This window comes from Monodelphis domestica, chromosome 7, assembly GCF_027887165.1.
Source record: "Monodelphis domestica isolate mMonDom1 chromosome 7, mMonDom1.pri, whole genome shotgun sequence".
Classification (NCBI taxonomy): domain Eukaryota; kingdom Metazoa; phylum Chordata; class Mammalia; order Didelphimorphia; family Didelphidae; genus Monodelphis; species Monodelphis domestica.
Window position 1 is genome coordinate 174,325,628 of NC_077233.1, and position 129,112 is coordinate 174,454,739.

Sequence of the window (129,112 nt, forward strand, 5' to 3'; positions counted from 1 at the left end):
CGGTAACCCTCCCCCGCCCAGGGCCCCGGGACAGCAGTTTTCCCCCTTCCGTCCGTTACGGCGGTTAATCTTGATGCGCCCCGTCCCCCGCCCCCACCCCCGCGGGTCCTGGGGCCGTCCCCTCCCTCTCCTCGTTCCTACTGTCCGGCCCGAGCCTGAACCCTTGTTCTTTCCCCAACCCATCACTGGGCCAGTCCTCTGCCTTCTCCCCTGGAGTCCCCGACGGAGCCTTGGACTCGTGCCCTCTGTGCGGCCTGGAGCCTGGTCCTTAGTCTGCACCTGCGCCTTCGGCTGTCTCTGGCCTGGGGTGGGTTGGGGACGGTGTCCTGCGCTCCTTGCGTCTATGTAGCAGCCCCTGTGCCCTGGGGCTGGGAGGCTGCTGGGGTCACTGCTCCCCCTAGGGCTCGGGATGAGACGACCCTTCTTGTAACTAGGGCACAGAGATGCTGTTACCCTCTGGCCTAGGAGCCCTGGCGTGTGTTGTGCCCAGCTATACGGAGCACCTCTCGGCACCTTCGGTTAGTTTGCAGCACCATGCCCCCTAGGGTTATTAGTACCTCTCGAACCACCTTAGCCACATTTCTAAAGCCTGTGTCGGGAACCAACAGCAAGTTCCCAGAGATAACGGAAGTTTTCTTGTTTTCCCTTTAGTTGTTTCAGGTGTCTTGAGTGCATTTCTTCTGAAAGGGCTTTCATAGGACTCGTCATCTCTGGGAATGGGCATTGAGGCTAGATGGACGGCACATTTGTAGGCATGTTCCAAGACTCAACGGACAGACAGGGTTGTGGCATATGGGTCTCACCCCATCATGAGGAAAGCCGATTGGAGATCAGGTCCACTTCAAGGTGCTATATCTCAGAACAACACTTGTGACAAAGGTGTGTCATTTTTGTTTGATACTACTTTCTAAATGCTGTATTCTGTAACCTCAGACTGACTTTAGAAATAAAAAGGGGGGAGCAGTTAGAATGTAGTTAAATTAAAAAATACATTTAAGAATTGTAACTAAAATCACTCCTATGGACTATCCAAACTATTTTGTACTGGAATTTTATTATGTTATTCCAGGAAAATGGGGATTTAGTGACCTGATTATGTAGGCTTTCTTGTAATGTTATTTGATGCAATGAGATGTTATCTGTATGTTCATAACCTATTTCTTCTTTGGAAACTAGTTTCTCTGAAATGACAGTTCAAAGAAATGTAATTTAATTTTTCATAAGAATTTAAGATTTGAAATTTCCTTAAGATGTAATTTTATTTTTTCAAGATTGTAAGCTGTTTTTAAGACTGTCTAGGTTTGACCTGATTTTCTTTTCTGTATTGACAGAAGCCATTGCAGTAGCAACTGCCAAGACTTGAGTGTAGCCATGACTGAGCCCCACAGGGTCCAGTTTACCTCTCTCCCAGGCCCTCTGAATCCCACATTTCTGAAGAAACCCCGAAAAGAGGAGATTGGAGGAGCAGAGCAGCACCAGGACTCTGAACCCACTGCCGCAGCTGTTCGCATCACACTTACACTCTTTGAACCAGATCACAAGCGCTGTCCTGAGTTCTTCTACCCAGAGTTAGTGAAAAATACACGGGGAAAAGGGAAAGGTCTTCAAGTAGGAGACAAGGTACATTTCATGCTAAGCATGTCATTCTACTGAACTTTTTAGAGTCAAAAGTGTACAAATATGCTTTTTACAAAACTCTGCCAGGCAAATAATAAGATTAAAGCTCTCTATAAGATTATATTATCAGATTAAAAATAAGAATATACTGGTTGCCATGTTTGTTCAATTAGGAATAAAACTACATACTTTATTCTTTTAAGGACACTAGAATACTGTTCTCTCAAGTTCTAGGAAAAAGTTGAAAGCTAATTTAGCCTAACATAAGTTGTATGGTTGAAGTAAATGAAAAGAGAAGAGACAGGGACAGAAGGAACTTTTCTATGCCTAGCCTGTGAAAATTACTTTTGAGGCAATATGGTATAGAGCAGCAGTTCTCAACCTCTCAATTTGTAGCAATGAGAATACATAATGCATATCAGGTATTTACATTCCGAATCATAACTGTAGCAAAATTATAGTTTTGAAGTAGCCACCAAAATAATTTTTTGGTTTGGGGGTCACTGCAACATGAGGAACTGTATTGTGGGTCACAGCATTAGAAAGGTTGAGAACCACTGGTATAGAAGAAAGTTCTAGACTTGGAATTGGAGGTGACCTGCGTTTAAATCCTATCTCTGATACTTAATAGTCTTGTAAACAAGGACAAATTACTTAGACCTCTCTAAGGTTCACTTCATCTGTTTCTATTATCATGTACCTCTTTTTACAGCTTAATTCTTGAAAAGACTTTTTTCAAGATTTGAAAATGTTTGCACTCATTCCTTTCCTTTTTTCAACCTTGCATTGTAGCTTCTAGCCCCATATCTCAACTTGAGCCACTTTCTCTAAAGTTGCCATTGATCTATTAGTTGCCCATTCCATTTGTCTTTTCTTGGTCCCCTTTGAGTTCCTTGTAGTGGTTGACACTATTGGACTACCCTTTCTTCCTCAGAGATTTTTTCTAGTTGTGTTTTCATGACACTGATATCTCCTCCTCCCTCTCCGGCCACTTTTCAGCAATCGTCTGCATTATATCATTTACATTCTCTCTCTTTTCTTGAGTCTTCTCTCTATACTCTTACTTGGGACCTATTATTTTCTCTATCAAGTTGACTCTCAGTCTGACCTCTCTCTTTCTCCCCTAAACTCTAATCACCAGTTATCTATTGGACATTTTAAGGATTTCACTATCTGTCCACTAACCCACGTTTGCTACCTTGAAGGCATGGTCATTTCTTCTCTTGCCACCTCCTCCCTCCCCCCCCCCCCCAAACCTCTCTTCCCACTCAGTTAGTAGTGGGGCATGCCAGTTTTCCTCCACAGATATCTTCACACTTGTCCTCTCCACTCAAAGCCACTACTCTTTTAAGGCTTTTATTATCTCTCCGGCTACTGCAATAGCCTTAGTTTCTAAGAAACCCAATTGGTTTCTAAGCTTCTAGTCTTTTCTCTCTCCAGTCCATACTCCACAAAGCTGCAAAATCCTAAAGCACAGGTCTCACCATGTCACTCCTTTTTCTAAGGTCCTTCCAATTGTCTTTAGGATAAACTACATACTGCTCTAGCATTTAAAGCACTTTACAACCTAGCTCTAACTTGCCTTTCTAGACTTATTGCACATTATTCTCCTTCATACACTAATTCTAGCCAAAGTGACCTACTTGCTTTTCTTCATTCTTAACATTCCATCTCCTACCTGGAAGTCTTTGCACAACCTCTCTCCCATGCATACAGTGTATTCCTTCTTCAGAGCTGCTGCTTAGAATTCCTGCCTTCTAATTCAGAGCTTAGCTTTGATGCCACTTCCTACCTGAGGCCTTTCTGATTTCCCCCCTACCCTTGCTGTTCCTCTCCTCCTTCTCCCCAAGTTACCATGTATATATTTGCTATTTGCTTTTCTATGTTCATATGTGTTGGGTTCCCCCAATAAAATGTAAACTCCTTGAGGGCAGAACTAACTTGGTTTTTCTCTTCATATTCCCAGGGCCTGTTATTTATTAAGTGGGGATAGGATTGTTAGTACCTGTCTCATAGAGTGATCTTGAGTCTCAAATGAGATAATATATGTTAAATACTTTGTAAATCTAAAATATTGCATGTAAAAATCCTAACTATTTTTAGATGTTCCGTTTTTATCTCCAAGAACACCATCCTGTTCTTGCTTCCATTTGGAAAAAATTCCTGGTGTGGGAGCAGAGAAGAAAGGGCAAAAATCTTTTGGTTTCTTTAACTATATCAGTATTTTGGAAAGTTTCCTTTCATTAGGTAGTTATAAATCTTCTCTGTTTACAGAATTGTAGTTTTCAGGAATTTTTACATCAATAATAATTGTTAAAATTCATAGAGAAATTGAAATACACTAGACCTTGCTATAATCATATCCCTGGGGCCCATGCTATGGGACTACCTTGTTGATTAATCTTTATGGTGAGGTTTGTTAATAGTTCAGTTAGTGAATCATCTTGGTTTGGAGTGCATGTTCAGCTTACCATGTTATTTTTTTCTTTATTAAAGTATCACAGTTCATTCTACTATACAGTATTCTAGAATATCAGTATTTCCTAAAGTCAGAACTATATAAATATTGAAGGTTTTAGAAGGAAATAAAAAAGACTTATCCAGTATTTAGAATCTTGCAAAAATGATCTATATTGAATATTTCTTATATGTGCTATATATTATTTCCTTTTTAAATGAAAATTTTATTGATGTCTTTTATTTTTAATACCACTTATATTTCCATATACATTTTTTTGCCAAGCCTAGTAACCAAGGATCTTTTAATGAAAAAAATTTCAATTAAAAACAATATACCTACTATTGAGAATATATTTAATATTCCATACCCATGGTCTCTCTGCAAAGAAGGAGGCAAGTATCTTTTTCTTTGTCCAAGTTCATTATAATTTTACAATGTTAAGATTTTTAAAAATTCTTTTACATTGTTGTCCTTGTATGGATTGTTTTCCTGTTTTCTTGCTACTTTACATCAGTTTGTATCACTCCATATTATCTGAATTCTGTATATTTATTTTTTCTAATAGCACAATAATACTTAATTACATTTTTGCACCACCATTTCCTAATCAATTGAATCTTCTTTGATTTTTGCTATTACAAAAGAATTGTGGTATATATGAGGTTTTTCCATTTGTCTTTGACTTCCTTGAAGCTTATATGCTGAGCAGTGGTACCTCTGGCTCAAACTATATGAATACTTTTATCTTTTATTTTTTTCCCCTTAAGTTTAAATTGTTTTCTAGATTGGTTACACTAATTCACAACTTTACCTAATAGTACGTTAATGTGCATGTATTTCAATAGCTTATTCATCATTGACTATTTTAATTTTTTATTATCTTTGCTGATTTGCTGGATGTAAAGTGAAACCTGAATTGTTTTGATTTGAGTTTCTATTTTAGAAATTTGGAACAAATTTTTCATGTGGATGTTAATTTGTAATCTTTTCATGAAATGTTTGTTCCCTTTTATCCATAGGGAATTATTCTTGGTTTTATATATTTGTGTTAAGTTCCTAGATTTCCTGGATCTCATACCTAGGTAAGAGATATTTGATGCAAAGAAACAAAAAATTCACAGATAGGCCCATGAAACAGAATTCATCTTTGGAAAATTAGGTGTAGACTTGGAATGGAAATGGGAATCAGACATAAGAGGACAATAGTAAAAGTAAAAGGGCTTCTAAGAGTAGAGAATGTCAAAAATCAGAGGATGGGGGTAACATTCATTAGTACTGAGAACAGATGTATAAATGTAGCCTTTCTAAAAAGAAAGTAAAGATACAATATTCCTGAATAACTCTAAAAAATTATTCCAGTAATCTTATTAAAGGTGCTTTGCCTTTCTTTAAAAAATTTTTTTAAAATTCTGATGGACAAACATCAGAAAACCCCAAACATTTCCATATATAAAGTAAAACACAAAAAGAGAATTATATATGGAACTGTGAATCTGTTTTAAAATATTTTATTTTCCAAAACAGATTAACAGGGGGGCAGCTGGATGGCTCAGTGGATTGAGAGCAAGGCCTAGAGACAGGAGGTCCTAGGTTCAAATCTAGCCTCAGACACTTCCCAGCTGTGTGACTCTGGGCAAGTCACTTAACCCCCATTCCTTAGCCCTTACCACTCTTCTGCTTTGGAACCAATACACAGAATAGATTCTAAGAAGGAAGGTAAGGTTATAAAAAAAAAAGATTATCATAAATTCAATTTATTGTTGTCTTTTTTAAAATAGATTTTTGTTGATGTCTTTTTTTATGTTATCTAAGTTTTCTTCCATGCTTCTTACTGCCCAGAAAGTCATCATAACAAAGAGAAGAAAATTTAGCAAAACTATTCAAAATATCTGATAGCCTATGCAGGCCTCCTTGGCTGTGGGGAGTAGGAGAAGAGATTCCTTTTGCTCAGAGGAGGAGTGGGGGGGAGTCATGTTCTTATATCTCATTTTTGAGGCCATGCTTAATCTTTATATATTTTCACAATGTTTAATTTTTGGTGGGGTTGTGGTGGTTCTTTCTACTTCTTTAGTCAGTGTGTATACTCAACTCATTACTTTCAAAACTGCCTTGTGTGTCCTTTTTCTTATAAACTTCCTTTTCAACTTTTTTGTGCACTTTTAAAATGTTTCAATGGCTCTTTAAAAAAAATTCTTTTTCTGGTGATGTTAAGTGGGGTGCAGTAAATCACAACTAGTATACTAATTAAAAGTAGGGGGAAATTCATCTAACAAATAAGCATTGTCAAGCAAAATGAATCCACATATGTCTAAAATAGAATATCACCTCTTAGTAGGATTTTGTCATAGATCCTCTGGAGAATGGTTGCTTTTTGAGTTGATTAGAGTTAAGTTTTTCAAAGTTTTTTTTTCCTTGTACAACACTGACTACATTGTTTTCTTGTCCCTGCTTACTTCACTCTGTATCAGTTCTCACTTTCCTGTGTTATCTGAAATGATCTCTTTTAGCATTTCTTACTATGCATTTCCAATTCATTCATATGCAACAATCTTTCATCCATTTTAGTTGATGGGAACTCATCTTATTTCTAGTTCTTTTCTTTTCTTTTTTCTTCTCTTTTCTTTAATCTCTTCATTTCTCTTTCTCTTTCTTTTTCTTTCTTCCTCTTCTCTTTTCCTTTGTCATCTCTACTTCAGGACATTTTGTTTGTCATCATTACTTCCCTGGTATTATCCTTTCTCCTAACCTTCCTCTATCCCTAACCCAGCCAATTTCCATATTAAGTTTGGTTTAATTCTTTGTGTGTTTTTGTGTCCACAGCTATTCAACCCTCTTTTTATCTGGTTCATATAAGAGTGAGGTTCATTTGATGCCTTCTCACTCTGCTCCTCCATGTTTGTATACTTTTCTTTTTATCACTCCAATTACAAGGAAAGGAAGTTTGATTCCCTTCTTGCTCCTTTCTTCTATACTATATACCTTTTACCATCTTTTTCCCCCCTTCCTAAAATGTACTGAATAGAACCAACATATTCCCAAGTCTTCTTTTCCTTAATTCTGCCAGTGTTTGAACTGACATTTGTTTCTTTTCCCCATTAGGTTAGCACTGTTTCATCCTGTTGTCCCTTTCACATGCTTAAATAAATTTTTCTTTCTAGATTTGTCTTCATTCTTGTGTTTGTATTGAAAAGTTCTTACTAATCTCTATTCTTTTCATTAGATATACTGTATTGAGGAATTATTTTAAGTGTTTTTATTTATGATATCTTTATTTTAGTCTTTATTCATGGTTTTCAGGGAATCTTGAGATTTTTAAATTACTTTTTCTTATTCTGTTTTTCAGGTGAGTTGTTTTCTATTTGAGAAACCTTATATTTTTTCCCCCTGATATTTCTTGCTGTTTCATGGAATCTGCCCCCCCCCCCTTTTTTTTTGCTTGTTTGGTTCATTCTCATTTTCAGGGAGATCATTTTGTGTGTAAGATTGTGGACATCTTGTAGTAAATTGTTTATTCTACTAAAGTTCTTTCCTCCAGAGCTTTTATTTCTTGTCTAATTTCTCTCAGTTATTTATATATTCCTTGTGGAAAATCAAATGTTTTCCTGTGGTTAAGGAATTACTTTCTCCTTCTAAGTAGGATTTTTAAGTAACTCTGGATCTGCTGAATTATACTGATCAGTATCTGGTTTATTCATCTCTTCAGCTTTAGTTCCTGAATTAGTGCTTTGTGCAAATGCCAGACTTCTCTCCCTCCTGTGCTTTTTGTTAAGGTCATCTTGCTCGGTTTTAGCCTGGATCACCCTGGTTTCTGTGCCAGTCTTTGCAGGCTACAAATTTCTATTTCCTGGCTCTGATCACACTTGGAGACTTTTAATTTGTTTGCCTAGACTGGCTTATCTGTTTAAACCTTTCTTAATTGCTCTGGTTTTCTGATTGATTTTTTATTCTTAGGATTCTTAGGAAGTTGAAGTAACTATAGTTCTTGTTGGATTTATTGATCCTACTTCAATATGATAGCTATAGGTTTTTGGTGGGGTAGATATGTGAAATCTGGGTACTTTGCTTCAGTTCAGGCATCTGTCTTGGCCAGAGGTCTGTTAATCTTTTCCAATACATTCCTATCTTGATACTATGCATAAAATGGGTACTCCTTTAGTCCTTGTTGAATTGAAATTATTCTTTTTACTATCACTAACATGAATTTAACAGCATTATAAAATGTAGTCTGTCATTCTTGTTTTGGAAAGCAGTTTTTAATTAATTGACTACTCAGTTATTATAAAGAAAATTGTATTTAGAGTATTTGTCTCACTCATTTTTGTTTTGGGGTGGTAATTTTTTTTTTCTGTAGAAGAAAGATGTCTTGGATCCTTTCAATGATGAAGAAAAGGAAAGGCATAAGGTGGAGGCTCTTGCCAGGAAATTTGAAGAGAAATATGTAAGTCTCTCCTCTTGGGCTACAAATAACTTTTTGTTAGGGAAAGAGGAGATTCTCTGAGGGTTTTTTGTTTAAGATTACTGGGATATAGAAAAGCAAGTGTAAAAAAGAATAAAAATATTAAACTAGTGCATTAATGATTAGTAAAATACATATTTCTTATGAAAATATTCTTTATAGCTTAACTAGAAAAAAGGAAATTTTTTATCATTTAGAATTTTAGGGCTAGCAATGATTTGAAAATATTATGTGGTTTATTCTTTTCTGTTAAACTGTTTTATGGATTAAAAAAAGTCATGCTGTAAAGTATCTTCAAGGAAGAGAATTTTACAGCTTCTCTTGGTAACTAATATTTAGCAATTCTTAGTCATTAGTCATGACATTAGATTGGTACTAGTAAGTTACAAAAGTATTTAGAAGAAAGGTTGATATGAATATCTTTTATTTTAGGGTGGTAAAAAACGCAGAAAGGACAGAATACAGGACTTAATTGACATGGGATATGGGTACGACGAATCTGATTCCTTCATCGATAACTCTGAAGCAGTGAGTATTCAATGAAAGTGATAACAACAGAAAGTGATAAGTAGATATTAATAATAAACACCAGGAAATGCAGGGCTTTGGGAGAAGAGTGGGTATGCCAAGCTAAGAACATAGTAACTTGCATGAAGGAAGAGCAGCAGTACTGGGGGAACATAGGGGAAGGTTGGCATTCATTTTTCTTGGATCTTTACACCCCTATGTTGTATTCACTAATAACTTATAGCTAACATTTTGTGGGTTCCCCCCCAGTATGATGAGCTTGTTCCTGCTTCTCTGACCACAAAGTATGGAGGATTTTATATTAACTCGGGAACACTGCAGTTCAGACAAGCATCAGAATCTGAGGATGACTTCATTAAAGAAAAGAAGAAAAAATCTCCTAAGGTTAGAAATTATCTTTTTAGAGATGTTTTGTTATGTAAAATTCGAAGAAAATGAATTGACTTTGCCAAAAGAAAATGTGAAGTTTTAGGAAGGCCATTTGAGTTCTTGATGGCCCAGGAAATTGGTTGTAAATAGTTGCTAGTTCAGATTCTGCCAGGTTGGCAGTGACTGTGACAGTCCACTTCTCTTGCCTATTTAGTGCTGAATAAGCTGAGCTGGACTTTGGAGCTATCTGTTCAGCTCCTGGTAGACAAGTGTTCATGTCTTGAAGTTTTCTGGTCAAAATTGGTACTGACATTTCAACAGAGTCAACAATGATTGGGCCTTGAAGATGGATCCCTCAGGATAGTCCTTTTTGAGGCAGGACTGAGATTTATGAAAGGTGTGGAGCTAGGGAAGTTTGCACTACCCATGCTGTATCTGTTCTGTGGACATGTAGAGGACTTCAGTTCCCAGGGCTGTCAACCCAGTTCTTTTTTCCAGCCCTAAGATACTTTTAAAAAAATGATTTTTATATATATACACACATAAATATGTATATTTTAAAAAGATTGATTAAAAGATTAATTTTTTTTTGTAAATATATACATATGGGCTTTGCTTGTACTTTGTCCTTTTTAGGAAGCTCATTTCAACTTGAGGGGGTTCCTCCTGAAAGGCTAAAGAATTAGCCACTGTTGCCTCAGGCCCAGGCTTTTCCAGCAGACAATGTCAATGGGATTATTGCATTGACTTGCTGCGGGTTTGTGGTATGAAATCTTGTTGTCCAGGGACTGATCTGAAAATCACTGTTGATGAAAGACATGAGGCTGGTTTCAGAGTGTGTCCTGGGAGGAGCAAGGCCAGTGCTGTGTAATGCACTTGCTCCCTGAGTTAGGGAGCTGTGTAACTGTGCCTTGTCTTTAATTCTCAGAAGCGGAAGTTGAAAGAAGGTGGTGAGAAGATAAAGAAGAAGAAAAAAGATGACTCTTATGACAAGGAGAAGAAATCGAAAAAGTCCAAGTTTCCCAAAGCCGGGTGAGAGGCAGCAGCTTGTGTTTGATAGGATAAAATTTGAAATGTTAGGGCTAGACACCTGGGAGCTGACTACCCCTCTTCCACACAGTATCAGAAGAAGCAGCAGGGACTGACCTTCCCATCCTCTCTCACCCCTTCCCACAGTATCATTTCTGGGCATATTCAATACTCTCCCGTCTCTGTGTGGTCAGGTATCTAAAGCTGTATTTGTTACACTGTCAGTGTTAGCATCTATTTCTGTCTTTAGATGATTGCTAATGTTTCTTTATTCTCTTTGGGCACTTCTCTTCTTTGGCCCAATTCTGTTTCTGTCTTGTTTTCCTTTGTCTCTCTTCTGGTCATGCTTACTTCTCACTCAATCTCACCCCTAGATGCTCCACAAGTTGCTGCTGTTCTCTGCTGCTTCAGCTTTCCACTTTTAAATCTTTCTCTTGATTTCTTTTGCAACCTTTTATTTCAGCCTGGCAGTGGTTTTTTTAAAAAAAAAAAACCCCATCGGATATTAGCATTATGTGACATTGTTTTGCTAACCTGTGTTAAATTTTAAGCTTTGGTCTCAGGAAGAAGGAGCTCCATATGCCAGGAGGAGGGAGGAGGATAACAGGGTGGACTTTTGACTATAAGGTCCACGTGGAGACTTTGAGTCTGGGAACAGGTGTGAAGTGCCTCTGTGCGTTTCCCTCTGGGGGGTTTTTGCAGTCATTGTAAACTATTTCCTCTTTGCTTTCAGCTTCACAGCACTGAATGCCAGTAAGGAGAAGAAGAAAAAGAAATATTCTGGCGCTCTAAGTGTTAAGGAGATGTTGAAGAAATTTCAGAAGGAAAAAGAAGCCCAGAAGAAGAGGGATGAGGAACATAAGCCAATAACAGTGTCACCTGCTGAAACTCAGAGTACACGGGAGGTGGAAAGCATGCCAGACCCCTTGCTCTCATTCTTTGGCTCTGCTTCTGACAATGACCTGCTTCAGGCAGCTACTGCCATGGACTCATTGACTGACCTTGACTTGGAACAACTCCTCAGCGAGTCTCCAGAAGGAAGTCCATTTCATGATGTGGATGATGAAAGTGATTCTCTTGGGGTGGGATTGGACCAGGAGTTCAAACAACCCCCTTCCCTGCCAGAAGGCCTGCCAATGTCCCTGGAGAAACGTATCAAGGAGCTGGCTCAGGTATGGTGACCAGGTATAAGTAGAATTAAGGTCATGCTTGCATCACAGGAAGCTCCATCTCTAGTAATCCTAGTGACTAAAACCCTAGTTTTAGCTGTTTTGTCTTTTTTCATTTTTGGGTATGAGGCATAGTATAACCTTTTCACCCTTCAGTCTTATTCTTTTAAATGTCAATGTAATTTCTTCCTAGACCATTTTGTACTGGAAAATATACAAGCCAATATTTGTTGCCACGTTGCTCCCCACCTCCCCCCCCATTTATGTATCCTGCCACTTCCTTTACCATATAATGTCCACTTCCTTTTATAGTAGACTTCCCCTTCTTTTGGCATGAAGTTGTCTGTAATGATACCCATTGAATTCTAGTATCATCCTACAAGGTCATTTGATAAATCCTAATGAGGAGAAATACATAGATACTGTTTTCATTCAATCCCAGCTATTACCTTGAATTGGTTGTTACCAGTGTTAGGTATTCAGTCCATTGTTATAAAAATGCAAAGCAAATGCATATGGATATTGTGATAACCTTTCTATAGACAACCTGTTTCTGAATTTAGTATCTTGAGATTGTAAGATGCCAAGAGGCCTCATCTTTTTGGATGCCAGTACACCACGAAAACAATCTAGCTTCCATTAGAATTCTTCAATTTTGTTACTCAGAAAGTGGGAAATCTTCTATAAAGTGAATTACTGTAAACACATTACTGAATTAATAATTACACATGGGCCATTAGACATTTTGACCTCTAATACATCCAGTGTTTATACTCACTATGAATTGTAGATTATATTTGAGTTAGAGAAAATTCCTTCATCTTCAAATAAAAATGGAACACAAGATAGAAAGTTACTAAATTATATCTTTATATAAAGTATCTATTTTATCTCTACTAGAGTTGTATAGTAGAAGCTAGAATCGTCCATTGACATTTAATGATAGGAATAAGATGCTATCATAGGTCAGACCATATCTTAATGGAAGAAAATGAATCTGAAATTAATGCTTTTGGCCTCACTGTCCTACATTTGCATCAGATCACATGAGAATTCACATACTTTCCTATTACTTGCATTGGATAGCCTTGTAATAGGCTATCCTGAGGATTTGACATCTTGGAGGTAGAATTTCAAGGCCTCCTTTGGGAGCTACTCTGAATGAATTACTATGTTATCACATGATATTGAATTACCATGCTAAGATTTTTGCAACAGAATTCTTTTGTATTTATCACAAAGGCTTTTTAACTCACTAAGTAGAGTCTGTATAGAGAAGGAATGAAATTGAATTCTTGAATTTTTTGCTTTTTTTTTTCACAAGCAAATTATGTTCTTATCAGATAAATGACACTACTCATTACTTTATATTTCTTGGGAAATGCTTTTGGACAGTTTTCATTGGAAAATGAAGCATATATTGTTTTATGTGTTCTAAGCAAGTGCGCTTGGGTTGTGGTACAGGGAACGTTTATTTTTAAGGGGAAGGCTATTAGGTAAACTTAAATTTATGAAATTGTCTTAATTTGTTGTTGGTTACCTTTTGTTTACTTGTTCAAGTATATTGGAGGTAAAATGAAGATTGATTAAAACAGTAATCGCTGACATTTCCTTTTGTGACACTAAGGTTTCTAAAGCACACTCTATACATTAAACTATAGTTTGTATCCTGATGGTGAAGAGATGAAAGGGAGAGACTCAAAATGATTTTAGTGTTATGGCATTTAATTTTGAAAGCCTGAAATAAAAACATCTGTAATGGCAAACTTTTCTCCACCTCTGGTCAAAGAAACTTATTTTAGAAAAACAAGGATTTTCCAGGGACCTCTCTGTTTTACCTGGGCTTCAGACTTGAATGAGGCAAATTAATGTTCCCCAGAGTTGGTTTTGACTTTCCTCATTGGTAAAATGAGAAAGTTTGTATTAGATGTCCCCTAAAGCCTCTTCCAATTTTAAATCCTATGATTTTATGATCTCAGTTAATAGACCTTCTCCATAAGATGAAAGATATTGAAATAGACATTGCATTTTTACATTGATATATTCCATATAAAATTTGCTATTTATAAATATGTTAGCAAGTTAATGTTCTGGTTCTGGTTGCTTCTTTTTACTCTTATGGTAGTGTTTTGGCTGCTTTTGAGACTTGGCCAAAGAAAATTCATAAACTGAATCTAACTTGATTGAAGCATATTGATCTTCATTGCTGTGAGGAAAAAGGCAGCTTGGTGTGTATGTATATATGTATATGTATATAAAATAGGTTAACTTCCTGCTTTGGTGCTTTCCTGCTGTGTGATCAAACTTTTAAAAAATGCCTTTTAGTATGTGGGGAAGGCTGGATGGGGGGAATCATAAATCAGGAAAGATGGCATATTTTTTAGTTAGGCATTCTGAGAGGTGAAAGTGAAGTGAGAAAACATTCTAGGCATGAGAAATAGGCTGAGCAAAGGCACAGAAATGGAGATGAAATGTTTATAGGGAAAGAACAAATAGGCCAGATGGTCTGAAATATAAATTAAGTAAGGGCATTACTCCTTAATATTTCTGAGAGGAGACATTTCTGGACTGTGCCTTCAAATGGTGTATATTCATTTAACCTCTTTCCACATCTATAAAATTAGGATAATAATACTAATTGTACTACCTACCTAATAGTTCTTTTTTTCCAGGACAGTGCTTTATAAACATTAAAGTACTACATTAATGTGAGTTGGTTATTGATATTCATAGGAAAGTCTTAATTCTCAATAAAGTAAGAAGTAAGTTAATTTAATGTAATTAGAGTATAGAAATAGCTGAGTGGCTCCATGAATTGAGAGCCAGGCCTAGAGATGGGAGGTCCTAGGTTCAAATCTGGCCACAAGACACTTCCTAGCTGTGTGACCCTGGGCAAGTCACTTAATGCCCATTGCCTAGTCGTTACCACTCTTATGCCTTGGAACCAATACACAGTATTGATTCTAAGGTGGAGGGTAAGGGTTTAAAAAAAAAATTCTAGGGTAGCTCAAAGAAGATTATTGAAGGAAAAGAATGGTGCATTTTTGTAATCTTTTATTTTTATTTTATTTTATTACCCTCATTTTCTAATTAAGATTGATGTAGAAGTTCTTGGCTAAACTTGACTATTGACTCTGTTGCTGAAAAAGGAGCCCCCACTGTTGATATTATGTATATAATTCATGGATCCTAGTGAGTTCAGCTCACTAGGCCTTCCCTTTTAATTCAGTTTACTTTGAATATATCAGATCTACTTTTTGACATAGCACTCTTAATGCTGATAGATGTTTTGAGAAAGAGAAAACACTGGTTTGGGGCAGTAATTTGGGCTGTCTTTTCAAGGTAGTATCTTGATAAAATTTTAGCATGTTCACATTTCTACCACATAGTACTTTCAGGTGACCAAGGTGACAAGCATTAATGTTAAAAATGCCAGAGAATGAACAAAATAAAGTGATGTAAAACCTTTTTTTTTTTTGAGCAGTGACAGAATTGGGCATCAGAAAAAGTCTATTATTTGGAGGAGTAATAAAGCTTACAGATTTCTTAAGTATGGCTGTCCTTATTGAAACTAGTATTTCTTAAAGTTAATAATGTAAACTATAAAATGTTCATACAATTAGAGTAAACATTCATAATCTAGGAATTCTGATTATTTTCCCCAGGTTACTATTTGGTCATTTATATACTCCTGGGGAAAGGATGACTTTACGTAGACTGTGTATGGTCCTATCTTAATTTTGGTGCCATTGTGAATTAATTACACTCAATTCTCAGGAATAAATTGGTATAGTTATTTATCAACTACAGGTAGAAGTTAAAACCAAAAGGTAAAAACAAAATCCACAAAGGTTTTCACATAACTTGAAGATGGTTGATCCTGAAAAATATAAGTATGATTAGAAATAAATTATATATGTGGTTTTAGCAGATAGTTGGAAGATAGTTATTAAATCAGATTTAAATAGTCATAAAAATGGAATGTGAAGCTGTTTTTTGATCATTAACTAGTAAAAGAAACCTAAACTATATGAAGTGTATAATTTTTCCTTCACAAATTAAAACTAGTTTTTGTTGGATGAAAGTATCAAGGTAGAAAGCAAGAAGTACCAGAAGTTTAGACAATGGCAGATTAAGTGGGTCAGATAGCTTTTGATAGTAAAATGTTTACGTGTGGCATCAGGATACAGTTTATAGCCTTGTAGTCAGGAAAACCTGTGTTCAAGTCCTACCTCTAACTCATACTTAATTTAGTCTGTGTGACCTTGGACAAATTATATAACTTCTCAGTTCTCCAGGCAATTTTCTAAGGCTAAACCAAATAGCAGGTGCTGACCTGCATTGGTAGAAGACTTACTGGTTCAGTCTCTATTTCTATCCTTAACATTGATGCTTTAAGGTTAGCAAAGCATTTTACAATATATTATTAGTTCATTTGATTCTCACAACTACCCTGTGGAAGTAGATGCAATTTTTAGCCCCATTTTAAAGAATAGGAACCCAAGCCTAGTAACTTATCCAAGATTATATAACTAGTAAATAAGTGCCTGGGAAATAGTCTTTTTGATTCCCAACAACTTACTGCTTCCTTCTTAAAAATCCTAGTGTCTGGGAATTCCAGTTGTCTACCTTTGGTTCCTAGCTTCAATATTTCTTAACACCTTCTCTAGAAGAATCATTTCTCCATTGTAATTTCTTGCTGGCTAATGGCAGACTACTCTGATAGACATCCCATAGTTAACAGAAGTTTTTTCTTAGCCCCTGATGACTTATTACCATATATAAAATCTTGCAGTGATATTTTTGAAAGTTTTTTTTTCTCTTTCTTGATGGCTTCAGATCAGCAATACTTGTATATTTTCTTTGTAGGTTTTCTTGGACTATACCAGCATTGGCAAAGGTTTTCAAATGCGTATGCCCAAACTGCAACTTAAAGTTGCCTGTGAGTCCCTGGCATTATTACCCCAGATAGCTGAGGGAGGAAGTGCTCACTTTGGGGGACTGAATAGAGGGGTGGAGTATGCAGAAAATGTCCTCAGGCCCTGGGAAGAGGGGAATGGAGCAGCTTCCCCATGCTAGTTTGGCATGTGTGCCAATACTTTGATAACATTGGTCTATACCTTCACCCTGAAGATTGCAGCCTTCTAGATTCAGAAATTGAAGAGACCTTAGTAGTCATCTAGTTGAATCTCATTTTCCAAAGACTGCTAGGCAGTCTTATACCTCTTTCATAAACTCACTACCCTACTCTTCACAGCCCTTCTAAACATTTTCATCTCTCCTCAAACTTCCTCCCCCTCCCTTTGGCTCTTTCACCTGAGAATCTGGTTCCATATTTTACAGGAAAAATTGAGGCCATTCATTATGAACTTGTCCTTTCCTTATTTTCTGTCACTCAGATGCCTCTTGTCACTTGCTCCTCCCTCACATGATTAAGTGACCTTACTCCTTACTAAGGCTAATCTCCTCCCCGCAGTTGTTCAAGTGAGGCTATTCCATCCCTTCTTCTCTACCAAGTTGCTGTCTGTCATCCTTACTCTCACTTATTTTCAATCTCTGTCCATTGGCTTGTTTCCTACTGCCTACAAGCATACCCATGTATTTCCTAGAAAACAATAGCAAAACAAAACCAAAACAGAACAGAACAGAACAAAACAAAAATCCTTTTGATCCTTCCATTGCTGCTATCCTATATTTCTTCTGCCCTTTATTGCAAAACTCTTCAAAGAGGCTACTATAGATGTCTTTACTTTCTCTTCTCACTCATTTCTTAACCCCTTATAATCTAGCTTCCAGCCTTATTTCACCAAAACTGCTCTCTAAAGTTAAAAATGATCTTTTAGTTGTCAAATTAAATGCTTTTTTTTCTCTAACCTCATTCTCCTTCCTCTCTCTCTAGCCTCTGACACTATTGCTCACTCTCTCCTCTTTGATGCTCTCATCGCTTTAGATGTTTTGGAGAGGTTGCTCTCTTCAGATTCTCTTCCTATCAGACCATTCCTCAGTCTCCTTTGCTGGATCCTCTTCCAGATCAAATCCTTTGACCATATGTGTCCCTTAGGGTTCTGTCATGGACCCTCCTCTCCCTCTATATTTCTTCACTTCTTGATTTTATCAGCTCCCATTAATTTAGTTACCATCTATTTCTATGCTGATGATTCTCAAATCTATCTTTCTTGTCCCAGTCTCTCTGCTGACCTCCAGTCTTGAATTTCCAGATGTCTTTAAGATATTTAGAGCTGGATATCCAGTAGATATCTTAAATATGTACAAAAGAAACTCATTATCTTTCCCCTGCAAGCCCTCCACCTCTTTACCTTTCATATTACTATAGAGGGCAACACTATCCTCTTTGTCCCTCAAAACCTAGGAGTCGTTCTTTTTTTTTTAAATTTATTTAATGAATTTAATGAATTTAGAATATTTTCCATGGTTACAAGATTCATGTTCTTTCCCTGCCCTTCCCAAACCCCCCTCCCATAGCCAATGTGCAATTCCTCTGGATTTTACATGTGTTATTGATCAAGCCCCATTTCCATACTAGGAGTCACTCTTGATTTCTTCACTGTCTCTCAATCTTCATGTCTAATCTGTTGCTGAGACCTGTCAATTTCACCTTTGCAACATTTCTCAAATATGTCCCCCTTTTCTGACATTGCCACCACTTCAAACCTCAATTATTACAGTAGTTTGCTAGAGGGTCTACTTGCCTTGAGTCCCCCTCCCTATTCCAATCCATCTTCCATTCAGTCACTAAAGTAATATTCCTAAAGTACAAGTTTGATTATGTCATATACCCCCACCCCACTCAGTAAACTCCAGTGGCTCCTTAACACTCCTGGGATCAAATACAAGGTGCTCAGTCTTAGCCTTTTCCTACCTTCACAGTCTTAAACTTTTCTTTCTCCCTGGCATGTTTTCTTTGACTCAGTGACTCTGGCCTCTTGACTGTTCTATCATCAATACTCTCTTATCTGTTGACTGAGCATTTTTTTCTAGCTAGTCCCTCATGCCTCCAACACTTTCTCTCCTCTGCTCTGACTACTGACCTCTTTGGTTTCTTTTAAATCCCAGCTAAAATTCTATCTTCTACAGGAAATTTCTCCAACTCTTAATTCTAATACCTTCATTCTGTTACTTATTTCCTATTTGTCATATGTATGGCTTGCTTTGTTGTTTGCATGTTGTTTCCTCTATTAGATTGTAAGCTCCTTGAAGCCTGGGACTCTCTTTTGTCTCTTTTTGTATCTTTAACACTAAGTACAGTGCCTGGTATATAGTAGGTGCTTGATAAATGTTTATTGATTGATTGAAAACGGATTAAGAATTTAAATAACTTGTTGAAGATTATACATGCAGTAAATGGCAGAACTAAGTTGGAACCTAGGTTCTCTTGAATCCACATCCAGTTTTCTTTTTACTATACCATGCTTCCCTATCAGTTAATCAACAAACATTTAGATGGGATAAATAAAAAAAAATATTATTATTCCCTTCAGGTACTTATATTTTGTGGAGAGAGTCATCTAAGTATGTACAAAATAAATTCATATCTGGGTGATATTTTTGTGAAGAGCAAAATGCCCCTGTTGAATGGCTTAGCTAGGAGATAAGATGTCCTAGGTATAGATTACTAATTTTAAAAGAAGTAAAATATAGTATGATTTGTGGTAGTTTATAGTTGTGTCTGACTCTTCTTAAATTCTTTTGGGGTTTTCTTGGCAAAGATACAGGAGTGGTTTGCCATTTTCTTCTCCAACTCATTTTGCAGATGAGGAAACTTGGACATATGGGGTTATATGACTTGCTCAGGGTCACATATAAGTGCCAGAGACTGGATTTGAACTCAGATCTTCTTAATTCTAGGCCTGGCACTAATATGGTATATACCCCATTAAAACTAAATCAAATACTTTAGGGCCATAAAAGGTAATTTGTTAAGGGTAAATTTTAGAGTTGAGACTGAATATTTTTTTTTGTGGTCGACAGGGATTTAAATTCTAAATCCCAATGAAATACTCAAGTCAGAATGGAATTTTATGGTGGTTTATTTACAGTAGAAGGAAGAAATTAAGAATGAGAGAGAAAGGGGAAGATCTGCTCCAGCCTGGTCTAATCCAGGGGGAGTTCAGAGGCTTCAGCCAAGGGAACTTCCCAGAAGACCCACCAAAAGTCCCTCTCATAGGAAGTGACTCGAAATATAAAGGCATTCTTTACATTCTTTACATCACTTCCTGTGTTTCACATGTACTAATGGTAGCTTAAACTTGACTTTGGACAGCCCAGGGGGTCAGTAAGTTGTTTCTGATTTGTCACTTGCTAGCACACGCAGGTCAGAGACCTTCCTCACCCACACTTAATCCTAAAGTGGGGATGTATACATTCCTGGTTGCTAAAATTCTAAAGATTAAGCAGAGTGGAGTAAATCTAAAATTCACAAATTATTATAACATTTCTCATCAATTCAAGTATATGTATGTTAAATGACAGGCACCAATTCTGTACTATGTTGGTTTAAGGAGAATTTTCAGTAGTTGGTTGCTATTTTATCAGTGCTTAGAGCCCCCAAATAATTTATATTTCTACCTTTCTGATTTGGTTTTTCTTTGGGTGACTAGTTTCCCCAAGTCCTGGGGAAGTGTAAAGTAAAAAAAAAATGTAGATGGATCTTGGATGTATTGTCACTGGAGAGTATTGGTCATAAGTGTACTTCACTTTCTTGAACTTAGGATAGAATAGAGGATTTTATTGATGAAATTTGTTGGTGCTTGTGTCTGTTTAAAGACTGCTTATTCTTGTGCCCTTTTAAAAGTGTGTGTGTATACATGCATACATGTAGGTATGTACACTAACATATTACTGTCTGATGTGAACCAGGCTGCCAGAACTGCAGAAGGAGAGAGCAAACAGAGGTTCTTCACCCAGGATATTAATGGCATCCTGTTAGAGTGAGTATTCTTTACTTACTTGTATCTGTTCTTTACTTATTTGTATGAGTGGAGCAAGATTTGGGAGGTTCATGAATAGGAATATATACTTAGGTCAAAAGTACTTACTTGAACCTAAAAAGACTTTGGCAACCTGGGAAAGTGAAAAAAGAACTGGATTGGTTTGGTGATATTTTGTAGGGTAGGGATATTTGTGTGCTAATCTCTGTGTTTTCAAGGAATTGGACTATGTACTCGCTTTGCTAATCCCTGGTAGAAGTCACTCACTGTAGGAGCATACTGTGGATGTGATAGTCACAGACTACTGAAGGAAGGTGCTTTTTCTGGATTAAAAGTCCTTAAGCCTCTTGATGTGTGTGAGATCAGAAGAGGACATGCTTTCTTTTTTTTTTTCCCCCTATCAAACCTCTCTGGGAGTCTAGGCATTGAATTCAGAAGAATAACAAGATTGATTACCACCCTGATGAAGTTACAGGAGTACTCTCTTCATCCAGGGTTCTTCATCATTCCTGGCTACTTCGTGAAAGACCTTCCTTCTTATCAACTCTTTTTATTCTCTAAACCAGTTCTGAGTGTCATATAGGAGTTGACTTTGGATCCATCAACATTTTGTTCTCTGGATTGATTTTTTTCCTTTTTAATGAAGAATTGTATTTATTTTTCATTTTAATTTGCATCTGGTGGCAGAAAAGATTGGCATCTTTCCATCCCTTCTCACGGTTTCATTACATGACAGAAAAGGATTGGTCATTTTCCATTTGGAAGAATTTGTTGTGATTTTGTAACATGCTGAAAAATTATCTTGATCGTCGAAGAGCTATACTGATCACTCTGAGGACCTGCACTTTTCAGAAACATTAAGGATTAGCATTGATTAGTGGGCTTTGTACTTCAAAGGGGAACTACTTCATATGAGTAGAATGTTGTTGGATTTAAAGAAGATAGATATTTTCTTTTATATGTATATATAGGTTGGAAAACTAAGGCATAGCAAGGATAAAGATTTCCCTATACCTAGTCTTGAGTAAAACTGAAAATTGACCCTGAAAGCTGCTGAACTTTGCTGTGATGTTTTTTCATATGACAACAACCAACCTACTAGTTACAATTTTTAGGACATAGGCTTTTTCTTCTGTGAAGTAGAATGCTATGTATTTAAAGCTTTTCTAATAGAGAATACTTTCCCCTTAGACTTTATTGTGTTGTTTTCTTAGCCATCTCTTACTTGTCATTGTTTTTTGAAAAGGTAGACTTCTCTTATTTGAATTACTCTCATGAAAAAGCTTTTGATGTTTTGGAGTTGCTATTTTTGGCTGAGAATTGCTAAGGATTTGTGTTGATTCTTAGTTGTTGCAAGTGGTTTGGGAATTTTTTTCCATATTTGATGTCATTTGTTTTAGACAGGTCATAGTTGCAGGCCATTGATCATTTTGTTCTGTTCTTCAGCATAGAGGTGCAGTCTCGGGAGCTGAATAGCCAGATCCGTTCTGGGGTGTATGCCTATCTTGCTTCATTCCTGCCCTGCAGCAAGGATACCCTGGTCAAACGTGCTCGCAAACTTCATCTCTATGAGCAGGTGGGTCATCTTGGAGTTGAGCACCGTGGCCCTGCAGCCAGCTTTTGAGACATAGGTCCTGGTGTTTGAAGCAGTTTCTATATAATTCTGAGCATATTTGAGATTTGTAACTGAGTGTTTATAGATGCTAGGATGCCACATCTGTTACTGCATTGCCAGTGACTTAAGTTGTTGCTGTAGAGTATCCTTAGAATAAGTAGTAGTGAGTAAACCAGAGTTCTGGTATATAATGCACCCTGCAGGGAGGGCGTCTGAAGGAACCTTTGCAGAAACTTAAGGAAGCCATTGGCAGGGCAATGCCGGAGCAGATGGCCAAATACCAGGAAGAGTGCCAGGCACATACACAAGCAAAGTTTGCTAAGTAAGTGTTCCCCATTCTTCCATTACCTTGGTCTCTACTTTTTTTCTTTACTTTCTTTTCTTATCCGTCCCAATTCTCAGGATTTTTGCTTGTGCTTTCCAAATGGGACTGTGAATCTTCCTCAGCTTTTTTATCTTCTGGGTGGTGTGAATTAGTAGTCCCAGTCATCATGGGTCCCTGGGAGGAGGTGGTTCTTTTGTGGTGACCTTAGGGTACCACTTAACAATTCCATTCATCCTGTAGGATGCTGGAGGAGGAGAAAGACAAGGACCAGAGAGAGCGTATTTGTTCTGATGAGGAAGAGGATGAAGAAAAAGGGGGTAAACGCATCATGGGACCCCGGAAGAAATTTCAGTGGAATGATGAAATCAGGTGTGCCCAGACTTTGGATCAGTCAGAGGGTTTGTGGAGGAATTATCTGTACCCATATTTTTAATGGCAGCTGACGGGTTAGATCATTCACCCTCATCAGTGCTACTGAGAGCAAGTACTTGAAACATTGAAGACACATTTTTTGTAGCCTGATCTGAAGTCTGATTTCTGCCCCTTCTTCAGGGAGTTGCTCTGTCATGTGGTGAAGATGAAACTGGATGGCTATGAATTGGAGAGGAACAAGGCCCAGTCCTGGGAAGATTACGTGAAAGCTTTTCTGGATGCTGAGGTCAAACCTCTCTGGCCCAAGGGCTGGATGCAGGCCAGGTGAGGGATAATGAACAGCCCATAATAGCAAGATTCTCTGATGAGGAGTGGTGTGAATCCAACTTGAGCCATGAAGTTTTTATCTGTGGTATTCATCTTTTATTCTTTAGGAAAGGGCAGAGTTTCTTTTGTGGACTTTTGTGCTTGTTATTCTTTATCCTCCTTCAGTTTGAGGCATGTTGAATGTGAGTTTTGTCCTCTTTTCTTTTGAGCAGTCTTGGAAAAGACAATTGGGAAAGGGATTCATTTTGATTAATATTCTTAACAGAAGCTATTATTTAAATGTCTGTAGAAATACCAGGCATGAACATCTGTTTGAGAAAATGCTTTTCTTCTGTTCAGAGATTATCTTAATTCTAAAGTAGAATACTCTGTATAGTATGTCTAATAGGATATGGAAAGGTATCAAGTACAAACTAGTGGAGAGAGCAGGCATAGCATTTTCGATGATAGGATTAGAGTCCTTGTGTGGCCCTAATTCAGCATATAAATTGAGTAAATATTGAACCTGCCTTTTGTACTATGAGAATTATGTTCTTTCCTTCTATAGAAAGATTATTGAATTAATTATTGAATTTAATCTATGGAGATTTTCAGGAGAAGGCATAGTGTGGATAGCAATTGATTTTGCCTTTGAAAGGGAAAGGGTAGACTAAAGAAGATGTTACCTATAGGAAAAGAACATCAAAGAATTGGGATCTGTTCAACTACTGTTCCTCATACAGGGCTGACTTAATCGGCAAAACTACAGTTGTCCCATATCTTTCATTTGGAACCATTCCATCTGATTATTCAAAATTTATCAAATAATCTCTGTGCAAAGTTGTATGCTAACTGACCATAGCGGAAAGATAAAAAAGAAATAAAAGATACATAAGAACGGCAAAGGCAAAGGCAATTGAGGTTAAGTGATTTGTCCAGAGTGTCACATAGCTTGGAAGTGTCTCAGATTTGAATCTGTCTTACTGATTCCAGGCCAGGCACTCTGTCCACTGTGCTACCTTGCTACTCCTTTAACTTATGTTCTTAAAGCTTCACACTGAACTAACTGTCAGATCAATTGTTTATTGTCATTTGCCTGTTTCAGGACTTTGTTTAAAGAGAGTAGGCGAGGACATGGACACCTGACATCAATCCTGTAAGTATTGTCTTTTTCACCCTTTGGATTACTTTTGATTTCTTCCTATAGCTAACCTTTGAACCTTTTTTTGCTTTGATGTTTTGAATAGAGCCAAGAAGAAAGTCATAACCGCTACTAAGGTCAAAATGAAGGTGAGTTCCCTACTATGTGATAATTCTTTGTCTTATCAACATAAGGCCTGGCTCTCATGTCAAGTGAACATCATGACCCAAAAAAGTTGATGCTTTAAAGATGAAGAATGCTGGTTATGCATAGTTCTTGATGTATTGAAAGGCAACATAATCCAATGAAAAGTTCCTTGGAGTGGGAATCAAGACACATAAAGGAATTGCCTTATTTTTACTGGATCTCAGTTTCCTCATCTGTAAAATATATATAGTAACACCTGCCCTATTTACCTAATAGGACTTTTGCAATGATTAGATAAGACAACAGATTTGAAATACCTTTGAAGAGTCTCTACATATGCATGTGACAATCTGCTACTCTTGTTCTGTGACTGTGCATCTTGGAATTGCATTGCTTTATCATGTTAACAGTAATAGAGTGAATAGATAAATAGCATGGTAGAAAAGAGATAAAAACTAAAATATTTTAAAATACATTTTTCTATCTGAGTTAGAGGAGGGAAGCAAGGGAGAGTAACAGTTTGGATCTTGTAATTTTGGAAAAAGAATCTTTTTTGAAAATTGTTATTGCATGTAATAGGGAAAACAAAATATCTTTAAACATAAAATACATATTTTTCTCCAATTGAGGCATGGCAACATACAGCTAAGTAGGCTGTGAGGAAAATATGTGGTTCTCTTGAGAGGCATTGAGATGTAGAGAAAGAACATTAGACTTTGAGTCAGATGGTGTGGTCTAATATACTAGCACTTACAACTGTTGGCATTGTGGCCCTGCATAAGTCACTTCATTTAGTCTTAGTTTCCTTTATGTATGATAGGTGTAGTAATAGGAATAATAATACTTGTTCTACAGGGTTGAGAAGAAAGTGCTTTGTAAACCTTAAGCCAGTGTGTAAATTTGTTATAAAAGTAGTCCAAACTTAGTTAAGCCTTGTGTCAGGGTCAAAGGAGAAAATTCTTTTAGAATAATTCCCAGTCCACTCAGTCTACAAACATTTACTAATTTATTAAGTATTTAATATATACAAGAAGTGGTGCAAAATTTAGGATACATTGAAAAGCAAAAACAGTCCTTTCCTTCAAGGCATTCTAAGGAGAGTCATGCTTTGAAAAAGTTTGGGAAAAATTATAAATATTTATAAGCTAGACTTTTCTGCTGTTTTTCAGGGTCAAAGAATATATACTAATAGTTGACATAAATATTTATAAGTTTTGAAAAACTCTAGATCCTTGTAAGAGCCCTTGTAAACCCCCATTTTACAGATGAGGAGACTGAAATTGAGAGAGGTTAAGTGAATTGTCCAGGATTATACAACTCCTTGATTCCAAATTCCACTTAATTCTCATCTGTCTATGCATGAATTTACAGACTCCCAAACAAATGTCAGTTAAGTGTGGAGCCTAAATTTTAAAAAATTTCTCATCCTATAGTGAAGGCACAACTAATTGATTGATCATCCTTTTTTTCAGTGGATATTTAATAATTTCTAATTGTTAGTATTGATTTTTTTTTTAAGGATTCCTCCACCAAACCTGATAAGAAGGTTTCAGTTCCTTCAGGACAACCAAGTGGCTCCATTGCTTTGCCTTCAGAGCAGCATCAGGGAATGGGCATGAGCATTGGTGCTCCTGCCAGGGAGTTGCCATCTCTGGGTGCTTCTCAAACATCCAGCAATATTGCTAATCCTGCTTCTTTCAACCTGGAGGACTCACTTGATGAGGACTTAATTCATAATCCAACCTCTTCATTAGAGGCAGTATCTAAGGAACTAGCTGCATTGAACAGCAGAGCAAGTGGGAGTCCTGAATTCATTCTTCATGCACCTCCAAAGGCGGCCCCTACAGATAAAGTAACAAGTCTTACAAGTTCTGAGGAAAAAAGAAACTTCCCTAAGTCCAATTCTTCTGCTCCGTCACCTGCTAGCTCACTACAGTCACCTCTTAATTTCTTGGCTGAACAGGCACTGGCTTTGGGGCAGTCTTCTCAGGAGAAAAAACCAGATAATCCTAGTTACAAAGAGCTCTCTTGCCAGGCTTCCCCTAGTAAAACATTGTCTGAAGCACACCAGTCAAAACTTAAGCACCATAATTTGCCACGGACATCTCATGGACCACAGACATCATCTCTGGTGTCCACCCCTCAAGTTAAAGTTTTTCACTCAAGTAGTCAGCCACAGAAAAGCTTCACACCCCCAGCTCCATTTGCCAATAAGCTCCAAAGCCCAAAGGCTGCCTCCCCTCTCTCCCAGCGATCCCTCCTCCAGCAGGTCAAGACATCGACCAAAGGTCCAAGCTTCCATTCCTCAGTATCTCCCTCTTCGGGTAGCACCCCAACTTCTAGTAGTTCTCATAAGAGTACTGGCTCCTCCACAGCTTCTTTGGGCTATACAGGGAAGCATTCATCCAGTTCTTCAGGACAATCTTACAAGTCTCCCTTTGTTGCTGGCTCTCTCAATAAACATGGAGTTTCTTCTAGCAGTTCTTCATCTGGAGTAGCTTCAGTCCAGAGCTCTGCATCTGGGAGCTCACTCTCTGGTGTACAGGCTTCCCCTTCTAGTAGCCAGCCCTCCAGCAGGCCAGTATCAAGTTCTACATTGAAGAAACCTCCAGTCTCCCAGAAGCTGACTTTAGTGGCGCCACCTGGTGGCCCAAATGGAGATTCTAGTGGTGGGACACAGGGGGTGGCCAAGTTATTGACCTCTTCCCTTAAGCCAGCTGTGGTTAGTAGTGCTACATCATCTACCTCCTTGCCAGTGAGTATTACAAGTTGAACAAAAAGTCCAACACATTTTTCCACATATTTTTAGAGAAGCAATTCTTGTCATGCCAATCAGTATCTGAGTTGAAGGTCACATGCCAATAATAAGCTGGCTTCAGAAATCAACTAGAGAAGCCTTTATGTTTTGATGTTATTATTATAATACCGTGTTGTTACAATGACTGTTCTGTCTGTGGCAGCAATTTTAAGACTTGCTTTTTAGCAGTCCTTTTATGAAGAAGTTACTGAAACATAATATGATTTTTAGAGTCCTTTGAGGAGTTGCTAACAGAAAAACTGAACTTGGTTTTCTAGCTCTGAGCAATTTTTATTACATGAGTTATTCACATGTCAAAGCATATGGAGTAAAAATTTAGTTGTCTGTGAAATCAGTAGTTGGATAGCAAAATTTATTTTCTTGAGAAAACATTTAAGCTATATGGTAATCTGTAGGTACAATGAGGGACAATGGACTGGATTAGAGTATTGAGTCTTTTCAGAGGTATGTTTGGAATTAAGATTGAGGAACAGAAAGGGACATTTATATTTGAGTTTACTCCCATTTATAGGAAATCTGTATGTTTTTTATGCCGTGTGTGTGTGTGTATAAGTGTGTAAGTGTAAGTGTGTTTAACTACCTCAACTTTGACCACCTTTTGTATTCCTTTCCCAGAAAGGAACAAGTGGAGCTGTACTGCTAACCAGCTCCTCTTCCTTAAGTGTACTGTCACCATCCTATAAGTCCAGCAGTTCTAAACTGTCCGGAGGCCTGAACTCAACACCACTGGGAATTTTATCTCCTCTCCACACTTTCCCTCTCCATGTGATCTCCTTTAGTGCAGACTCATCTCCCAAAGCAGGAGTCTCCAAGGATGCCATTGTTACAGGCCCTGCCCCTGGAACTTTCCACCATGGCCTAAGTCACAGTAAGTGCTCTTCCTTCTTTTCACTTTGGAAGCCCAAAAGGTGCAACTCAATTCCAATAACAGACAAGTTCGCTACTGTGCTCATATGTTTTGTGTCTCTGATGTGTGACTATGGGGATGTTACTTGGAAAGCTTTGCCAATTCTAATTTTGGGTTTCTTACTCATAAGGGGCCCATCAGTTTTGGGCTCTTGACAGCTGTAGCTACTTTTCTGTTTCTGTCTTCAATGTGTGTGTTTGTTCTTTTCTTCCCCCTCCTTTCTTTGTTTTTCTCTCTAGGTCTTCTGGCTGGCTTGCACTCCAGCCCGCACCATGCAGCGCCTCTCCCACACTCTGCCTTGTCTACCCATATTCCGCAGAGTCTGCCAGGTAATTGTCAGATAGTCTGTTTGCCATGAATATTGAGTCATTTCTCACCCTTCACCCTTTCATCGTTTGTCTGGTGTCAAAACATGCAATGTCTTTACCTTGTCTTCACTGGTTTGATCTTTGCTATGCTATTTAAAGATTACTAGGGTTTCAGAAGCTCTTTTAAAGTTTTACTGGCCTTGTGGATAAGAATGACTATAGTACAAATGGATTATGTTACAGGGTCTTGAAATTTTTTTCCTATTACTCCTTATGTGATCCATGAAACAATTTAATGAGGGTTATACTTGTTTTTGATGCACTTTCAGCCTTATGCTTTGGATTACAATAATCTTTATATTTTCTTTTATTAAATAATCAATTAGAATTTGGGCTTTAGTAAAATGCAAGACTGCCTCTGTTAAAAGTAGAGGTGCTCTGTGAAGCACTGGGAACTCATCTCAACTTTTTCCTTTGCTTTTTTCAGTAGAACAGAAGGGGAGGCAGTGCACTATCCCCATAGGGGCCAGTAAGGTCATGGCAAACCTCCTAAGGCCTGTCTGCAAATACCATCTATACTTCATCTGTTAAGAGCTTTCTGTGCCTAGGTTAAATAAGAGGTGACATTCCTAATGACTCTTTATCCTCTTCCTGATCCCTTAAGGTGGGTTTAACCAAAATTCTATATTTAGCCTCCTTTTTTCCTTTCTCTGTGCTCTTTTTCTTTACCATCTCATTCATGCATACAGCTTCTTTTCACCCATAACACTAATTTCTCCCACATATCTATCTTGCATATTATTCTCTTCTTTCTTGGTCTATAGATCCCAAACTTCTAAATGCTAACAAAATGTCTCTACCTGGGTGTATAATCAGCATATCAAATCAGCGTGGCCAAAACTGAGCTTATCATCTTTACCCTGATACTTTATTTGTTCCTCCTTTAGACTTTACTATTTCTGTCATATTTATCATTATTTACCTAATCTCCAGTATTTTCAACATTGGTGTTTTCTTTGACCCTTCCCTCTCACTCACTTCTCTTATCCATTCAGTTGCTATATCCTAACTTGTCTGTTAATTTCATTGATTTCTCCTTTCTTTTCTGTCACTATTCTAATACAAATTCTCATTTCTGTCCTTATGGACAATTGCATGGGAATCTTAAATGGAGTCTTTCTTATATTTACCAAAACAGTCTGCCCGGTAAGGAACTTGCATTCTACTTTGAAGGGAAAAACATTTTATGCAGATAAGTTGGCCCAAAGTAATTTTGTAGGGGAGAACATTTAATATGTTGAGGGAATCAAGAAAACCTCATATAGGAGATGGCACTTGAGCAGCAAGCTTTGCAGGAAGTTAGGAATTCTAATAGGTAAAAGAGAAAAAGGAGTGAATGCAGAGGCCAAAATATGGAAATTCGTGTATAGGGAGCAAAAGCAGGCCAGTTTGTTTGAACCTTAGAGTACTGAGAAAGGGAATAATGTGAAATTAGTCCAGGGTAGGGTGGAACCAGATTGTTAAGGCTTTTTAATAGGTAGGGATACCAATTTGAAGGCTATTGCAAATAGTCCAGGTGTAGGTAATGAAGGTCTGAACTTAGTTATAGTCATGTAGGTAGAGAAAAGGAATCAAAAAGACTTGATAACTAGATATAGGAGGTGACAGATAAATGAAGAAATGAACAGTTGCCTTTCAAGTAAAACCTCAGTAAGTTTAAAATCCTTACTTAGCCTGGCATTTGAAGCCCTCCATAATTGTGTGCTACTCTACCTTTGAGCCACATACATATAAGTGCTCTAAGCCCTGCGGATATAAAGACAAAAACAAAACATCCTCTGCCTGGGAGTTCATGTTCTTAGGGGATTAGGAATATAAATAGAGAGATATCTTGAGGTAAGGGAAATCATTAGACTATTGGGGATATTGGAAGATACTTCTTAGAAGAAGTGTCACCTTAGCTGAGCCTTGGAGGAGAGAGCTTGAGAATTCTGAGTAAAGGCAGAGAATACATATATTTTAGGTATAGCTGACCATTATATGAATAGACATGGAGATAGAAGTTGTAATATTGATTCTGGAAAATGGCTAGTTTGGTTAGAACATAGAGTTTATTGAAGGAGGGCAATATGAAATAAATTTGGAAAGATAGGGGTCTCATTTTAGAGGATTTTAAATGTTAGTTGAGGGGCTTTTATTTTGTTCTTAGAGATAACAGGCAGTGGCTCAAGTTGGGTTTTTTATTTTTCAGCCTAAGATTTTTGGGCAGGGGAAAGCATCATTATTAGATTTGTTAATTTAGATGTATGTGGAGTCTGAGCTGGAAAGATGAGAGAATTGAACAGAGAAGTCAGGAGTCTATTGCAGTAGTGCAAATTAAAAATGATGAGGGCCTCACTCATGTCAATGGGAGAGAAGGAAAGATAAGACAGATTGGGAAGGTGTTACATAGCAGGATTGACCTTACTTGGGAACATTGGGTAATGGGACATGAAGGAGAGACAGCAATTAAAAATGACTCCAAGGTTGTGGATCAGGATTACAGTGGATATAGTATCACCAACACAAATAGGGTATTTAGAAGAGATTCAGGATTGAGGATGGGGGAGATGATAAATGTATTAGGTTGGAGATGCTGATGGGGGATATACAGATGAAAATGTCAAGCAATCAATTTGTGATACATGGAGGAGTAGTTCCAGAGAGAGGGTAAGGGTAGGTTTAAAGCTAGTACTTAAACCACTTTGGAGCTATTGAGATCAAAAGAGAATGAAGAAAAAGAAAAAAGGTCCCAGGACAGAACTGTCGATACAGTCTCATGGATATTAAGTAGACAGAAATGAATGATGATTTTATAAAGAAGGCTGAGTAGTGGTCACACAGATAAGAGAACCAAGAAAGCTGTATCTTGAAACCTCAGGAGGAGTGAGTGGTCACTCAAAAAAACAACAGAGAGGTGCAGAAGGATAAAAACTAAGAAAAGGTCAGTAGATTTATCAGTTAAGATCTATATGATAACCTTGGAAAGAACAATTTCAGTAAGCTAGAGATGTCAAATCATATTGCAAGGGTTTGGAGAGTGAATGATTGGTTATGGAAAAGGATACAATGATTGTAGACAACTTGTTTGGGGAGTTTGTCTTTTTAAAAGGAGAAGGCACATAGCTTTGGAGAATAGTAGGGTCAAGTGAAATTAAGGATGTGGGAGACTTGGGCATGTTTGTAGACATAAAGGAAGAAGACAATAAAGAAGGAAAAATTGAAAATGAGAGAATATTTAAACATTTAAAGGGGGAAATCCATAACCTAGGGGAGAAAAGATCAATCCATAATTAGTGATACAATTAGATAAATTGGGTTGCAGTAAGGATATGGGTCTTTTTTAGTGACTAGAGCAAAGGAGGAAAGAATGGGATATGTGGAAGAATTTTGGTATATGGAGGAAGGAAAAAAGAAGGAATTCATAGTAGTCTCTTCATAAAAGTGAGAAGTAAGGTTCTGTGCCAGGTTTGAGGGGAGAGAGGGAGCATAGGGAACTTGAGGAGGGAAGAGAAAATGTAGAATAGCCAATTGGTGAGTATAATAGTGAGAAAAAAAAGAAAGATTATAGCAGTGAGGGTCTAGTTAATATTCTACCAGGAAATTTGTAGCTGACTCAAGGAGCAGAGTCCTGTGACTTCTCTAGCTTCATTCATTAGCATTTGAGCACTAATAGAAAAAGCAGATAGTAGGGGTAGTGGATTGGCAGGGTGTGGATAGCAATCACCCAAGAGATTCCAAGGTAAAGGATAGTTACATGTCAATTAGTCAACCACAAAGTTAAGACCAAAGATAAGAAAGTGAGGCATAAGGAACTGAAAGAACAGGGAAAAATAGAAGGGCTAGGAGGCATTGTAAAAATGACAGTTGAGGAGCAAGGCAGAAGCACAGAGATAGGACAGAACTTTAGGATCAAAGAGAAATTTCAGAGTCCAGAATCATGGAGGCAGTATAGTTGGGGATGGGGGTGAGATCAAAGGTCTGATTTTTGTGTGGCTGAGGCAGAATGAAGATATAGGGTCTTGGAGTTGAGGTTAGCCTAGGTGAAATCATTGTATTTGAAGGAGCATCCAAATTTATATGTTGAAATCCCAGAATATTAATGCAGTTGCCAGGGTGGAAAAGATAGTAAATCAGGTATTATTGAAAAAGGAGGGAGATACCACCTCTTCTCCTTTGGAACCAACATTTAGTATCAATTCTAAGACAGAAGTTAAGTATTTAAAAAACAAAAAGAAAAAAAAGGAGGGAGAATGACCTAGGACGATGTTGGTATACATGTGCTAGAGGGAGCTGTTCTCTGCCCCTCTGCCCAGCAGCTCAATGGCAATTCTTCCTCCTTCTCTTGTGTAAGGGGGGGGGGGGGGGGTCCTTACATGTGGCAGTTTGGGCACTTGGTCTCTCTAAAAGTTTCACCATTAGTGACCTAGCAAGACCAAAGGACTGGGTGGTTGATTTGCTGGATTGACTCTTTGGCAGCCAGGGACATGCCTGCATACAATGGGTCTGCTAGGAGTAGGTGAGTATAGGGAGAGTTCTTTGGGAAAATAGCAGTAGTGCAGGGCCCTCCCCTTACAGAGAATCCCTAGAGCAAGAATTCTGAAACCTTTTTTATGTCATGGACTCCTTTGGCAATCTTGTGAAGCTGATGGATCTTTTCTCAATGTATTTAAATGCATAAAATAAAACATGTAGAGTCACAAAGGAGGCCAAAAGTTAGTGAAAATAAAGATGTAGGCCACTAGATCTGAACTGGATGACATTGGTGAATAGAGTGAACTTTAAAGCAGAAGAGGCTGATAAATGATAAGAAATGATCTGGAAGTGGTCATTGGGAGCAAAGTATATGCCAATTCCTCCTCTTTCTGACCTAGTGTGTAGGATGCATGAGAATAGTTGAGTATACTCAGGTAGTTAGGGATGATAAAGTGCTTTCCAGAAGGAATCAGATTTCTGTAAGTGGAAGAAGAACAAGAATATAAAAGGAAAGAGGTATAGGATGGAGAAAATTCTGACAATAGATCAGTGTTATCAAAAGACAATGAAAGGTAAGGGACAATATGAGGGTAGGGATTATGGGAAGAAGGATAAAGAGGGTTTTCACCCTCTTCGGATAAGAGTGACTCGTGCACAGGGAATTTGGGAAGGAAATAGAAACTCCCTGGCCCTGTGAAGGACAACGTGATAATTGTCTCCTCAAACAAACAGGGTTGAAATAGCAGGATAATTGGTAAATATTCCTACTTTGTTGCCAGTTCCTACTGAATTCTGATCCTCATTTGGAGTAGGTTCTTTAGTTTACCTTATAATAGTAGTGGTATAAATAAAATAAAGAAGAAAAGAAGCCTTCACTGACTAGCATTCAGATATTGAGTGAAGATATTTTAAAACCATGAAATTAGCTTTTCCAAGCATACAAAATGAGAAGCTAAGCTTTTCAGCAAATCTTATGTTTTTCCATCAGAAATAATAAAAAAGCAATGAACTTGTACACAAGCTTTTTGTCTTAGTAGATGACTGATTTAAGGAATAGTCTTTCTCTCTTTTAAATAACCCTTACCTTCTTAGAATTCTTAGAATTAATTCTTAGAATTAATACCATATATTAGCAGTAAGGGCTAGGCAATGAGGGTTAAGGGACTTGCCCAGGATCATGCAGCCAGAAAGTGTCTGAGGCCCAGATTTGAACCTAGACCTCCCATCTCTTGGCCTGGCTCTCAATCCACTGAGCCACCTAGCTGCCCACTGTCTATCTCTTAAGGATTAAAAAAAAAATGACATGTAATAAATAGGTCATGGGAATCCTTGTTACCTTGGGGCACAATGTGATTATTTCTGTCTGAGAAATCAAAGAATAGAGAATATTAGAAGCTTTCTATGGCTCTGATGGGCAGGTAGAATTAGCAAAAAATAAAGAACTAAAATGAAAATGGAACAAGAAGTAATGAATCATGTATTCTGCATAGCACATTTTATAAAGGGTCAACTCTTTTCTTCCTCTGCACTTCAGACAGATGTCAAGGTTAGAAGACTAATAATCCTTTAATGATTTAAAAATTTAAAACTATCTTTTCATTTTAGCTTTGCAATTTTTATGTGTTTGCTTTCCTTAGTGCTTTTACTTTACCTTTCCTCATGTATTATAATTCTATCCCTACAGGAGCTTAAGAGTACTTTGAAAATAAAAGAACTTCCAGTTTAAAATCTTGCATTTGATAGGATCTTTAGGCCTTTATACCTGCACTGTGGAATCCCAGCACCCTAAAGGAGGGGCAGGTGTAGTTGAATTTGAAGATTTGGAATAGCCCTAGATCTGGTGCAAAATCACATTTTGTGGGCATTTTGACAATACTTGTCTTCATAGCTTCATTAGTTCTCAGAAACATCTCATTCACTAATGACTTTTTTTTTAAACCCTTGCCTTCTGTCTTGGAATGAATACTGTGTATTGGCTCCAAGGCAGAAGAGTGGTAAGGGCTAGGCAATGGGGGTTAAATAACTTGCCCAGTTTTGAACCTAGGACCTCCCGTCTCTAGACCTGGCTCTCTGTCCACTGAACTACCTAGCTTCCCCCCACTAATGACTTTTTGCTGCTAATAGAGATTGTCAAGTAAATTTCATTTCTTGGCTCATTTGAATTCTAGGAGTCTAAAATTCAGGGACTTTTCTGTGTGTTTTAGTCACTATACTCTTGGTCCTAGGGAAAATCAAATATCCTGAGGATTTTTTTCTTTTTTGCTTGTCTCCTTTCAGATGCTTCTCAGCTTCATGGGAAAGGGACCAATGTGCAACAGCGGAAATTGTGACATCTGCAGAAGAAAAACTGGTCTAGATCAAGGCAGAACCTGAATGAGTAGGTCTTGAAGACTGGATATTGACTGTATTCTTTTCTTTCTGCCAACTGTGTTGGAGAAAGAGTGAGCTCTGAGTTTCTTGGCACTTCTAACATGCCTCAGAGTTAGTGGGAGCGTCATGCTCTTTTTAGAGATGCTTATGGTGCTCTGTGCTTCACAACCATGTCATTTGACAATGACTGGAGTGACAGATACTAAAAAGGAGAAAATGCTGGACTTTTGGGGTATGAGAATATGTGTGTGTAATGACTCCACTAGGGTGGCCAAGAACTTCTGTCTTCAGTTAACCATACCTCATGACTGTCCACAGGAGAGTGGTCTGTTCCAGCTACAGTGGGATCCCTGCCTCTGGATTGGGACAGTTATGGTGTCCTCATTTTTAAATTGTCTGCTCAACAAGAAGAAAATCCATGCTAGAGCACGATGGGGGGAAATTTAACTTTGTCTCTTTGTAACTCTAAAGGAGATGACCTGATATGCTCTTTGTTCAAAGGGAGATAGAGGGGAAGGGTCAGTTTCCCTCCTGAACATGATAATGAAGCTCTTTATAGAAAAGACCTCTGTAGATTGCGTTGGAACAATTGTAATAGGATTTTCAAAGTTATTTTTTTGGCTCAATTTTCATTATTACCATTAAATGCATTGGATAGGATGGGACTGTTCTTCACATGTCACCCGTATAGGAAGACATAATTCCAGTGCCTTTATGGTGGAGCAAAATTAGATTATACACATCCATTTTAGCCCTCTACCTGCTCCTGAAAAGAGATTTGTTTTTTAAAAATAATTCTGTATTTAAGACGTATCCGTTTGTATTTAATTGAGCTTTTCATAATTGCACATTGAAAGCTGCACTGTCCTGACTTGAAGGTGATTTGGATCCTGAGCACCTGGTTCCAAATCCAGGAAGAGCACCAGTTCTTTCAGCATTTATATATATGTGGGTTCCAGAGCCCAGAAGCCATTCTTGATCAGAATTTTCATCTCTGTGGGTAGGTGTGAGGAGTTCAGAGTTACTGATACATTCCATTTTGTTTTGTTCCTAAAAATCAGCAGTCATAGAACTTCAGTAAGAGGCTTCTTTAGTGTTCATTTAGTGGACACAGGCTTCAAAATCCTGGAGACTCTCCAGGTAATTGATTGGACTATGCATTAACTTAAGGGTAATATGCAGTTAGGTTTGGAGAGTCAATCAAAGGCCAGATGGTTAGGCACCAGCTAGAACTGGGCATATAGCTAGAAGAGCAGTTCCCAAATTGCCAACCTGTTCACAATTACTATCTGTTTCAAAAGGATTTTAAAAGTGCTTTCTTATTCCTGTGAAATTTGTGCTACAAGGTATGTTTGAACTGACTACTCAGACTGAGTTAAAAGTCAGATAAGTTCAGTGTGAACAGCGTTTTCTGTGGCACTGAAATTGATTGTATACATTGTGTGAAAACACTAAGTTGTTTCCAGATTTCCTTTATTTAGACTCATTCTTATTTTGGTTTCCCAATTACAGTGAACAAACTATCAATAACTCATCCTTTGTTCTAGGAAAGGCTTGTAGGCCTTCCCATATTTGCATCTAGGAACAACAGACCTTCTGTCAGCTGCACTGGTAGGCCTCTGCTCATACTTTTGTTTTGGTCAGACCCAAGGCACCTTTCAAATTAAAGCTAAGCAACTCCTTAAGATCACTTTATTGTATTTTTTTTAATTGAAACTTGTATTTCCAGTTTGTTTACAGAATACTCCTAGGTAGTAGCAAAAGAGCCAAAGATGAGATTTGTATTGCTGAGCTCAAAACAGAGCAGTTATCAGTGGACTCTGAGCAGATGGGATTCTCCAGAATTCCCTTCCCATGAGCCCTCCCAGGTACCAGTCCTACTCCTCTTTGCTTTCCTGCCAGTGCTCCCTCTGTACCACATACCATTGAGTTTGTAGCTGGAGCAGAATACCCTCATTTTAGGAATCTAGTGATGCCTCTTGCCTCAGGGAAATGTTTCTTTGATGGGGATTCTGTGGGATTTCTTTTTCTTGTTTATGCTTTACTTGTGGTAATGAACGAGTGAATGAATTAAACAGAGCCATGGCAAGGCAGAGCTACAGGCCGACACTGTAGCAAAAGGATGGAAAATGGAACATCCCTGGCCATGTGCCCTGGATGTAGCAGCTGTAGATGTTTCCTTTGGTGAGGGGAGTCTCTGAGCACTTACTGGGTATGGCAGTTTCTTTAATATAAAAGGGGCTGCAGCTTTTGTGCAGGGACTGTTGGTATTGGGGGTGGTGGGAAAATTGTTAATCTTGTATAAAGCAACTCAATAAATTGTTTCAAAGTTTCCAAAACATTCTTTTTCATTTTTTTCCATTTTATCAAAATTATAAATGGGGTTTTTTCCTTCTCTTATAAGTGATTCTCAAGGTATTGATTTTTTAGGAGTAACCTTTTTTTGCTGAAAGGCAAGTGTGGAAGTGGGAGGAAAGTTTTCTCAAAAGGAAAAGGTAAAAGATGAGTATCAGAGAAATGAAATTCAAGCCACCAGATTTTTATTTCCATACTATAAATAAAATTCCCTATCATTTCCCATTTTCATACAGAATAAATGAGATATACATAACTGGATATTCATTTGGTAAATAATCAACATGTTTTTTACCTAAATGCTATGAGGTAAAGCAAGACTTAAGGCACTGCTGCCACTGTTTACAGTAACATCTTTTACTATTAAAATATTTTAATTTTATAGTAACAGACCACTCATATTTATGGATATCAGATGGAAAAAAATATACCTGTTGAATGAAATTCAACTTAAGTTTCTTACATTTTCTGCTGGGTTTTTTTTTCACCTTTTCTAGCAAATATCCAATATTTCTTGTCAGCAGAGTAACAGCTGAAGATTTTTTTGGACAGTAGAATTTCAACCATAAAATTAGAGGAATGTGAATATTAGTAACTTGAGATATGTTCAGTTGTTTGAATGGAAAAATATATATATATATTTTTGTCTTTGAAAAGTTTTTCAGTTGGTTGGTTTCAAGGCTTGTGCTACTACTGCTTTGGTGTTTTCTCAAGCTATATTTTTTCCAGGCTTGATTAGATCAACTTTTCATAACTTTGGAGTACTTTTATTCCTTAAAAGAAGGGAGGTCACAAAGGGAAACTAAAAAGAATATGTTGGAAGAGTGTTGAGCAGTAGAGGAAAAAAGTTACATATTTATCATCCCCTGGGAATATATCTAGGGAAGTCAATCATTTTAATGGTTAGAAACAAGTTTCATTCATTCTTACTTAATTGTCTTTTCCATTTGAGGTAACAGCTCTGACCTGAGCAACAACACTATAGCAAGAATGTAACTAAAATGTTGGCATGTGGATACACTGGATGTGAGGGTACAACAGTATCATCTTGTGTGAGACCACACCAATTACCTGCTTTTGGGGGCTGGAAGGAAGGATATCAGCTTGAAAAGAAAGAAGCTTTATAGCTACTTTCGCCCAGAAACTAAAACAGCTAACTCCTGAATGGACATATCCTTGTTAACATATCGATCATACTGGGCTGGGGTTAGCCTTCCATTCTTTAAGGCATCTTCAATAGAGAATTTCTTCCCAGACTTTCTATCATGTATCACTGAAGATTCTCCATTTGGTCCTTTGACTGATATTTCTTCCCAGTCACACTCTTGGCTTCTTAGCTTCACAAACATGTTCCAGTCTATGAGACCAGCCCTATGGGCTTCCTCTGGAGAAAGCTCTCTGCCAGTATCAGGGTCAATAACAACAATGGAACGTCGTAAATGGTTCTCTCTCTGTTCCCTCTTGATAGCCACTGACCCTAGACGCTTATGTAACTCATCAATCTCATTATCTTTATCTCTGGAGATCCTTTTGAGATCATCCAGCTCTCTTTCCAGGGACCAGAGTCTAGAGTCTAAATTTGCCCCACAGTCCACTGAAGTCATGTTTCTTAAATCTCGAGTTTCTGTTGTGGTCATTTCAATTTCTGATTGCAGCCTTCTGGTCTCCATTTGTAGATTCTGTTTTTCTAAATGTAGTTTGTGATTTTCTTCCCTTAAAAAGTCCAATTCTTTGGATGATTTTGAATTATGGAATTCCAGTTCAGATAACTTGGCCTCCAGCCGGCTCACCTCTGCATCCAGCTCTCTTTTGATCCGACTCTCTTCCTCTAAACTGTTCTTCAGTTTCTGAATTTCTTGTTCTGTGTCACCTTTTTCTACTTGAACACTTTCTGAAAAGACCACTTTTTCTTTGACCTCCATCTTCTCAAGTGTAAGGAGTTTCTTTTTTAAGGCTTCAAGCTCACTCTCCAGGATTTGCCGTCGGTGCTTTTCTTCTTCCAGTTGGAGTTTGAGAAGAGAGTGTTCCTTTGCCTGCTGGGGATCCTGCTGGAGAACCACTTTCTGTTTTCGGGTCACCTTTTCTTTGGTCTCCCCCTCCTCTTTCTCCAGATCAGCTAGTCGAAGCTTCAGTCGCTGGACCTCAAGCTCAGCCTCCCTTCTAGCTTGCCGTTCTCTTTCCAATTCTTCTAGCTGATGTTCTAGCTCAGCCCTTCTCCGCTGCAATTTTCGAAGTTCTCCTCGAAGGTTGTCAATCTGTCTCAGTTCAATGTCGATGCTTTCAGTGAAGGAATCCACCTCGGCTCTCGTGGCAGGGTCTTGTTCATATTTTACAACTTCTTGCTCAACTACTTTTTCCTTTACCTGCGATAGTTCTTCTTCCTTTTGTTTGATTTTGTCTTCTTGGGATAACCTTTCTCTCTCTAAATCTACCTGTCTTTTCTGTTCTTCTGATAATTTAATTCTCAAGGTCTCTACCTCCTCTTTGGTTTTGGGGTCTTCCCGAAATTGAAGTATCTCTTGGACTACCTCTTTGGTCTGCACTTGGGGTTTGGTGTCTTTCAAGGACTGTATTTCTTGCTTCAGCTGGTAGATTTCTAAATCACATCTTTCAATCAATCTGGTTTTGTCTACAATTTCTTCTCTGAGTCGTTGAAGTTCCTTCTCGGTCTCAGGGTCAGTCTTATATTTAATTACTTCTTTTGTGACTTCTTTCACCTCTATCTGAGGACCTCGTTTCCGAAGAGCCTCCAGTTCACTCTTATAGCTCTTTAATTGCTCTTCCGTACCTCGGTACTTTCTTTCCTGTTCCACAAGTTCCAAACGGAGATTGGCTACTTCACTTTCAGCCTTGGGATCTGGACGGACAATCTCACGTACTTTTTCTTGCACAATGACTTTGGAATTTTCCTCTTCTAGGGCCCAGATCTTCCGGAGGAGTTCAGTCTTTTCTCTCTGACTGGAGCGAGATTTTGATGCTTCATCTTCATACTGACGTTTTAGGTCATTGACTTCTCTTTCTATTGCTGCATCTTTTTCCACTTTTAACACTTCCTTTACAGTAATTTTTCCTTCAGCCATAGCTCGTTCTTTCTCCAGTCTCTTGAGCTTGTCTTGCAGGAAACTTAGCTCTTCTTCTTGCTTTTCCCTTTGAGTGCTTTCATTTTGTTGCTGCTCCTGCAGCAGCCTATACTCTTTCTCTAGCTGGGGGTCATTCTGTAATTTTACTACTTCCTTCTCTGTGACTTTCTCTAGCTCTTTGTTCTTTTCCTCAGATAGGGCTGCAATTCGCTGTTGCAAGAGAATAACCTCTGTTTCTCTTGTTCCTTTCTGTCTCCTTAGTTCTTCTAGCTCTTCCCTTAATTTTAGGACTTCATCAGCCTGAGCTTTATCTTGCTCAATACGCAATACTTCTTTGACTACATACTCTTGACCCCCATCCCTTGTTTCATGTTCCAGTGATCGTAGCTTAAGTTTCATATCCTCTAGCTCATCCTGTAACTCTTTATTTTTACGTTGTTCCTCCACTAGAGTTTGCTGCATTCTGTGGAGACTTTCTTCCAATGCAGGATCAGGCACCTTTTTTAACACCTCTTTTCTTATCACAGATTCCTGGGGCTTCTTATTCTTCAGGATGATGATTTCATCCTGAGTGCTTTTGACTTCATTCTCTAGCTGCTGCCTACGCTGGGTCTCATCATCTAGGGCTTTCTTAATTCTCCAGGTTTCTTCTGTCACTGGTTCTTTGCCTTGAGTGGATTCATGTGTCACTTCTATCTCTGGCTGCTGATATTGAAAAGAAAATGCATCTTAAAAAACAGAATTTTACTGATGGTACTACTTAGAGTTGGGAATTAATAGAGTTAATGCATATAAGGAACATTTGTCAAAATGACTGTCTTAAAACCTCTATAAGATTTCCTTGGCACATACTGGCATGTACACATGCTATATAGCTTAGATTTGCAGTATGAAACATAAATGTTAACTTCTGTTGTAACTGCCATTAGTTTAAATTATTTTATAGTACTACTGTTTTGACAGATCAGTATCAAGAATGATTGTTAGGTTATTTTTCTAAAATAGTAACAAATGATAAGAACCTCACAGGGTGCTGCTTTGGAGAAAGAAAATGTTACCTAATTTTCAACTGCCTAGGGTTATTTTTAAAATTTTGAATGAAATCATTTATCTTTTACCTGTCTCAGAAGATTCTGAGCAAATTCCAAATTCTGCAGTCTTTGTCTGTTGATAGCATTAACTTCAGTGAATTTGGCAGCAAGAAAAGTTTCCTAGAAAACAGTTGTTTTATAGCGAGAAGTTAATACAATGAAGTGACAGGCTTAGGGGAGGAGCAGGATAAAAAGCCTAAGAATATAGGCATGGAGATGAACTTTCCTGTCTTGGGGCTTCAATTCAGTTATTCACATAGAAGTTATTCACATCTTTCCTTTGGGAATATAAAAATAGTCCCTGCAATGTCGGTCACTATACAACACACTAGGCATTTTATGATAATTGGTCATATTTAAATAATGTTAAGTGCACTAAAGGACATTAGTATTTAAAGAAATTTAATATTTTGTTAGCTAAAATTCACATCCCTCTCCATCTTTTACGTTATATATTGTATTTTAGGTTTTCCTAGATGAATCACAACTGCAAGAAGTGTGTCTTACTGAGAAAATAGGATCATCACTTAGAAAAGACAATATAGCTTAGGACTGGAAAATACTTTAGAAGGTATTTAGTCCAGTTCTTGCCTAGTGAATAAATGTCTTCTATATTACCCTCTACAAGTTCTCTGCTTAAAGACCTCTGGTGATAGGGGATTCACCTATTAAAATATCCTTTTCCATTTTAGGACAACTCCAATTGTTAAAAAATTCTTCCCTATATTAAGCTGAAATCTGCCTCATTACAATTTCCACCCATCAATCCTTGTTCTTTGCTTGGGAGACAAGCAAACTATGACCGTCCTCCAAAGGGTGAATGCAGGGAGTATGTGATTGCTAAGTCTTTTTTTAATAGTCTCATTATCCCCAGTTTCTTCAATCCTCACTGACAGTTTCAAGTTACTTCAATTTCTTGATACCTGCCCAACTTTAAGATATTGCTTTGAATTGTGAATTTCAAATCTATCTTACTACTGATAAGCTTTACCTCTTCCTTTACTTTGGCTGCAGGAGATTGAAGTCTAGCCCTCTTGTTTGTGTGGACATTCCTTCCATTCTCCAGGTCAAGAAGGGATCTTAGTTTTTCAGCTTCTAATTCATAGTCCTAGGTAAATTAACAGAGATGCCAGTGAGCCAACAAGATTAGTGAGGTACCCAACTTGATCTCTAGTGTGCTTTATAATACCAATCCAGAGACTCCCCTAAAATTAGCTTTCATAATCTTTTTGGTGAACCTATAGGAAAATGATTGAGTCTCACCTTCACAGCCTGTTGGTACTGCTGGGCATGGTTATACACTTTCTGCACCTCTTGTTCCCAGCCTCCAATTTCATCTAGGAGGTTCTGTAAAACAACAGGAATGTCCACAAAAATCCCATACCACAACAAACTCAGCTGCTGAAAGCTTGGTGCTTCAGGTCTTTAATTAACACTCTGGAGAAGGATACATATTAAAAGATCAAGTAAATTTACCCCCAAACAACTTGAAGGTTCCGAGTTAGAGGGCCAAAAAGAAAGTGGTAGGGAAGAAAGTGCAGTGGGTTCAACAAAATTCTAGGAGCAAAATTTATTACTGGAGTCCAGATAGCTTTGCCCTTTTTTTTTGAAGAGCCTTTATTCTAGGAGGGACACAAGCCCTTTACAACAAAGGCAGATCTTTTTGCTTCCTTGAGGAAAAAAATTGTGGATGGTGCAGTTCTTATTTCCTGATACCTACTCTTGTAGGTATATATACTTAGGGATTCTACATTGGCTAATTCCAATCCTAGGATATGGAGGTGGGGGGAGGGAAGCTGCTGTTATTTGAAATTACATAGTGGGAAAATGGATTTTTGCGGTCATCTAGGCCAATATGAACAAGAGTCTTTGTTCAGATTGGCCTAGATGTTTTGTTTTTTTCCTGCTTCCAACGTTTTTATTGTGTCACAATTATTTCATCTTCAGTGCAGGTGACCCCTCCCCAGCAATAAAAACAAAGGGCCTCCACAGGGCTCCCTGAAGTGCTCTGGTTTCCAGTGGAAGGGAGGGCCAGCCAGGCTGGAGGGGGTGTGGGGGGCATTGAAGACTGGCTGAGGAAGACTGAAAAAAGGGAGAGGGTAGTGGTCACAGTCAGAGGTTTACAGTTTTGCAGGCAGCCCACAGCTTGGGCACATTCCTGTGGGCTGCTGAGTGGTGGCAAGAGACTCCCTAAGAGAGGATGAGGGGGGATTCCCCCCACTTTAGGGCTCTCATTTTTTTTTGTTTGTTTCTTACCAATGGCCTATAACTTCCACTGGAAAACTTACATTGATGGGTGTAAGTATGTGTGTGTACAACTATATATCTATATGCTGCCAAAGTGAGCAATAGTGATGGTGAACCAACTACCTCTTAATTACATAGTGGGAAAATGGATTTTTTAGGTCATCTAAGCCAATCTGAACAAGAGTCTTTTGTTTCTTACCAATGGCCTATGACTTCCACTGGAAAACTTACATTGATGGGTATAAGTATGTGTGTGTACAACTATATATCTATATGCTGCCAAAGTGAGCAATAGTGATGGTGAACCAACTACCTCTTAAAGTGGCTGATTCAATTTTTCTATTTTGAGAGGTGGCTTTGATTATTAGTAAATTTTTTTTATCTAGTTGATATTGCCTTTCTGTGATTCTGTGATATTCTGTGATATTTGTTGTGCTTTTTCTTCCTCAACTCCATCTTGAAATCCTGAGCTTTCTTTTTCAGGTGTCATCTCCTTTATATAGAAGGCCTTTACTGATCTCCCCAGCTATTCATACTCTCCTCTAACCTAAAATTACTTTGTCTTTACTCTATATTATATGTATATATGTGCCCTTTATTTTTCTATTTCTTCCGTCTGTTTATATCATATTTATCAGTCATCCTACCTATACTTCATTTCCCAAGTAGAATGCAAGCTCTTTCACTTTTATCTGTGTGTCCACTGTTTGACACAGACTAGGTGCTTAACAAATGCATGGGGAATTGAATTGAACTTCACTTTATTCATGTCCCTCCAAAATGTGGCATCCAGTACTTTAGATGTCATCATATTGTCATTTTTTTAACCCTTTTATGTTACAATGCCCCTGACCTTGAACAGGACCCCAAACAAGCCTGCTATACTTGGTGCCCAACTGTGGGGCTTGAAGAAGCTAGGAAGATTTAGTGCTTGGAGAAGTCGTAACTTCTTTGTGTCGTAGGTAACACAAGATTCTTCCAGTTAAGTGTGCACAAAAAATAGTAGAGTGATTGGAGGAAAAGCAGGCCAAGTTCTGTTTTGCTGTGGGCTGGTAGAAGGAACAAGCCTGTATTCAGGGGGGGTCTTCTGTAGTCCTGACAGCTGTAGATTTAAGGATTGGCATAGGGATAGTCGCCCAGCATGGCTTGAAAAAATCTAGCTAGAAGAGAGAAGTTTGAAGAAGCTATGGGGGCTAGCAGGGATCCGAGACTTTGGGGGACTTATGCCCCATCCCTCACCATCTGGGTGGAAGTCTTGGTCAAGAAAGCTTCTCAGCCACTCATGTGAGTATAAAATTACAATTCACAGTCAGAGTAAAGGAGAGGATTTTTTCAAAGTTAAATTTATGGCAGGCATTACAGGCTTTAGAAAACACTAGTAATGAATCAAGCAGCAAGAAAAAAGGGGGAAAAAAAGAAAGCAGGTAGCCAGCTACAGAATTTCTCACAAAGACATTTAAAGAGACAGTAAGTATCCTGGGAAAATGCAAGATGGATTTTTTCAGTGAAGTTTTAGGCTGATACCGCATTAGAAATTTTTTTTTCTTTTTCTCTCAAGATCTTGAGTAAACACCTTAATTTTTAAAAGCATGCTTTCCACAATTTGTGTTCACTTGTCTCTTATGTGCTTTTTTTTTTTTTTTGGCTGTTAACATGTGGAAGTCCTGTCTGTGTGTATTTTTTCCGAATTTGAGTGTTCAAAAAATATGCATCAGAGTCCTCCATGGAGGGAGGTAAGTAATTAATTCTGACTTCTAAATTTGATAGAGTGTTTCATATTTTTTCTTTTTCCTTATCTTGGATAGGCCCTCTGAGAAAAGAAAAAAAGATTAGTTTGGAACACACAAAGGGAAATTTTGTTCCATAATTTGGCCATTCACTTAGATTTAATTTAAAAGATTGATTTATGTAACTTTGGAAAATTGCTAAGTTTGGATGATTTGTAAAACATTGTTAATTGTAAAAGTATTCATTAGGATTTGTCACCTTCCTATACCATTAATGATATTCATGATTGGCTTCACCAGGTATAGGGATGGGTTTATGGAGCAATGCACAACTTTTTCACACTTGTACTTCTAGTCTTAATGAGCATCCTTCTCGACATTTGTGCTCCTGTGCTGACCCACTTACCAAAATCTATATGGAGAGATGCAGTGAACTCAAAAGGGTTAATTTCCCCCTTCGACACGTTCCCCTCTCCCTTTTTGGCTTTCTTGTTTTAAAACAAATAATGGGGAGATGTAGGGGACCAAGAGGTTAAACCCCCACCCCCCATTTCTCTCTCCTCTACCCTGTAAGTTCACAAAGAAGTGCAGTGTAACCTTGAGAAAGATATGGAAAGCAGAAAGAATTCTCCTCCCTGGTTCCAGAGGCCAGGCTCTAATCCAAATGATTTTTGTTGACCATTTGCTTTCCTTAATGAGCTACCTTGTTAGAGAGCAGATAAATATGTGTATTGCTTCTGGCTGAGGGGCTAGAACAGCAGAAGCCTGAGAGAGCAAGTAGAAGCCTGTTGAAGGAAAGCATGATCGAATAAAGACTGTGAGAAGCCTGCTGCTGACAGGTGTCATTCCCTTTTAATCCTTTCTTGTTACACTGCTCCCATCCTTGAACAGGACCCCAGATAAATCTGCTGTATCATACCAAAGCGAAGTATGAAAGGACTGTCACTTCTCTCTTTCTCGATATAGTGTCTCTATCTAAGGCAACATCAGCATTTTTGGCTGGCATGTCTCATGGTTAATTCCCATTGAACTTGTATTCCACCAGGTCTTTTTCATATGAGTTGTTGCCTAGCCATATTTCTTATTTCTGTACTTAAGAAGTTGATCCAAATATGGAACTTTTACCTTTATCCTATTCAGTACAATCTTTGGTCAGTGCATTCTTTCTTTCTTGATTCCAGTGCTGTTTTCCATTGTATTAGCTATTTGTTTAATAGTTTTGTTATTTGCAACCTATACTTTTTATATGTAATCTATACTTTCATCTAAGTCATAGATTTTTAAAAATCTTGAATAAAGCAGGGTCCAGAATACATTCTTGGGGAAGGTTGCCAGAAGTCTTTCCATGTTGATTGCAATTAATAGTTACTATTTCGGGTGCAAGTTATTCAGCCATTTTGAAATCTACCTTTTCTCCATTTGTGCCTAGCCTTTCCATGAATACTGATCATCAGTATGATGATCTCTATAAGGAGAAGAAAGAGCCTTCTCACCTTTTGATTCTTTAGCTTGGTTTCCACTTGACTTAAGCTGTCAGTCTCTTGGGGCTCATAACTGGGAATATTGGCCAGAAACTGGGTCACATGATCATAGCCGCTGCGGTAGTCAGAATATGCACCTTTAGCTTTCTGTAGACTCTGAGACCTAAAGTGAGAGAAAGATATTGCTGGTCTTTTGTTTTTAATTCTTTAATGGTTTCTGCAGAAATTTCTTCTGTGCCTTCAAGCATGAAGACAAGGGACCTGACACTTGTGTGTGGTTTCACTTCTCTCCAATCTGAGGTGAATGAGCCAAAACCTTACCGATTGTTGATTTGCTTAATGAGGTTGTCAAACCGTTGATTGAGCTTGTTGACTTCTGCTTCCTGCCGCTCAATATCTGCACAGTGCTCTTGGAACCGGCTTGCCAGAGTACTAGAGCACTTCTTGGTTCTTTGCAGGTTCTGGTCAGCCTCACTGAGGAGGGATCTCTTGGCTTGCAGTTCTGAGGCAATGGCCTGAGAAGGAAAGAAGGAAAAGAAAAGCTGATAATGATATCATAATCAGAATTTTCATGAGCCCTGTTCAAGTAATTTAAACTGTCTCTAGCACCTGGAAATCTTTGATTGAAATGGAATTAATTTTTTTTTAAACCCTTAATTTCATCTTAGTAACAACTTTGAGGCAGAAAGGCAAGGGCTTGGCAAATAGGGTTAAGAGTCATACACCTAGGAAGTGTCTGAGACTGAATTTGAGCTCAGATCCTCCTGACTCCAAGTCTAGCACTCTACTGTGCCACCTACCTTCTCCTTGGAATTAAATTTTTAAGAGAAGAAGGTTTCTGTTCAAAACCAGTTTACTCAGTCTAGTCTCAAAGGATGTATAGATTTTGGAAGAGACTTTAGAGATAGATCTCTAGTTTAGTCATTTAGTTCAAGCCCCTCTCGTAACTGAAGAAACTGAGACTGATTTGAGATTAGGTAACTTGGCCAAACTTGCTGGGATAGAGATTCAAATTCAGGTCCTTTGACTCTAAGTGTTATGTTCTCTTCATTATACCACCCTGAAAGGTATGGTAAGCCTTTTCAGCCCACATAGCACAGGGGATCACTCACTGTTAGCTCCTGCCTCTTGTTATCCAGTGACTGTTCATTCTCAGGGACTGTATCATCCAAGGAGAGCTGGTTTTCATACTTGGACAGTAGCTCTCTACCTTGCTGAAGGCTGTTCTCAAGGCGATTGGCTCCATCTACCCTATAACACAAAGATATGAATGCAGACCTGGTGGAAGTTTCTTCTCCCCATGACAAAATGTTTCCTCAAATATAATTAGATTCCATGCCCCCTATCACTTACTTTTCCTGAGCTGAATTGAGCAGTTGAAAGAGACGGTCATATTTGTGGTTGGTATCTTCTACCCGTGTCTTTAGCAGTGGAGCACTGCCACTGTCAGGGAGTGCTCCAATGAAGGCATCACACTCCTCAGTACTCTGTATCTTTTCTGGCTCAATTCGACGAAGCTCGTTGGTGATATTCTGCAACAACCAAAGAATCCTCAGGGCCCTATGCTAAACTAGCACTCTACTCGGAGTATTTGGACTTCCAGGATAGGATGAGGCCAGGTTGGAAAAATGGAAGACAGCATTCACATTGCTTGGCGGAGTTTGGGCTGACAAAGCTTCTGATCTCATGTGGTAGTTGGAGATATCTTGAAGGACATAGATTCTCTACCCTCATCTCCATTGGTCAGGATCAGGGCTTTTGAAGGAGTAAAGTCAGAGATCTGAAATTTTGTTTCTAAATATAACTGGTGTATAACTTATTTTTTAAAATGTATGCTTACAGTTTATGTGAACATAAATTGGGGTGATACATAAAGGAATTACTGGAAATGTGGACTTCCCTTGGCACAGAAGGAGGAAGCTGGGTTAGGCCAGAGCTTTTTGCCCTAGAATGTGACACAGAGGCTCTAAAGGGTTCAGAGTTAGGATGCTTTCATTTAACCTGTAAAGGAGCTGGGGTTATAGTTAGTTCTGCTCTTTCCCTACCCATAGCTCTCTCCTTTCCTTGACCATTACCTTGAGGTCCTTGGCCCGTTCAGCACTATCCTGCACTGCCCGACTCTGTTCAAGGGGAGGCCTCAGGATGGCAGTGATTGCTTTTTCCTGTCTTTCTAGGTCACTGTTCACCTTGTCCAGGCTGGCAAGCAGCTGCCGTCCCTGGAGGTCAGATGCATCTAGGCAGAAAAGAAATGGAGACAAAGGAGGAAGAGACTAAGCCTTAGGGGAATGTGGACAGGTCATCCAAGTAGAAGGAAGGTTCCCTGGCTACGGCAAGAGGAAAGTCATGTAGTTTTTTCAGTAGTGACATCCTAACTGCATCTGGATGAAAGAAAAATATTAGGCTGGTGTGAAGGAATCTGCCCATATTTTATTCTATGTACAAAGGAGCCTTTTTCTCCAGTTAAGTATTATGGAGCTAATACTTGGAAAGAAGATTTCTAATCCCTTTAACTACAATTCTAATCCTAATTCCACTCTTCTTTTTTTTTTTAACCCTTACTTTCTGCCCCAGTAACAACTCCAAGAAAGGGCAAGGGCTAGGAAATTGGGGTTAAATGACTTGCCCAGGTCACACAACTAGGAAGTTTCTGAGGCCAGATATGAATATAGGTCTTCTCAACTCTAGGCCTGGCACTTTATTTCCTGAACCACCTAACTGCCCCCAACTCTTTGCATTGTGGCCACTTGTGCTGGAAACCTAGAATGTCTCCTCAGATCTAAGAGAATCATATCCCATTAGGTAGAGCCCTGCTCCTCATTGCCTTATTTTATATATCTTCATGGGCTTACAGCTTTCAAATGAGAGAGAATCTTTTCTCTGGCAGCTCAAGACTTCAAGTAGGACTCCTAGCTTTCTATGCACACTCCAGAACATAAACATTTTAGCCCAAAAGGTCAGTTTTGGAGTTCAGCTTACTGAAGCTTCCAGGTTTTGGGTTAGTTGTCTATATACATTTAGTGTCTCTATGTATTTAATTTCTGCATCTAGGACAAAGAAGTTCAAATGCTCTTCAAAAGATTCTGAAAGGGAAAACTTGAGATATTCATTAGTCTGGGGGCAGGTAGGTGGCTCAGTGGACTGAAAGCTTAACCTAATTATGGGGGGTCCTGGGTTAAAAATTTGGCCTCAGATACTTTATACTTTCTGTGTGACCCAGAGCAAGTCACTTAACCCCAACTACCTAGCTCTTACCCTTCTTCTGCCTTGGAACCAATACCCAGTATTGATTCTAAGACAAAATGCAAGGGTTTAAAAAAATAAAATAGGCTTAGAAGAGCTGGGGTTCTAGACTCAGACGAAGGAAGGAAGAGAATAAGCTTTTGTACATACCTCCAGGATTCTCTGTCTTGAGTATTTCATATCGCTGCTTTAGAGCAACCTTACTCCCAGCTGCTTTCTGCTTCACACTCCGGTACTGATTGCTTAGGCTAGAAACAAAGCAGATAACTCTTAAGTTATTTGCCTGAACCATTTTGCCTCAAGTTTTAGAACATATCCCTATACCTATATAGCTCCATAATGCTGACCCAGTTTATAGGATTTGGTTTTTTTTCATCTCCTGAGCCCTCATGAGATCATCAACACCAGCCCATACAGTAGGAGGTCCAGAGAGGTAGTGGTGACTGAAATTAGGAGTGGGCTAAAAACTTCTAATCAGTCGTGTTGTTTTCTTTAAACCCTTACCTTCCGTCTTACAATCAATAATACATATTGGTTCCAAGGCAGTAGAGTGGTAAGAGCTAGGCAATGGGGGTTAAATGATTTGTTCAGGGTCACACAGCTTAGAAGTATCTGAGACCAGATTTGAACCCAGGACCTCTGTTCTATGGGCCTGACTTTCAATCCACTAAGTCACCTAGCTGGCCTCAAGTCATGGTTTTGAATGAAAAAGACACACTGAGTAGCCCAGAGGAAGCTCCCAGGGTGAGAGGGTAAATGGGCAATATTTTAGATGCTTACTTGCATTTGCTTTTAAATCTCAAAAATTTTCCTAGAATAAGAAGGACATTCACCACAACATACCTGTCAGTGAGTGCGAGGGCCTCAGGGTCAGTAGGAGGAATCATGAAACAGACAGCAGGGGCATTGAGCTTATTCCCAGAGCTATCTGTAATATCCCAGTTCTCTCCATTGTTCTTCTGTAGAGTGTAACTATATCCACGAGATATCAGGCCCTAAAAGGGACAGGCCAAAAGAATTAGAGGAAACACTTCATTCAACTAACTGGCAGAAAAACCCTAACAAAGTCAGCTTTTGATCTGCCTAGGAATTACTTGTTCTCTCTTTGCTTTGTAGACAGAGTAGGGACATTTCTGGCTGCTACTAAGACTTAACCTAACCTGCAGAGAGAGCACAGAAGGAACATCCTAGTGCAGTGATGGTTAAGCTTTTAGAGATTGAGTGCCCAAACTGTCCCCTTACATCACATGTGAGCTGCCCCCTTACCCCAGACAGGGGAGGGTGGAAGCATTCCCATTGGGCTACTGGGCAGAGGGATGGGTGATATGGGAAATGTCCTCAGGTGTGGTAGATAGGGGGAGAGGAGCAGCCCCCTTTGGCATGCATTCCATAGGTTCAACAACATGGTCCTAGTATATCATTTTTCTTTGTCTTTGGATCTAGGGGGAATTCTGTCTTCTTTCAAACATGGTCATTTCGCAGTAGCAGTCTATTTCTTTAGAGACAAAGTCTGTGCTCTCTGGCAGGGAGCCTTGGTCACTCTCCAACCTCCAGAACGTAGATTTTCATTCTCTTATAAAAAAATTCTCCAGTTAATACCAAGCTGAGCAGCCCCTCAGTGAGGGTCAAGCTGGTTTACCTGCTCATTTTCAAAATCACAAAGTGCTTCCACAGGGATAGGTTTAAGAGGTGTTTCACGGCGGTACTTGAGGGGTACCACTTGCTGGCCACGTTTCTGTAGAGACCGTATCACATCATCATACTTGTCCAGAGCTTTTTCCTGATCCTAAACAGGAAGACAGGAGACTAAGCCCAACAATTCTCCCTAGAGATAGGTGGGGTATGTCTGATTTCACTGGGCAGGCAATATTCTCAGTCAGGCTGACAAAGGGCAGTTTGATAGGTCAATGGTAGGCTAGAATCCCAAAGTGATGTGAAGGGGGATGGTTTCTAAGATCTGGACTCAGAGGTTGGGAGAGGGAAGAGATGCCCTTGAGTTATCTATGGGGTGGTTGGCCCAAACACTCACGTCCAGTTCCCGTAGCAAGGATTCGATTTGGTATCTGTCTTTGAATTCAGGACTGTATTTCTGGTTTAGATCTGTGTCTACCTTCCTCAGCAACTCCTGGGCATCTTTGACATCTTTATGAAACTGTGGAGGACAAAGTAACAAGTCCATCACAAGCAGGAAACCAATGGCTCCTAATGACTTCTGAGGGGAGAAGGAAATTTGAAGGAGAAGTCAAACATCCCTTCTCAGTCTAATTATTGATATGGATAGGTGGTTCACTTGTTTAAGGGCTACCATTCCCTACTATGGGTATTTTTTTGAGAGGATCGTCCTCCCATTTTAAGAGGATTGTCCTCCCATAGACCCCTGTAGCCTAAGCAAAGAATGATAGGGCCACCTTTATGTACAAATCACAGATGCAGAGAGCACTCAGGGCTTTAAGACTATTTGAAGGGGTACTAAGGACTGCTGCCCCCACCTCAGCTCCCTAAAGACTCTGTTTCTAGCAACATCTCCTTAACACAAAGTTTTTGCTAAATAACTATCTGAATACTTGCTTGTTTAGAATTCATTAATACAGTGGATCACACCAGCATGCTAATGCTTCATAATCTTCATGCCAGTGTAGTCTGTTAGATTCTCCACATACTTTTCTGGCTCTTCTTCCTTCTGTCCCCTATATGTAGACATTACCTAAGGTTCAATCATCTTCTGCTCTTTTAATATTTTTACTCCTGAATTCTCTTTCATTCTCTTCGACTATCACCTCTGCATAGATTGACTATGAAACACACATCTCCATCCTATGACCTCTAAACTTAGTTTTAGTCCCACCTTTCTAAATTTCTGCTTAATACTCCTCAACATGTTTAAAGTGAATTTGCCATCTTTTCTTCCCAAGCCACCTCTTGGTTACCCTTGTTTCTGTCAATGCATTGTATCATCATTTCCCAGTTACTGAAACTTAGAATCACTTTGAATTCTTTATCTTTTTTTTTTGACTCCTATATCCATTTGATCACTAAGTCTTGTTGATCCTTTTATACAATCTGATCCTTTCATACATCTGTTCTTTTCTTTCTAACCCCATTAACCTTCCTCCCTTGCCCTTACCCCCTCTACTCCCCAGTTCTTATCACTTTGTTCCTGAAGAATTCATTCTTCACTAGGTTCCTGGTCTTCATACAAACTGCCATCCAATGAATCTTCCTCAAACACTGTTTTCATTTAATTTTCCTGCTTGGACACTCTCACTTGGCTTTAAAAATATTAAGTTTATAGTATAGTGCTTTAAGGTTTGAAGACTATCACCTCTGATCCATTCAACAATTCTGAGAAGTAGCTATAAGATATATGTGTGTATATATATATATCTACATGACAAAACTGAGGCACATAAAGATTAAGTTGCCTGATGTCATATGACCAAAGCATGACAGGGTCAAGACATAAAAAGCTAAAAAGTCTTGATTCCAAGGCATCAAAATTGAGAAAATGCAAAAATTTGCACCATGCAAATGCCACTGGCCTTCCAAGCAGTGGCTTTGTGTTGTCCTGGAGTTTTCCTTCTTGGGATCGTGTTTAGTAGTCTCTGTCTCCTCCCACTAGATGGCATCTTGGGTATATTCTAACCCACCCTTTCCTCCCACCATGGGCTGCTATCTGGAGTCTAACCCCCAAGACAATTTAGGGGACATATAGTGCTAGTTGTTCTGAGCACCTTTCCATGCTGTTTAATTGCTAGTTATGGCTTTGACTCAAATCCAATCCAATGTTCTTACCGCTACACCATGCTATTTCCCATGATTTCCTGGTCTACATCCTGCATATTCTTGCCTTTATTTCTTTGTTCACAGCATTTGTTCTACCTCAAATGCCCTTCTTTATTTATCTGAATCCTACATATCCTTAAAAGGCACAATTTAAATCCCAAGTCCTCTGTGAAACCTTTGCTGACCACTCCAGCTCATAGTAATCTGTCTTCCTTCTAAATTGCTTCAATCCTTATTAACTACATAGCATGTACATATTGCCTTATATCATAAATAGCTTTTTACACACATGTGTTATTTTTACCAGTTACAGTATATACAGTAAATTCCTTAGTTACAAGGACCAAGTCTTAGACTTCTTTGTATCATTCTTGGCACTTGCCATAGTTCTTTATACATAGTAAGTCTCTAATAAATACATGTTGATCAATTCTGGGTTTCCTCCTCCTTTAATTCTTTCCAGTACTCCCTGTTCTCGTAAGAAGATGAAATTAGGAAAATTTTGGAGGTCTTTGGATTCTGTCTTTATGTTTTCCTGTGGGTATTTGTGCCCCTTGAAAACACTCAAAAAAGAGGAATTCTGATGAAATAGTTGAGTAATCCCATTTCCCCTTCATTATCTCAAAAAAGCTAGAAATGCATCAAATAAACTACACCAAGAAAATATAAAAAGGGAGGATTCTGGAAACTCTTATATCAGTTGGCTTAGGAACAAACGGAGTGCTTAAGAGCCAGTTCCCACAACACCTGGTGATAATCCTCCATGTATTTCAAATGACTCTCTTCACAGATAAGCAGGTTCAGATATTCCTTCCAGTCAGCATGGACTGCCTCCATATGAGCCTAGGAGATGAAGAAAGGCATTCAGGTTGTAGTAGAATCACAAGAGGTAGGCATGTATGAGCAGAGTTCCTGAACCCAGAAAGGTAGGTTGGGAGTCCTGGTCAGGACTGGAAGTTGCCAATCAGAAGGGTGTTAACTGGAACACTGCTAAGTCAGACTCTATCAAACAGAAATCTGACTCTACCAACAGAGCGAGATCAAAGAAAGGAGAGGGAAAAGGGAGGTCACTTTGAGGTTGCTCACAGTACAGGATGTCTGAAAGATGGAGTGAGTGGGACGCATAGAATTGGGGGTTCAGCACAGAGCCAGAATATGGAAAATGTGTTGGTGAGTGTGTGCATTTGGGCACAGGGTGGTTTGGTTGGGAGAAGTAGAACCATACACTCATTAAGGGGAGTGGAACACATCAGTTAGATGAATTGATGAGATGTTTGAGAACTTGGGCATAACTGACTACTGATTCTCATAAGAGGATGTAGTAGAAAAGTTGTTCTAGAAGTCTTTTAATCGGGCAGTACCTCAATTGAATTCCTCCCTGGGTGTTCAGCAGCCAGCAGCAGATCACCCTCACTGTGTAGCTTATTAATTCTCTCCTCTTTGGCCTCCAGGTTCCGGTTGATGAAATTCTAGGAAGTGCAATAGTATATTTCTCTGAAGACCCTTTGTGTCTTCATTCCTTATAGACTTATCTTCCACATGACCTATAGGTTGTTATCCACTCAGGCTCTTGAGTCTATTCACATGTCTAAAGATCTTGCATAGTCTGAAACTGGGCATTTTTCTAAGGAAGTATGACTAGGACCTTGTCATACCTGTGCTCACATATAGGTAGGGAGAGGTAGTTCCTAGGTATAGAGCTAGAAAGCTTCAGAAGCCATCAAGTTCAACATCTGATTTTACAGATGAGGACATGCAGTCCCAGAGAGCTAGAGGTGGCTTCAAACTTTGAACTCTAACCCCATTTTCTTTTGCTTCTGTAATTGGGATGAGGGCCCCAGCTGCCTCTTAGGTACCAGGGCCTCACAGTAACTGAAAAGCACCATGAAATTGTGCTGGAGATATACAGAGGACTGTAGGGACCCAAACTCAGCTAATCACGTGTTCTGGACACTTCAGAAGCCTTTGTCTGAGGGGGGAAATCTGAGTAAATACCTCATACTGACGTCGACGGCTAGGATAGTCTAGATTGCGGTCACTCCAGTCATACTGCATTCGACCCTTGGCCTGCTGGTCCAACCAGTATAGTTCATTAGTGCAGCGCTGCATGTAGTCCTGAAGAGAGCTCAGGTGCTGCTGTCTTGCCTGGGATCCCGCCTGTTCAAGACCAAAGAAACAGATATGAGTCCTGGTCTGCTGCCTCACTTCTGCCATACTGTCAGCTTCCTTGTCATTGATACAGCCTGGGAGAGTACAGCTTTCCAAGATCTGCCTCATGTAGTAATTCTTCTTCTACCTGAGTATCAGGGATATCACTACCTTCTCACTGTTCCATGGCCCCATCCCTCATGCCTGGTCATCCTCTCATTTCTTATTAACTTTTTACTAACAGGAATTTCTCACCAGCAGTTTTTGATACTTGGCCTGGAGGTCACTGTTCTGTTCCTATGAATAAAAAGGCACAGATTAGAACAGAAAAACACAGACTCCCTTCTCTCACCCTCTCCCTGTTCTTGAGAGTTTTTTCCCATATCTTCAGCTGTACCTTATCTCCTTCTTTGGTGATATGGGGTCCGATAGCTTTGACCTCATTATGAAAGATATTATGCTCCTCTACCTGGTGGTCAACTAATGGCAGGTCTGTCCCAAAGTTTTGATTGCCAAGCATATCCTAGAGTACAAGGAAGGGAAGGGAAGTTGCAGGAAAGAGAGAGATAGTGAGTACATAGATGTGCCTAAAGCACAGGCAGCATTTTTAGGACTATGGCATAGCCATTCATCCCCCTCACCAAACCCTACAATGAAGTCCTTTCAACCTCAACAAGGTATTCTTAACTAACTCAGACCTATAAAGACTCGGATGAATTCCAATTGTCTTATAGAAACCTCCCATAAATCAGGCAAGGGCTCCTATACTTGGCCAATGATAATATCAACTTACATTAATACAGTACTTCATATATATCATCTCATTTGGTTTTTGCCATAACCTGTGAAATAGGGAGTGCAACTATTATCCCCATTTTATAGATGAGGAATCTGAGGCATGGTGAAGTTAGGTGACCTTTCCCCAAGGTCAAATAGCTGCTAGATGGCAGAACTTGGATTCATTTTGAAGTCTTCTGATTCCAAATTCAGGAATTTTCCCCATTGCCTCATGCTTCCTCTTAAGGGTAATAATGGCTAGGAGGCAACTTCCCAAACTTATATGTCTCTTGACCAAATCTAGGGACTGTCTCTAGAAAGCACTGAGCAAGCTCTGACTCTCACGTGATAGCCAGTCCATTTTTCTGTCATCTAGCATCTCACTGATAAATAAGCAATTAAAGGAGTGCCTTGCAGGAAGAGTCATTACCAGTTTCTCATCAACCACAGATGACCAGTTGACTTGTGGATCCACTTCTTTAACAGTCAAGTTGTAAATCTGATGGTGCTTCATACGTAGGTTTGCCACTCTTTCCTTCAACTGCCGGATACTGAGGAGAAAGAAAATCCAAATTCATCAGCAGGGATCTGTAAAGTGCTGATTTTGACCTGTGTCTCCAAAGTTAGTGTGAAATAGTGGATAGAAAGCTAGCCTGAAAGCCATGAAGACCTGAGCTCAGGTCCTATATCTAATGCTAAGAATTCTTTAAAATTACAAATTGAAGAGAAGGTGCTATATGTTGTAAGAGGGAATTTTCTCATCTAGGAATTCCCTATATCAGTTAAGTGAAATTAGAGGTCTAGGATCTGCCTGTACTTTCTAAGTGACAGGCCTCTTGCTCAAGATTTGATGCCCCCTCCCCCCCCCCCCGGATATTTCAGGTGTCATTCTCTGCTCCCTTCTTGGTTCAACTATTCCCAAATTCTGAGAATTTTTTTTTTTACTTCTACAGTGATATCAAATCTAAGAATGAGGAGGCTAGAGGGTGCAGCTGGGTGGCTCAGTGGATTGAGAGCCAGGTTTAGAGACGGGAGGTCCTAGGTTCAAATCTGACCTCAGACACTTCCCAGTTGTGTGACCCTGGGCAAGTCACTTGACCCCCATTGCCTAGCCCTTACCACTCTTCTGCCTTGGAACTAATACACAGTATTAACTCTAAGACAGAAGGTAAGGGTTTAAAAAAAGAATGAGGAGGCTAGAGCGTTCTGGTTTGGTGGAAAGCATTGAAGAAACTTCTGAGAGAAGTTACTGTTGTTGGAATGAATACCCTGAAGTCAGGAGACAACAATGTTTCTTATAAAACTAACTTCTGACTGGAACTTTGTATAAACCCAGCAAAAGTAATCACAAAGTGTTTAGCTCTTGACTCTCCTTGGTCCTAGATGGAGTTGCTCACCATGGATGATCTCAACAAAAGATAGAATAATCTAACTCTGTGAACAGGCCATACTCCAACATAGTCAAGCATAATTTTGAGAGATTGGGGATTAACCTGTACCATTTTGCCTTTTTATAGGAAGGAAATTTTATCCTCCTCCTTGCCTTTCTGCCCTTTTGCCTTACTTCCCCTCTCCTCTCTTTCTGAACAGTCTTCTAGGATCCGCCTTTAGGAGAACATGGCATTGCTCAGTCCTGCCAGTGAACTACCAGGACCTAGATTCATTTGAAGTGTGATGGCTTTAGGTGAATGCAACGTTAGCAGTAAACAGTATAATCCCACGAAGCAGTACTAATAATCCCACAAAGCAGAACTGACCACCCGCATCCCTCATGCTTCTGGGCAGAGAGCCCAGCATTCTGCATCTGATACTAATAGGATTTAAACAAAAAAATAAAAACAAAACTGGACCTACTCTTCTGCAATCATATCTCCCTGGGGGTGTTTCATGTGCTTAGCTATAGCTGCATCTCCCTCCAAAACATAGAGGAGTTTTTCAGATTCAGCAAGCTTCTGGAGGGAGTGTTCTCGGTGTTGAGCAGGCTGGCCCTCCTTAATCTTTGCTAGGTCCTGTGGGCAAAGAAAAAAATCAGGCTGTAGCAAGGGAGCACTAAAACAGTCAAGAAGGGGAAGGTATTTCTTCCAAAGATCAGCAAGGTTGTGTGGATGTATATGTGCCTGACTTCAATATTAACTTGACAGTTATAGAATGTTAGAAATCACTGTGTTCAATATTTTGTTTCATGAGAAGGAGTTATTCTGAGTGTTGATGTCCTAGTAGAGGTATTTTAAAAAATTTTAATCATGTGTTAGCAAGTATTGGTGTTTATTACTAGATTAGTGGTTCTTAAGGGGTCAGGGGCCATTGGGGGTCCTTAAGACCTTTTCAGGGTGTTTTAGAGGTCAAAACTACTTTCATAAGATGTTTTAACTTCAAATACTATCTATCACATAAACAAAAGCTCTTTGGAGGGAGATCATCACTAATTTCTAGGAGTGTAAAGGGATCCTGAGACCAAAACATTTGATAACTGCCATAGTAGATCATAGGATTGATCATGGTTTTAGAACAGGAAGGGAACTTAGAGGCTATCACTTCTAACTCCTTCATTTTCCTAATGAAAGAACTGAGACCCAGAGATATTGAGTGACTTACCTATAGTTGCACAGCCAGTCTTGATTCTAAGTCAGGATCCCAAATCCAACTCTCTATTCCCTATTCACTATGCTGTCTGGTAGTTTCCATTTAAACTAAATATCTTTGAATGATGTCAATTAAGAGTTTATCTAATGGGGGCAGCTAAGTGGCTCAGTGGATTGAGCCAGGTGGTCCTAGGTTTAAATCTGAGCTCAAACATATCCTGCTTGTGTGCTCCTGCACAAGTCACTTAACCTCCATTGCCAAGCCTTTACACTTGGAACCAATATACAGTATTAATTCTAAGATGGAAGGTACAGTGTTTTTTTTTTAAGAGTTTACCTAATGTACAGAAAACAGTTTTTTGTTTTTTTTACTCAACAGAGCCTACTATAGCACAAAGCATGTGTTTAGTATATGCTTGTTATCTAACTCATTGCTGAGCCCTCATGACTTCAGTATAAACATTTCTTTTTAGGTATAAAGTCAGTTTCTAACTTCTTTTGGTATAAATTAGCTTCAGCATATTACCAATGATCACTTCTACACAAAGAATAGCTTTATAAAAGGCATAAGACCATGAAAAATTATCCTAAAGTAGCATAGAATTGTTGTCATCAAATATTGGGAAAAGAAGTGACCAGTTAAGTAATAAGAGTGAGAGAAAACAAATGAAGAGCCCAAGTTTTTCATACCAGGGGCCATGATATAGTAATAAAAGAACCAAAGAAAATAATGTTGGGAATATCTTATGTGGAGGATTTATAAAAAATCATGGACAAAGATCTAAAAGGACAAGAAGTTGTAAATGAATTGAGATGTATCTGTTTATCCAACCAAACTGATGGGATCACAGAACTAGTTAAGTATAAAACCAGTTTTAGCATCTTGAACCAATCAGGATCCATCAGAACTTGGCAAAACCCTTATTCTTGAGGAGACAGCTAATGTTTTTGTTCTTTGTGTCCTGCATTCACAACTACCACCATGTAAAAGCCCTGCTTCATTATGATTCTGGAGGCCAGCCTTCTATCAAGGAGAATCATACTGCTCATTGTCCATTTATTGAGGAAACTGTGAAGGGTGGGGAGGAAAGAGGTATGAAGAAGGAGATATGAAAGGCGAAGGCTAAGATGTTTATGTTCTAGGAATCAGACTTCAGTTTTTGTAGGAATAATTAATGCTTTATAGCATGTAGAAGGGAAGTCTTATTTTTGATGCCCTCAAACATAGGATTAGATGTAGAAGTAGTTTTTTTTCCCCCTCACAGTCACTAAATTTAGTTTAAATTACCTTCTTCCTTTAAATAACATTCAATATTTCCATGAAGTCTGACCTTGTTCCAAAGAGTACAGAGTCAGAAAGCTAGACTTAAAGGAGAGGGAAGTTGGGGATCATGCATAGAGAAAAGAGGAGCCAGCTCTATACTTAACAAAGAGGAGCTGCAGAAGAGGAATGAGTTAGTTGATGCCAAGAGAGGTATAGTGAGATAAGATGGTGATTACAGGATAGGAAGGGGCCCAGTACTTACACTTTGCATCTTGGAGTCAGTGTCCACGATGTTTCTTTCCACCTGATCAGCATTTTTTTGAAGTTGATCAATCAACTCTGATAACTCTTTACTGGAGATGCTGTAAAGATATGAGTTCGTTAAGGACTAGGTTTCAAGGATAGTCATCAGAAACTTGCTCTTATCCTCCCCTAAATCCAAAGACGTGGCTCCTCTACTGGACCCTCCTGATACTGCTGCCCCTTCTGAGTAAGCCTCTGAACTTACTCCTGATTTCTTGATATCCAGACCAAGAGTCACAGACTACTACAGCCACAGAACTGGGTGGAATCTCTTTCTGGTCTTGATAATTTCCAGAGTAGACCCAAGGCAAAGTTCTGGTAAGAGGGTCCCCTCCAATGGTTTCTTTGGGTTGATCCATGTGGTAGCACCTGAGTATCTGAGTCTTTAGTGCTGCACATGACCCCAAGCCTAAAAGCCACAAATGTGGTAGAATATTAGTGAAATTCCTTCCAGGAATGTTGTCTGACTCTCAGGCCACTTGTTATATAAAGGCAACTGAGCTGAAGTGTGTTATTATTTAGAGTCATATCCTGTCATTCTTCTAACCCCATCCAATCAATATTTGTTGAACATTTATTAGTTATACAACAACATTCTGGTCCTGTGGGAATAATAAAAATAATAATGATAATGAAGATAATGACTATACAGTCAGGAGAAAACTGAATACCATCTCAGACACTGGTTTGTGCTACTGGGCAAATCTAACTTCTCTTGAACCTCTGTTTAATGTGTTAAAAAGGATTAACCCTATTTTACAGGGTTGGGTAAGGATCAAATGAGATCTTTAAAGTGTTTTGCAAACTTTAAAGTGCTATAATGTAAATATCTATTATTATCTTCTACCTTTTGGTTAAAAAAATGTTTTCTTCACAACCACTTTGGAAAGTGTATAATATAAAGACCACTATTCTCATTTTATATATTAAAAAACTGAGGTAGAGAGAGATTTGATTTTCCCAAGGTCCTATTATTTGAATCTAGATCTCCTAACCATGACTTCTTTCTATGACTTCACAGCATATAAAGCAGGGTCCAGAATGTGTTATCAAATGAATTGTTGGTGAACATCTAGAAAATCACATAGTGATATAAAAAGCCAGTATGACTTCATTAAGAGCATTCAATTAGAAGAAAAGACACTGGGAAAGTCTTTGCAGTAAGTACATCTGTTTAAGGTTTCATTTTTAACATATATAGGCAGTTTTCGAAGGGAAAAAGTCAAAGCTATCAATAGCCACATTAAAAAAATGCTTTAAATCACTAATAATTAGAAAATGCAATTAAAACAACTCTGAGGTACCACCTTATATCCTTAGTTGACAAGAAGGAGAAATGACAAATATTAGAGGGCATTTGGGAAAACAAGCAAACTAATGTATTGTTGGAAGAACTGTGAACTAGTCCATTTTGGAAAGCAATTTGGAACTATACCCCAAAAGCTATTATGTGGTACATATTCTTTGACCCAGTAATACTGTTACTGTGGCTATTTGCCAAGGAGATCAAATAAAGAGGAAAAGGATCCATACACACACACACACACACACACACATACACATATAGTAACTCTTTTTTTGTAGTAGCAAAGAGACTGAGGAGATGTCCAATTGGGGAATGGCTGAATGCAATAGAATGCTATTGTACTGTTAGAAATGATAAAGGGGATAGATTTGGAAAACCTCTATGAACTGAAACAAAGAAGAGCACAGAACTAGAACAACCAATCTATACAGCAATTGTAATATTGTAAAGACAAATGAACTTTGAAAGATAGTAATTCTGATCAATACAATGACCACAATTCCAGAGAACTCATGAAATAATGTGCTATCTACCTCTGGACAGAACTGATAGACTTAGAATACACAACAAAGCATTTTTTCCTTCCTTCCTTTATTCCTTCCTTCCATCCTTACACTTACAAAGAAGTTTGTTTTTAATGACAATATATATTTGTAATGGGTTTTGTTCTTTTTGCTTCCTCATGGAGTGGGGGAAAGAAGGAGAGAATCTGGAACTAAAAAAATTAGTTTGTGCTTTAAAAAGAAAATAGGATTTAAAATAAAAAGGAAAAAAAGAACAGACTTTGAGAGGGTTATGAGAGTGGTGAGGTATCATGATAAAGTGCAGTAGTGTCAGACTGGGGGAAAACCAAAAAATTGACATTGTTTTTTTCATTGTTAAACATTTCCCAATTATGTTTTAATATGATTCCAATCACCTTCAGGAGTTTTGTGGCCCATCAAGTTTGATACCTCTATAGTTGTGGCTAGAGAGATAGCCTTGGAGCCATGATACCTCCAAGTTATAGATAATGCACCTACCTGCATTGGTAGAGGCATTTCTCTTATCTGGGAGTTCTCTATACCAGTGAAATCAAAGGTCCAATCCTTATTCCTATCCATACTAGACTTACAATAAATTAGTGGAATGCTGTAGATATAGTTTACCTAGATTTCAGCAAAGCATTTGACAATGTCTCCTTGTATATAACATGAAGAGTAGACAACAGTAAATGAAATGGATTTAGAACAGGTTAATGGCTCTTTGTCAACTTGGAGAATATTCTCTAGTAGAGTGTCTCTGGGAATTGTCCTTGACCGTGTGTTATTTAATGCTTTAATATCAAATATGAAGCCAGAAGGGGGAGCCAGCACTTTGAATAATAAAGTAAGGAATCAAAAAACCATCTTGGCAGGCCAGAACAATGGAGTATGTCTAATAAAATGATATCTAATAAGAATAATTGTAAAATCCTACATACAAATTCAGAGAATCAACTTTACAAGTATGGGATGGAAGAAGGTACAGTTATGTTGCAGTTCATATGGGAAAGATCTGGGGGTTTTAGTGGACTGCAAGCTCATTATCAATAATGCAAAATGTTGGGCAAAAAACCTCAAATATGATCTTAGGCCTATTAAGTGAGGCAAAGGCAGCTGGGTGGCTTGGTGGATTGGGAGTCAGACCTAGAGATGGGAGGTCCTAGGTTCAAATTTGACCTCAGCTGTGTGACCCTGGGCAAGTCACTTAACCTCCATTGCTTAGTCCTTATCACTCCTCTGCCTTTAAACCAATGTGCGGTATTGATTCTAAGATGGAAGATAAGGGTTTTTTAAAAAAAGAGGTATAATATCTAGAATAAATGTGAGGTATTATGTGTAATTCTGGATACTACATGTCAAGGATATTAATAAACTGGAGAGCCTCCAGAAAACAGGCAACTGGGATAGTGAAGGGCCTTAATTATGGTATAAATGACTGAAAATGCTTAGTTTGGAAATAAAGTTTTAGGGGAAGGACCAATAGTTATCTTCAAAAATTTGAAGAGCTGTCATGGGGAAAAGGATTTAGATTTGTTTGTATGGCTCAAGAGGACAAGACCAGGAACATTGGATAGAAGTTATGGCAAGGTAGAATTTCCTAATGCTTAAGAGTTATTAAATAATGAAATGTAGTGAGTTCCTCCTCACTAGAGATCTTCAGGTGGGGATGTTGCAGAGGAGTTTAAGTTTGTTTTGGATTAGATGGTCTGTGGACTTCCTTCCAATTTGGGAATTTGGTGATTCTGCAAATCCCTAATTTCAAGAAATTTAAGATCTACCTGGGGAGATAAGACACATACAAAAAAAAAAATTAAGAAAACACCAGTACAAGACAGTAATATAAAAGATATCATAGGTTAGTAAGTACTAAATGAGTTGGGTAGAAAATAAGTGCTATAAATTCAGATAAGAGAGAGAATTTATGGATTGAAATTTGCAAGGAAAGCTTCTTGGAAAGGGCAGATCTTGAAGGATTATCTAGAATGTAGCTAGACAAGAATTAGGTCTATTCTACAATGCTTTTAAATCAAGGAGATTTTAGAAAGGCTGAGGAGGCTACATTGAAAAATTCCATCCTAGAAGGTCCATTGATAATATTATAAAGCTTTGTGTGTGCTTATTCCCTTGTAAAATTCTTCCTTGAGTATTTTAGTGCCAATTGATCTTAACTCCATTGTCCCTAAGCCAAGTCTCATTGTTGGGCCTGCAGTCATTCTAATTCCAAATCATCTGTTCTTTGCCCAGTTTGGCCACAGTGTCTATGCCCCACCTCATCCCAACTCTAATATCATGACACAGGAAAACTATGTCCTTAACTCAAATAATCCAAATAATTAACTAGTGATTGCTCTCTTCTTTGAAGGACCTGAAGTATTAGGAGGAGGACTTTGCTTCTCCTTTCATTCACTCACCCAGCCCCAAGCCTCAGTGTCACGGACACACCAGGCTTGTTCTCAAACCAGTTCCCCAGTCTTGCCTCCCCATTGGCTTCATTGGGTATAGGAATATATTGGGCTTTTGGACCCCACCCTCAGGCTATTTTTTAAACAAAGGAAATCTTTTGCCTCCTGAGATTTGAGTGATCCTATTGTCAGAATGATCAGTTCTGTAGGCTTTCTGGGCTTGCAGTCAGGAGAAGGGATAAAAATTGGAGCTCAGCAGGATTTCAAGGCCAGTGGCTACATCCTATCTTTTGACATCCTTGTAGCCCCAGCCTCTACCTAACATCGCCTGAGTCCAGGAACATTTAGCTTCCAAGAAGCCTACCCTGGCCATTGCTTTTATATGGCCCTGGACCACAGAGGGAAAGATGTATCTTGTAAAGCAAAATGGTCCTATATCCTCCTTCCTTTTCTGTGGGTGAGGGTGACCTAGAATCCTATAAACCATAGAATATCAGAGCTAAAAGGGGCCTTTAAGAAGAGATGATCTAATCCAAGTCCCACATATACATATTAGTGTGTTTATGAATTTTGTATGTAATTTTGTGAGTGGTGTGAATTCTGGTGCCAGGAGGTGCCTGGAATGTGGGAGGGACTTGGAATTTGCAAAGAGTGAGGCCTAGCTCCTACAAATTCTGGAAACCAGTAGAGCCAGTCAAGGCCCTTTCATCTCTATAATGAATATGTATTTGGGCAGCCAGATGTTTCACCCACTGTCTGTCAGAATGGCTGATGGAGCTGATAGGGACCCCTCCCTACCATCTACCTAGCATCAATTCTGTTTCTTTTCCCAGCCACCCACAAGGAGTCATTCAGTCCAGCACAGAAGGAGAATCTTCCCAGGAAAAGATAGGAAGGACCTCCTGGGGAGGCAAAGGGAGATGGGACTGAAAGAAAGGAGGCCATTGGAGAGGAAAATGAGAAAAGGAAAATGGGTTGTCCTAACATTATTTGGCCCATAAGAGGCACAAAGAAATCTTGTTGCTAGATTGATTTTCAAGAATAAAACAACCTGTAAATCAGACTTGCTTTCCAACTCACACCACTTTCCAGTTCACCCTGATGTACTTTTGAATAGAAGGAATAATATCCCTGGCCCTTCCTGTGCTTAGAGGCTGAGAGCACCTGCTCAAGGAAGGAAGGAAGGAAGGAAGGACGGAAGGAAGGAAGGGAGGGAGGGACGGAGGGAGGGAGGGAGGGAGGGAAAGAAAAAGAGAGGTCTGAAGTCTGGCTGTTCAACCTTATCCCATATCTCAAGCTAGATTCTTCCCTAAAAGCTCTCTCCTTCTCTCTCATAGGGAAGGAAGAGAGGAGGAAGGCTACAGAGGACACTCTAATTATCCACAACTCAGCTGTTTTGTAGAGCTTTTTAAAAATCAACTTTTATGATTTATTAGAAAATTTTATTCACTGAGACTGAACCAGGTAGATGAATTAAATGCTAACTGACCCTTTTCAAAGGAACAATCATAGAAATATAGGAAGGTAGAAAGGGAAGCAGATGGGTGCCTGTCAAGGAGGGAAACCTCAGGTTTAGTGAGAGGATAGATTGATTTAAAGAAAATGCCACCTTCCTGAGATGAAGCCAGCATCAGTTAAAAGATGAACTTAGAAGGGTGGAGCTGGGTCCCAGTATCTTTATTGCCTCCAGGTGGAAGCCCCCTCTTATGCCTTTTAATTGTCTTCATCTTTGAGCTAAGGTTCTTAGAGTCAGTGCTGCAGAACATGCAGTCTGCAGAGGCCAGGGGATTCCAAAGCTTATTTCACAATCACAGTCAGGAAGAGTGGGTGTAATAATGGGGAACAGATTCAGAGCACATTTCTCCAGAGGATCAGGCCTTGTTTTCTTCTCTTTTGGCTTGTTATACTAGAACATGGATTGTTTCCAGGAAGGTTCAGGGAGGGTCTCTGTCCAGGGTGGTAAAGAGGAACTCTGTTTACTCATTCTGTTTACAAGTCTGTTTACTAAATTCCCTGGTAAAGAAGGGAAGACTTAGTCCAACTCAAGACCCAGAAGGACTGAACTAACTGTATGTTATTGACCTGACATGGAAGTTGTAATTCTCTGGATTGGCTTTTTTCAAAAGTTGAAGTTGTTCCAGGAGAGTGTTTAAAAGACACAGAATAACCAAACCCAACTCAGGCTGGGTTTGAAACCTTAGGTGCAAATACAAAACAGCCTCTTTGTCTTTTGTGAATGGAGGATTCGAGGAGCCACAGGGAAAACAAATAGGGATCTCTCCAGCACAGATAAGAGTCCCTACTTTACCTTCCCAAAGGCTGGGAGAAATTGTCATTACAATCAGAAACTCTTATGTGGAGGCAAAGCTTCTGAATGGAAATGGGAAAAGCTTCTGAGGTTCTTTCAGGTCCTATCACTGCCCAAGATGAAAGACATATTTATTATTGAAAATAGAACTTGTGTTCTTAGACCCCAAAATAATGACAAAAGGTACTTCCTTCCCTTTTTTGCAGATGTGGGGTGTTTTAAGGGTAAAGAACATTGCATATGCTATTACACTTGGTTGAACTGAAGAAAGATGAACTACTTTTTCTCTTTCTTTTAAAATGTTTGTTATAGGGGATGCTTCCTGGAATAAGAGAAGAGAGAGGGATATATTTGAAAATCTAAAAACAAAAGATAACAACAATAATTTTTATGTAAAAAATAGAATGTAAAAGAAGCACCCTCCTGATTAAAGTAGGTTTTTAGGTTTGACCATGACTACTTACTATTTCTACAGAGAAACCATAGCTTTTAATTCAAGGAAAATTCTGTTAAATCATGACTAATTTTATGAACATATCACAGAATCCTATTTTACAGATGAGAAAACTGAGATGAGAGCTGGCAAGTGATTTTTCCACATATAGTCTAGTCTGTCTGAGAGAACTAGAAAAACAAAACCAAAAACAATCTTGCTGCATTAACCTGTCCTCTGGCTTTGTGCATACTTTGGAGTTGGGTCTATGATCCTTTTATGGATGTTATAAAAGCCAGTACCCATGGCACAGTGTCAGAACCAGTTGGTACTTAAAGAACTAAAAAAAAATGACCTGGGATACTTCGACCATTTGAGCTGATTCTTTAGCAGGCTGGAACAAGCTCTTGTTTAGAAATCTGGAAGTATCCTTGACACTGGAGTAGGAAATTTGGAAATAACAGCAATGTTTAGAAAACTCTATTCAAACATCTGGAACTGCTCTTAAAACAAAGAGATGAAATGGAATATTTATTGGTAATGGGGATTTAATTAGGACTTTACAATTCTCCAGCCCCAAACTTTCAACAAACTATATAGCAGAACCAGATTGGAACTCAAATTATCAATCTCATGCAAAATCATCTAATGGTTCCTTCTTCATTTGAACAGTTACCTAAATTGAGTGGGTTTTGAGGAGAGGGGGTGGGTCAGTGTTTATCATTGAAAAGGCAGAAAGGGAGCTGAATTTAGAGTCCTGGGACCTGGAATAAAACTTTGGTGTTGCCAGTTGCTAGCTGTGTGACTTTGGACAAATCACTTCACTTTTCTGGACTGGGGCCTCATCTTTAAACTGAAGGGCTTAGACAAGATGACCACTGAGATCTATGATCTATATGATTTGTAGTATTCTTGCTTTACTGATGAACTCTGATCTGTTTACAATGAAGGTGGGGAAGTGGTAGTGGGAAGAATTTGGGCACAGAAGCATTCAGAATAGCCCTTTCTTTCCAAACTAGTTTTCACCCTTATCCTAGGAGCAACTGGCAATAAGATGCCAGATCTTAAAAGAGAGATCCTGTTGCTAAGAGCCCTGTTCCTAGTAACAGCCAGTCCTTCCACATGCCTTGCTAGATGAGTTGTACTTCTTGTCCCTCAGAGTTAAAAACCCCAAGGAAGTTAGTTTGGTCCACTCTAGAAGCCACCATCATCCCCAGGGCACAACTTGGGGTCATTTCTGTGGGGTCACAACTCTGAACTGAGGGCACCTTTTGCCTAAATGAATTGACTGGACCTCTAGATATGTCTGTACCTATTTTGGAGGAGCAGAGCTAAAGCATGAAAAACCAAACTGGAACTTCTGGCTTCCCACCCTTAAGTATTAGCCAGTTCTACTGGACTCCCCCACTTTGAAGTCTTCCACCAAGGCTGTGCCTGCCAGTCTAACTGTGACCATCCGTGACTGAGAGAAGCAGTCCCTGGGTGCCTGGGTCCCAGCCCCTCCTCTCAATGGCATCGAACTGAATCCTGCTGCCTCGGCTGGGTGCACCAGGTCCCAAAGTCCATCCAGCTGATTAAAATAAACTTGCTGGGCCATTCCACAGTATTTTTTAAATGTTCTTATTCTCTCTATGTCTGCTGGAGGGGACTGCTAAGAACCAGGAAGTTCTCTGCCTTTCCAAAATTATGCTAGTGCGCTCCCTTCCTCTCCCTAACTGGATCTCTTTTGCCATGAGGTGGTAGAAGGAAGCCTGGTTCTGATTCTGCAGTGTGAGAATGGGGCCACCTTCTTGACAGGGACATCTCACCTTACTTAAGGGCTGCTAAATAGCCCTCCTGTGGGACTAGCCTTGAATTCCAAATAATCTGGGCTGAATCAGAGCCCAGGACAGAGAGAATGTAGCTTTTTATTAGGTCCCAGGCCAGCTATTTCTACCTGCACAGTTCCATCTCCTGGCACCACCTGTCATGTCCCCTCCCACCTCCAAGTGCAGTTTTCTAAGTTTTGTTCTTTTTCAGTCTAAGAGAGTTGGATGTTCCCTCTTGGGGAGATTCAGCTGAACATTGGCTTGAGAGCTTAGTACAGGGTGTGCTCTATGGAAATACTCTCTGCCATAACCAATTTCATTTGTGTTTTTGGCCCTGAGTCAGTCCCCAGCTCTTAGTCACCTCTATAATCTGGAAGAATCCTCCCTTTTGGGGTTAATTTCATCTCAGAAACTTCATGAAGGGCTAAGGAAGATGGGTGGTGAGGGATCAAAGACCCAGCCTACAGAGCTGGTATTTCTGGAATGTGGGTATGTCCACACCTCTCTGACACCCATTTTCACCTCTTTCCCTCCTCACGTCGAACTGTGGCAGGTATTTTTCTGAGTTCTTGTACGGTGATCATAGATCAGAGAATATTAGAGCTAGAAGGGACCTTGGAGGTCATTTCAATCAACCCTCTCATTTTTCAGATGAAGAGAACAGAGAAAGTAAAATGGCATACCCCAAGGCATACTGCCATTTAGTCTCAGGGATTGGGATTTGAACCCAGCAGTTCTCAGCAATAGTGTCTCATATAGTCTCAATAGTGTCTCAATAATTCTCAGCAATAATGTCTTTTTTACTATATTATGCTCTTGTTCCAGTGGACTTTGGCCTAAGATGTTTGTTTGTTTTTTTAAACCCTTACCTTCTGTCTTGGAATCAATACTGTGTATTGGTTCCAAAGCAGAAGAGTGGTAAGGGCTAGGCAATGGGGGTTAAGTGACTTGCCTAGAGTCACATTGCTGGGAAGTGTCTGACACCAGATTTGAACCTAGAATATCCCATCTCTAGGCCTGGCTCTCAATCCACTGAGCTATCCAGCTGCCCCCTATGATGTTGGTTTAATTCAGACAATTGATCCTGGTCCATTAGAGTAGCCAGGGCTCTGGAAAAGTCAGGGGGCCTCAACCATACAAGGTTCTAGATCAGGGGAAAATAGTTCTTCCCTCTAGGATCTATTTCCTGAAAGTCATCCATCCCTTTCCATTCACCCCCTCCCCAGCTGTCCTAATATACACCCCACTCCTTTCTGTTTAAGTTTCAGAGACCTAACAGCACCATAACTTCTCCAGACTTCTTGAACACTTTTAGTAGGAATCATTCTTATTCACATACTGTTTGGTCTGGAGATCAAAAGCTTGGCCTTTGAATAACTTATCTGCCATAAACCTTCCCTTGGTCCTGTGGTCTACATACTGAATCTCCTGAAGCAAAGAGTAATGGAATCATATTTAGGACTGAAAGGGAGCTAGAGGTCATCCACTCCAATCTATTCTTTTAACAGATGAGGGAATTTGAAGCTCAGAGATTTGCCCAAGGTCTTACAGCCAGCAAAAATAGCAGAGCCAGAATCCAAACTCAGATCCCCTGACTTTAAATTCAGCCTTTCATGGTTCCACACTGAATCGTTAACTAGAACATTATGTGATAAAGCAGGACAGAGTGCCTAGCCTCTCTGCCTTACACAAAAGTGGTGCTTAAGAAATGTTTAGCAAATGGAAATCACACTAAGAGCTTGTCCTAGATTTGTCACTGCCATGTTATATGACAACCATCAAATTGTTTCTTTCTCCTCCCTAAACCCCTTTATTTGCTAAATGGTGAGCATGACATCCATTTCTCTGGTCTCAGCTAATAAAAGCTAATGTAAGTTTTTGTTCAGTCGTTTCAGCCATGATTAACTCTTTCTGACCCCATTTAGAGTTTCTTGGTAAAGATACTAGAGTGGTTTGCCATTTCCTTCTCCAGCTCATTTTACAGATGAGGAAACTGAGGCAAGCAAGGTTAAGTGAATGCCCAGGCTCACACAGCTGGTAAATATCTAAGGACAGATTTGAATTCAGGTCTTCCTGATTCCAGACCTGGCACTCTGCCCATAGCACCATCTACCTGCAGAAGGAGTTTACCATATTAATATCCATTCACAGAAAGCATGGATCTAAACTTGTGATTTCACTGGGGGAGGAAATGTCAAGTGAAAGAACCTCCTCTACCAGTATAGTCTATTCTATAATTTATTACCCAAGATCCTGAGAGGGTAAGGGATTGGCCCAGAGTCATCCCACCAGTACTTGTCCAAGGCCCTTCTGACTATGATGTAGCTTTCCCTTCACTTACCCATGCTGCATCTCAGCCAGGTCTAGGGTCTATCATTAGGATAATTTAGTCCTCCCAAGGAGAATAGCATATATAGGAGAGAGGAGAAGAGATTCTTCTAACTCTAAATTCATGATCCTATGAACAAATACTTGTTAATTAAGTAAAATAATAATACTCTCCTCACAAGAAACTTATAGGTAATTAGAGTAAATTACTGTATTAATCAGAAAGAGAATAATTGGTAAAGCAGCAAAGGTTTGCTTAGTTTAATAATTGGATCCTTTCTCTCTCTTAGACACCAAAGTTAAAATGCTTTAGAGTTTGAAAAGGACACCATATTTCCCATAGCTCAAGGAAGAAAGCTTAGATCCCCTGACCAGAGACACACACTGGTGGTACCTTTTGTGTTCCTATAATGGGCACACAGCATAAATCCCCTGTAATAGGAGATGGGGGAAGTTAAAAGCAACAATTACCTCCTCCAGAACCCCAGCCTATGCTTCTTTCTTTAAGGAGATGGTCCAGAAGATCAGGACTATAACTAATGGTAGCCAGAGAGTTAACAAGATCTATTAGAATAAAGAGGTATTAAACTTGTACTGCTTGATCAATTTTGTTTCTGGATCCTTAGTTTCTGACCCACAGGCAGAAATTAGAACTATGAGGAATCTCAGAGGCTATTTAGTTCAACATCCTCATTTTACAGATGAGGAAACTGAGGTCTATGGAACTTCCCAAGGTTGACTAAACAGTAAGCATCATAGGTGGGATTTTAACCCCTATCCTCTGACTCCATAACTTTTTCGTATCTTTCACTGTATTACAATTACAGTCACTTAATAAATGCTTTGGGGCAGCTAGATGGAACAGTGGATAGAGTGCTGTATTCTCTTCCTGAGTTCAGATCTGAACTCAAGACACTTAAAAAATTAAAAAAAAAAAATAAACCCTTACCTTCTGTCTTGGAGTCAATACTGTATATTGGCTCCAAGGCAGAAGAGTGGTAAGGGCTAGGCAATGGGGGTTTAGTGACTTGCCCAGGGTTACACAGATGGGAAGTATCTGAGGCCAGATTTGAACCTAGGACCTCCCATCTCTAGGCCTGACTCTCAATCCACTGAGCCACCCAGCTGCCCCCTGAATTCAGACACTTATTAGCTATGTGACCCTGGGCAAGGCAATTTAACCCTGTTTGCCTCAGTTTCCTTATCTGTGAAATGAACTCAAGAAGGGAATGGCAAACCACTTCAGTATCTCTGCCAAGAAAGTCCTAAATCAGTTCAGGAAGAGTTGGTCATCACTGAAAAAAGACTGAACAACAACAAAAAATACTTACTGAATTGAATTATAGGGGATTCTTGTTCAGGTATGATCTGGATAGGTCCTAAGATCCCTTCTAACACTGAGATTCCAAGATTCTATGACTAATGTCCTAAAGGAATTTGTAACCATTTAGATTTAGCTCCGGCTACATTCCATGATTTCCCTGTAGGTTTCCCAGTATAGTAAACACATGTTCAGCTTTTCCCTCCCTGACATTTGAAGCATAAGAGCAGTCTCAGACTTCTAAACCTGGTTCCTTGAGAAAAAACCTCACATTTTCTCAAAGCAGAAGATAATTCAAATCTTCAAAGATGTCAGTTCAAAACCCAAGTCCAAACAAATAGAGCAGGAACAAATTTTGAAAAGTTCAGCTCTGTTCTGGTCCCATATGCATCTTTTCAGAAACAAGCAGAGCAGCCAATGAATTTTACCCTAGACTTTCTTGTTTATCTAATAAGACTCAACATAAACCCTCTGCCCAGGGAAGGAAAGGAAGCCAATTTAAGAATTTATTCTCAGTGTAGACTAGAGATGGTAAGATAGAGTGACTGGCTCACTCAGATGGCCCACTTAATCTCCTGGGAAGGTAGGTAGGTGGTACAGAATATGGAATGTTGGTCCTGGAGTTAGAAAGATATGGATTCAAATTCAGCCTCTGATACTAGCTGTGTGACCCTTGGCTAAGGTATTTAACATCTATTTGCCTCAGTTACCTCAACCATAAAATTAGAGGCTTGAACTAAATAACTCCTGAAGATTCTTCCAGCTCTGAATCTATATAATTCTACTAGTTCTCTGGTATAGTTTACTGACTAGTGATCCCATAGAATCAGGAATAGTTAATTTGTGCATCCTAGGGAGGTTTGAAAATTGTGCTTCTAAAGATCCATGGAGAGAATGCATTATATAATATAGTCAAGAAAGGCTAGGTTCAAATTGCAGCCCTTACTAGCTGGGTGACCCTGGGCAAGTCACATTATCTCTTAGTGACTTAGGAAACTTAAGACTATCCTTTGCAGAGCAGGTGTCTGACCTATATTAAAACGTCCTCTCCTGGAGATCTCTCTGCCAATAAAATATCTGGTCTAGTCCCAAAAGAGAGATGTGCAACACCACAAAATAAATATCTGCCTACCACAAAAAGAAAAATTTTCTGGAGTTTTAATATGCACATTTATAGAAAGAAATATTTCAAAGTATCCTTTGGTATATACCCATTTGTGCAGTTCAATTAAGTATGTATTCAGCACCTACTGTATTCAAGGCACCCATGCATAGTAGGTATGCATTTACCTTGACGACAAGTAATCTGACTCTACTCATAGTTCCTCCAGCAGAGAATACCCCATGAATTCTACCCACAGCCCCATTTAGCCCCATTAGATTTTATCCTAGTAGGGAGGACACAATTTACTTCCAAAAGTCCCTTCCACTTATGTCCTTGAACCAGAGTTTCTTAGTTTATAACATCTCCATGACCTGCTTGTTTCTCCTCCCTCTGCTCTAACACATCCTCCTTCATTTATTTTTTCCTCCTGTTAACTCTAGTCTGCTTTTCTCTCCCCCCTCCCCCATTCCCTATTCCAGAATTTTCTGTACCTCAGGTCCAAACTTTGCAATACCAGCCTGCTCAGGGAACATGCTGAAATAAATCACCACTTGTCCACTTCACATGCCTTTCCTCATAGGCCACAGCCTGGAGCACGGCCTTATGCCCACCTTCTGACAGTAATTATTTTTTTCATGGCTTCTCATAAGGTTTTTACTTTTATTTTAAAATTCTTTTATAACCCTTACTTTCTGTCTTAGTATGAATTCTATGAGTGGCAAGGGCTAGGCAATTGGGATGAAGTGACTTGTCCAGGGTCACCCAGCTAGGAAGTATCTGGCGGTCAAGTTTGAACTCAGATCCTCCTGCCTCCAGACCTGGCTCTCTATCCACTGAGCCACAGAAGAGGCTCCCATCTATTTCACTTAATTTAGATGTGTTCTTATCTACAGAAAGAGGGCTTTTGCCCAGATGACCCCTTGTAGAGTTTATGGCATAGTTATTACCTAGGAAGATAGGTAGGAAACCAAGACAAAAGGTACAGTTTTCCTGCTGCAGGATTCAGACAGGTTGCAGCAAGTCTAGAGGGAGGGGTACTGGGCTATCAGCAGCAGAGCATCTACTGGCAGAAGGGAGGGTGTGGTTCTTTCTGAATTCTAAATCCCATTTCTTCATTGAACCTGAAGTTTCATCTAAAGAATTCCCCCATCTCTTCCCATCCTTTCCCCACAACAAGTTTCTGGTCTTCTCTACGTCTTTCCTTCCCAGTCCTACCATAAGACTGGCATCTGTTTTCAGGGGATGCTAGGAAGTCCCCCCACCAAAACCTTTGCAGGATATTCTGATTGAGCATTTCTAAAACATAGAAAGAAAGAAAGAAAGAAAGAAAGAAAGAAAGAAAGAAAGAAAGAAAGAAAGAAAGAAAGAAAGAGAGAGAGAGAGAGAGAGAGAGAGAGAGAAAGAAAGAAAGAAAGAAAGAAAGAAAGAAAGAAAGGAAGAAAGGAAGAAAGGAAGGAAAAAGAAAATGTAGATACTCTTATAAGTGATACCTTGGCAGGAAGGAAGCTCAGTGAATTGGGAGCCAGGCCCAGAGATGGTAGGTCCTGGGTTCAAATCTGCCCTCAGACACTTCCTAGCTGTGTGACCCTGAGCAAGTCACTTAACCCCCATTGCCTAGCCTTCACTGCTCTTCTGCCTTAGAATGGATACATAGTATCGAAATAGTATTGATTCTAAGGAGTAAAGTAAAGGTTAAAAAAAAAAGTGATACTTCATTAAATCTCAAATACCTTGAATAGATTTATTTCCTCTCTTCTTCTGAGATAGAAGACTGGGGTGGAGTGTGGGGAGGAATGTGTGGCTGAAGAAAAAGAGATGCACAGAAGAGCTGGGGGTAGGGAAAGGGGAGGAGGAAGACAAGTTATCAGTCTTACCTAGGGTCAGTCCTACCATTCCTACCACCCTGTTCCTGGTGAATGGGCATGGAATACAGGCTTCCTCTTCCCTGGCAGACCTCTAATTCATCTGCTCCAAAGGACAAAACAATACTCTGGGAAGGAAGCAATTGGCTCCAGAACCCCCAAAGAATGCAGGTTTAGCAAAAGGACAAGGCTCTTCATTCATACATAAGTCTGCTCAATCCTGTCCCCTTTTTAAGGCCAAGGTGAGCTTATGGGAATGTGTCCTGATTCCTTAACTAGCTGCTAGTGTTTCCCCCACCTCACTCCTCCCCAAATATGTGGATTTATTCTGCATATTTTTGTATAGATTTATTTGTGGCTCTAGCCTGATTGCTCTTCCTTTCTCTTCCCACATATATAGATGTTATCTCCTAGAGCAGTGATGGCAAACCTTTTAGAGACTTAGTACCCAAATTGCACCTTCACAACACACGTGAGCCTCCCCATACTCCAGACAGGAGAGGGAGGAAGCACTCCCATTGGGCTGCTAGGCAGTGGGGCAGGTCATGTGAGAAATGTCCTCAGGCACAATGGAGAGGGGGAGGGAAACAGCTCCCTCCAGCATGGGTGCCATAGGTTCACCAACATGGTCTTATAGAATGTAAACTCCTTGAGTATAAAACAGAAGTTTTACGTTTGTTTTTATCACCCCATCCTGACATGTAGTAGATGCCTATTAAATGCTTATATTGAGGTACAGGTATTTCCCCACACCAGTTGTCCTAGTTTGAGCCAGTGTGGAATTGATTTTTTTTTATCCTCTATGATCCTAATCATGATCAATAGGGATCACATTGGTAGTTTTAAGTTGAGGAGGACCATATAAGTGAGGCAGATGTGGACTTATCCCAGCTACAGTTTACAGAGTTCATTATCTTTTGGAATCTGCCCTTTAATATATCCCTGCAAATGGTACAAACTGAAGTACAGGTAGTGGTATGCTGTAAATGTTTAACAACAGACTCTCCAAAAGGTTCAACATACTTAAAAAAATTTTTTTAACCCTTACTTTCTATCTTAGTATCAATTCTAAAACCAAAGAATGGTAAGGGCTAGGCAATTGGAGTTAAGTGATTTAAGTGTCTGAGACCAAATTTGAAGTCGGATTCTCCTGAATAATTTTTTTTCAATTACGTGTAGAAAGTTTTTGAAAATTGTTATCTGACATTTTATGATTCAGATTCTTTCCCTCCCTCCCTCCTCTCTCCCTTCCACGAGGCAGCAAAAAGTTTGATAAAGGCTATATCAGTGTTTTAATGGGTACAATATACATTTTAAGTTTGGAATTTAATCTGGGTACAAACCAAACTTTAAAGTTTCTCCATCACTTTTTTTTTTTAAACTAAGTATCAGTTCTAAGACAGAAAAGCAGGAAGGGCTAGACAGTTGGCTAGTGGCTTGCCCAGGATCACATGGTTAGGAAGTGTCTGAGGCCAGATTTCAACCCAGGCCCTCCCAACTCCAGATCTAGCATTCTATTGATCAAGCCAACTTTCTGCCCCCTCTCTAGTACTTTTTTACGTTAAGACAATCAGTAGAACACTAAGTCAAACCCTGATTTATAGTTTGCCACTTTTCCAGATGTAAATGCTCACACTGAAAATTTAACAACAGGCTTTCAAGAGTCATTTTGAGCTAGCCCCAGTACACCTGGACTCCCAAGACGATCCAGATGAGTTCAATCAAAGAAGCACATTAACAAACTGGGACTAGAAACCCAGACTATGGATTCTTGTCTTGAATTCTCTCACACAGCCCTTTCTTTCTGCTTAGAATTAGAAAAAAACAAAAACAAAAAAACAGTCCCTATATCATTTGTTAACTGAGGAATGGTCCCAAACCTTCAAAGAAATCAGTTCCACCACCCCTCTCTACAGCTGAAAACTTGATGCCAGTTCTACCTGGCTGCCATAATTTGAAGTTCTGCTATTACTTTTCTTCTCCCAGGGTTTCATCATCAGAAGGAATGATAGCAGCTCCAAGGCAACTAGACATTTCATACTCCCAGTGGGGCTGTTTTCTCCTACAGTGGAGCCCAGGGCACTTGAGCAGGCACTAAGAAGTATCTCAGATATTTTCAGTGTGAAGCCTTCCCTAGGAATTCCCCTGGGTTTCTATATATAATACCAGTTATCTGGGCCATTCATTTGACACTTTTTTGCATTATTGTTGAACATGTCCACACATCTTAACTCCACAACTATGCAGGCTCCTAGAAAGCCTGGGCAGTGAATTCTTTGCACCCCACCCTAATACACCCCTAATACAAGGCTGGGCACATAGCAGGTGATCACTAAGTATATGTTGAATGGAAGAAGGAAGGAAGGAATGACAGGGCTGGGAATAAGCTGCCCCTTTCCCCATCAAGTCTCTGACCTCTCATGACCTGCAAGAGCCTTGGGCACCAGGGCCCCACCAGAATGCTTACTCTATTATTAGCTGATTATTTTAACATTCAGAACTTCCATCTGGGCTCCACACCTATGATTAGGAGGCTCAACAATCAGGAGAAGGATGTTTCACACATTGCCTTCTCTTAGTTTCAGCTACTGGAAGACTGAAGATCAGAGAGGGAGCATCCCTTTCCTCTATTGTGCTCAGTCATGGTGTTCAGAGAATCATAGATGGGGAGGTCATCTATAGTCTAACCCTTTTCTCTTAAAAATGAGAAAACTGAGGATCTGGAGAGGTAGAGAGACTTATTCAATCTACTTTACAGAGGCAGAAGGTCATAGATCTAGGATTTGAACTCAGGACTCAGAGCTCAGTCCTTTTTTTTCAATTTATGTCTACTTTGCCTCCTGACCATGCCTTGGATAGAGAGCAAAGAACTCCTTGCAAGCAGGTTTTTTTTTGTCCTCTATGCTAGCTAGTATGGTGCGAGGCATATGAGGACTTAATAAATACTAGCTGAATTGAGTTTCCTTTGGTTTCTGGACCTCAGTGTTCTCTATGAAGAATCTAGAGATCTTAGAATTACCAAAAAAAATGAGCTCTACCTTGGTAGACACTTCCTCTTTCCATCATAGATGATTCTTTTTTATTTTATTTTTTAATTTTTACTCTTACCTTTTGTCTTAGGTCAATTCTAAGACAGAAGAGTGGGAAGGGTTAGAGAATTGGAGTTAAGTGTCTTTCCTGAGGTCACACAGCTGGGAAGTATCTAAGGTTAGATTTGAATCCAGATCTTCCTGATTCCAGGCTTTGTGTTCTATCCACTCTGCTACCCAGTTGCTCTACAACTATGATTCTAAGAATAAATATATGATTGGTTAATTAAAAGAAAACTCTCCACAAAGGAAATCTCTAGGCAGAGTAGGCACTCCATGTGAATTTTTTTTTGATTGACCAATTGAAGGGGATCTATACAGTCCTCTGCCCCCTTCCTCTTTTCATTTAAATATTGGTCTTAGGAAAAGTGACCAATGCTTCCCTGATCACTAAAGGCCTGGAATGCAGTTATTCGTTTCTGTAGTGATTGTTTCTCATGGAATTAGGATCAAAAGCCTTTCCCTTTAAATGTGCCAACACCTACCTTGGTGGCCTGGGGAGAGGCCCCATATCCACCTGCTCATTTATTTTGAGGAGGGGAGTGTGATTTACTCAGCCTTTGCATAACTCAGTAGGGTGAGGGGTGGAGCAGCTGTATGGTATTCATTATGTATGCCAGTCCCCCCATCTCTGTGCCATCTGTTTGCCCCTCCCTCTAACCCTTCCCCTTCCCCTCCCCTCCCCTCAGCAGAGAAGAATCTTGACTCCAAACAAGTCAGGAAAGGGCATATCTTTCCACTTGCTTTGCCCAGAGAACTGAAGCCAGATTTATTTCCCACTTCCCTTAGAGTTTTTATAAGTGATCAGGATCTTATTCTTCTTCCTGTAGACCTAAGTCTCAAGGTGATGGGAGATAGGGGGAAAGGTGGGAAAATAGGATCTGGGCTAACCAGGGATTTCCCAAGGGCAGAAGTGGGGTACAATAAGGCAAGGCAAAGCAAGATGAAATGAATTAGAAAAGGAATGGGAGCGGGGTACAGGAGCCCCTTCAGGAAGAAGAGCCTTTTGAGACTGGCACAGAGCATCTGATTGTGCAACAATACAGAGAACAGCAATGGAGGAGCTGACCCTGGCCTGGTGTTGATAGCTGTGTCAGGATACAGTCAGCTGAAAAGAGAATTGTCTTTCCTTTTCTGACTAGCCCAGAGTCTATAATCTTTTTGGAATGGGGGCACAGGGAGACCAGATCTTGCAGGGAAAAGGAAATGGGGGTGGAATAAATGTAACTTCTCTAGAAAAAGTCAAGGCAATATGAGATTATCGGCATTCTTTCCGTCTTAAATTTAATTTGTATCACTTTGTGTATGTTTTCTTTCTTTTTTGTATTCCTCAAACCCAGGACAGCTACAAGTACATAGATGCCTAATAAATAAGGCATGTAGAATTGAACTGATGAGCCTAGTAGTTTTTGGGAAATAGTTGCAAATAAGGGGAAAACAGTGACTCTCCAAATCCTTCTTTAAAATCTCATTCAGACATGTCCAAATGCCTGCCTGACAAACCTAAAACAGCATTGAGTCCTGAGCAAAGTCCTATTTTCACATGGTCCCTCCTGGGGAAGGGGGCAGTGAAAGAGAATGGGCTGGGTTAGATATGCTGATTGAAGAGGAGGGGGAAAAGGCTGTGTACAGAAGGGATAAAGAGAGAGAGGGGTCAATGAGGTGGATTATTTTGGGAAGCCTATCACTGATATCCCTTCTTGCTGGGTAGAGAGTTAATGTAATTTAGTGGATAGATCCCACTTGGAAATGGAGACTTGGTTTGGAATCTCAGACCAAATGTGAATTTAGACTTTTTTTTTTAACCTGAGTCTTTATTTCCTCCATCTGTAAAATGGGGATAACTGTACCTGTAGGACCTGTCTCACACGATTGTTGTTTGGAAAGAGCAATGTAAACAACAAATGCCAGTTATTCTTCCCACCAATGTCAGAAATCCTTTCCAACCGAGAGCTCTCAAAATACCCACTTGGGCAAGAAGATGAGCAAAACTTTCTCCAGTGGGAGTCAGAGGACCCAGGGAGCCCTCTGCCTCCCCTGCCCATCCATAGGGGGCCAGAAGTCGTTCCGAGTTCCACCTTTTTCCCACTCTCCTCTCCTCCCCTCTCCTCCCGTCCCCAAGCTGGCTCTACCTCTGTGCCCTAGCTCAGTATCTCAATGAGAGTTTCCCCAAACCGGTTATTAAGTGAATATATTAGTACTTATCAAACCAACGTGGGCTGTTGCTTTAATCCAAACACATCAAGACATGTTATTCTCCATTCTCAGGCAGCCCTTCAAACCTGAACTAATGAGGTGCCTGCCAGTTTCGGGGCTGGAGTGGAGGGTGGGGGAGGCCTGGCGCCACACCCCTGCCAGGACTGAGCACGAACTCCGCGAAGGCCAGCCCCCAAAATATCCGTGTGCTTTGGGGTTCCGACCTCTCCCACCCCTGAAGATCGACTCCCCTCTAACAGGAACCCCCGGGCTGCAGTGGCGGCCGCGGCTCCAGCAGCAGGTGGCCGGAAGTCATTCAACAGGTTGCCTTGGGTCCCCTCTCTCTGCGCCTCTCCTAGTTCCCGCTCGGTCTGATCCCACCCGTAGTGCGACCCTTCCCGGTCCCCAGTCAGCCTAGAGTTTCTCCGAGAAGCAAAAGGGCCCCTTGGTGCCAACCGGCAGCCGCTTCCTCACCTCTTGGTCTGCACCGTGGGGCTATATTTGCCTTTGTTTCTCTTCCTGAACAGCGAGGTCATCCTGCCCTCGGTGTGTGCACAGCTCCTGCCCGCCGGAGTGTGTGTGTGTTTGAGGGTCTGGACCAGGGCAAGTGGCTCGGGAGGGTGGGTGGCAGCGCGGGCAGGTGTGAGAGCGGCTGTCAGGAGAACCCCCGACTGCCGCCCACAGCTCTGGCTCTTGGTCACTACTCCAGGGGGGCGGGGTTGCACTGCCGGGCTGGGTCTAGCTCCAGAGGCTGCCTCTCCCTCTCGCTTTCCTGGGAGAAGGTGGTGCTTACCTTCTTGTCACCCAGGCGGGCGGAGCTTCCCTCCCGGTTCCACTCCCCTCCCTTTTACCCACAGTCAGGGTGTGAGGCGGGGACCCAGGACCAGTGCATGGAGGTGGGGGGGTGGGGGGGGAGGGCGTGCGATCTGCGTGAGAATAAACGTTGGCTCCTTTTGCATTTACACCCGATGTGTAAAAGGGTGATGGTGGTGCCAGCTTGGGACTAGGGGTGGGGGCAGAGCAGACAGGCACCCGGCTGCAAATTCAGCTGTAAATTCCGTGGAAGTGCCAGCCAAGCTCCCTCCCCTTGTCCTGGAATCCTGGCTGTGACCCAGCTCTGCCCCACAGTCTAAAGATCCTGAGGGGGTGTCTGGGTCTGGCGGTAACAACCAGTGACGACCCTCTTAAGAAGACCCCAAACCAAGGTTTCCTGTACGCAGGCAGATTTTTAGCCTAGGGCCAGCAAACCCAGAGTATAAATTAATGGGCACAAAGAAGGAGGGATCAGGGTTCAGGTGACTGAAATTAAATAATATACCCATGATATATTACCTCCTCAAGTCTTTGTGTACTTTTCAGCTTTAAGAATTTAGGTTGCAAAGGGACTGCTGGGTGGCTCAGTGGATTGAGAGCTAGGCCTAGAGACTGGAGGTTCTGGGTTCAAATCTGACCTTAGATAACTCCTAGCTATGTGACCCTGGGCAAGTCATTTTGTAGGTTAATGGCATTATAGAAATGACCTGTCAACAATATCTAAGAAACACATTGATTAAAGTTAGGACAGCTACATTATACAATCATACAGAATATTTTTATTTCAGATCCTGTTTCATATAAAAATTCCTGTTATAGATAAGAATGAATTAGCTCTTATTAGCGGAATAAAGCCTAGTTCAATTATGAGAAGAAAATAATTTGGTTTTCTATGTTATTCATAGATTATTTCTATCTTGCTCATCACCCAAATTATTCAAGTTTTAAAACAGTAATAAAGACTTAAGGAGGATCTTGTATTTTACAGTTAGCAAAAGAACACATTAGAATGAGAAATTACTTAAAAGTTGTATCAAGAGTTATCACAAGAGAAATGAGTACCTGGGAAAAAATAATGGGCATGTCATATAGTCAGGGTGAGGAGTAACAGTGTGCTCCATTGGTATTTGTACAATGTCAAGAAATCCTGAGGAAGCTCCATTAGCATATTGGGTGGATCCCCAGTGGGGAATTTATGGTAGGACAGACCAGAATTGCTCAGGATTGTCAGATAGATGAGTTGTGAGACCGAATACCCACACTGATGAGGGCATAGATCCATTGAACATTGAAGAAGATGAATTATATTTGTGTCCTTAGTTCAAGCACTGGTTAGCACATGGGCAGCACATCTATCCCTGCAGCCCTGACAAATGGAATTCCTGTTAGGAAAAGGCATCCCTCCCTTCCTGCTCTCTTCTCCCCTTCTCTCTGAGCCCAGCAAACAGATTATCCTGGCATTAAGGATGATTTATTTTTCTGGCCTAGGCAGGGGATTTCTGCTTCCTAGTGTGAAAGATCCCCACCCTCTGGGAGGCCTAGATCTACAAGATTATTCCACCTAAACAACGAGGTATAGCATTTGGCAAAGGTTTCTGGAAGGCCCTGGAAGAGTACAACACCTGGAGTCAGAAAGACCTTAGTTCAAATCTAGTCCCAGATACTTACTAGCTATGTGACCTAGGGCAAGCCATTTAACCTCTGTCTACCTTAGTTTCCTCATCTCTAAAACAGTACCCACCTCAAAAGATTGTTGTGAGGATCAAATGAAATAATATTTGTAAAGCACTTAGCATAGTGTCTGGAATTTGATAGATGATATGTGAATGCTCATTCCCCTTTTGTTGGGATGAGATACTCTTGAGCTTGGTCACATTCACTCATTCCTCATAGTCATAGTTCCACTCATCTATCCTTGAAGCATCTCTTGACTGTCCAGACCTGGCTGCTAACATTGCTTAGCTGGGCAGTTCCCATGTCCACTGAGACACGTGCCAGGTTGTCCCAGCCAAGACTTCTGGCCACCCCTTGGAACTGTCCATCCCAACCTTGATAATAACTGCTTATGGAGTGCTCTCTAGAGGTATAATCCTACCAACTCTAAGTTGTCAGTATACACACACACACACACACAACCAGCTGAAATTCAACAAACATTTAATTAATGTTTGCTGTATACAAAACAAACACTGTTATGAACACTGAGAAAAATTTGAAGATTAAGACACTGCCCTTGACTAGGAGAAATTTCCAATCTAACGGATTGATCTGTACAGAAGGATAGAAGGAAGCTCGATGCAAAATGTAGCAGCATTTGACCTTGGTCTTTAAAAAAAAAAACACAACTCTTGCCTTCCATCTTAGAATCAATACTGGGTATTGGTTCCAAGCCAGAAGAGTGGTAAGGGCTAGGAAATGGGGGTGAAGTGACTTGCCCAGGGTCACATAGCAAGGAAGTATCTGAGGTCAGATTTGAACCCAGGGCCTCCTGTCTCTAGGCTTGGCTTTCAATCCACTGAGCCACTCCACTGCCCCCTGAATTTGGTCTTTTAAGATAGGTGAGATGATAATAATTGGAGATGGAGGATAGCTTTTTGTAGAGAATGGGGGCACCAAGATCACAGGATGTGAGAAAGTAAGGGATGCGTTAAGCGAACTATGAATACTACTTTGCCTAAAACACAGAGTAAGTGAAGGGAGGAAGGAGGAAAGCTCAGAATCAAAGGTCCTCTGACTGCCAAAGTATCAGTAGGAATGAAGGACAGTGACAGTACTGAAGAGTGACTTTTACTCATCAGAGCAAGCCACGAACTGGGGACCAAGGGAAAGAAGTTGTAGTGATTCAGGTAAGACTAGCTGACATTTAGGTAGCCCTTTACCTGTGTCTTTGCATACCATCCTCACGATAATTCTAGCCACTACAGGCATTCTTAGCTGTTTTTTTTACAGGTGAGCAAAGTGAATCTCAGAGACATAAAATAACTTGACCAAAGCTAGCAGGTGGCAGGGCCAGTTGTGAAGCCTGACACCATGTCTACTGTACCATCAGCTATGCCTTCCATATTACAATTTTTGTGAGCAGACTTGGGATGGCAAAAGGAAAAGGAATTATGGGCAGGATAGATGGATGGATATGTAGAGCCAAGCACTAAATGGAATCAAATAAAGAAAAGGAAGAGAATGAACATCTACTACCATGTTCCAGGTGCTAAGTGCTTTACAAAATTATCTCATTTGATTTCCAAAACAACCCCCGGGAGGTAGGTACTATTATGATCCCTATTTTACAGTTGGGGAAACCGAGGAAGACTTTTAAAAAAGCTATTTGCCCAGAGTCACATAGTAAGTGTCTGAGGCTGGATTTGAACTCAAGTCTAATGATTCTAGGCCTGGAGTTCAACAAATAAAATATCAAAATGTCAAAATTCTCATTTTTCTCTGCACCCTTTAATTATCTCCCTTCACTCAGAGCACTCTGTTTAGTGTCTAGAAGAATGACAGGAGGGGCAGCTAGCTTCAGGGGGAGCCCTTTGCTATGTCATGAGCCTATCTTCATATTCTAGGTCTTTTGTTAGCGAGAGGGTTAGACTGACCCCAATGGGGATGTGACGCGGTTGTTTGAAACTGGAGAATAGCCCTAGCTTTTTGTTTTCAAACTCTCTTACTAACTCCCTGTGGATGGGGCCACCCCGTCAGTGCCTGAGAAACGGAGGGGCCCTGATTGCTCCCCCTTCCCACCCCACGGTCTCACAGTCCCCAGGCAGCCTTGGGGAGGAATCCAAATGACTCAGCTGACCTGGAGCCAGACTAGACTGGCCCAGTTATCAATCGCTGCTCCCAAGGGGGCTGGTTCTCCACCCTTTAGAGGTCTGGGCTCAGAGGAGAAAGCGTACCTATCTCTGTACATATACGTGTGTATGTCAATGTCCACTCAGTTTATGTTTCTTTGTTTGTATCTGGATATGGCAGTGCTTATCTGAAAACTCTTATCTATGTAAGTAACTATAAGTGAGCTAGCCTGCCCACATAGGTAAAGAGCTGACCTAGGAATCAGGAAGATCCGGGTCTCAATCTAGCCTCCGGTACAAATTGTCAGTGTGACCCTGGGCTAGTCACTTAGTCTCTTAATGCCCTCAGGCAACTCCTTGAGAATTTTATGAGTAGCAGTTCAAGAGCTGACCTGTGCTGGGGTAGGAGTTTCCTCACCTGGAGCTGCCCATTCCAGGGAAAAGTCACAGGTCAGGTCCAAATAAGCTAAAGGGTCTGTGTGGGAATAGCGCAGCCTTCCCCGAAGCACGGGCTGAGAGAGATTGCTGCTGGAAGCCGGTACAGTCCTCTGCGGATGCTGTTGGGGTTTTTCATATGTTCCATGAAACCTTCTCAAGCCAAGTGACTCACAGATGTTCTTGACATGGGCAGACCTGCTCTGTTTGTTTCTCCCAGATGGGTATTTTTTTTTTTCAAACTGTGTTTGCTTAATGGTTAACTCCTCTGATGTCATTTTTTTCAGGTGCATCAGTTGCCGTGATGCTTCCTGGTTGTGGAGATACTCTTCTAATCTTGAGACCCATTTCCTTTATCCTCTGTTAGGCCCATATCCAAGGCCAATCAGTGGCCCAGATCTTTTGCAGGCCCATGAGGTTCTCCTAAAGTAAGAGAAGCTTCCACTCGCTCCCCAGCCATTGTTTGCTCAGCGCTGGAGTGAAACTCAGCGTTTTCACCATTTGAACCAGCTTAAAACAAGAATTGCTACATTCCAATCGTTACTTCCATTGGAAGAGGAAAGGGCAGGCGGAAAGCAGAAGGGAGTCCTATTTCCTTTCGAGATAGGTTGCCCACAGTTCTGGTCATCTCTCTTCTCCATCGGCCAGAGACTGGAGGTCCAACCCCACCAAAGATCAGAATCCAAGAACAGAGCCAGAAATCCATTCCCTCATCTGTAGCCCGTTGCCCACTGCACTTGGGGAGAAGCTTGTCTCATCTGGGTTTTGCAGTAGAGGAACAGGTCTGGAATGGCTTCAATTAATGTTTTGTAACATTATTTGCTTTTTTTCTAAGACAATGAGAGGGATGGAAAATAATCCGGCCAAGGCCAACGCAGAACCGGGGCTGCCGCCCAAAAGGATTGATTCATGGGGCTAAGGCTGGCGAGCCCCCAGGGTCACTTCCCAACCTCCCTCTCTGGGTTAGAGTTGGGGGAGGTGTGTTGGCAGTGACTCGATGGGGGAAAGGAGAGGGCCTATTTGGAGAGGCTGGTATCTGTGGTGAGTCATCAGCCCTGGAAACACTGAGCCTGTCTCTGAGTCATCCCATCAGAATGCTGAATGAGGTCCCCCATCCTGCTGTTCTTTCCCCCCCAACACCTCCCTCTCTGATCCCATCAAACTGCCCCTCCCAGAATGCCTTCCTCTAGTCCATCCAGGCTCCCTTCGTATTTACACCCTCTCTCTCTCCTAGCTAGAAATCAGGCTGGCGGCAGCCTTAGAGGTCATCGAGGCCAACTCTCTCATTTTGTAGATGAGTAAACTGAGGCCCAGAGCAATTAAGCAACTTGTCAAAGGTCACACAGAGAGTACAGGAGAGAGCTGAGATTCTAGCTGCTCCTCCCCTCTGATGCACAGCTCTCAGCCCTCCGTAGGATGTTGGAAAGGACTTTTCAGACCTCATAGAGTGAGCCTTGTGATCTCGTATTTCATTTATCTGTGCTTCCTGGATGCTTCCCTCTCAGACCCTATCCTCAGGCATCTTCCTGAACACCCCCGAGAGCCTGTCTCTAGTCCTTCTACTGGTACCAATCCATCACTAGGCATTTAGTAAATCCCTTGTTACCCTCACAGACCCTGTCTGCCCCTCCACGTGCCTTTTCTTGCCCATCCTCTTCTCAGACTCCAGCGTTAAGTGAAAACCTAGAGGGACCAGGGAAGGGCAGGGCTGAATGCTGGGTGGAGACAGACAGGTTCTGCAAGCCTGTAGTATTTAAAATAGGACCGAGGCTGCCAAAACCCCAAACCTAAAACATTGCAAAGTGTGTGTCCTCCTCGTCTCTCTCCCTCCCTTCCTGCCCCTCCCTTCATCAGTGACACTACTGGGCTTTGCCCAGGCCAGACCAGTTCAGCTGCATTGCTGGTCACAAAGTTTCACCAGCTTAGGATTGTGACCCTGACCCCAGGGACCCACCGAGGTCAGAACATCAGTACCCATGTTCTCCCGCTTTAGAAGAGGGGTATGGTCAGAACTAGTCATCCGGAGAAAAAAAGGGAGCCCAGAATCAACCATCCCAGGCTTTAATTTACAAAGAAGGGGTGCCCCATGGGCATCTCTCTGCCTCTTTCTAGGTTTCTCATTTTAAATATTTAACATATTAATAATACAGATCATGTAAGTATATATGTAGAGTTATTTAAAATAGAACCCGAGATTTCACCTGAATAGGAAACTCTGGGTGATGGACTCCTGTCAATGCATTATTATTGTTATTTTTTTAAACCCTTATTTTCTGTCTTAGTAACGACTTTAAGACAGAAGGGCAAGGGCTAGGCTAGTGATGGTGAACCTTTGAGAGGGGTGGATGATGTGAGAAATGTTGTCAGGTGTGTGTAGAGACGGGGAGGGGAGCAGCCTGGCCCCTCATCCCTCTGGCTTTCTAGTAATGAACTCTGGCAAACTCTGTGCAGGAGTGATGGTGCATGAGCCCACAGAGAGGCTCTGAGTGGCCCCTCTGGCACACGTGCCATAAGTTTGCCGCTGCAGGGCTAGACAGAGTTAAGTGACTTGCCTAGGGTCGCACAGCTAGAAAGTGTCTGAAGCCAGTGTCCATGCATTATTATTTTTTAGACCCTTACCTTCTGACTTAGAAGCAATACTAAATATCAGTTCCAAGGCAGAAGAGCAGTAAGGGCTAGGCAATTGGGGTTAGGTGACTTGTCCAGGGTCACACATCTAGGAAGTATCTGAGGCCAGATCTGAAGCTAGGATCTTCTATCTCCAGGTCTGGCACTCAATGCACTGAGCAAATACCCTGCAACTTATTTCTTTTGGGCACTGAGATTTTGTGACTTACCCAAGGTCACACATTCAATATATGTCATAGATAAGGCTTGAGTACAGGTCTTCCTGACTCTCAGGCTGCCTTTCTTACAAGCAGGAATGTGTTAGTAATTGATTAAGATCAGGCTTTCCAGGAGAAAACAAATATTTCTGATACATTTTTAAGCTTAATTTGAATTATTAAGATTTTCATCATTATTTTCCTGTCTAGACAATCAACAAAATCATAAAAGCAAATCCTGATTTGTAACATTTGTCGATTCTGAGATGTAAATGTTCACCCTGAAAATTTAACAATAGGCTCTGCGAATCACACAACCACATGCCTGCTTATAAGTCATCAGGAGCCCTAGGTTTCAAGACTGGATTTTTACATAGGACATTTCTCATTGGTGGAACCAGTGATGATTAATGACACCATGCCTGCTTGAGGTCAGTTGGTGCTTACTCCTTCAGTAGGCAATGATCATTCTCTCCACCAAAGAGGAGAGTCCTGTGCAAATATCCAGGCTTAAATCCCTGGGGGCATCCTGGTGACATTGGTATGTGACATGTAAGCTATATGTACACAAATGCAATACACATGTCCACATATACATGTATGTTGTAGAGAAAAACACCGGTGTGTGTACACACATGTACATGTGTAGATATAGGTGCACTACAGTTATATAACATGTGTACATGCATTTATATATGACATTTTCTATAATATATGTAATCTTTCTTTCCATCAAGTTTTTCTTTTCCTTTTTTTAAACCCATCCCTTCTGCCTTAGAATTCAGACTAAGGAGGGGCAGCTTGGTGACTCAGTGGACTGAGAACTAGGTCTAAAGGTGGGAGGTTTGGGGTTCTAATCTAGCCTTGGATATTTCCTAGCTGTGTGACCCTGGGCAACTCTTGATTCCCCATTGTGTAGCCTTTGCTGCTCTTCTGTCTTAGAATTCAGACTAAGACAGAAGATAAAGGGTTTTGTTTTTGTTTTTAAAGAAGCTTCCATTCCATTGGAATGGGGGAGACAAAAATGAAAATAATTATGTATTTGTGTATATGTGTGTGTGATTATACACAGAGTAGATAGAAGGTAATCTTCGAGGGGGAGGGGCTAATATCTGGGGAGACTGGGAAAGGCCTCCTGATGTGATGTGAGTCTTGAACTAAGACAGTGAAACTATTCAGCAGGAGAGAAATCATTTTAGACACAGGAAAGAGCCCGTTCAAAGGTGCTAAGATGAGCGATGGAGTGTTAACAGGCAAGGAATAGTAAGTAAAGTAATGGCTGGATAAGAATTCCCCTAAGCTTGAGGACTCCTTGTTTGTACATGTAAGATTCCCTTGCACCATGATGAAATAAGTTGTAGACTTTAATTGACTACTCATGTGTAGTGCTTCATCGAGAAGGAAGAAGGAAAAGGAAAGAAAGACTGTAAACCTTCAGGGATTTTTTTTTGGAAGGAAATTTTCTTCTGATCTTCCAATTGGTAGTAGCCCAAAGGTACTCTAGAACCTGGATGGGGAACCTTTTCTCATCTAGAACTCCTCTAGAAATTACATTTCATCAGAGGTGGGTAACTCTATAACAAAATCCTGGCATCCCCCCCCCTTTGAAGTTAGCTACAACATCCCTGTGAACTTTGCGTTGAACTTCTTGGTGTTCCCAGAGCACATTCCTTCACATTAACCCAGACAGTCTTCCTTATCGGAAAGCACCAGAATTAGCACTAGCTGACTTTTCTTAATGTCTTGATGCCACGGCAAAGCAGCCTGCTACTGTGACAAGGCTACAGTGTCTCTACATGGCAGGATAGTGGGAAAAGTAGGAAGCCCCTGTGATGATCTTATTATTTCTATATATGATGGGAGTTCCATACTACCTGCTTGCAGAATTTCCCTGTTGTTAATAATAACTGAGGATCAATGCCAGTTTCTTCCAGGAAGTCCAATGGGTTCTTTTTGTATATATACTGGCAAAGTAGGAATAAAGAATAAAGCCTATTTACCCTGACAAGTGGTGGTTTGTCCGGGGGAATTAGTATGGAAGGAAATCTATGGGGCACATGGTATAGGGAACTCTGACATTGCCTAACTGTTAGACTCTGGAAAAATCACCTGGTTAAGCTTCAGTTTCTTCATACAGAAAAAAAGAATAATTTTTGCATTGCTTCCTTTGCAGGGCTGTTGGGAAGAACATCTATATACACATGAGCTAGTATTTGTAGATATTCTAAGTTCCATTTATCTGTGCTTCAAATTCTCCATAGAATGTTACTGGAACATAAAGGAAACCTTAATGGCTTAGAGCTTTTTTCCCCTTAAGGACTATGTAATTCATTTTGGTTTCCAACATTTTTCAAAATAAAATGCTCAGAGAAGTCATTCCTTATTACTGGTTCTTTGGAGACAATAGCGTCTTTAAGAGTCATTAATTTTCATCATGAATTGTCTTCTGAGCCTGTCAGATTTTTATTTTATTTTTTTATTTTATTTTTTTGTTTTTTTTTCCTGTCAGATTTTTAAATGGGTATAGTAATAAAAGGCTTCTTGATACTCCTCATCCCACAAAAATACTTCTTATTTTTGGTAGCAAGTGGTTTTACAAAAAGCACAGTTTCACTGATGCCGATGACAATGCAAGATTTTTTGGCAAAAAATGCAGGACTCTAGAAACCAGGAGTGACTAGGTTACACAGTATTAGTCCTGGAATCAGGAAGACCTGACTTCAAATTTATCCTCTCACACTTATCAACTATATGACTTTTGACAAGACTGTTAATCCCTGTTGGTCTCAGTTTCCTCAACTGTCAAGTGAGGATAATAATAGCATCTATTTTACAGGATTGTTGTGAGGATCAAATGACATAATAGTAAAGTATTTAGCACAGTGCCTGGCACATAATAGTAATAAGCCCTTCCTTCCTTCCTTCCTTCCTTCCTTCCTTCCTTCCTTCCTTCCTTCCTTCCTTCCTTCCTTCCTTCCTTTCTTCCTTCCTTCCTTCCTTCCTTCCTTCCTTCCTTCCTTCCTTCCTTCCTTCCTTCCTTCCTTTCTTCCTTCCTTCCTTCCTTCCCTCTTTCCTTCCCTCCTTCCTTCCTTCCTTCCTTCCCTCCTTCCTTCCCTCCTTCCTTCCTTCCTTCCTTCCTTCCTTCCTTCCTTCCTTCCTTCCTTCCTTCCTTCCTTCCTTCCTTCCTTCCTTCCTTCCTTCCTTCCTTCCTTCCTTCCCTCTTTCCTTCCTTCCTTCCTTCCCTCTTTCCTTCCCTCCTTCCTTCCTTCCTTCCTTCCTTCCCTCCTTCCTTCCCTCCTTCCTTCCTTCCTTCCTTCCTTCCTTCCTTCCTTCCTTCCTTCCTTCCTTCCTTCCTTCCTTCCTTCCTTCCTTCCTTCCTTCCTTCCTTCCTTCCTTCCCTCTTTCCTTCCCTCCTTCCTTCCTTCCTTCCTTCCTTCCTTCCTTCCTTCCTTCCTTCCTTCCTTCCCTCCTTCCTTCCCTCTTTCCTTCCCTCCTTCCTTCCTTCCTTCCTTCCTTCCTTCCTTCCCTCCTTCCTTCCCTCCTTCCTTCCTTCCTTCCTTCCTTCCTTCCTTCCTTCCTTCCTTCCTTCCCTCTTTCCTTCCCTCCTTCCTTCCTTCCTTCCTTCCTTCCTTCCTTCCTTCCTTCCTTCCTTCCTTCCCTCCTTCCTTCCTTCCTTCCTTCCCTCCTTCCTTCCCTCCTTCCTTCCTTCCTTCCTTCCTTCCTTCCTTCCTTCCCTCTTTCCTTCCCTCCTTCCTTCCTTCCTTCCTTCCTTCCTTCCTTCCTTCCTTCCTTCCTTCCTTCCTTCCTTCCCTCCTTCCTTCCTTCCCTCCTTCCTTCCCTCCTTCCTTCCTTCCTTCCTTCCTTCCTTCCTTCCTTCCCTCCTTCCTTCCCTCCTTCCTTCCTTCCTTCCTTCCTTCCTTCCTTCCTTCTTTCCTTCCTTCCTTCCTTCCTTCCTTCCTTCCTTCCTTCCTTCCTTCCTTCCTTCCTTCCTTCCTTCCTTCCTTCCTTCCTTCCTTCCTTCCTTCCTTCCTTCCTTCCTTCCTTCCTTCCTTCCTTCCTTCCTTCCTTCCTTCCCTCCTTCCTTTTTCCCTTCCTTCCTTCCTTCCTTCCTTCCTTCCTTCCTTCCTTCCTTCCTTCCTTCCTTCCTTCTTTCCTTCCTTCACTTCTCTTACCCAGAAACTGATTTCTCTAATACAGCAGTCCCTTTGTTTTGTTTATTTGTAATTTTTGTGGCAAAAATACAAAGTCTAGTCATTCTATGGGCTTTTGAAAGAATTCACTTTTTCCACTTGAAGAACAGACTCTGTTCCCATAAATGAGTAAGAATCTGCTAACTGCTGTACATGTTCATTCCCTGTTGTCAAATAAATTGAGGTATCACTTACACTCACCAGAAAGGTCTAGGCCAGCGGTTCTCAACCTCTCAATTTGTAGCAATGAGAATACATAATGCACATCAGGTATTTACATTCTGAATAATAACTGTAGCAAAATTACAGTTTTGAAGTAGCCACCAAAATAATTTTTTGGTTTGGGGTCACTGCAACATGAGGAACTGTATTGCGGGGTCACGGCATTAGAAAGGTTGAGAACCACTGGGCTAGAGTATCCCACAGCATGTAGATCATTAACTGATGGAATGTGGCAGTGCTTTGGGATGGCTTTCTGATTGGTTGATGTCAGCATCTCTGACTGCCAGAGTCTTGAAAGCCCTGACATAGGCACGCTCTGGATAACATAGAAGGCATGAGAAGTTATTGTCAAGGAGAGGGTTGTCACTGTCCTGGCACCTGAGGGAATTGTGGAAATTAAGTGAACCACATTGACTCTATCTTGTGACTATTCTGGAGCTAGCTTAGTTCCCTATATGTTCATTTATGAGTCTAATCCAATTTCTGTCTTGTAAGAAAATTTTATTTAATCATAGGAATTATGATAAAACTTTATTGCATTTTTTTAAACTTAATCCTGTGTGGCTGGGAAGCTGGATTACCTCAACCTGTTGCTTGTTGTTTAATTGTTTTAAGTCATATCCAACTCTTCATGATCTCTTCTTTTGGGGTTCTCTCAGCAAAGATACTGGAGCAGTCTGCTATTTACTTTTTCAGCTCATTTTACAGATGAGGAAATTGAGTCAGACTGGGTTAAGTGACTTGACCAGGCTCACATAGCTGGTAAGTTTCCTGAGGCTGTTTTTTTTTTTTAATGCTTATTTTCTGTCTTAGTATCAACTCTAGGGCAGAAGGGCAAGGGTTAAGGGAAACTGAGTTAAATGACTTGTCCAGGGTCACACAGCTAGGAAGTGTCTGAGGTCAGATTTGAATCTAGTACCTTCTGCCTTCAGGCCTGTGTAAGATTAAAAATTAATATCCAGTCACTCCAAGTATTATATTTTATAAGATTTATAAACCATGAAATATGAATGCTAGGAAATATAGTTCAAGGGTACAAAGTTCTAATTACATACCTGATACACTATCCTCTCTGCTACCTAGTTGCTCCCTGAGGCTAGATTTGAACTCATATCTTCTTGAATCCAGGTTTAGCACTCTATCCACTGTACCACCTAACTGTACCTATTACTTAGAAATTCTTAACTAAGGACCTAGGCTACGCTAACCAGATCTGAAGACTGATGCAAGGAGTTTTCTCCTAATTATTCATCTCAAGTAACCATGTCTCTTACCTGAAAACAGAGAGAGAGAGAGAGAGAGAGAGAGAGAGAGAGAGAGAGAGAGAGAGAGAGAGAGAGAGAGAGAGAGAGAGAGAGAAATAGAGAGAGAGAGAGAGAGAGAGAGAGAGAGAAATAGAGAGAGAGAGAGAGGGAGAGAGGGAGAGAGAGGGGGGGGAAGAGAGAGGGAGAGAGGGAGAGAGAGAGGGAGAGAGAGAGAAAGAGGGAGAGGGGGGGAAGGGAGGGAGGAAAGAAGAATCAGTTATTGATTACCCATCTCTGATATTTTTTGAGCTTAAAATTGTAGATAAGCTTGTGTGGAGCCTCGTATAAAAGCCTTTCCCAGAGATACACACAATACAGGAGAAAGTAAATAACAACACATAAAGAAAGCTACTAGGGAAGACCAGACTACACCCCAGCCAAAGCCACACTGCTCTCCCACAAAGCAGTCTCACCTGGCTTTCTCATACTTCCTTCTTTCCAGACAATCTCTGCAACCTCAGGGATGAGTGCCAGGTTAGAAATACCAGCTCAGAATTTTGGGAGTCTCCCCATTTTCTGCCCACTTCATTGCCTCCAGGCAACTGCTGAGTGGAAAAGAGACTGATGCCCTTGTTCGGCTATTGGCAGTAGCTATTGTTTTCTTACTGTTTTAGTTCAACTAACTTGATCCCCCCATTCCAGTCACATTCATTGTATTTTTTTTTAAAATAAAAACCCTTACCTTCCATCTTGAAGCCAATACTGTGTATTGCCTCCAAGGCAGAAGAGTGGTAAGGACTAGGCAATGGGGGTCAAGTGACTTGTGCAGGGTCACATAGCTAGGAAGTGTCTGAGGTCAAATTTGAACCCAGGGCCTCCCATCTCTAGGCCTGACTCTCAGTCCACTGAGCCACCTAGCTGCCCCCTCATTGTATTTTTAAAAAATCCCTTACTTTCTGTCTTAACAACAACTCTCTTGCCTTCTGTTTTAGGATGGATGCTATTTTTTTGTTCCAAGGCAGAAGGCACAAAAGGCCAGGCAATTGGGGTTAAATGACTCCCCCAAGGTCCTACAGCTAAGAGGTGTCTGACGCAAGATTTGGACCCAGGACCTCCCATCTCCAGGCCTGATGCTCTATCCACTGTGCTACCTAGCTGACCCCATATCCACTGTATTTTGTTCATATTTCTGGGAAATATGGAGACCTAAGAAAGACAGCATGGCATAATGAATAGAGAACTGGCCCAAAGGCCTGTGGTTTCATCTCTGACAACATCATGTCTCTGTCACTTTGGGCGAATCATTTGTTTATTTCTTAGTTCTCTAAAATTGCAAGTTATAGAGGAGATACTGACCTGCATCCGTAGAAGGAGTTCCTGATATCCAAACCAATGGAATCACATATCTAGTCTCTATCCCCTATCCCTTTGGAGGTCCAAACAACTCTAATTATAATGGCTGACATTTATATACTACCTTAAGATTTGCAAAACACTTTACATATGCTATCTCATTTAACCCGAGGGTAAGGGAGTTGTGGGTACCTCATTTTACAGATGAAGGAACTTAGGGCTCAGAGATCTTAAATGATTTGCCCAGGGTCATGCAGCTGGTGTGAGAGGCAAGATTAAGCCCTAGGTCTTTCTGAATAGAAGTCTAGCATTCTACCAATGAATCATCAACTAATGACCCTGTTAGTAGATGAGACATGAAATTCTAGCCAGAAGATTCCCCCCTCCCGCCCCCATCACAGGGAGGAGGTGGAGGGGAATGCTATTATTTTTTCAATGGCGGATTATTACCCACTTATCCTGTATGTTCTCTCCCTCATTGGACTGGGAGCATCTTTAGAGCTCTTTTTCCTTTGAGACTGTCTTTTGCCTTCTCTTTGTAACTTTGGTACTTAGTGCAGTGCCTGACACCAAGTAGACACTTACTAAATGTTTATTGACTGGCTGGCTAACTAATGGGTGTATGAAGCTTGTGTCTTTTCTCATATCTACTGGGACTCATGATGTGATAGAATAATAACTATTAACACTGACTTTTAAAAACCATTTAAAATCAATATTAAGCATTGATTCTAAGGTAGAAGAGTGGCAATAGCTAGGCAATGAGCTGGGGGGGAGGGGAAGAGCAGATTCTGTCTACACAGGTCACATAGCTAGGAAATATCTGAGGTCACATTTGAACCCAGGTCCTTCCAGCTCCAGACTGGTACCCTATCCACCGTGCCACCGAGCTGCCGAGCTGCCCAACTACTAATACTTATAAAGTACTTTAAAGTTCTCAAAAGCACGTTTTGCCTTTTGCTGAGTCCCCAGAACATAGCATAGTGTCTAGCCCATGATAAGCACTTAATTAATGCTTGATGACTGACTATTACATCACTTTATCTTCATAACATCTTTGTGAAGATACCATTATTATCACCATTTTATAGATGAGGAAACGAAGGTTGAAAGGAGTTAACTGACTTCCCCAGAGTCACACAGCTAGTAAATATGTGAGGTCGGTTTTGGCATTCTATCCACCATCCCTACCACCTAGCTGCTTCCCAGGACAGATGGTGAATATTTCCGGCCCTTGCTCTAAGCTTCATATTAGACATTTGTTGGAGGGAAAGGGGTTGAAGTGGGATGGCAGGAGGAAGGAGCTCACGTCTTTTCTGTACTGAAGTTGAGATACTTGTTTACAAAACTAGACAAAGTGAGAGATGGTGGTAAACATTTGGGCACAAGCTGGCTGCTTTTACCTTTACTTAAAAAAAAAAAATCTTTACCTCTACCTTAGTTTCATTTCTAAGACAGAAGAGCAGCAAAGGCTAGGCAATTTGTGTTAAATGACTTGCCCAGGGTCACACAGCCAGGAAGTAACTGAGGTCACATTTGAAACCAGGTCCTCCTGACTCCAGGCCTGGAACTCTACTCTCTGTAGATTACTTTTGCTGCCACCATTCAGGGATTAATCCTCTGTGGGCCTAGAGAAGGAATTTTCTTTCTTTTTAAAAAAAATTATTTTAAAATTATTTTTCCATGTTTACATATTTTATTTTCTTTCCTTCCCTTCTTCCCTCTCCTCTCCCAGATCCAATAAGCCCTTCCACTGGGTTATATAAATGGTATTACTTATACTTATTTCCATATTATTCATTTTTGCAATAGAACAATCTTTTATAGCCAAAGACCCAAATCATTTATCCATATAAACAAATGATAAGTCATTTGTTTTTCTTCTGTGTTTCTACTCCCCCAGTTCTTTCTCTCAATGTGAATAGCATCCTTTCCCATAAATCCCTTGGGATTGCCTTGTATTAGCAAAGTCCATTATATTGTATTGTTCCACAGTGTTTCACTTTCTACATATAATGCTCTCTTTGTTCTGCTCATTTCACTCTGCTGCATCAGTTCCTGGAGGTTCTTCCAATTCATATAGAAATCCTCTAGTTCATCATTCCTTTCAGCACAGTAGTATTTCATTACAATCAGATACCACAATTTGTTCAGCCATTCCCCAGTTGAAGGGCATCCCCTCATTTTCCAGTTTTTTGCTACCCCAAAGAGCATGGCTATAAATATTTCTGTACAGACATTTTTCATTATTATCTCTTTAGGATACAAACTTAGTAGTGGTATTTCTGGATCAAAGGGTATGCATTCTTTTAGCGCCCTTTGAGCATAGTTCCAAATTGCCTTCTAGAATGGTTGGATCAATTCACAACTCCACCAGCAATGCATTTTAGTATCCCAATTTTGCCACATCCCTTCCAACATTTATTATTTTCCTTTACTGTCATATTGGCCAATCTTCTAGGAGTGAGGTGGTATCTCAGCGTGGTTTTGATTTGCATCTCTCTGATTAGAAGAGATTTAGAACACTTTTTGTGTGATTATTTGTAGTTTTGATTTCATCCTGTGAAAACTGCCTATTCATGTCCCTTGAACATTTGTCAATTGGGGAATGGTTTGATTTCTTATACATTTGACTTAGTTATTTATACATTTGAGAAATTAGGCCTTTGTCAGAGATTTTTGTCATAAATTTTTTTCCCCCAGTTTGTTGCTTCTGAAAAGGGATTTTCAACCTTTTTGCACTTTTGGTCTATAAACCTCTTCTCAGAATAATATTTTTAAGTTAACAAAATAAAATACGAAGGACAAAGGAAACCAATCACAATGAAGTACAGTTATCAAAATATTTTTTTAAACAGTTCATGGACCCAAAGCCCTTCTAGAGAGCCTTGGGAACATCAGCCCACCTCTTTTTATCTCTCTTCTGTATATCTACTTGATAGATGATATGCCTCTAATATCCCTTTGGGAAGAAGGGTAGATTGAGAAGAGAAGAAGTCTGCTGACAGGTATTGAGATCTAGAGTGTTGGTACAAAATCCTGTGACAATGTAGGAGCCAAGTCTTTGTTCTCTTAGTTCTGGATCCCTCATTCAGCCCATTCCTAGCCAAGGGCTTTCTCCACTTGGTTATTTAAGGACTATCAAAGGAAGATTGTAGACTGGATGACATCTAAGATCCTTTCCAGTTCTAAATTGCTTATGATCCTGTGACTAAAACTGACATCCCCATTAGTAGCAGCAGTCTGCTGCCACGTATAATAGTGAGGTGTAAAGAAATGTACCGCACATGGCCCTTCCACTAAGAAGCTTGAAAGTTAGTTGTGAAGACAGGGAAATATAGGACAAAAAGAAAATAATTTTTGAGGGCGACTGTGATTTCATTGAAGTACAAAACTCCCAGTGAGAAACTTTCTCTACCAAAGAAGACTGGTACCTACTCTGCCTGGTGCAGTGGCTAGGGTGCTGGGTCTGGAATCAGGAAGCTGAGAATCAAATCAAATAAAAGATTTGAATCTGGGTTTTCCTCTCTCTAGGTGTGGCTCTCAATCTACTTAACTTCCCCCTTTAATATATGATTAAATACCAAATAAAGTGGGAAATAAATAGTGAGCCCATTGGATCATGGATACAGAGCTGGAGGTGACCTTTGAGGCTATTGAGTTTATTTTACGGATGATGATATTGAGAGGCAGAACAGTAAAGTGACTTGCCTAGTATAACATGGCTAGTAAGTGTTATGGATAAAATTAGGGTTGTTGACTGAATATATTATATTAGTGGTTGCCAGGGATTTAAATTCAATCCCAATAAAATACTCAGGTCAGTTTGGGATTTTTATGGTGGTTTAATTACAATAGTAGGAAGAAATTAAGAAGAAGAAGAGAGAGGAAAGGGTATAAGATTTCTCCGGCCTAGCCTAAGCCAAGGGGAGTTCAGAGGCCTCAGCCAAGGGGCCTTCTTAGAAGATTAAATCTAGCTCGGCTTCCAGCCACTAGGCCTCCTCCGAGATGAGGGGCCTCCTAGGAGGATAGTGCTTTTCATTAAGTCAAGGAAAGGAGGAATCAGCCTCACCACTCACCAAGGTCGCTCAGGGAAGACACCTCACCTAAGACGCTACAGAGCCAAAACCCGCAAGCATGCCAATCGCCAGCCAGAGCTCCCAACACCACTGAGAGAGTGCTCACAGGAAGTGACATGAAATATGTAGGCAGTTCTTTACATCACTTCCTGCATCTCACAGGTACCAATGGTAACTTAAGCTTGGCTTAGGACAGCCCAGGGGATCAGTCAGTTGTTTCTGATTTTCCACTTGCTAGCACATGTCAGTCATAGGCTATCCTCCTCACAGTTAATCCTTAAGTGGGGGTGTATACATTCCTGGTTGCTAGAATTCTAAAGACTAAGCAGGGTGGAGTAAATCTAAAATTCACAATTTCCCCTGATGATGATTAGGGGACTAGTCTCCCCAATTGATCACTAAACATAATCATCTTGTACATCTAAATTTTCTAATTGCAGGTGCATACAAAATTTTCCCTTCTAAGAGGAAACTACAATAGTTAGAGATAAGAAGGGAATAGAAGAGAGAAAGCAAAACCAATGTTTTGCTTGGCCCATTGACAAAAACCAATTAGGGGGCAGGGCCCTTTTGGCATAAGAGTATACATTCAAATTAAATGTTCAATCAACCTTCAGTTCAATCAACCACACCCCAAAGTTCATTCTGGATCTTCTTGATGTAGTGTAGGTTTTTCAGGCATCTTTCTGCAAACAGTTCATTCTTTGGATTTAGGAGTTAGCAAGCTTCTTCCTTGAAGATTTTTCTTGAACAAAAAATTTTAAATCTTGGATTTTTATTCATAAGTCCTAAGTGTCTAAGAGTGGAATTTGAAGCCAAGTTTTCCTGAATCCAAATTTAGTGCACTATCTACTATACTACACTATGTCTCCTTCAGAGGAAGAAGAGATTGCTATGGGCTAGAAAGTACAGGGAACACTCACAGAGGTAGGATTTGAATCAAGCCTTGAAGAACTGGGTAGCAGTTTGGACAGTTTCTTGTATTAGCTCAGACAAAGTGGTATGGAGGACTAATTCTCTTGAGGATCTAAGCTCTAGCATTATGTTGACCCCTTCTGGCAAAAGTCTTCATTACTCATTGGCATCTCCTTTCTAACCTCTACTAGCTTCTGCTAACTCATTCCTAACTCACTTTTGCTCTATGCCCCCTTCTTTTATAAGCTATTCTCCCACACACCTGGGTTCTAAACTTTCTGTTTTGGGGCCCTAAGGACTTTAGAAGTCTAATCACTTCTGACAGAAGTTTCCTCACCACAAAATAATCCTCAAGCCATTTAATATATGTAAACACACTGGCCATTCACGTGTAGTACTCAGTGACCTTCTTGGTTACAAAAGTAATAGGGGCAGGGACTTGGGCCATGGTACCAAGAGAGCTGCCAACTTAGCTCTTCTCTCTTCAGGCTTTTTTTTTAAAGCCTTCTCTGTGCCTGGGTGTAATCTGTGTGAGCTGATCTTAGTTGTCTTTGGTCTGGGCTAATGGGGATTGGAAAGGTACATGGAAAAGAATGCAAGTATTTATCTCTAAACTGAGGGGGAGAGAGAGAGAGAGAGAGAGAGAGAGAGAGAGAGAGAGAGAGAGAGAGAGAGAGAGAGAGAGAGAGAGAGAGAGAGAGAGAGAGAGAGAGAGAGAGAGAGAGAGAGAGAATAAGTATAGGTGGAGGTGAGGGAATCTAAATCTATACCTCAAGGCAGGGAAGAGAATAGATTTTATTCACCCAACTCTCCTAGGAATAAGGTTTGGACCATCAGTTGAGCTAAGTAAGTTATGAGGCCTTCATAGACTCTTTGGAGGTCAGAAGAGCTGGAAGTTTGTTGACTGGCCCAGAGGCATACTCAGTCCCAAGATTCTCCTTTTGTAAAAACTGTAATATAGGGGAGAAGGGAAAACCAAGGAAGGTAGGGGGGAAGGAACACAAAAAAGGGAGGGAAGAAGAGGGGGGGAGGGGGAGGGAACAAAAAGGGAGGGGCTAGAAAGGGTAACATATCAAGGGAGGGGACAAGGGGGACTGATTTAAAGTAAATCACTGGATTAAAAGGTAGAGCGGAAAAAGAAAGGTTAGAATTAGGGAAGGATATCAAAATGCCAGGGAGTCGACAAGTGACAATCATAACTTTGAACGTGAATGGGATGAACTCACCCATAAAACATAGACAAATAGCAGAATGGATTAGAATCCAAAACCCTACCATATGTTGTCTTCAAGAAACACACATGAGGCGGGTAGACATCCACAAGGTCAGAATTAAAGGATGGAGTAAGACCTTCTGGGCCTCAACTGACAGAAAGAAGGCAGGAGTGGTAATCATGATATCTGATAAAGCCAAAGCGAAAATAGACCTGATCAAAAGGGATAGGGAAGGTAATTATATTTTGTTAAAAGGGACTTTAGATGATGAGGAAATATCACTAATCAACATGTATGCACCAAATAATATAGCACCCAAATTTCTAATGGAGAAACTAGGAGAATTGAAGGAAGAAATAGACAGTAAAACCATATTAGTGGGAGACTTGAACCAACCATTATCAAATTTAGATAAATCAAATCAAAAAATAAATAAGAAAGAGGTAAAAGAAGTGAACGAAATCTTAGAAAAATTAGAATTAATAGACATATGGAGAAAAATAAACAGGGACAAAAAGGAATACACCTTCTCAGCACCACATGGCACATTCACAAAGATTGACCATACATTAGGTCACAGAAGCATGGCATACAAATGCAGAAAAGCAGAAATAATAAATGCAGCCTTTTTAGATCACAAGGCAATAAAAATAATGTTCAGTAATGGTACATGGAAAACCAAATCAAAAACTGTAATATTTTCCAGATAGAGGGAAGTATATATGAGATACAGAGAAGATGAGATTTTAATTAAGTTCAGCAGACATTTTTTCTAATTTTTTATATTTTATTGATTTATTTTGCTTTTTTACATCACAAGAATTCTCCCCATATCCTTTTTTCCTCCATCCAGAATGCCATTTCATATAATAAATAATATTTAAAAGTTTTTCTACTTTATTTTATCCAATTATATATAAATATAATTTTAACACTTTTTAAGGTTCCAAATTCTTTTGCTCCCCTCCCACCTTCTTCATAAAGAAAGCAATTTGATATAGATTATACATGTGCAGTCATGCAAAATATATTTCCATATTAGCCATGTTATAACAGAAAATATAAACCAAAAAAAAACCTCCAAGAAAAATAACTTAGAAAAAAGTATGCTTTGATCTGCATTGACTCCATCAGTCCTTCTCTGGTAATGGATAGCATTTTTCATTGTAAGGTTTTTGGAATTATATTGGATCATTGTTTTCCTAAGAAGAGCTGTCATTCACAGTTGGTCATCATATAATATTACTGTTACTGTGTATATTGTTCTTCTGATTCTGCTTATTTCACTTTGTATCAGTTTATATAAGTCCAGGTTTTTCTGAAACCATCCTGCTTGTCATTTCCTATAGCACAATAGTATCCCATCATAATCATATACTACCATTTGTTCAGATACTCCCCAATTGATGCTTCTCAATTTCCAATTCTTTATCAGCACAAAAAGGACTGCTATCAATATTTTTGTATATATAGGTCCTTTCTCTCTCTCTCTCTCTCTCTCTCTCTCTCTCTCTCTCTCTCTCTCTCTCTCTCTCTCTCTCTCTCTCTCTCTCTCTCTCTCTTTCTCTCTCCCCCAAATACAGACTTAGTAGTGGTATTGCACAATTTTATAGTCCTTTGGGTGTAGTCCCAAATTGCTCTCCAGAACTGTTGGATTAATTTGTAACTCTATCAACAGTACATTAGTGTCCCAATTTTTCTACATCCTCTACAATATTTGTTATTTTCCTTTTCTGTCACAATAGCTAATCTGATAGGATAGAGGTGGTATCTCAGAATTGCTTTAATTTGTATTTCTCTAATCAATAGTAATTTTGAGTATTTTTATACTAATTATACCAATTATTATTATCTATTATATAGATAATATATTATTATCTATTATATAGATAATATATTATATATAGATAATATATTATTATCTATTATATAGATAATATATTATATATAGATAATATATTATTATCTATTATATAGATAATATATTATTATCTATTATATAGATAACTTTGATTTCTTTTGCAAACTGTTTGTTCCTAACCTTTGACCATTCATCAGCTGGGGGAATTACTTGTAATATTTTAGATTTGATCCAGTTTTTAGCTTTCCTCCTTGTCTGCTTTGGCTTTGCGAAAAAGTTTTAAAATTTGATGTAATCAAAATTACATTTTGTATCCTGTAGTGCTCTCTATCTCTTGTTTGATATAAATTCTTCCCTTATACATAGATCTGACAGATTAGATATTCCATGTTCCCCTAATTTGCTTTGATATCACTTTTTATGTCTAAATCATGTCTCCATTTTGAACTTATTTTTGTGTATGGTGTGAGATATTGGTCTATACCTAGTTTCTACCAAACTGCTTTCTAGTTTTCCCATCAATTTTTGTCAAATAATGAGTTCTTGTCCCAAATGCTTGGATCTTTGGATATGGTCACTTACTACTATATATTGTGTACTTAATCTATTCCACTGATCCACCACTTTATTTCTTAGGCAGTACCAGATTATTTTGATGATTACCACTTTGTGATAAAGTTTGAGATCTGGTACTGCTAGGCCACTTTCCTTCATACTGAAAAAAAAATTGATTCCCTTAAAATTCTTGACCTTGTTCTTCTAGCTAAATTTTATTATTATATTTTCTAGCTCTGTAAAATGATTTTTTGGTAGTTGGATCAGTATGGCACTGAATAAGTAAATTAGTTTGGATAAATTGTAATTTTATTATATTGGCTTAATCTATTTATGAATAATTAATATTTTTCTGCATGAAAATGCTTTATAATTGTATTCATATAGATCCTCGGTTTGTCTGGGCAGGTAGACTCCCAAATATTTTATAAACAAATAATATTTTTAAGGAAAAACAGAAAAAAGAGAAAAAATCAGCAAGATCAATTAATATATAGAAAATGTCTCAATATATATGTAATGCTACATACCTGTGGACCTTCCATCTCTTCAGCAGACATTTGTTAAATAAGTACTTTGTGCAATTTTATCTGTGCCCCTAGGGACTCCTTCCACCCCAAGAAACATTGGGTCCTAGGGGCACAGACAAAAATGAAAAAGTTCTTGTCCTCAAGGAGCTTATATTCTTTTGAAAGAGTATCAACAGACACACATATAAGTAATAGTTCCCCCCTGTGCCTCTTTATGTGATATAATTTATTCCATTTTACTTCTCTCTTCCCATTTCTCTTAGTGCAATCCTTTTTCACCCCTAGGTTTTTGGTTATTTTTACATATCATCCTAAACAACTTACTACTACACCCTCTGTTTGTGCATACTACTTCTAACTACTTTGATGATAACAATTGTTATGAGTTATAGATATCATCTTGCAATATAAACAATTTGACATTATCGAAGGCCTTAAATTTTCCCTCTTTCTTATTTATCTTTTTATGTGTCTCTTGAATTTTGTATTTGGACATCAAATTTTCAGTTTAATTCTGGTCTTTTCTTCAGGAATGCATGGAAATCTTCTATTTTATTAAATGATCACACTTTCCCCTGAAAGAATATAGTCATTTTTCTTTTTTTTAATTGAAAATTTTTATTTAATTAATTTAGAATATTCTTCCATGGTTACATGATTCATGTTCTTTCCCTCCCCAGCTAATGTGCAATTCCACTGTTTTTTTTTAAGCCCTTACCTTCCGTCCTAGAATCAATATTATGTATTGGTACCAAGGCAGAAGAGTGGTAAGGGCTAGGCAATGGGGGTTAAGTGACTTGCCCAGGGTCATACAGCTGGGAAGTGTGAGGCCAGATTTGAACCTAGGACCTCCCGTCCCTAGGTCTGGCTCTCAATCTACTGAGCTACCCAGCTTCCCCCTGCACTGGGTTTTACATGTGTCATTGATTAAGACCTATTTCCATATTATTGATATTTGCATTAGGGTGATCACTTAGAATTTATATCCCCAGTCATATCCCCATCAACCCGTATCCCCATCAAGCAGTTGTTTTTCTTCTGCATTTCTACTTCCACAGTTCTTTCTCTGGATATGGATAGTGTTCTTTCTCCTAAGTTTGCATTGCTGCTAGTAGAGAAGTCCATTACATTCGATTGTACCAGTGAATCAGTCTCTGTGTATAATGTTCTCTTGGTTCTTCTTCTTTCATTCTGCATCAATTCCTGGAGGTCATTCCAGTTTACATGGAATTCCTTCAGCTCAATAGAGCACAATAGGAAAAGTCAGTTTTGTTGGGTAGGTGATTCTTGGTTGTAAACCCAGTTCCCTTATCTTCCAGAATATCATATTCCAAGCCTCCTAGATCTTTGGTGTGGTATCTTGTGTAAACCAGTCTGGGGCTCTGTACTATTTGAATTTGTTTCTTTTTGACTGCTTGCATTATTTTCTCTTTGGCCTGGGAACTTTTGAACTTGGTTATAACATTCCTAGGAGTTATCATTTAGAGATTTATTACAGAATGTGATCTGTGGATTCTTTCAATGTCTATTTTACCCTCTTTTTCCAGAATATCAGGGTAGTTTTCTTTGATAATTTCTTGTAATTTGATGTCTAGGCTTTTTTTTTTTTAAATCATGACTTTCAGATAGTCCAGTAATTCTTTTTTTTTTAAAACCCTTACCTTCCTTCTTGGAGTCAATACTGTGTATTGGCTCCAAGGCAGAAGAGTGGTAAGGGCTAGGCAATGGGGGTCAAGTGACTTGCCCAGGGTCACACAGCTAGGAAGTGGCTGAGGCCGGATTTGAACCTAGGACCTCCCGTCTCTAGGCCTGGCTCTCAATCCACTGAGCTACCCAGCTGCCCCCTCCAGTAATTCTTAAACTGTCTTTCCTAGATCTATTTTCTAGGTCAGTTTTTAAAATGAAATATTTCATATTTTCTTCTATTTTTTCATTCTTTTGATTTTGTTTTATTTTTTCTTTATGTCTCATGAAATCATTAGCTTCTTTGCCCAATTCTAATTTTTAAAGAATGACATTCTTCAATGACCTTTTGATTCTCCATTTCCATTTGGCCCATTCTACTTTTCATGGAACTCTTTTCTTCATCTGATTTTTGTGCCTTTTTTTCCAGTTGGCCAATTTTGCTTTTTAAGCTGTTATTTTCTTTGTGTCATTTTAATTTCTTTTCTCCATTTTTCCTCAACTAGTCTTATTTGATTTTTTAATTCCTTCTTGAGTTTTTCCAGTGCTTGAGACCAATTTCCATTTTTCTTTTTTTGCATGTAGTGGCTTCACCATCCCCTACTGACTCTATGCTTCATGCTTCACTCTTTGTCTCCCTAGAAATTTTCTAGGGTTAGATTTTTCTTTTGATGTTTGCTTATTTTCCCATCCTTTTTTTTCCTGTGGACTAGGAATTCTGAAAGCTGCTAATTCTGTCTCCTCTATTGAGGGCTTCTTGTAAGCTATTTTGCCCTGGGACTAGGTCTTTACTACAGCACGAGCTTGAAAGAGTGAAGACCTATGGACTTCTGGGCCTCACTGTGGGGGTGGTGCCAGGGCCTGGAAATTCAAAGGGATGGAGAGAATAATCAAAGATGGCTTTAAAATTTTGAATCTGGGTAACTAGAAGAATGGTAGTGCCCACAGAAATATCAAAATTTAGTTCAAGTTTGATAACTTAGGGTCAAAGAGAATTAATTCTGTTTTGAATATGTTGAGCTTGAGGCAGGGAGGCAGTCCAGGGGGCAGTTTATGGGACATCACCCAATCCCCTATACCATGGTCTCTTGACTCTATTGCTGCCTTTTTCTGACTGCCATTCTATTCTTGTGACACAATTCACTCTGTGATTTCCTTCACACAATCCTTACTTCTGGGTCAAGTTCTGGCTCATGCCAGGTATGCAGGTAGTTGTGTGAACCCAGAAAGGGGGGAAAGTAAATTTCCTTTGCACACAAACAAGCTATGTACAAGATAAATATGGAATAATTAATAGAGGAAAGGCACTGTAATGAACAAGGCTTGAAGAGGACTTCCTAGAGAAAATAGAATTTTTTTTATAGGACTTGAAAGAAGCCAAGCAAGTCAAGAGGCACAGATGAGGAGGGAAAGCATCCTAGGCATGAGGGACAGCCAATGAAAATGCCCAGAGTTGGTAGATGGAGTGTCTCATTTAAGAATAGCAAGGAATTTAGTTAGTGTCATTGGATCAAAAAGTATAATATGGGAAGAAGGTAGGATAATATAAAGTAGTTGTTCAGCTGCATCTGACTCTTTGTGGCTCCATTTGGGGTTTTCTTGGCAAAGGTACTAGAATGGTTTGCCATTTCCTTCTCTAACTCATTTTAACATTGACAAAACCGAGGCAAGCAGGGTTAAGTGACTTGCCTCAGAGTCATATAGTTAGTAAGTATGTAGGTGTCCACATTTGAACTCTGGTCATCTTGACTTCAGGCCCAGCTCTCTAGATACTGTGCCACCTAGCTGCTGGTATAAGAAGACTGAAGAGGTTGGGGTAGGGGTTGGGCAGAGACTTACTAGATTATAAAGGACTTTGAATGCCAAACAGAGGATTTTACATTTGATCTTGGAGATGATAGGGGACCACTGGACTTTAATTATTAGGAGGCAGCCCGGGGAGTGACATGGTCAGGCTTAGGATAATAACTCTGGTGGCCCAGTGGAGGATAGGTTGTAGAGGGAGAGAATTGTGGTAGGCAGACCAATCAGCAGGCTACTGAAGTAATCTAGTCTACACTGTCGTGGTGGTAGTATCAAAGGCAAGATGAGGGTATGGTATAATAGTAGATGATATAATAATAATGTTAACTGACCTTGGCAACAGATTAATCTACTGGTGGGGAGGGGAGTGTAGAAAAAAAGAGACTAGAGTAGAGGCCAGAGCTTTAGGGGTCACCTATACTTAGTGGGCTGGATATGGATGATGGGTTAGCAAATGAAACTAAGAATAAAGAGTCAGACAGGTAAGAGGACCAGGAGAAAGCAGTTTCATGAAATTCAAAGGAGACTAATCAGGAAGAGAAGGTGGTCAAGAGTCTCAAAAGCAGCCCTGAGTTGGTCAAGTGGGAGGAAGAGTGATAACCAGCCCCAATCAGTGGGGCTGAAAAGCTATAGTATATTCATGTAATTGAGTATTATTGTTTAGTAAGGAGTGGCAAATATGAGGAATTCAGGATGACATAGGAAGGTTTGAATGAAATGATATTGAATAAAATAAACAGAATCAAGAGAATAAAATGAACAATAACAACAACCATGTCAATGAAAAGGTCACATAATACATCCAGTAATAAGAAAAAGTGAAGGTTGTAAAGAAGAGATTATGACACATATCTCTTCCCTCAGGATAAAGAGGTAGAGGACAGAATATTACACGTATTGCCAAACTTAGGTTCTTTATTGGATGTTTTTTCCTTATCAACATTCCTCCTCCCACTCCCCCAAAGTAGGGTTCAATATGGAAGGAGAGGTGAGGTAGGAAATGACGGTTCTGCAAAGACAAAAGGCATCTATAATGAGAAAGCATTAGTGACTTTGAAGAGAGCAGTTTCAGATGATGGTGGGGTCAGAAGCCAGACTGCAGGGTTTAAGAAATGAACAAGAGGGGAAGAAATGAATCTTTCTCAGAGTTTACCTGTAAAATAAAAGTGACATTTTTATAGCACTTGTAAAATTTGCATAGTCCTTCACCTATATTATCTCATTTTATCCTTATGGAAATCTTGTGCAAGCATTAAGCATTACAGGTATTATTCCCCCCAACCCCTCTCTTTCAGCTGAGGAAACTGACCTTCCCAGGATCATACAGCTCATAAGTATCAGAAGTAGCATTTGAATTTAGATCTCTCTTGATTCAGCTTCCAATTTTACTATTACACACCATTTAATGGTTTGAGGGGATGGCAGGATCATTTGAAGAGATGGTATGGGAGAGATGGTATGGGAGAGAACGGACCATGCTCATAGGCAGTTGAGAAAGAGCCACTGGGTGAGGAAAGGATGAAGATTAGAGAGAGGTAAGGGCAGCTAGAGAGCTAGGCCAAGAGAAGAAGGTCCTGGGTTCAAATATGGATTCAGACACTTCTTAGTTGTGTCACTTAATCCCAATTGCCTAGCCTTTATTGTTCTTCTGCCTTGGAACCAATACTTGGTTTTGATTCTAAAATAGTTAAGGGTTAAAAAAAAAGATAAGAGGAGGGGGTGCTTTAGGGGGCAAGCACTTGGAAAAATCCAAAAGGGATGAGATCAGTGGTGACAAGTAGAAGGATTGACCTTGTCAAGAGGAGGAACTACCTCTTTCTCCAAGGGTAGGTCAAAAGAGGAGAGAATGGGAAATGAGGTAAAAGGTTTACAGTATGTCTTTCACTAAATCACTGATTTCCTTTCTCTTGATACTGTGGCTTGTGGGTCCTCCCACTGGAGACCTGAACCCCTTTCCTTTGGTTGAATATGAATACAGTCTGCCTACAGGAGATCTGATTGATTCTTTGTCCATCAGGTGACCATAATCCCAATTTTGTCTTCTCTTGCCTTCTTCCTCTTTAATGTCTCAAGTAAACCACCTTCTTTTGAGTGAATTAAAATGGGTCAGAAAAAGGCCTGTTTCTTCTAGAATCTGTAGGACAGCCCCTTTTGTGACCTCCTAAAAGTAGCTACAATGGATTAAGATAGTAATTGGCATCAGCAGAAATAAAGTTTTGCTTCACAGAATAGCAAATGTTTTCTCCTTTCAGCCCCACTAGAGTTCTAGGAGACATGGGTATCAAGCCAGTTTTCTTTTTCTCTCCCCTTTCTTTTCTGACTTTTTTTTTTTAAGTAAAGGGGGCATTTCACCAAGAGAAAGAAAATTATTATGCTTGGAGCCTCTTAGATGAAAAGGAACCCCTTGCCCTTAGAAATGCTAGCCTAGGGGCAGCTTGGTGGTTCAGTGGATTGAGAGCCAAACCCAGAGATGGGAGATCCTGGGTTCAAATTTGACCTCAGACACTTCCTAGATGTGTGAGCCTGAGGAAGTCACTTAACCTTAATTGCCTAGCCCTTACCACTAGGAACCAATGTACAGTATTGATTCTAAGATGGAAGGTAAGGGTTTAAAAAAAAGAAAGAAAGAAATAGAAGCACTGGAGTCCTTTTGCAAAGTCAGTCTCAGAATTGATTGAGTGGATTGCATTTGTACAAACATCATTTGGAAGGGATCTCTGCCTAGGTTTAGTTAGGAAGCATGCCCTGGGATCTAGATATCTGGAATGAAGCTAGCTAGGTGGGCAACTAGGTGGCACCGTAGATAGAGTACCAGGCTTGGAGTCAGGAAGACTCTTCTTCCCAAATTCAAATCTAGCCTTAGATGCTTACTATATGTGTGACCCTGGGTGAGTAATTTTGCCTCAGTTTCCTCATATGTAAAATGAACTGGAGAATGAAATGGCAAACAACTCCAGTATTTTCAAGGAAATCCCCAAAGGGGTCACAGAGAGTGGGAAATGGCTAAAGAATGACTCAATAACAACAAAAAATTAGCTGGGAGGATGCATCTTTCGGAGTATGCTCCAAATTCTTGTCGCCAGCTCCTCTTCTAGTGATCTCTCTAGTACCTTTCCCTGTACTTAGGATTGCTTTGCTCCCCAACTTCTCTTAGTTGCTATGGAAACCCTCTTGCTGAGAAATTTCCATGTAATTTAACTGAGAACAGATTGCCAATTTTATAAGAACAGGAGCTTTACTAAAACCACTAACAGAACCTGGGAGGACTTGTGGGTACTGACTGATGAGGGGGTGGCTTCTGTTACCTAAGATTGTTTGATACTATTTTGGAAAATTTTCTCTGAAGAATTGGCCTTGGAGTCTGGTAGCTAGATCGCTGCAAGAAATGTATATTATTATTTTTTCTTGGCAAGAAGGACTTTGCATATAGTTTGTATTCACTTAATCACGGGCCTGTTTTATTCACCAAGTAGAATAGAAGCAAGGTCCTTGAAGACAGGCTGTTTCATTTTTTATCTTTGTAGCCTCTGCTTCTGATACTTATGTAACTTTTGTCTCAAAGCCTACTTGTATAAGCCTCCCCTCACTGATAAGGCTTGGTTATTAAATGCTTCATGACTAAAGGGTGGAGTTGTTGAGACCTAGAAAGATACTAATTTCTTGGCTTCCATCTTTGAAGGTTCCAAATTCTCTTTAGGGAGGGGTCTTCAAAGGGAGAGGAAGACTTTGGGAAGTAGCTGACAAGTAAAAGAGCCATTCATATCCCTATCACCAGTTTATTATACTAGAGATTTTAGGGAATTTTCCCCTGGGGTGAGCTATGGGATTCTTTTGGTTTAATAATTTCACTTCCATCAAGATAGTTTATTTACTGTGTATACTAGTATATTTTCACCTCTATTACTTTTCTGATTCGTTTGCTCTCAGCTTGGATAAGTGGTTTTGTTTGCTATTTGTTATATGTGGTCTTTTTGGACTTGGCATGTAGTGGAAAGAAAGTCAATCCTTGGATATATTCATATATATGTGTATATATAGATATATGTATATATGTATGTGTATATATATATGTATCTTGGGACACTTTGTCCTCATTGAGGGATAATTATTAAGGGATAATAATTAGGAGCTCAGCTCAAGCCTAAATATTATTTCCCTTAGATTAATAATATTTAGAGAAGAGGAAGATAGATATGTTTCTAACCTCATAATCTTTGTCTGAGAACACAGTCACTAGACTCTGGTATCAATCTCCTGCTTTCCCTCTTGGCAGCAATCGAAGTATCCTTTGGAGAAAAGTGGGCAGAGGAGATTATAGAAATATCTATTCATGGGGACAGCTGGGTAGCTCATTGGATTGAGAGCCAGGCCCAGAGAGGGGAGGTCCTGGGTTCAAATGTGGCCTCAGACACTTCCCAGCTGTGTGACTCTGGGCAAGTCACTTGACCCCCATTGACTAGCCCTTACCATTCTTCTGCCTTGGAGCCAATACACAGTATTGATTCTAAGACAGAAGGTAAGGTTTAAAAAAAAATCTATTCATGCCTCCCTGTGAATCTAATTGGAACCATGTGGATACATATAAGCTATATGGGCAAACATACACACTCAGTTATATTTATAACATGTCTGAGCCCATAGGGATTGAAGTTCTGCACCCCCTTTCTCTCCCTAAGGGGCCCCTCTATTCCGGACCCAGATTTAGTCCTCAAAGAACCTAGCACCTAATGCGATGTGGGTTAGGCCCTCTTGGTGAAGGCGACCATGAAGGGATGATGGACCTAAGCCTTGGCCTAGCTGCCTAGAAGATTTCATGAGCCTTGAGGGACGTGTTTGGAGAATGTAGCATTACGGTGAAGGTGAAATATTTATCCAACAGTGCTACTAAGCAGAACATATTTTAATATTTTAAGTATCAGTTTCTTGGGGAGGTGTAATAGGATACATGGCGTACTGTTTCATGTTTAAATCTTTTGTCAATCTATGCTTATAAGACTTCAGTGCTTTAGGCATTTCTTTTGTGTGGAGGAAATAAACAGCTCTATTACACACTAAGTAGCTTCCTATTCTTTCTTGGGGGAGACCCTAGATATGAGCCAAGCCCAAGCTTAAGTGACTTTTCCTGAGGCTCTACGGTTGAAAGGCTGGAAGAAACAGAGATCATTCTCTCTTAGTTTAGAGGGAAGTGTCTCCCTAATGACTGAACCCAGCCTGTGCATGAGTTCAGAGGCAGGGGCTTAAGGAGAGATAGCTGGTGACCCAGTCTTGCCTTTGACACAGTAATGGAATCTACTGTTTCATCTTTCAATAACACAAAATTCAAAATTTCCTGGAAGCCATAGTGAAACTCAAAACACACCCTTTGGAAACTACTGATCCTTTGTATTAAGGATGGTCTTTTTACACCTTACTGCAAAGGGAGAAGCCCATTGAATGAAAAATCTGGCCACTTCCTCTTTGAAACCGTCTTTAGAGTTAACTGCAGTGTATATCTGATTCACCATTGTAACAATCTTTGCAAACTGGTTTGAGAGGTCTTGCCTTTCCAAAAGCCAGAGATTTGTGTGTAAACTGGGAAGGAACTGTGAATGTTAGTTTTGGAATGCCTTTTTGAAATATGTTGTAGCAGAGAACTGGAGTAATTGGTCCTGTAAAGGGAGGGGTGCTCCTCTCTGCAGGAGCACCTGCTTTGCACTGAGGTAGAGGTGGGGTGGAAATAGCTACTGGGACACTTCACCTGGCCAAGCCAATCAGATGGAGTTCCAAGACCTGAGGTATTCCAGCTCCCTTCCTCTACTCAGGTCCCACATTCTTTTCATCTTCCCTGCACATTTTGGGGAAGGACCAGCATTTTTCTTAAAGATTTAGGTCCCAAACGCACATAGATGGAACCTACCTTTTAGCCCTTCAGCTTCAGTTCTCTCTAATTTAGTCTAGGGTGATACCACAATAATAATTCACAAGCTTTCAAAGCAGCTCAATCTCCATCACGTTTGAGATTCCAATCTTCCCAATTTTGAATGAACTGAAAGGATTGCTGACTCATATATAGATTAGAATACATTTTGCTTAAATGAATCCAAAGTAAAAAGTGTAGCATTAAACTTCTCAAGTTGCTGAGAGCAATTGTTCCTATCAAGGTCAGAATTTCAGCTTCTCTAACCTGGCTTCACTGCCTGTGGCCACAAACACTGAGATGCTTTTTTGTTCCCCAAGAAAAATGATCTTGTGCCCCATTTTCGAGATCTCAAGGGGAAAGGAGGAACTCATCTCACTACCATTTGCTCTTGGCAGGCCAGCCAGCTGAAAGATCCTATTCCTTGTATTTCAGTAGGGGCTCTGAGGTAAGGAGTAGTTTTTTCAGGGGTCATTGCTATGCACCCTTTACTCTTAACGCAGAATTCCTCAGCACATTATTGGCAGTTAGGTGGGTAGAGTGCTGGACCTGGAGGCAGAAAGACTGAAATGCAGATCTGGTTTAATATACTTCCTAGCTCTGGGTCTTTGGACAAGTCACTTAATCTCTCTCTGATTCAGTTTACTTACCTATAAAACAGCTACATCACACAATTGCAAGGATTAAATGAGATAATATTTCAACAGTCCTTTGCTATTTTTACCTCCTCTCCCTCTTCCACCTCTTCCTTCTTCTCTCAAATATTAATTTGTTATGCTATCAGAGTTAGGTTCAATCAAAGTGATTATCTTTGTTTTCTGTAAAGCATAGAGACTCTCTCCTTTAGGCACCAAGGTGGACTAGTGGTTACGGTGCCAGATTTGGAGTCAGGAAGACCTGAACTCAAATCCTTCCCCAGATACTTTCTAGCTATGTGATTCAAGGGAAGTAATTTAGCCTCTGTCAACCTCAGTGCTTCATCTGTAAAATAGGAATAATAACATACTTCCCAGGGCTGTGGTGAATATCAAATATCATATAACATGTACAACAAAGTGTGTTGCAAGATTTAAAGTAGTTTTTACATGACAGTAATTATTATTCAGTATCTTTTATAGTTCTACCTTAGCACTACCTTAGGAACACTATTGCTTGAAGACCCTAAAAGTAATCCCTCTGGGACCTTCAAATTGATAAGAGTGCAAGGAAATGAAAAAGAAAAGGAAAATGACCATTTGGATGGGTAACAGCTTTAAGGACATCCAGAGCCAGGTTTAAGCAAGAGGAAGCCCAACCTAGTTAGACCAGTAGTTTGGGGAAACAGACTAGGTGCTCTGGAAATTTTACAATTGATATCCCAGCACCTAAATTCTGTATTTAAAATGTTTTGTGTGATTTACACACATAACTCAAAGCAAAGGTGTCAAATGGATGTCCAGAAACACAGCGTGGCCAAAATCAATTTAAAATATAATTTGGAAATATTAAAAAAAATAAAGATATAGAGGAACATAGATATAATGCTTTTTCTAAGCCAATATGTCACTACCAGAGTCCTTAGGTATGATTTCCTGGCCACTATTTGAGTTTGACACCACTGCTTTAGAAAATTATTTTGTTTTTTTCCATCCCTAAGCTGAAGAACTGTTTGCAAAGGATAGATCTTCTATTATTACCAACTAGTAGGAATGTTGATTTAAGACTGTCTGCATGGAATCCTTTAAGCTAGTTTGATTGTGATTCTGTTTTGATTGTAGTTCCATATATTGAGTGGAACCCTTCTACTTTGGTCTGATTGCTAAATTAAAAGGCCAAATTTGTTACATGCTTTTACTGGTATAGGGAGATGAACCAGCAAATTGCCTCCTGCCCCCACCATGGAGAAATTGTCAGTAGATTGTTTAAGAAAATAATAGGTTCAAAGATCTAGAGCTAGAAGGGACTTCACTGGTTTTATAGATGGACGAAGAAACTGGGGCATGAGGAGATTAAGTGATTTCTCTAACATCAACTAGGTGGTATGCATCAGAAGTAAGATTTGAACTCTAGTTCCCTGGTTCTGGAGCTAGTGTTCTTTCTACTGTACCATGTTTAATTGAGTACCTATGGATGATACCATGGAATACATAATAATGAATAGCTCTGGTTAGTGCTTCTGCATATTGAACCAATGTCTGGTAAAGCGTATTAAGACAATGGGAAAAGGGACCCCAAGAAGGCAGAGGATAGCCTTTTCTGTTGACTCTTTTATAATTTTCCATCCATTAAAGGGGGTGGGGAAGGAGCCTCCCACCTAGAACTCTGCAGGCATTTCTATTAGGACACTTTGATTATAGGAGGACACTGTAAACCTTAAAATTTCTTAGACTTATAAATGTTGGAAATTTCACCATTGGGAAATTTCATACTTGAAAAATTTCCTATTGATAGTGGGTCTTGGCTATTGGAATGTGAACCCCATTGGCATGGGAGGTTCCTCCTCCTCCCTTCTTAAGATTACTTTAGGACAGAAACCTTTTGCTGAACAATGGAAAGGACTTTGACCTATGCTTAAGCATAGAACAGGAATTTCTTTGAGTCATGATTGATTTTAGAATTGATACAATAGAGATACTTGGAATGACAGAATTAGGTCTTGGAAAATACAATTTCCACCCCACTCAGTCCTAACAGGATTGAGTAAGGGCTGCAGCATAGATCAACATTTAATTATTCCAATCTCTACCCTACTCAGGTTAACAGGATTTAGAAAGGGCTGTAGCAAAGGATCAAAGATTTAATTATTTGAGAATATGACCTTCAACAGACATGTGCAAAGCCAGAGACCTCTGGGCGGTCCTGGGTTAAGCTAGAGCCTCCATTGGCACAGGGAAATTGATGGACAGTGATTGGTAGATGTGAGAACTGAGGGGAGGGAACTTGGATGGTTTCCTTAAAGATAGAGGGGTCTGAAGACTCAGGGGGGTGGTTGAGGAGTTTGTCTGAGTGGTTGGAGTGTGCTCTGAGAAGCTTGCTCCGAAGGAAGCTGAAGGTGGGGGCCTTTGAGACTGTTTCTCCATTTTGGTCACGTGAGTAATAGGGACTGATCTCTTTTCTTTGCCCCAGCTATCTAAGGGCTTGGGCCTTTTGGCCCAGCCTAAACAGAGGGGGTATTTAAGCCCTATTCCCTTCTCTCCCCTTTCTCTCTCTCTCTCTCTCTCTCTCTCTCTCTCTCTCTCTCTCTCTCTCTAATTCCTTTCTTCCTCCTGTTTGTAATTAAACTCTATAAAAGGCTGACGGCTGACTTGAGTTTTCATTTAGGAATTACATAGCTGAATTCCTTGGCGACCTTAAATTAATATATATCAGTCTTTTAAAGTGATTTCCTTGTCACAACACACTGCATGAACTGGTGATTCTGGACCCAAATTTTAGTGGAATCAGAACAGAATTAAGGTAGACCCAGTGTAGATATAAATATCTGGGACAGGGACTCCAATCTTGGGGCTCATTAACCCCTAGGAGACATTAAAAGCTTGTCAAGGGCATACAGGGACTATCTGGTAAATAATTATAGTATCTCACTATAATATTTTAAAAGCAATGCTGAGACAAACACAGGAACTATATGAACACAACTACAAAACACTCTGCACACAACTAAAACTAGATCTGAGCAATTGGAAAAACATTAATTGCTCATGGGTAGAACAAGCTAACATAATAAAAATGACCATCCTACCCAAACTTATCTATTTAGTGCCATACCCATTGAACTTCCAAAAAACTTTTTTACTGAATTAGAAAAAACCATAACAAAGTTCATTTGGAAAAGGATCAAGAATATCCAGGGAAATAATGAAAAAAATAATACAACGGAAGGGGGCCTTGCAGTCCCAGATCTCAAACAATACTATAAAGCAGTAGTCATCAAAAAAATTTGGTACTGGCTAAGAGACAGAAAGGAGGATCAGTGAAATAGATTTGGGGTGAATGACCTCAGCAAGGCAGTCTGATAAGCCCAAAGATCCCAGCTTTTGGGACAAAAATCCACTATTTGATAAAAACTGCTAGGAAAATTGGAAGACAGTATGGGAAATATTAGGTTTGAATCAACATCTCACACTCTACACCAAGATAAACTCAGAATGGGTGAATGACTTGAACATAAAGAAGGAAACTATAAATAACTTATGTGAACACAGAATACTATACATGTCAGACCTTTGGGAATGGAAAGATTTTAAAACCAAGCAAGACTTAGAGTCACAAAATGTAAAATCAATAATTTCAACTACATCAAATTAAAAAGTTTTTGTACAAACAAAACCAATATAACCAAAATTAGAAGGGAAATAACAAACTGGGAAACAATCTTCATAACAAAAACCTCTGACAAAGGTCTAATTACTCAAATTTACAAAGAGCTAAATCAATTGTACAAAAAATCAAGCCATTCTCCAATTGATAAATGGGCAAGGGACATGAACAGGCAGTTCTCAGCCAAAGAAATCAAAACTATTAATAAGCACATGAAAAAGTGCTCTACATCTCTTATAATCAGAGAAATGCAAATCAAAACAACTCTGAGGTATCACCTCACACCTAGCAGATTGGCTAACATGACAGCTATGGAAGGTAATGAATGCTGGAGGGGATGTGGCAAAGTCTGGACATTAATGCATTGATGGTGGAGTTGTGAATTGATCCAACCATTCTGGAGGGCAATTTGGAACTATGCCCAAAGGGTGATAAAAGACTATCTGCCCTTTGATCCAGCCATAGCACTGCTGGGTTTGTACCCCAAAGAGACAATAAGGAAAAAGACTTGTACAAGAATATTCATAGCTGCGCTCTTTGTGGTGGCAAAAAATTGAAAAATGAGGGGATGCCCTTCAATTGGGGAATGGCTGAACAAATTGTGGTATATGTTGGTGATGGAATACTATTGTGCTCAAAGGAATAATAAAGTGGAGGAATTCCATGGAAACTGGAACAACCTCCAGGAAGTGATGCAGAACAAAAGGAGCAGAACCAGGAGAACATTCTACACAGAGACTGATACACTGTGGTACAATCGAATGTAATGGACTTCTCCATTAGTGGCAGTGCAGTGACCCTGAACAAACTAGAGGGATCTATGAGAAAAAAACACTATACACATGCAAGAGGAAAATCTGTGGGAGTAAAAACACCTAAGAAAAGCAACTACTTAATGACACAGGTTGAAGAGGATATGATTGGAGATATAGACTCTAAATGAACATCCTAGTACAAATACCAACAACATGGAAATGGGTTCAGATCAAGGACACACATGATACCCAGTGGAATTGTGCATCGGCTATGGGAGGGGGAAGGGGGAGGGGAGGGAGGAAAAGAAAATGATTTTTGTATCCAAGGAATAATGTTTGAAATTGACCAAATAAAACAATAATGTTAATTAAAAAAAATAAAAGCAATAGTGTTAGTGAAAAATGCATTGATTAGAGAGAGTACATTGAGGATGCAAGGACAGAGTGAAAAAGAGTTAGCATTATAGTACATCTGAAAAATTTGATAGAAACTGTTAAAGGAATAATTCCTTCTGTCCAAAACTAAATGAATGAGATTTGGCCAAGAAACCCTTTTCAAATTGAGCTAGAAAAAAATTAACAATAACCCAGTGAAAGATGTAATAATTTATCTCTACAATAACTGGAAAATCTGAATTGATTCCTAATCAATCAAGTTATGGAATTGTGGCTGTACTCTTAGAGAAACATTTTCTGTACTACACTTGGTCACAAGGCCTTAACTCTGCTGATAACAATTTATCTCTGGTCAGCAGGGTTCTTGGTCTGGTTCTCAATCAAATACAAATCAGGAAACAAACCAGAAGTTGATATGCTATATGTTAACTCTTTCAAGAACTATGTGGAGAATATAACAATTGGTTGTCAAGGAATAGACACAATGACCTCAATTGATCTGATATCAAAACAAAATATTTTGATAAAAATTTATTTATAAAATAAAAAGTGGATGAGAATAAATGTGTATATATTATTAAATATTAAATAAAAGTGACTGGATTTGCAAATTCTTCCAAATTTGTTTCTCCGTGACTAGTTTATTTAGATCCAAGAATCAATACTTGAATGGCGGAATTCTTTTTTTTTTTACTTTTACTTTCTGTATTAGTAACCACTCTAAGGCAGAAGGGAAAGGGTTGGGCAATTGATCAAGATTAAGTGACTTGCCCCGTGTGACATAGCTAGGAAGTAAATCTGAGGCCAGATGTGAACCCAAGTACTCCCAGCTCCTGGCCTAGAGCTCTATCCACTTAACCACATAGTCACCCAATACTGAAACTCTTTTTGATTGTGGGACTGCTTCTTGCCTTATGTTAATGCAGTAGTGTTAAATTAAATTCTTCTTTGTTGTCAGGGAGGGGCTGTGTGTCCATGTATGCTTTTTATGACTTCATCCTGCCTACCCAGTTGGTTTATAGCTGTCATAGTTGTCCTATGGCATAGCCAGCCTGTATGTGGCAGTGACAAGCTAGGAGTGCAGTGTGTGAGAAGGCTTGAGAAAAGGAATACAGAGGGCTAGATAGTGTGGCTAGGGAGTCAGTGGCTTATGGGTAATCGGGTTTCTCTGTGAGGTTTTGAAAGGGGGACGAACAAGATGAAGATGGAGTAAGGTTTATTTGACCATCCTTACACATAACCTTCATGTGGTAAAATGCCTCTTTTTTTATCTGTTACTGTTCCATGTTCCTCAATCACCCTCAGTTTTGATTCTAAAACAATCAAGGGTAATGCACCGATTTTCCCAAATGATTATTAAAATCATAATGTCTCATTAATTAACCAATTAGTTGAGCCCACACCCCAATTTCTCATATATCATTTATTTAATAAATTGAAGAAATCTTATTTCCGATGAACTTTTGTTTCTCTGTATGCCTCTGTCTCAAATAACCTAATTTCCTGGGTTTAAATAAACATCAAGGTTACTGGGATACAAGTAATTAACAGCATAACCAACAATAAAACCAAGACAGACACTTATTTATATTGTATCAGCCATGAGACTGAGTATAGCTGGAGAGTCACTTCAGTCATTGTAATTGCTGATTTTTCCTCAATTTTGGAAGTATGGTGCCACCACTCAGTTCTCATGGGATTTTTCCACTTAGGTTTCAAATATTTCTTTTCAGCTTCCTTTGTAATGTAAGAGTTAAAATTATTCTCTCAGGACACAAATTCTCTTAATCCTTAATCCTCTTTATACTCAATCTTTCTTTAGCCATGGCAGGTAACAATTTATTCAGAAAAACAATAAAACTGCCAGTCTTTCAAGATTTGAGTGCTTCTTCTAGAGTGAAAGGGAATTTGCTGATTGTAGATGGGGAAAGAGGTGGTTTAGCCCACTGGATATAATCTGACTTTAGGATCAGAAAGATCTGGAGTCAAATCCTAACTCTGACACTATAGAGTATATGGTCCTGGGTTTAACTTACTCTTTCAGTGTTCTAGGTAACTCTAAGAAAAGAAGTTGTTGACCTGAATTCAACAAGTATTCTTTAAAAGCTCTCATTCTGGGCCAAGTATTATGTTGGGCACTGCAAGAAAGGATGGAAAGGTATATAAAGGGTATATAAGTACAAAACACAAACCAATCTCTATTTCCAAGGAATTTATATTTTAATGAGAAAGACACTGGTGTAAGAAATTCCTTGGTAGAAGCTCCTTTTACCAATGATGTCATAGTTAGGTAAAAGCAACAATAGGTTGGGTCCTCAGGAGGCTCAACTGAATGACAAAGCAGAGGAAAATGTGGGTTGTGGAGGGGTAGAGTTGAAGTGATTCATGACTAGAATATGGGGAAAAGTAGTGACGGGGAGAAGGACTTTTACCTCAACGCTCTGAGTAAATTACAGGGTTAAGTAGATCAGGAGGTGGTGTTTGCCAGCCTGTAAGTGGAGTAATAAATTGTCTATAGGAGCTCCTATCTTTCATTGGGCTATAATGACTTCCCATGGTATGCAATCTAAGGTTAAACAATAGAGACTCAGAAGTATAGGAACCAAATATAAGTGACAAAGTATTATGTCTTGATTTTTGGACTAAGAAATACCTAGTATTTGGGTCCCCCGAGTCATTTTTTCTGCTCCATACAATTTGAACTCCAGCCATCATCTCTACCTCTTCCCTACTGGACTTTTAGATTCTGTCGCAGGAACCACCTTGGGCTCTGATTGACCAGTTTTGGTTGTATTTTGCCTGGTTCTAGGCCTCCACAACACTTCCTCACTGGTCAATGTGATCATATACTCCTTTCCTTTCCTCCTCCCCAACCCCCCTTTTCTCCCTTACACATTGGTTCTAAGGCAAAAGAGTGGAAAGGGCTAGGCAGCTGGAGTTAAGTGACTTGCCCAGGGTCACACAGTTGGGAAATATCTGAGGTCAGATTTGAAACTGGGACCTTCTTCTGTCTCTGGGCCTGGCTCTCAATCCACTGAGCTATCTAGCTGGCCTCTCTCCCTCCTTTTATAGCTCCCCTTTATGTCTTTTCTTTAATGTTAAGCTCTTTTTAGGGCAAGGGCTGTCTTGTTTGTTTTTATTTGTATGCCTAGTACATTATATGGCATATAGTTAATAAATATTCAACTCTCTCCCTCCCTCTCTCTCTCTCTTTCTCCTAAACGATACTGAACTCATATTTACCACTAATAGTAGCTTCTTCCCAAGAAGGGTGTGGGAACTACTATGGCACACCCAGAAGATATTCTGTATTTGGCTTCCTGTTTCTGAGTCTTTGGAAACATTGTTATTTACTGCCTCTTTCATATACAAACATTTTAACTACTGAAAAGGGCAGAAAAAGAGCATTTATGTCAGAGACTTTGGCAAAATCAATTTTGAAACAAACAGCCTTTCAGATAAAATGATATGGAAAGACACAGACTGTCCTGAGGACCTGAGGGAAAATTGCCTATCAGATAAATGTACCAAGGACCTATGTGAAGGTGGGGCACTGAGTTAAAAGAGAGTCGCATTGTATTGTGGTCCACAAGCTTATCTGCAGGTGATTCAGAAAAATCTATTTTCACAAAAATCTGTTTTCAGATTTTTGAAGGTTATTATCCAGGAACTGTAAATCAGATGACTATTGGGGAACTGTGGAAGGTTATATCAGGTCTGTGAGGAGTCATACATGACAGAAAGGTAGAATTTTTGAGTTTCACATCATAAATTAGAAATGGATTACAGCTTTGGAGGAGGCATTTGGAGCTTTCAAAAGCAGAAGAAAGAAGAGGTAGGTGACCACAATAAAGATAAAAATAGGAAAGGAAAAAATGTATTGGAGGAGTCAGGGATAGACAACATAGAAGCAACAAGATAATTGTTTTAAAGGACACAAAAGCAGATCAAAACATTCAGACAGACTTTGTAGCAGTTTTGTTGGGAACCGTGATGAATAAAAAGATGGATAGGCATTGCCCCCTAGTGCCAGATATAGTCAGACACAGGAAAAATCTCAGGAATTTTCCTGTTATCCTTCTACACTTTCTTATTTGAGGAGAAGAAACAGAGAAAGACAAGTTCTGTATCTGCTTTCCTAAGAGAAAATTTACTAGACAAAATAGCACCTCTTGCAATTTGAAGAGATGGGGGGGGGGGTGCTTCATGGCTTGAGAGGGAAAAATCAATAAGAGCTTTAGAGGAGATTTGAAGAACTTGACAGTCCTCCAAGGGAACTGCATGTCAGTGAAAAGGTGTTTCTCATTCTCTGAACCTGACAGAGGTGGCTGTGTACTAAAAGAGCTCCAGTGTGTGTGTGTGTGTGTGTGTGTGTGTGTGTGTGTGTGTGTGTGTGTTGGTAGGGAATCCAAATGAATCAGGCTCTGTGCAAAGAAAATATTTCCAAAATAATAAAAATATGTGTCAACTCCTGTTCTGATTCTAAGGTCTTATTTGGAGCTGGGGAGAGGGGAAGAAAGAGAGGATAGCAGAGGAACCATATTTGCTTCATAATTCTATCCAAACCCACTCTTATAAGCCTTAGGAAGCAAGATGGAAAGGGATGGGCCAGCAGCTTCTTGCTCATGGCATAGATGGTATGGACCCAAACTATTTTTCTACTCTTGGTCATAAATTGTAGTCTAAAAAGCAAGATAGCAGCTGTTTTGATCAAAGTTCTGCCTCTGACTTCCATCCCAGGATCACTTTGAGTTGACTGTTTCAACTATAAATCCTAGCTGCTCCATGAGAAGAATTTTCAGGGAATTGGACTAGTTGTGCTAACCCAGCAGGAAAGGCAAAAAAGGTTGAATCAACCTGATCAGGCTCCCAAAGGGATGCCATAGGCAATTTCTAACTTGGGCCTGTAGAATTCCTGCTATGACCACAGGAGGCAGAGAAGCAGGGACTAAGATGCTGCCCATCTTTGTGATATCCAGGAAAGCTGTTGTCACTATCTGGCATCTTATGTATCCTCCTTGAGAGCAGACTGAAGATGAGGTACTGTGGAGTGGGTGAACAAGTTTGAGTTGCTAGGGAAATTTCCATAGAATCATAAATTTATAACTCGAAGGAATCTTTGAGATCATTTAGCCAAAAGGTTCTTTACACACACACACACACACACACACACACACACACACACACACACACCATTAAATATTTCCCAATTACATTAAACAATTTTTAACATCTATTTAAACATTTTTAAATTTTTAAATTCTCTCTCCCATTCTTTCCCCCCACCCCTTGAGAAGGCAAGCAATATGATATCAGTTATTTATGTGAAGTAATAGAAAACATTTTCATGTATGCTATATTGCAAAAGAAAACAACTACAAAACAAAAAAATAAAGTGTTTTTAAAAGGATGCTTCATTCTGCACTGAGAGTGAAATAGAGTAAAAAAAAAGTCCCTGATAAATTGGTAAAGGTAGTAATCAATAAAGTATACTTTCCCTTATAGAAAACAGGCTTAAGGAATGTGCTTTCTCAGGCTGTAACAACAGATGGTCTGGGGAACTAGGGGATGCCCTCTGAAGGATGGGATAAACCAGGTGCAGCAGGATAAGATATACAAAGGAAGGTCCATCCTCCCAATTTATGGTACATCTGGCTTGTGTCTGATAAGATGTAATTGCCCTGGTCAGTTTGCCCCAGTCATTAAGGCCACATTTTACTTATTTTAAACTTCAAGTCATATATCCTTCATTAGCTTTGTATGAGCTCATTTTACGTTTTCATCTCTCTTATGTTTGTAAACCTATAAAAACTGTCTGTAACTGCCTTAGTGTGACTTTCACTAGGAAGGCTGCCCTGGCCAATTAGGTACGTATTATTAATCAAGAGATTAATAAACAAATATTGGTTCCATTAATTGAACTTCTGGGTGTCTGGACTCGCTTATTGAAGTAAACTGCTTTAAGAGTTCATTAGTTCTCTCTTTGGAAGTAGATAGCATTTTTCATTGTGGGTCCTTTGGAATGGTATTGCATCATTGTCTTGAACAGAGTAGCTAAGTCTTTCACAATTGATCATCCTTAAAGTACTGCTATTACTGTATTCAATGTTCTCCTGATTCTTCTTTCATATTTTTTCAATAATTTCTGATATTCTTGACTTTTTATTCCTCTAGATGAATTCTGTTACAATTTTTTAACTTCATAAAAGAATTCATTTATTAATTAGAAAATGATTCTTATTTTTATAGATTTTATTAAAGGGCTTCTTAATCAGGGCCTATGAATTTGTTTTAAAATACATATTGATAACTATACTTCAATAGAATTGATTTCCTTTATAATTATATGCATTTTATTTAATGACTTAAAGGCATAGTTGGGGCCAGAGAACTTTTCTTCAGAGAGAAGAAAAGGGGTACCATGATAAAATTATATCTATCTGCTCCCTTAAATATTATTAGTATAGAAGAATGTAAATTTTAGGTTCAAGCTAAACTGATTAATGGAGACAGAGGACTCAGTGCTTTATATAGCTTTTTATAAAATCAAATCAAGGTTTGATTTCCTTTTTTACTAAATGCCAGTTCCACAATGAACACAAATAACAGTGAAGAAAAAACATTTATCCATATTGATAGCAAAACAGAAACCAGAGAAGATATTGTTGTCGGCAATGCTGATTGAGTGTCATTCAAAGAACTGATTGATAGGGAGAGGAGTAGAACCAGGAGAACATTGTACACAGAGACTAATACACTGTGGTATAATTGAACATAATGGACTTCTCCATTAGTGGCAGTATAATGTCCCTGAACAATCTGCAGGGATCTAGGAGAAAAAACACTATCCATAAGCAGAGGACAAACTGTGGGAGTAAAAACACTGAGGAAAAGCAACTGCTTGACTACAGCGGTTGAGGGGACATGACAGAGGAGAGACTCTAAACAAACACTCTGATGCAAATACTAACAACATGGCAATGGGTTCAAATCAAGAACACATGTGATACCCAGTGGAATCACGCGTCGGCTTTGGGGGGGGGGGAGGAAAAGAAAATGATCTTTGTCTCTAATAAATAATGCTTGGAAATGATCAAATAAAATATTATTTTAAAAAAAAAGAACTGATTGATGACTCAGACTCCATTTTGAGGAAACAAGCTTTATTATAAGAGAATCGAGTAACAGAGTAGCTATTATAATAAGTAAGTAATTAATTAAGGTACAGATGGGAGGTAAGGAGATGTGGTAAGTAAAGATAGAGAGAGTAAAAGGTCAGAGTGGGTAGGGATTTTCAGGAATGTTTTTGATCCTGATTAGTTACAAGAAAGGAGTCATTTGTTTGGGCATTTGTTGTCCTGTGTCTCCAGAGAACTGCTGTCACTTTACCCATGGTCCATTTTGGTCTGTGTGGCCAACATTGGGTCTGGAAGACTTGGGATCAAATAGAGGATTGGGCTACTAAGGAAGCCTGGGTTGGCAGCAGCTTCCCCTTCTCAGGTTCACTTAAAGCACACAGGCAATTAGTGACATTCCCAGGTAAAAAAGAAATGGGTGGAAAACATGAAAGCCTTGGAGTCATAAAAGCTGATGAAAATCAGATTTGTTCCTGTGGGGAAATGCATTTCTCTAGGGTTAGTAATATCCAACATAGTCAATGCTCGTTAGAGATAGAATTGGTTTTGTCTGCTTAGTGGTTGTCAGTAAGGAGGAGAAATGAAATTGGGGGAGATGTTTCCTCAAACTCCACAGAACTTATGTTCAATCTTCTCCTTCACAAAATTATTTTAATTTTTTAAAGGGAATAGGTGGTGACTCTCATGTTGGGGAGATGTAGGATTAAGAGTAAACTGACTGGGGACAGCTCAGTGGATAGAGCATCAGGCCTGGAGAGGGGAGGACTTGGGTTCAAATGCGACCTCAGATACTTTGTAACTATGTGACCCTGGGCAAGTCACTTAACCCCAATTGCCTAGCCTTTTGAGCTCCTTTGTCTTAGAATTGATATTAAGACTTAAGGTAAGGATTAAAAAAAAAAAGATTTGAAAGCTCTAGGAACTCTGATCAGCATAATGACCAACCACAGTCCCATAGG

General features: G+C 39.7%; 2 protein-coding genes across 6 annotated transcripts; one reads left to right on the forward strand and one right to left on the reverse strand.

The window, feature by feature from the left end:
* The first annotated feature begins 1,371 nt into the window (after positions 1-1,371).
* UBN1 (ubinuclein 1) lies at positions 1,372-37,740 on the forward strand. 4 transcript variants are annotated; one of them, XM_016424020.2, is made up of 17 exons: positions 1,372-1,620; positions 8,430-8,516; positions 8,967-9,062; positions 9,312-9,446; positions 10,360-10,463; positions 11,194-11,632; positions 20,507-20,577; positions 22,024-22,153; positions 22,396-22,514; positions 22,758-22,886; positions 23,070-23,213; positions 24,301-24,351; positions 24,443-24,485; positions 26,003-27,238; positions 27,917-28,169; positions 28,448-28,537; positions 35,309-37,740. In XM_016424020.2, the coding sequence occupies exons 1-17, from the start codon at positions 1,372-1,374 to the stop codon at positions 35,359-35,361; spliced, it is 3,429 nt and encodes a 1,142-aa protein (XP_016279506.1). In that variant the 3' UTR covers positions 35,362-37,740. The 4 variants fall into 4 exon arrangements, with proteins under 4 accessions (XP_016279506.1, XP_007498789.1, XP_016279507.1 ...); XM_007498727.3 differs by lacking the exon at positions 28,448-28,537; XM_016424021.2 differs by lacking the exons at positions 22,024-22,153; positions 22,396-22,514; positions 22,758-22,886; positions 23,070-23,213.
* Positions 37,741-37,924: 184 nt separating this feature from the next.
* PPL (periplakin) lies at positions 37,925-82,958 on the reverse strand. Of its 2 annotated transcripts, XM_007498716.3 has the most exons (22): positions 82,636-82,958; positions 61,439-61,538; positions 59,185-59,339; positions 57,761-57,881; positions 56,951-57,076; positions 56,809-56,850; positions 56,401-56,562; positions 55,767-55,874; positions 55,153-55,248; positions 52,652-52,774; positions 52,262-52,408; positions 51,466-51,617; positions 50,773-50,870; positions 49,458-49,615; positions 48,736-48,914; positions 48,495-48,633; positions 47,704-47,897; positions 47,395-47,545; positions 43,191-43,274; positions 42,919-43,035; positions 41,955-42,047; positions 37,925-41,541 (listed from the first exon to the last, which is right to left on the reverse strand). In XM_007498716.3, exons 1-22 carry the CDS (start codon positions 82,695-82,697, stop codon positions 38,884-38,886), a joined length of 5,265 nt encoding a protein of 1,754 aa, XP_007498778.1. In that variant the 5' UTR covers positions 82,698-82,958; the 3' UTR covers positions 37,925-38,883. The 2 variants fall into 2 exon arrangements, with proteins under 2 accessions (XP_007498778.1, XP_056662089.1); XM_056806111.1 differs by lacking the exon at positions 59,185-59,339 and having other exon boundaries at positions 82,636-82,931.
* Positions 82,959-129,112: the final 46,154 nt, after the last annotated feature.

Bases quoted from the DNA above. Each gene is read 5' to 3' on its own strand.
- PPL (XM_007498716.3), bottom strand. From the start codon at position 82,697: ATGACCTCGCTGTTCAGGAAGAGAAACAAAGGCAAATATAGCCCCACG. The intron at 48,634-48,735 runs GTAAGTGATAGG...TTTGTGTTATAG, and splicing joins CTCAATTCAGCTCAGGAAAA to GGTAGATGGAGCCAATCGCC. The intron at 47,546-47,703 runs GTAAGGTTTTGG...CTCTCACTTTAG, and splicing joins ATTAAGCAAATCAACAATCG to GTCTCAGAGTCTACAGAAAG.
- UBN1 (XM_016424020.2), top strand. From the start codon at position 1,372: ATGACTGAGCCCCACAGGGTCCAGTTTACCTCTCTCCCAGGCCCTCTG. The intron at 9,447-10,359 runs GTTAGAAATTAT...TTTAATTCTCAG, and splicing joins AGAAGAAAAAATCTCCTAAG to AAGCGGAAGTTGAAAGAAGG. The intron at 28,538-35,308 runs GTAATTGTCAGA...GTCTCCTTTCAG, and splicing joins TATTCCGCAGAGTCTGCCAG to ATGCTTCTCAGCTTCATGGG.